Source organism: Brassica rapa, chromosome A03, assembly GCF_000309985.2.
Source record: "Brassica rapa cultivar Chiifu-401-42 chromosome A03, CAAS_Brap_v3.01, whole genome shotgun sequence".
Taxonomy (NCBI): domain Eukaryota; kingdom Viridiplantae; phylum Streptophyta; class Magnoliopsida; order Brassicales; family Brassicaceae; genus Brassica; species Brassica rapa.
This window is the reverse complement of record NC_024797.2, coordinates 35,757,905-35,902,083: the sequence shown is the minus strand read 5'-3', so window position 1 is coordinate 35,902,083 and position 144,179 is coordinate 35,757,905. Positions and strand designations below refer to the sequence as shown.

At 39.0% G+C, this 144,179-nt stretch overlaps 8 protein-coding genes, 5 long non-coding RNA genes, 2 other non-coding genes and 1 pseudogene across 23 annotated transcripts; 7 read left to right on the top strand and 9 right to left on the bottom strand.

Annotated features, from left to right (window-relative positions):
- Positions 1-15,166: 15,166 nt before the first annotated feature.
- On the bottom strand, positions 15,167-16,486 carry LOC117132753. The gene has a single exon (XM_033287690.1). The coding sequence runs from the start codon at positions 15,872-15,874 to the stop codon at positions 15,227-15,229; it is 648 nt and encodes a 215-aa protein (XP_033143581.1). The 5' UTR covers positions 15,875-16,486; the 3' UTR covers positions 15,167-15,226.
- A 6,023-nt stretch (positions 16,487-22,509) lies between these two features.
- LOC117133174 lies at positions 22,510-22,615 on the bottom strand. The gene has a single exon (XR_004457015.1). It is a non-coding gene; the product is annotated as a small nucleolar RNA R71 (small nucleolar RNA).
- Positions 22,616-24,651: 2,036 nt separating this feature from the next.
- Positions 24,652-24,757, bottom strand: LOC117133168. The gene has a single exon (XR_004457009.1). It is a non-coding gene; the product is annotated as a small nucleolar RNA R71 (small nucleolar RNA).
- A 5-nt stretch (positions 24,758-24,762) lies between these two features.
- Positions 24,763-28,880, top strand: LOC117132760. The gene is made up of 2 exons (XR_004456294.1): positions 24,763-26,011; positions 26,051-28,880. It is a non-coding gene; the product is annotated as an uncharacterized LOC117132760 (long non-coding RNA).
- Positions 28,881-35,124: 6,244 nt separating this feature from the next.
- Positions 35,125-36,045, bottom strand: LOC103848197. Its single transcript, XR_629005.3, has 3 exons — positions 35,934-36,045; positions 35,486-35,576; positions 35,125-35,392 (listed from the first exon to the last, which is right to left on the bottom strand). It is a non-coding gene; the product is annotated as an uncharacterized LOC103848197 (long non-coding RNA).
- A 6,481-nt stretch (positions 36,046-42,526) lies between these two features.
- On the top strand, positions 42,527-43,567 carry LOC117132759. Its single transcript, XR_004456293.1, has 2 exons — positions 42,527-43,301; positions 43,484-43,567. It is a non-coding gene; the product is annotated as an uncharacterized LOC117132759 (long non-coding RNA).
- A 9,695-nt stretch (positions 43,568-53,262) lies between these two features.
- Positions 53,263-56,096, bottom strand: LOC103848198 (14 kDa proline-rich protein DC2.15). Its single transcript, XM_033287692.1, has one exon. The coding sequence runs from the start codon at positions 56,018-56,020 to the stop codon at positions 55,607-55,609; it is 414 nt and encodes a 137-aa protein (XP_033143583.1). The 5' UTR covers positions 56,021-56,096; the 3' UTR covers positions 53,263-55,606.
- An 11,828-nt stretch (positions 56,097-67,924) lies between these two features.
- Positions 67,925-70,269, top strand: LOC103848241 (cytosolic sulfotransferase 4-like). The gene is given in 4 exon segments (XM_033287519.1): positions 67,925-67,932; positions 68,193-68,976; positions 68,978-69,003; positions 69,048-70,269. Coding segments are annotated over 4 exon segments (984 nt in total). The 3' UTR covers positions 69,214-70,269.
- A 415-nt stretch (positions 70,270-70,684) lies between these two features.
- LOC103848199 (cytosolic sulfotransferase 1-like) lies at positions 70,685-76,142 on the top strand. The gene has a single exon (XM_033287685.1). The coding sequence runs from the start codon at positions 71,371-71,373 to the stop codon at positions 72,352-72,354; it is 984 nt and encodes a 327-aa protein (XP_033143576.1). The 5' UTR covers positions 70,685-71,370; the 3' UTR covers positions 72,355-76,142.
- On the top strand, positions 74,969-76,911 carry LOC103848242 (annotated as a pseudogene).
- A 248-nt stretch (positions 76,912-77,159) lies between these two features.
- LOC103848200 (aspartate aminotransferase, cytoplasmic isozyme 2) lies at positions 77,160-82,765 on the bottom strand. The gene is made up of 12 exons (XM_009125156.2): positions 82,609-82,765; positions 82,404-82,475; positions 82,233-82,294; positions 79,697-79,780; positions 79,458-79,557; positions 79,128-79,248; positions 78,880-79,043; positions 78,513-78,650; positions 78,286-78,407; positions 78,073-78,167; positions 77,864-77,984; positions 77,160-77,357 (listed from the first exon to the last, which is right to left on the bottom strand). Exons 1-12 carry the CDS (start codon positions 82,660-82,662, stop codon positions 77,273-77,275), a joined length of 1,218 nt encoding a protein of 405 aa, XP_009123404.1. The 5' UTR covers positions 82,663-82,765; the 3' UTR covers positions 77,160-77,272.
- A 4,280-nt stretch (positions 82,766-87,045) lies between these two features.
- On the bottom strand, positions 87,046-95,777 carry LOC103848201 (primary amine oxidase). 5 transcript variants are annotated; one of them, XM_033287653.1, is made up of 11 exons: positions 95,439-95,771; positions 94,957-95,027; positions 94,677-94,771; positions 91,003-91,063; positions 90,383-90,917; positions 89,308-89,779; positions 88,635-88,960; positions 88,188-88,301; positions 87,644-88,096; positions 87,442-87,539; positions 87,046-87,340 (listed from the first exon to the last, which is right to left on the bottom strand). In XM_033287653.1, the coding sequence occupies exons 5-11, from the start codon at positions 90,872-90,874 to the stop codon at positions 87,130-87,132; spliced, it is 2,166 nt and encodes a 721-aa protein (XP_033143544.1). In that variant the 5' UTR covers positions 90,875-90,917; positions 91,003-91,063; positions 94,677-94,771; positions 94,957-95,027; positions 95,439-95,771; the 3' UTR covers positions 87,046-87,129. The 5 variants fall into 5 exon arrangements, with proteins under 5 accessions (XP_033143544.1, XP_033143545.1, XP_009123407.1 ...); XM_033287654.1 differs by having other exon boundaries at positions 90,383-90,891; XM_009125159.3 differs by having other exon boundaries at positions 88,662-88,960; positions 90,383-91,063.
- Positions 91,352-92,448, top strand: LOC117132757. Its single transcript, XR_004456289.1, has 2 exons — positions 91,352-91,972; positions 92,149-92,448. It is a non-coding gene; the product is annotated as an uncharacterized LOC117132757 (long non-coding RNA).
- An 8,205-nt stretch (positions 95,778-103,982) lies between the features above and the next one.
- LOC103848243 lies at positions 103,983-109,946 on the bottom strand. The gene has a single exon (XM_033287650.1). The coding sequence runs from the start codon at positions 109,914-109,916 to the stop codon at positions 104,082-104,084; it is 5,835 nt and encodes a 1,944-aa protein (XP_033143541.1). The 5' UTR covers positions 109,917-109,946; the 3' UTR covers positions 103,983-104,081.
- Positions 109,947-111,279: 1,333 nt separating this feature from the next.
- Positions 111,280-127,342, top strand: LOC103848204 (uncharacterized mitochondrial protein AtMg00810). 5 transcript variants are annotated; one of them, XM_033287673.1, is made up of 9 exons: positions 111,280-124,415; positions 124,968-125,092; positions 125,272-125,377; positions 125,505-125,683; positions 125,921-126,468; positions 126,538-126,627; positions 126,713-126,836; positions 126,953-127,029; positions 127,106-127,342. In XM_033287673.1, the coding sequence occupies exon 1, from the start codon at positions 111,334-111,336 to the stop codon at positions 112,642-112,644; it is 1,311 nt and encodes a 436-aa protein (XP_033143564.1). In that variant the 5' UTR covers positions 111,280-111,333; the 3' UTR covers positions 112,645-124,415; positions 124,968-125,092; positions 125,272-125,377; positions 125,505-125,683; positions 125,921-126,468; positions 126,538-126,627; positions 126,713-126,836; positions 126,953-127,029; positions 127,106-127,342. The 5 variants fall into 5 exon arrangements, with proteins under 5 accessions (XP_033143564.1, XP_033143563.1, XP_033143562.1 ...); XM_033287672.1 differs by having other exon boundaries at positions 125,898-126,468; XM_033287671.1 differs by having other exon boundaries at positions 111,280-124,301; positions 124,988-125,092; positions 125,505-126,468.
- Positions 127,343-128,478: 1,136 nt separating this feature from the next.
- LOC117132758 lies at positions 128,479-131,198 on the bottom strand. The gene is made up of 2 exons (XR_004456290.1): positions 129,602-131,198; positions 128,479-129,400 (listed from the first exon to the last, which is right to left on the bottom strand). It is a non-coding gene; the product is annotated as an uncharacterized LOC117132758 (long non-coding RNA).
- Positions 131,199-144,179: the final 12,981 nt, after the last annotated feature.

The window sequence follows — 144,179 nt, the reverse complement described above, 5'->3', positions numbered from 1 at the left end:
TCCCAATCGCCATCAGTTACAGCACCAATGAACCAACTGCTAGTTTGTTTCTCACTTGTCTAAACTACCATTAGAACTTGACTCACATTGCCACATATTGAGTTCTACTGGATGTTGTTCTCAATAATGGGTGAAGCTGAAACTGGTAGAATAGTAACTGGAGAAGCCAGAGTTTTATTGTCTTGTTCAAGGTCTTGCCCAGTCACTTTTCCGAAGAGAGAAAACTCAGGATTGAGGTCTTCATGTTCACCTACGCTTTTGCTGATGCATTGACTAACTGTAGTCCGTAGAACTGGGCCGCTGCCCTGTGATTTCTTCTTTCTAGCCTTATGGTAACAACATTTAATGGTGACCCTATTCAGATGCCTGGCTTGTCTTTTGTACTGCGACACCGAAACCTTCTCCTTCCTAGCACCAGATTTCTGATTTTTCATTTGAGTTCCGTAACCAAAAACAGGAAGCTCTGGATACATTCTTGTCTCATCTATTGAGCTATTTTCTTTGGTACGAGCTCCTTTAGCCTGAGGGAGAGTCGTCTGCTAAATATGATCATGTTGAGGCCTTACACAACTTTTTAAACCTCGAGAATCAGAGGAATAAAACTCATTCCATATACCTTAAGAGCTTGAATTATCTTACAACACCTTAACCTCTTCTCATTAGAATAAAATTTCTTCATCTTGTTTTTTTTGGTACTCATTCCTCTTGTGCTTCTTCTGTTATAAGTTCTCTCAACTTCCCATGAATCGTCATAAACCACTGAAAGAATTTTGGAACCCATTTCCACGGCTCCAAGAGGCTTGACTCGCTTCCGAACCCTGTGATAAAACCATTTGATAAGGATCCTTCTAACTACAATTTTTCTTCGCCATAAGAGTTTCCCTGGATCTGTATTCACAGGTGATTTCCTTCCTTGTGATCTGAATCAAGTCGTTCTTAAACTCATAGTGGTCTTGAGTTTGAACGAAGAACCCAGAATTGTAAACACTCCTTGGCTCTGTCGTGTTCTCTCTTTTTATGAACACATCCCCACTAATCTGATTTTTAAACTTCTGAGCTTGAAATTCAGATACAGCAACTCAATGTTCCCAATGAAAACCTCCCTCAGTAAACACTTCCTTTTGATCATCACACATAAGAGAGTTCCCAGGAGTAGTTGAGAGAAACCCATATCCAAAAAGATGAGACACTTTCCTAAATTTTGTATCAACATTCGATCTCCTTCCCTGTCGAATTCACATAAAATGTTTTCAATTTCTACAAACTAGAGGATCTGAAAACATACCCAAGTTCAAACAAGCTTGTGAGAGCTTTTGTTCTCTTGCTTTCTACTCGTTATGGACGTGTTTCTTCATAACCACAGATTTCAAGCTCAAACCAATACCAACTATACAAACCATAACTTCTGACGAAAACCACAAATTCAATCTTCTTCTAGCTAGCCTCTTGTGATGTGTTTTAAGACGTGGTTTATGGTAAGTGTTATTGATCATTACTCTTTTATATCTGAAGCCACAGTTAAGTTTAGGATCTTCATAATTTGCAAAGAGAGGAGCGGTCTTCTTCTCCCCAACTATGAACCCATATTGATCTTGAGTCTCCTGGTTCAGATCAATATCTGGATCTTCCACCATTGGAACCTCATGTTGATTTTGACTCACCAAATTCTCAACGATTTCAGGAAACGGATCAGAGTCATTCTCATCATCTTCAATCGCCGTGATCGCCGATTTAGCTGGCTGCAGACCGATCTGTGTCTTTTGCGACCCATACACCATCTTGAGTGTAGAATCTACTTTAAGACGGCGCTCCTGATCTTCCGCTATACATTTTATGAATATCTCCTTATCCTCAGCTCTCCATTTCATCAGTACCGCTATCATCTCATCCATCAATTCGGAGTTCGATGTTGAATACGGAAACACACTGTCAAGAGGATGACTGTGCTCTGATACCATTGATAGATACAAAATCTATCCTTAAGATAAGTAACAAAAAGGGGAGAATAGCAGAGGAAGAGCAGAGGTAGAAGAGAAGTTAGAGAGGAAGAAGAAGGATAAACATCCTGATATTTGATTGATCGTATTTCGATGAAGCTTACAAAATGCAGAGAATGATTAATATAGAGTACTACTAATGGGCTCCATGACAACAGCGAAACCCAATACGAATTTACGAAGCCCAAGCTTATCACTTTCCCTGGTCGATCTTTTGCCTCCCTTGATGTCGAGTGTGGTGGAATCCGGGAAAGTTTGTTTCCGCTCCTTATCTTCTTCCTTACAAGTTTGACTGAGACCTGGTCCTGTTGTTTTGCTTCTGTTTAGGCGTTTCCAAGTCATCATCAACCGACATCGCCGCATCCGGAGGATTGGTTCAAGACCGATTGGCTATTGAATCTTGCTGGGTTATGAAGCTATGTTCGTAGTTTGATTGGGTTATACACTATAGGAGGGAACTGCAATCGCTGGTTTGGCTATGGAGTGGCCTCCTCGACTCTTCTTCACCAAAGGTCCTCGCTTGAAGAATGCATGCAGATTTGGATTAATTTAGTCATGTTTTGGGGTTTTTATCTTCTGGGTTTTGTTATTTTGTTTGGGGTATGCAAATCGTAGTCTTATGTTCATGTTTCTTTTTGACTCCCATTTGTGGGCTACTGTTTCCGGGGTTTACTTGTTGTCTGCCGGCCTATGCTTCCGGGTTCTACGACCTCCGACTTTGTAAATCAATTTGCTTTAATATAATCTTTTCAGTGGTAAAAAAAATCTAAAGTTTTTTTTTACAACGAAAGGCTATTCTACTACTCAAACTTGAGGTGGTATGGGTAATCAGACCGGAATAGAACAACGGATAAAACATAATTCCCTATGAAAGACCTCGCATTCCTAGCAAAAGAATTGGAAATCTGGTTTTGTGCTCCTGGAATATGAATGATCTTGAAGTCTGGAAAGCATATCTGCAAAGTCTTTATTCTCTTCAGTTCTGTTGCATAGCTTGGCCAAGCTTTGGGCTCTTTAATCATGGCGATCAAATCCTTGCAATCCGTCCCAAAGCTTTGGCATGTTGAATGCTGAAGCATACTCTCCATCGCCCATCTTAGTGCTTCCATTTCTGAATGCAAGGCAGACTCTCGCCGTATATAATTTCGTGTTCCCATAACTTGAACCTTCCCTAAGCTATCCATCCAAACCCATCCACACCCACTACACTGTGCTGTGGATATCCATGACCCATCTTTCATGCAGATACTACACAAGCTTAAGACTTGAGGTACCCCGATACTATGACCTTGCGGAGTAGGTGACACCATTTTGTTTCCATTAAACCAGGTCTGACACTCACTCTCTCCATAACGAACTAGCTCCAATGGATCCTTGTCTATTCCCCTAAAGAGCTTGTCATTTCGGGCCTTCCATACCAAATTATCCAGGAATAAGGATCCTGTCTATTGATAGACCATGGATTTTACCTATTATTAGCCATGGTATATAAGTGTTTAAGGTATATTTACTACTATATAGAGTTTATTTAGAGTAATTATAGGTTCAGGTACTTACTAGAGGAAACTGATGTATTTGGAGCTATTTGGAGACCTTTTGAGCTTTGCTGAAAATAGAAGATGGTCGATTATTTATTCAGAATATCGACCAACGGTTACCAAGAATAATCGATCGATGAAAGACTTGCATCATCGATCAACGACAAGCCACCCACGAGTTAATGACAAATTTGAAGATTGCAAGTGATATACCTTGGACTTGACCCGTTTTCATCCATGGTATATATATAGGTGTTTTACTATATATATATCTATGTTTTCTACTTTTCTAGGTATGTTTTCAGGTTCAGGTGCATTTCGGAGTAAAGCTATGACTTTGGAGCATTTTGGAGCTTAAAGGACATTTCACCCGAGCTGACCACGTAGAGGTCGACGAGAGGAAGAACAATCGATCGATGCGCATCAGTGCTGACGATCGATACCAGGAGATACCTCGGCAAATGAAGATTAATATCGATCGATGTACACAAGTACCATCGATCGATGTCGAGACATCAGACACGCGACATTTTGGATTCAGCAGACTTAAAACCCAAGGTCAAGCCAAATTACGAAAATGCCCTGACGAGTTTTTAACCTAGTAGATTATATACTGCCTAAGTGTTTTGACGGCAGAAGAGCTTTTTGGTAGAGACCTTTTTGTTACAAGTTTTGGAGAGAAGATCACTTGTGATTGGAACTCCTTGTTATCATTTCTTTTCATCTATACTATGAGTTTCTATTTCTTCATTTTTATGAATTGCTTTGCTATGTCTGAGTAGTTCAATTATTAGATCCAGGGTTCAGATAGGTTTGTGGGATTAGCCCCAAACTATATATCTGCCTTGTTGTGATATTCATGATAGATTTATATTCATTGCTTGTTTTAGCCTTGCTAACTAGGACTTGATCATAGGATTGCATATTCAAGCACCCTTGTTATCCCTTCCTGACAGCTATCTATCATATTAGGACTGCTAGAGAGGGCTAACCGCCAATTTAGTATCTTAATAGGGCATTTCATACTCGCGCATAGGCCTGGCTAGAACCCGTCGATCGATGTCCTCAACTGACTATCGATCGACGTTGGCAAAGGTATATCGGTCGACATCCCAATAGGACCATAGATCGACACTCTCTCGTTGTCGACATACTAACCGTTGAGACACGAGATCTAGCCTGTTAACCAGTGAAACATGCGACAGCTGATCACTGAGTTAAGCGATTGAGCTCTAATATATCATGTATGCAACAATCAGGCATCTATAGGTATTATAATCTCCAACACCTGAATAGTGTCCCTGCATCTAATATCATTTCCAACCAAGTTACGTTTACTAGTTACTTTGCTTGTTACTATTGCTATCTCATTTAAACATTTACAACCCTTAGAATTAATAAACACTAGATTTAATTGTTCCCTAGCACCTTGTGGATTCGATCCCTAAGTACTACATCTGAACCTCTTTTGATGAGAGTAACACTCCTTAGGGTAATTTGAGTGGTATCAGCAAGTTTCACAAAAGTTTCAATAATTATATTCTAAGTTCCTTGCCAGTTGTTAGGCTATATTATTAGGGTTTTGTATTATCTTAGTGGCAGACTTGCCTAGAGACTTTTTAGACCTAGTTTTGGACAGAAGCAAGAAGCCACCATTAGAGAGAGGGAGCTTAGGATTGGAGAGATAGATCTAAACTACAAAACATAGAAGATCTTGAACTCCTTTGCTTACCTTTACTTTATTTCGTACTTTTATGTGGGAACCGAAATTCGCACTGTCGATTTCCGTTTAAATAAGGAAACTAGGAAAACCCTAATTTCCCAGAGGTCCCGGATCTCTGCGAGAGCCAACGACAAGTGATCGAATATATGCGGAAATCATGAAAAGATAACAAACGAGTTTAGAGAAAACAGTAGATCTTATTTCGAGTCCGCGTAAGAGCGTTGCGATCATTACCAGGGATCATAAAAGCTTTGGCCGCAAAGGCTGTCAGCGAGTTACTTAGTTCTAGCAGCCTAAAAGCTCAAACCTAGTTGAGTCGCAGCTCGATAACAAAAGACGAAAAAGATAAATAAAAGGTTTTTGTTTGATTTCGGACTGAACCTTGTTAAAGGCTGCCTACGTACCCCTTTCAAGGATCAAGCCGAACGTAGTTCAATTCATAGAGCTGGACAAGAGATCGAACTGCCTGGGCGAGTTCGTCTAGTAATTGAGTGCCAGTCATAGAAACCGAACTTGTCGAGAATAAAGCCTAAAGTTTCTAAGTGCAGAGAATTCTGAGTCTAAAAAGTTCTTTTTCCCCCTCTTGCTCCTCGCCTAGGACTCTTTATATACTAGCTCCAAGGTTGGTTTACGCTTTTACTCTTCTGCCCTTAAGCCGTCATAGCATAAAAATGGAGATATTCCATTTTTCCCGATCTTCACAATTATCTTCAAAACTTCCGTATTTATCCGCGAAAACTTGACATTTATCCTTCCTTGTGGGCCAAGCGTAAACCATGCTATGGTTTACGGGCTTTTGGTTAGGAAAATCATAGGATGGGCCTCGAGTCGTGTTTTAGGTCCCTTTGGGCCGTCTTCCGACTCGACACGTTTACTACGAGTTTTCCGCGGTTTCTAATCCGCTAAGTTTGATCGATGAATTAGAATGGCGGGAAACATGGACTGAGCTTGCTACGGTCTTCGGGAGATAGCGTTCGAAGGTTTGACGAGAATGCAAGAACTGGTGTCGTATCGATGTTCGGAAAGGTTCAATCGCTACACAGCGACCGAATTTTGGCTCGAGTCCGGTCGCTTCGTAGGGACCGAGCGGGACGAGCGCTCGGTCGCTACGTAGCCACCGAGCGGGACAATCGCTTGGTCGCTACGTAGCGACCGAGTTTTGGTTCGAGCTCGGTCGCTACGTAGCGACCGAGCGGGACGGATGCTCGCTCGCTACGTAGCGACCGGGCTGTGTGCATGCTTGGTCGCTGCGTATCGATCGAGCTTGGCTTGCTGCCGATGGCATTTTGTATGGGTGTAGAGGGAAGACTACGAGTTGTCGTCTCGTAATCTAACTCTGTGTGTATTGCCATATCCATAATCTGTTTCGAGAGTTTTCCGCAGTGTGTAAACTTGCGGGATTTTTCTGAAGACGTTCGAATATTGGCAAAGAGACAAATTTTGGGATCTCGTATCAGGGTGTTTGATACTATGCCTAGAGATGTTAGAGACCAGTGCGCTGGGTTTAGGGCAAGACCTAGGTTTACTTTCGGTTTAAGGATTGTGCGGTGACTGGCCGGCTATCGTTTTTCCTGTTGCGATTTCTTCCTGATTCGTATCGATTTAAAGTCTGCGATAGGTTCTCGGCTTATACGACTTGTTTGATACGAATCGAGCATCTCTCCGGAAACCGGAAGTGCTAGACCAAAATTTTGAATTTCTTTTATAGCGCTATTATCCTTGTGTCGGATGTAAGAGAGTCATCTTCTACGAGATGGCTAAGTCTGTTTAGGACGTTTAAGAGTTTGTTGTGATCAGCAACAAACTTAATGGTAAAAATTACTATTTTGAGTCTCCGCGAAGAATATGTTTTGAGAAGATGTTAGTGCGTATGACTGTCTGGTCTTCCATGAAGGTGTTTTTATCGAGGAAGGAAATTTCGTCGAAGAACTAATCTTCAGGCGTCCGCGACGTCTCACGATGCTGAAGATTTGTTATTCTTTCGTATGCCACGTTTCGTGCTTGAAATGTTCGCGAGCTTTGAAGATATTTCGCGATGTTGCGAGGGTTTAGTATTAGCCCTGTGTTTGAGAAACGTTCTGGTTTGACTATGAATGTTCGCAGCCAAAAATTGTTGTTCCTGCTCGGATGCTAATAGCTTTATTTGCGATCGAGGAATTATGACTGAGGTGTCGTGTAAATTTGTCCATGGGAACAAGCGTTTTCCTTCATGGTTCTTTGTGAAGAGTTGGCCTTCCGAGATGTATTTCGTGCATTTTTTAGGATGTTTCGTACAGCTCTAGAAGCTTTGTTACGAATTTTTCCTTACATGCCGCGTATTATGGTTAAAACGTTGCGGGCTTAAAGTGAATTGTGGAGCGTATTGAACTTGGTCAATTTTCGAAAAGTTTAGATTTTCCGTTAACCGTTTGGTTGTTAGGACTTAGTTTCGTTACGAAGAATTTATCATATGATTTCCGACTGTGGGCTACATGATAATTTATCATATCATATAACCGATTTTACGAAGGTTGTAAATCAGTGATATGTAAACATATGTCAAAGTAGCATTGTTTCTGCGGGTTCTACGAGAAACGTTCCCGCTGTGATTTTGATCTTAGATGAAAGTTGCTTGGAGTTACCCATGGAGTATTACCGAAGTTTATTTCAATACGATCTAGTCGCGGAACGCTTTTCATAGGTTTTTCGAGAGGATTCTCATGACACATTCGTTTCTTGAACGAATTGGTCAACCAGAAGTGGTTCTAGCTAACCATCGGGAGGAAAATGCTCCTTTTAATGTGCACGATGCTACATATATTCTCGAGTTTTCTTCGTCGCAAATGTTTTCGATGCTTTTCCGTGACTTACTTGGTACAACGGAAACTGAAAGAAATGCTTTGGTGATTGAAGATTTCTCGTAGAAAATTTTAAAACGAAACTGGCTTTCTGAAGCCGGAAAAGGCTTCAATACTTTGGCTAATCGTCGAGTTTCAGTTTGATATTGGTACAAGTTTTCTGTACGCATGATTGCGACAAGAAATGATGTATAGTTTTTGAGATTATGTTCATGATCGTCTGGATATGTTGCTAGCGTTTAGACGAATATTAAGATTGTCGTTTGCCTATTCTTGACGATTTGCAGAAGTTTTTTGAAGTTTGGGAGTATACGAGTATAGTATACGTACCTACTCCCCTTTTTTTTTACGAAAGAAAAACGGTTGAACCGATACTTTGAAGGGTTGTGTACGTTTCCTCTCCTGATGTTTGGAATGATCGATAATTCGGGACGATTTATAGACGACGCTTGGACTGTGATTTGGTTGTTTCCACGTTGACGACTTGGGATATGTCGGTTCCGAGAAAATTGCCAGAAACGAATCGGTTTTAAGACGACATTCATGTCTCTAACTTTTTCTCTCTTTAGGAAGTGAGCTTGATATGTGTGGCGATCGTTTCTCGACTTTCGGAGAGTTTAGATCGGTTTGCAAGATCTGGATGAACAATTATGGAACAATATATCGAGACAGGAAAAATCGCTTAAAACTTAGTTCGCTAGACTATCCGCCTAGGTTTTACGTTCCCTAAAGTTCTATGGCAGCCTCAAAGTAATTTCCTACGAAAATTCCAAGTCTGATTTCAAAAATTTCAAGTCGGAAATACCTTAGTTCTCTCGAAGATGCAGTTTTGTCCCTTCTCAGTTTTGTGTGCTCATTTCCGTTTCCTATTCTCGTGTATGTTCGCCATTTCCGATATTGGTGTTTATCCTTTGAAACTTGACATTTATCTTCCGAACTTGACTGTTATCTTCTCCTTAGATAAGATGTCGATTTTTGTAAAAAGGTTCAACGTAATCCTATAGTTAAGGCGGCTAAGGTGTTAAGTTAACCATTGCCGTTTTATACGATTAATCTGAATCCATCCGAGAAAATAGGTCTTTGAGTTTTTTTTTATATCGTAAAGTCTCAATGGTAACTTCAATCGAGGTGAAACAAGAGACGTTTCGATCGAGATTCGAAAGTGAACGCAAAGATGGAGGTAGGGTGAGCAGAAACAAGCAAAGGAGTTTAAGATGAGGTTTACTTGTTTTTGTCGTAATATCTCAACGGAAACTCCGATTGAGACGAAACGAGAAGCGTTTCGATGAGAATTCAAAGGAGAACGCAAAGGAGGACCCCTTTGAGGCCTGACAGGTCGCTATAGCGAGTGAGGATGTCATCTCGGTCGCTATAGCGAGTGGAAGGGAGCCGAGACGAGTCCCACTTGTTTTCGTCGTAAAATCTCAACGGAAACTCCGATTGAGACGAAACGAAAAGCGTTTCGAAGAGGATTCAAAGGAGAACGCAAAGGAGGAGCCCTTTGAGGACTTACAGGTCGCTACGTAGCGACTGACAGTCTGACAGGTCGCTACGTAGCGAGTGGAAGCAAGCCGAGAAGCGTCCTACTTGTTTTCGTCGTAAAATCTCAACGGAAACTCCGATTGAGACGAAACGAAAAGCGTTTCGATGAAGATTCAAAAGACAACCCAAAGGAGGACCTTTCAGAGGCCTAACAGGTCGCTACGTAGCGACTGACAGTCTGACAGGTCGCTACGTAGCGAGTGGAAGCAAGCCGAGAAGAGTCCTACTTGTTTTCGTCGTAAAATCTAAACGGAAACTACGATTGAGACGAAACGAAAAGCGTTTCGACGAGGATTCAAAATACAACCCAAAAGAGGACCTTTCTGAGGCCTTACAGGTCGCTACGTAGCGACTGACAGTCTGACAGGTCGCTACGTAGCGAGTGGAAGCAAGCCGAGACGAGTCCCACTTGTTTTCGTCGTAAAATCTCAACGGAAACTCCGATTGAGACGAAACGAAAAGCGTTTCGAAGAGGATTCAAAGGAGAACGCAAAGGAGGAACCCTTTGAGGACTTACAGGTTGCTACGTAGCGACTGACAGTCTGACAGGTCGCTACGTAGCGAATGGAAGCAAGCCGAGAAGCGTCCTACTTGTTTTCCTCGTAAAATCTCAACGGAAACTCCGATTGAGACGAAAAGCGTTTCGACGAGGATTCAAAAAAGAACCCAAAGGGGGACCTTTCTGAGGCCTTACAGGTCGCTACGTAGCGACTGACAGTCTGACAGGTCGCTATGTAGCTAGTGGAAACAAGCCGAGAAGAGTCCTACTTGTTTTCGTCGTAAAATCTCAACGGAAACTCCGATTGAGACGAAATGAAAAGTGTTTCGACGAGGATTCAAAAGAGAACCCAAAGGAGTACCTTTCTGAGGCCTTACAGGTCGCTATGTAGCGAGTGGAGAGTTGGCTTGAGCTCGGTCACTACGTAGCGACCGAGCAGTGTGTGTGCTCGGTCGCTACGTAGCGACCGAGCAGCGTGTGCGTGCTCGGTCGCTACGTAGCGACCGAGCAGTGTGCGTGCTCGGTCGCTATGTAGCAACCGAGCAGCGTGTGCGTGCTCGGTCGCTACGTAGCGACCGAGCAGTGTGTGTGCTCGGTCGCTACGTAGCGACCGAGTCGTGTGCGTGCTCGGTCGCTACGTAGCGACCGAGCAGTGTGCGTGCTCGGTCGCTACGTAGCGACCGAGCTTTGTAATCGTTTTGTTGTGTTTCCTTTTCCGCGATTAACGTAGGGGTTTTTCAGCGGTTTTTTTGGGAGAACAAGTTTTATCCTTCCGAAATGTTTTCGGAAAACGTGTTTTGGTAAAACCCTTACGCATCGAGATTTCTTTACGGGGTTTTGATAAGATTTATCGTTTCCCTTCTTGTTTACAGGGAGAAATCGCGAGCTTGTTTTAGTGCTCTTCCTGTGGCGGAAGGTCGCGACTAAGTTTTCGATTTTGTTGAAAACTACGGCGTTTGCGTAAGCGTTGGCCATAGGAGCAGTCAGTGCTGCGAGTTTGTCTTTCATATATCCAAACATCGTTTCGATCAAGCGTTTTGTGGCCATGAGTAAGAGTAATCCGTAACCCCCCCCCTCCTTCTAGCGCCAAACTGTGGGAACCGAAATTCGCACTGTCGATTTCCGTTTAAATAAGGAAACTAGGAAAACCCTAATTTCCCAGAGGTCCCGGATCTCTGCGAGAGCCAACGACAAGTGATCGAATATATGCGGAAATCATGAAAAGATAACAAACGAGTTTAGAGAAAACAGTAGATGTTATTTCGAGTCCGCGTAAGAGCGTTGCGATCATTACCAGGGATCATAAAAGCTTTGGCCGCAAAGGCTGTCAGCGAGTTACTTAGTTCTAGCAGCCTAAAAGCTCAAACCTAGTTGAGTCGCAGCTCGATAACAAAAGACGAAAAAGATAAATAAAAGGTTTTTGATTGATTTCGGACTGAACCTTGTTAAAGGCTGCCTACGTACCCCTTTCGAGGATCAAACCGAACGTAGTTCAATTGATAGAGCTGGACAAGAGATCGAACTGCCTGGGCGAGTTCGTCTAGTAATTGAGTGCCAGTCATAGAAACCGAACTTATCGAGAATAAAGCCTAAAGTTTCTAAGTGCAGAGAATTCCGAGTCTAAAAAGTTCTTTTTCCCCCTCTTGCTCCTCGCCTAGGACTCCTTATATACTAGCTCAAAGGTCGGTTTACGCTTTTACTCTTCTGCCCTTAAGCCGTCATAGCATAAAAATGGAGATATTCCATTTTTCCCGATCTTCACAATTATCTTCAAAACTTCCGTATTTATCCGCGGAAACTTGACATTTATCCTTCGTTGTGGGCCAAGCGTAAACCATGTTGTGGTTTACGGGCTTTCTGTTAGGAAAATCATAGGAAGGGCCTCGAGTCGTGTTTTAGGTCCCTTTGGGCCGTCTTCCGACTCGACACGTTTACTACGAGTTTTCCGCGGTTTCTAATCCGCTAAGTTTGATCGATGAATTAGAATGGCGGGAAACATGGACTGAGCTTGCTATGGTCTTCGGGAGATAGCGTTCGAAGGTTTGACGAGAATGCAAGAACTGGTGTCGTATCGATGTTCGGAAAGGTTCAATCGCTACACAGCGACCGAATTTTGGCTCGAGCCCGGTCGCTTCGTAGCGACCGAGCGGGACGAGCGCTCGGTCGCTACATAGCGACCGAGCTTTGGCTTGGGTTTGGTCGCTACGTAGCGACCGAGCGGGACGATCACGTAGCGACCGAGCGGGATGGACGCTCGCTCGCTACGTAGCGACCGGGCTGTGTGCATGCTTGGTCGCCGCGTATCGATCGAGCTTGGCTTGTCTGTGGTCCGATTGTCGTACTCGAGCTTGTTCGTGGCCAAATTGGATACATGTCTGTTTCCTTCGGACAATCGGTATTTAGTGGTTCGATTGAGATTTGAACAAGATTTTACCGCAAGGCTCTTTGTAAGGATATCTTTATGAAGATTACTTTTCGTAAAAATATTAATGCTGATTTTTACGGACTTTTAGACATTGATTCCGTCGTGACCGATTTTGACCCCAACATTTTATTACTCATTTTATTTAAGTATTATTCATACCATCATAACTAGAGATGTTAAAATGGGTAAGGTGCCCGCGGGCTTTGACGAGCGGGGTTTAAACGGGTAGAACCCGTACCCGTTTATTTATGAAAGAACTGTGGCCTAGTGGTCAAGGTTGAAAGGCTTCTACACACAGGTCTGAGGTTCGAGTCCCAGACAATGCAATTTATACAGGAAGAAGTCTGAGTTTCAATTCCCGAAAAAGGCGAATTATGCATAACATTAGAGAAAATGCTTACAAGAGATCTTCAGCATGGCGCAAGGAGTACCATCAAGAATGGATCTCATAGGGCTACTCAGGGAGATGCAGTCAGGCGTGAATCCTCGTAAGGCATGTAGAATTTTCTTCTGTAATATCGTCTATGTAATGTTTCACATAATTTATAATAGCATAATTAACCACACAAAAAAAAAACTAGGGATGTTAAAACGGGTGTGGTATTGGAAGAGGAATGGTGAGAGGTATTGTACCAGTACTCAGCCCATGGTAGCCACTGACTCCAAGAGTTAGGTTTGCGCCCCGTGTAACATCTTAGATAAGCCTCCAAGCATCTGTTAACTACCTCCGTCTGCCTATCGGTTTGCGGGTGATACGCAGTACTCTTGTGAAGAACTGTGCCCTGACTAGTGAACAAAGACGCCAAGAAATGACTCAGAAAGACTTTGTCACGATCAGATACCATAGTTTCAGCGAAACCGTGAAGCTTGATGATCTCTCTAACAAACACATCAGCTATTGTCTTCGCCGTGAAGGGGTGCTTGAGCGGAATGAAATGTGCGTATTTCGTTAGTCTGTATAGTACCACCAGTATCACATCGTAACCCTTTGAGATTCGCAATCCTTCTACAAAATCTAGGCTTATATCAGACCAAACCTGAGCAGGAATCGGCAAAGGCGACAATAACCCTGCTGGAGAAAGAGTTGAGTACTTATTCTTATGACAGATCTCGCATGATTTAATGAACTCGGTGATGTCACTCTTCATTCCAGGCCAGTACACTTCTCTAGACATCCTTTTGAACGTTTTAAGCACTCCTTCGTGTCCTCCTATGATACTAGCATGAAACTGCATCAACAATGCCTGAATGAACAGTGAATTTGGCGGTATCATAAGCCTCCTCTCCTTAAACAACACTCCCTTCACCACTGTATATCCTTCATACTCCTTCTCCTTATTCAGAACCCCCTTAATGATCCTCTGCAACGCCTCATCTTTTTCCACTTGTAACACCAGCTCATCCATATCAATGGACAAAGGAGCCGTTAGTTGGAACTCCAAACACTCCGCGACCTCTGATGCTACATCTACTCGTCTAGACAGAGCATCTGCGACCCTGTTCTCCTTCACAGGGCGGTACTCAATGGTGTAGTTCAGTCCAAGCAGCTTAGAAGTCCATTTTTGTTGCTCTACCGAAATCGCTCTCTGATCCAACAAGTGGCACAAGCTTTTCTGATCAGTCCTGATAGTGAACTTATGACCCGTGAGGTAATGCCTCCATTTTGTTACCGCAAAGACAATAGCAAGTAACTCCCGTTCATATACCGACTTCACTCTTCCCTGGCTCGAGAAACCCTTGCTGATATACGGAATAGGGCGGTCATCTTGAGATAAAACTGCCCCAATACACGCACCCGAAGCATCTGTCTCGACGACAAAGGATTTCGTGAAGTCAGGTAACCTCAAAACAGGCATACTACACATAGCTCCCTTCAGCTTCTCAAACACCTTTGAAGCCTCTACTGACCATTGGAACCCATCCTTCTTTAGCAACTCTGTCATAGGCCTTGCTATTCTCCCATAACTTACTACAAACCTCCTATAATATCCCGTCAGACCCAAAATTCCCCGCAACAACGTCACATTCTTAGGCCGAGGCCGTTTCTGCATTTCTTCTACTTTCTCTGGATCTTCTGAGACTCCTTCTTTAGTGATTACATGCCCCAAATAGGCAATCTTCTTCTGAGCAAATGCACACTTCTTCTCATTGGCATAGAAGCAGTGCTTCTCCAGCACTTGCAACACTATTTGAAGGTGCTCCTGATGTTCTTTTTCGCTTCTGCTGTAAGATAATATGTCGTCAAAGAAGACTAACACGAATTTATGCAGGTACGGCTTGAAGATGTCCTTCATCACCGACTGGAACCTCGCCGGGGGATTAGTAAGCCCGAAAGGCATTACTATGAACTCTTAATGCCCTTCATGCGTCTTGAACGCCGTCTTTCCCACATCACCATCTCATACCCTTATCTGATGATACCCGGACTTCAGGTCTAGTTTGGAAAACACCGCAGCCCCTGAAAGCTCATCGAGAAGCTCCTCAATGACTGGAATAGGATAACGGTCTGGTATTGTGCTCTTGTTCACTGTTCGGTAATCCACAAAGAAACGAAACCCTCCATCTTTCTTCTTAACTAACAAGACCGGGCTGGAGAATGGTTATTGCTTGGCTTAATGATCCCTGCGTGTAGCATTTCTTGCACTAACTTCTCGATCTCATTCTTCTACAATTGTGAATAACGGTAGGGATGTATGTTGATTAGAGACGTTCTTTCTTGTAGAGTGATCGCATGCTCTTTGGACCGTTTTGGTGGAGGGCCAGTGGGCAAGTTAAACACTCCTTTGAACTTCCCTAGCACCTTCCTTATCTCCATGCTAGGTCTTTCTTCTTGCTGCTGCTCTTGGAAAATCTCAAATAGTGCACGCAACTCCAACAGATACACTACCCCTTCACTATCATAGAGCTTCTCCATCGAATTCAAGGAAACTTTAGCACGCAACAATGCTGGATCTCCTGTAATAGTTACCCATTCCTGGTCTATCTGGAACCGCATGATGTGCAACCCCCAGTTGAATCTCGTTTCTCCCAGCGAAGCCAGCCATGTGTAACCTAGCACCATGTCCGTAGCTCCCAAGTCAAACAGCATAAAGTCTCCTTGAATCTCAATTCCTTGAATGACTAGCTTTAACCCTTCACACTTTCCACTGCTTGTCATAACCCTGCAATCTCCAATAGCCACTCCAAACTCCTGTGTGGGCACCACTGGCAATCCAAGTTTCTCCACTACCCACGTTGCAATGAAGCTGCAAGACGCTCCTGAATCAATGAGGACCACCACCTCTTCCCCGCTAATGTGTCCTTTGATTCGCATCGTCCTCTAGGTAATAAGCCCCGCCATTGACTGAAGCGAAAAAACTTGAAGTTCCTGTTTCGCATGAGCTTCTTCATCTTCGTACTCTTCCTCCACCTCCAAGCATTTATACCTTTGAAAGGCTTTGCAGCGGTGACCAGTGAAGTATAGCTCTCTGTTAGGAGATTTTTGTGTACAAGTGATCCGTACTCAGTTCTATGGAATGATAGGGAGAAGGAGACATCTCGTCGTAGTGTATTCTCCCGCCTTGATAGTTGATGAACCCAGAAGTCTTGATCTTAGGATACTGCCATGTGGATATGGGCCAGTAGATACCGTCGATGCCTTAGTAGCAGCGGGGGAGATTGGTCGTCAGGCAGGAACTGCCTATCTGATGAAGGCCGTGAGGTCTTCTGGGTCTGTAATTGATGGTCTCGATTTCAGGGTCGGTCCCTGGGTGCCTTCTGATCTGTAGTTGAGGGTTTCGGTTACCAAGGTTGGTCCTTCATATACCTTGGATTTGACCCATTTTCATCCATGGTATATAGGTGTTTTACTATATATATATCTATGTTTTCTACTCTTCTATGTATGTTTTCAGGTTCAGGTGCATTTCGGAGTAAAGCAATGACTTTGGAGCATTTTGGAGCTTAAAGGACATTTCACCCGAGCTGACCATGTAGAGGTCGACGAGAGGAAGAACAATCGATCGATGCGCATCCAGTGCTGTCGATCGACACCAAGAGATGCCTCGACAGATGAAGATTAATATCGATCGATGTACACAAGTACCATCGATCGATGTCAAGACATTGGACATGCGACATTTTGGATCCAGCAGACTTGAAGCCCAAGTCTAAGCCAAATTACGAAAATGCCCTGACGAGTTTTTAACCTAGTAGATTATATACTGCCTAAGTGTTTTGACGGCAGAGGAGAGCTTTTTGTTACAGTTTTACTTTGAGAGAGAGAGAGAGTTTTGGAGAGAAGATCACTTGTGATTGGAACTCCTTGTTTTCATTTTCTTTTTATCTATACTATGAATTTCCATTTCTTCATTGTCATGAATTGCTTTGCTATGTCTGAGTAGTTCATTTATTAGATCCAGGGTTCAGATAGGTTTGTTGGATTAGCCCCAAACTATAGATCTGCCTTGTTGTGATATTCATGATAGATTTGTATTCATTGCTTGTTTTAGCCTTGCTAACTAGAACTTGATCATAGGATTGCATACTCAAGCACCCTTGTTATCCCATCCTGACATCTATCTATCATATTAGGACTTCTAGAGCGGGCTAACCGCCAATTTAGTATCTTAATAGGGCATATCATACTCGCGCATAGGCTTGGCTAGAACCCGTTGATCGATGTCCTCAACTGACTATCGGTCGACGTAGGCAAAGTTGTATCAGTCGATGTCCCAATAGGACCATCGATCGACACTCTTTCGTTGTCAACATACTAACCGTTGAGACACGAGATCTAGCTTGTTAACCAGTGAAACATGCGACAGCTGATCACTGAGTAGTGGCCCTGCATCTAATATCATTTCCAATCAAGTTACATTTACTATTTACTTCGCTTGTTACTATTGTAATTTCATTTCAACATTTACAACTCTTAGATTTAATAAACACTAGATTTAATTGTTCTCTAGCTCCTTGTGGATTCGATCCCTAAGTACTACATCTGAACCTCTTTTGATGAGAGTAACACTCCTTAGGGTAATTTGAGTGGTATCAAATTTGGCGCAGTTGCCGGGGAGCTTTGATCGCCATTAGAATTAGTTTTATTGATTCTTATTCTTTTCTCTACCCCCTTTCTAACATAATCTTTTTCTTGTCTTTTCAGGTGCATGCCCAGCAGTACTTGAAGCAACAAGGAGAAAGATTTGTTGTTCTCAGACGATCCTGCTCACTTGGAACACACCATCCGTAGAGGTCAACCATCCACATCGCTCGACGCAACAACTTCGTCGTCGATCGATACTCACAATCAACCGTCGACCGACACCAGACCTTCATCGTCGATCAACCCTAATCGTTCGACAACGATCGATATTACACCGCGTACGTCGATCGATACCAAGTTGTCAAAAATGGTAAACATTATTATTCTAACACAGGACGAGAACGAAAACCTGTATGACCAGGACGGTCATCTGCGTAATGCAACTGGTCAGAAAATAGACGCTCAGGGGACTGTAATCCCTGATGCTGATGCTACAGGATCTGCTCAACCTGTAGACGAGGACGCTCGGTTCTTCCAGCGAGACTGTCCACACCACGGATTTAACGAAGTGCAGCTGCTAAGCACTTTCTTCCGAGGTCTCGCCTTACAGTATCAAATGGCTCTTGATACGGCGAGTGAAGGAAACTTCACTACTCGGAATCCATTAGAAGCTGTGAGACTTATCGAAAATCTTGCTAACAGCAGCAGCACCAAAAACACTGACTCTGAACGAATGAAGTCTGTAGCCCTGCATCTCCAACACCTGAATAGTGGCCCCGCATCTAATATCATTTCCAATGAAGTTAAATTTACTATTTACTTCGCTTGTTACTATTGCAATTTCGTTTAAACATTTACAACTCTTAGAATTAATAAACACTAGATTTAATTGTTCCCTAGCTCCTTGTGGATTTGATCCCTAAGTACTACATCTGAACCTCTTTTGATAAGAGTATCACTCCTTAGGGTAATTTGAGTGGTTTCAGTCCTTGAAGAACCGCGGAAGATGTTTGGGATTTATAGCTGCATCCTTCAGGAGGGATTGCCTACGTATTCAATGAGGGATCAAGCCGTTCGTAGGTCATGTATTGGTGGAGGCACGGAGCCTAAGTGGGCACGTAGCCTAATGGGCACTTGGCCTAAGGAGCACATAGCTCTGATGGAGGCGCGGAGCCTGGTTGGGCACGTGGCCTTGATGGGCACATGACCTTGGGAGCATGTAGCTCTGTAGGAGATATGAGCCATCTGTTCTAGGGGGCGCATGGCCGGAACATATGGTGGAGTAGTAGATATGCTGCAGGGAGCATAGATCTTCGATATGCTTTGATGAGCATGGAGTGTCACTGTCGGTGTGCTGGAGATCGTGGCCTGGACCAGTATGTGGAGTTGTAGGCGTGCTGTAGAGAGCATAGGACGTCATCTTCATGGTAGTAATCACCGGGATCAGCCTGTCATCGACCTCTCGTAGGATAAGGTCTTCTCGGGGTGATATATAGCCTTGGCGGCTGTTGAATTCGTATGCTCTGGAGTTGGATGTTTTCTCCCATAGATGGACGTGTTCCTCTTCTTCTTAAGGTTTAGCAACCTATCTTTATATTGGAGGTCGTGCCTGTAACACCCCCGAACCGTTCTAGGCATAGGTCAAACCACCGGCCAACAATCAAACAAGAACATGACCGACGGCCGGACTGTCTACCAAGGCTCAGGAGCGCTACAAGACGGGTTAACGGACAATCCAGCCAAAGTTACAAAAAGTGCAATTTGTAACTAGGCCAGGCCGCCCACTAACACGTCCCGTCAGACCAAAGCCTAAGGCTTCTCAACCCGTACTCTAATCTGACGTTGTGTTAGCTCGGACAAGCTAATATCAGAACAACAAGGCAGTTTCACAAAACATTCGCTTTATTTATCTTATATAATATCTGGTTTACAATACACAAAATATTATACAAGTGGTGGCATGCCAAGAAAGCGAAAGTACATACTTATAGTCTCAAAGCGTCTTAAGCAAAAAGATGCAAATCTACACCAGCCAGCCTAGCCTCCCGCGCTTTCTACGAGCTCACTACTGGTCACCTGAAAACAACAACGAGTGAGGAGTGAGTAATCTAGCATTACTCAGCGAGTTACAATCCCCCACTAACAAATACAACCCCTCGCTATCCCACCCCAAACAATCTAAAGCGAGAGGTTCACCTAACAACACAAATTAATTACAATAAGCAATATTCGACATACGCAGCGGTAAACCATAGCAAGATAACTAGCATTACGCTAATTACTAGCTTATCACCAAACTCAAACTCGATTTAAACCAGGGTTTAACAACCCAAAACACGATATAATATATATAACAAACTCGGGCCCTGGTGACGTTAGGTTCCTCCTTCACTATCGGCAATATCCTATCTCCCTACCACAAAGGCCGGAAGAAGGAACTTTCAACCGACCGCGGCCCACAGTCCTTCGGGTCACCGCGCGACAGCCCACAGTCCTTTGGGTCACTGCCCCATTACACCGTCGTGTAATACTCAGCCATAGTACATGACACCGTTCGTCTGAGTCTTCCCGATCCAGCGAATAAGGGGTTTCCTTGAACCCGCCGGGTACGAGGTCTGAAGGAACACTAACTCACCCCAATATGCCTAGCATTGTGGGTTACACAAATGCTATCGGCCAATATACGATTAATACTAAACCCGGTAAAAATAACACAAGGTTTCAAGTAATAATCACAACACAATCAACCACATTCCAGAATCTAGCATAAAGACTAATTCCAGAATACCTAACTATCCACAACTTAGCGATATCATCTAAGCATTCTGCATTCGCTAACTAACCAATCAACCTAACCATTAGCATGCTACTACGGTTCTCAAGCAATAACTAAGCATGCTATCAACTTAATCAACAAAACCTCAATTATTAACTACTCAAACCGTTACTCAGTTAAACCTGGCCTCTCGCCATGATCCAACTTCCAAGTAACGGGACCCTGCATAAAAACAACTCAGCAATCAATTGATTATAACTCACAGTTTTTGGTTGACCGTGGCCTTGACCCCAAACCCGACTTCTGTGATCCGAACCCTTTCCCGACCTTCACAAGTAGACCCACGTCTGGACTGATCTTCACTTGAACTGGTCTCCACTAGAACTGATCTCTCTTCACTTGAACAGAATCTTCTCCAAGTGCTGACTCAAAATCGGCAGAGTAACTGTTCTCGAAAACTGCCTAAATCGCTCGAAAACGATCGAAACTCGAACTTTCTTTCTCTAGCTTTCTCTCTCACGTTTTTCTCTGAGTTTCAGGTGTGCTGGATGGTTTAAAATGAGCTGGGGTCGTGGGGTTTATATAGGATGCATCAACCAATCAGAAACAAGCCGTGTGGCAGCCCGTGTTTCGCCTCGCATGGCTCCGGACGCATGCGTCGCGGCACCTCGTGCTCCACATGTCTGATGGCATGACCAGGACATCATGCAGAGTGACACCATGCCCTCCAGATGTCTGATCCACGGCCTGACCTCATCCAGATTGACACTCAGCGCACACATGTCGCTCAGCATGCTCCGATCGCAGGTTTCGCGGCACCTCGTGCTTCAATCCCGTCGTGCTTGCTTCCCGTCCTGCTTAATTCCCGTCCTGCTTCCGACTTATAATGTCTTCAGAATAATATTTTACTGATACGAAGATATTCTGAGAAAACTTCGCGATGAAGAAACGTCAATCTTCAAAAACGTCGAGCTTCTAAACCGTCGTGCTTCAAAAATGTGATTCTTCCAAAACTGCCGTCTGATCAATCTAACACTTTTCTAACCATGGTCCAGCAGCTTATGGTTCACCCAAGATCAATTCTTCGACCATCCATTGCCCGCGGTAAAACCACTAAATAATAATATTTTTTTTTTTTTTTTTAAAGGGTTTCTACAGTGCCTCTCTCTTAGGGTTTGGAAATATTCCATATATCCTTAGATAATAGAATCTTTCCATTCTTCTCAAGGGTAACACTCCTTAGGGTAATTTGAGTGGTATCAAATTTGGCGCAGTTCCCGGGGAGCTTTGATCGCCATTAGATTTAGTTTTATTGATTCTTATTCTTTTCTCTACCCCCTTTCTAACATAATCTTTTTCTTGTCTTTTCAGGTGCATGCCCAGCAGTACTTGAAGCAATAAGGAGAAAGATTTGTTGTTCTCAGACGATCCTGCTCACTTGGAACACACCATCCGTAGAGGTCAACCATCCACATCGCTCGACGCAACAACTTCGTCGTCGATCGATACTCACAATCAACCGTCGACCGACACCAGACCTTCATCGTCGATCGACCCTAATCGTTCGACAACGATCGATATTACACCGCGTACGTCGATCGATACCGTGTCGTCAAAAATGGTAAACATTATTAATCTAACACAGGACGAGAACGAAAACATGTATGACCAAGACGGTCATCTGCGTAATGCAACAGGTCGGAAAATAGACGCTCAGGGGACTGTAATCCCTGATGCTGATGCTACAGGAGCTGCTCAACCTGTAGACGAGGAAGCTCGATCGAAACCACTGGCCGACTACAATCGCCCAGATGAGTACTATCCAACAGATCAGCTATTCGACTTCCAGAGATCCAGAAGCAGAATTTCGAGCTGAAGCCTCGATACTACACTCTCGTGTCGCAGATACCCTACTCTGGGTTACCGCACGAGCATCCTATGGACCATCTAGAACGGTTCGAGAATTTAATAGCTGCTATTCGGATGGAAGGAGTCCCCGAAGATTACCTGCTGCGCAAGCTCTTCAGATACGCGCTGAATGGAAAAGCGATGCATTGGCTTAGGCAGCAACCCACAGGATCCTTAACATCCTGGGCCGACGTCAAGAATGCTTTCTTACGAAACTTCTTCGATGAGGCGCGCGCTGAAGAACTTCGGAACAAAATTTTCACATTCTCGCAGGAGGCTGGAGAGTCCTTCAAAGATGCGTGGATTAGATTTAGGTTCTTCCAGCGAGACTGTCCACACCACGGATTTAACGAAGTGCAGCTGCTAAGCACTTTCTTCCGAGGTCTCGCCTTACAGTATCAAATGGCTCTTGATACGGCGAGTGAAGGAAACTTCACTACTCGGAATCCATTAGAAGCTGTGAGACTTATCGAAAACCTTGCTAACAGCAGCAGCACCAAAAACACTGACTCTGAAAGAATGAAGTCTGTAGCCCTGCTTCTCCAACACCTGAATAGTGGCCCTGCATCTAATATCATTTCCAATCAAGTTAAATTTACTATTTACTTCGCTTGTTACTATTGCAATTTCATTTAAACATTTACAACTCTTAGAATTAATAAACACTAGATTTAATTGTTCCCTAGCTCCTTGTGGATTTGATCCCTAAGTACTACATCTGAACCTCTTTTGATGAGAGTAACACTCCTTAGGGTAATTTGAGTGGTATCAGTCCTTGAAGAACCGCAGAAGATGTTTGGGATTTATAGCTGCATCTTTCAGGGGGAATTGCCTACGTATTCAATGAGGGATCAAGCCGTTCGTAGGTCATGTATTGGTGGAGGCACGGAGCCTAAGTGGGCACGTAGCCTAATGGGCACTTGGCCTAAGGAGCACATAGTTCTGATGGAGGCGCGGAGCCTGGTTGGGCACGTGGCCTTGATGGGCACATGACCTTGGGAGCATGTAGCTCTGTAGGAGATATGAGCCATCTGTTCTAGGGGGCGCATGGCCGGAACATATGGTGGAGTAGTAGATATGCTGCAGGGAGCATAGATCTTCGATATGCTTTGATGAGCATGGAGTGTCACTGTCGGTGTGCTGTAGATCGTGGCCTGGACCAGTATGTGGAGTTGTAGGCGTGCTGTAGAGAGCATAGGACGTCATCTTCATGGTAGTAATCACCGGGATCAGCCTGTCATCGACCTCTCGTAGGATAAGGACTTCTCGGGGTGAAATATAGCCTTGGCGGCTGTTGAATTCGTATGCTCTGGAGTTGGATGTTTTCTCCCATAGATGGACGTGTTCCTCTTCTTCTTAAGGTTTAGCAACCTATCTTTATATTGGAGGTCGTGCCTCTCTCTTAGGGTTTGGAAATATTCCATATATCCTTAGATAATAGAATCTTTCCATTCTTCTCAAGGGTAACACTCCTTAGGGTAATTTGAGTGGTATCAAATTTGGCGCAGTTGCCGGGGAGCTTTGATCGCCATTAGATTTAGTTTTATTGATTCTTATTCTTTTCTCTACCCCCTTTCTAACATAATCTTTTTCTTGTCTTTTCAGGTGCATGCCCAGCACTACTTGAAGCAACAAGGAGAAAGATTTGTTGTTCTCAGACGATCCTGCTCACTTGGAACACACCATCCGTAGAGGTCAACGTTCCACATCGCTCGACGCAACAACTTCGTCGTCGATCGATACTCACAATCAACCGTCGACCGACACCAGACCTTCATCGTCGATCGACCCTAATCGTTCGGCAACGATCGATATTACACCGCGTACGTCGATCGATACCGTGTCGTCAAAAATGGTAAACATTATTATTCTAACACAGGACGAGAACGAAAACATGTATGACCAGGTCAGTCATCTGCGTAATGCAACAGGTCGGAAAATAGACGCTCAGGGGACTGTAATCCCTGATGCTGATGCTACAGGAGCTGCTCAACCTGTAGACGAGGAAGCTCGATCGAAACCACTGGCCGACTACAATCGCCCAGATGAGTACTATCCAACAGATCAGCTATTCGACTTCCAGAGATCCAGAAGCAGAATTTCGAGCTGAAGCCTCAATACTACACTCTCGTGTCGCAGATACCCTACTCTGGGTTACCGCACGAGCATCCTATGGACCATCTAGAACGGTTCGAGAATTTAATAGCTGCTATTCGGATGGAAGGAGTCCCCGAAGATTACCTGCTGCGCAAGCTCTTCAGATACACGCTGAATGGAAAAGCGATGCACTGGCTTAGGCAGCAACCCACAGGATCCTTAACATCCTGGGCCGACGTCAAGAATGCTTTCTTACGAAACTTCTTCGATGAGGTGCGAGCTGAAGAACTTCGGAACAAAATTTCCACATTCTCGCAGGAGGCTGGAGAGTCCTTCAAAGATGCGTGGATTAGATTTAGGTTCTTCCAGCGAGACTGTCCACACCACGGATTTAACGAAGTGCAGCTGTTAAGCACTTTCTTCCGAGGTCTCGCCTTACAGTATCAAATGGCTCTTGATACGGCGAGTGAAGGAAACTTCACTACTCGGAATCCATTAGAAGCTGTGAGACTTATCGAAAACCTTGCTAACAGCAGCAGCACCAAAAACACTGACTCTGAACGAATGAAGTCTGTAGCCCTGCATCTCCAACACCTGAATAGTGGCCCTGCATCTAATATCATTTCCAATCAAGTTAAATTTACTATTTACTTCGCTTGTTACTATTGCAATTTCATTTAAACATTTACAACTCTTAGAATTAATAAACACTAGATTTAATTGTTCCCTAGCTCCTTGTGGATTTGATCCCTAAGTACTACATCTGAACCTCTTTTGATGAGAGTAACACTCCTTAGGGTAATTTGAGTGGTATCAGTCCTTGAAGAACCGCGGAAGATGTTTGGGATTTATAGCTGCATCCTTCAGGGGGGATTGCCTACGTATTCAATGAGGGATCAAGCCGTTCGTAGGTCATGTATTGGTGGAGGCACGGAGCCTAAGTGGGCACGTAGCCTAATGGGCACTTGGCCTAAGGAGCACATAGCTCTGATGGAGGTGCGGAGCCTGGTTGGGCACGTGGCCTTGATGGGCACATGACCTTGGGAGCATGTAGCTCTGTAGGAGATATGAGCCATCTGTTCTAGGGGCGCATGGCCAGAACATATGGTGGAGTAGTCGATATGCTGCAGGTAGCATGGATCTTCGATATGCTTTGATGAGCATGGAGTGTCACTGTCGGTGTGCTGGAGATCGTGGCCTGGACCAGTATGTGGAGTTGTAGGCGTGCTGTAGAGAGCATAGGACGTCATCTTCATGGTAGTAATCACCGGGATCAGCCTGTCATCGACCTCTCGTAGGATAAGGTCTTCTCGGTGAAATATAGCCTTGGCGGCTGTTGAATTCGTATGCTCTGGAGTTGGATGTTTTCTCCCATAGATGGACGTGTTCCTCTTCTTCTTAAGGTTTAGCAACCTATCTTTATATTGGAGGTCGTGCCTCTCTCTTAGGGTTTGGAAATATTCCATATATCCTTAGATAATAGAATCTTTCCATTCTTCTCAAGGGCGGCTTATCATATTGGAATACTTCCTCTTTCTCTTGGATTTAGGAAGATTCCTTCTTTTCTAAGCTGGTTACCTAAAAAATGGAAGATTTCCATTTATCTTAAGGCAGGAGAAAACACTTGGCCTGGAAGATGGAGGAAGGTCTCAGACCTGGGGGCAGGGACCCATGACCGGAGGCAGGGCCCAGACCTTGGGGCAGGGACCCAGGACCCAGAGGCAGGAACCCGGACCCTGGGGGCAGGGACCTGGAAGACTAAAGCTGGAGTAATCTCTTCATGGAATATTTTTCCCCAATAGTTTGCTCCTTATTTTCTGGCTTCATGTTTGAAGGCAGGAAATAACATGACTTTCTTCATAGGACTTTATAAGTTGCATTGTAGTATCATGCTGCCTTTGTTGATCGTTCTCAGATGTACTTGTGCTCGGTGTGAAAGGATTTGTAGCATGGTTGGAGGTGCATGACCTTTGATTCGGATGACCTGGAAGTGGAGAATCAGGAAGGACCACAATGTAGGACCTAATAAACGCTCTAAGGGTGGACATTACCGTCGTGCGAGATCAGATCGAGCCTGTAGGACTTTCTTCTTCTCCTTTATAAGGATGAGACATTACCCCTACGTTGGAGATTTGCCGGAGTTGGCAGAAAGTTTGATGAAGAAGCCAGGAATGCCTACATAAAGGGTGATGCTTCTGCTCATACCCAGGTGCTTGTGCTTCTCTTGTGGCTGTACTCGGCCTTAGTTCAGGCCTAACTTCAGTTTGTGTTTCTTGAGGCTCTCTGGCTCCACGAATCGTGTGGAGGAGTGTATGGGTCAGGACCCAGGAATTCTAAGAGGGAGAATCTTGGCGAGACTAAGGACCAGGGGGATGAGTAGGTTTAGCAAGACCCAGATGCCGAAACTGAGGATTTTCATGCTTGATTCTATCGGCCTTGCGTGTTCTTCTCGAGCTCGTAAAGGCTGTAATGGACTTTCAAGGGGATCTCCGTGCAAGTTTCCTTGCTGCGTTTAGCATACTTGATGCTCCTTGAGGTGTTGATGTTGTAGCTGTAGCTTCTTGCATCGTCCCAGGATTGTACCTTGACTTTTGCAGAGGGGACGTTCAGCATGTTCGTCTTGGTGCCTGGAGATAACCTAGTTTATTCTTGGTGTTGAACTGAAGAGGAGTTAGAGCTTGTACATTAATAGGGCAAGCTCTAGAAGATGTCCAGAAGAGTTCCATCAAGCTTCAGAAGTGTTCTGAAGTATCTATCTTGTGAAGTCAAGTCTAGGAGAGACTTAGACTGATCATGTGAAGTGTTTGGAGGAGTTAGAGAGAAGATGGCCTCAGGTGCAAAGATAGGGCAAATCAAGAAGAGGAATTGATCAACCAAAGAGGAAGGATAAGTGTTGTCATAGTTAGGGCGAGTGTACGGACCAGACAGGCCGTACATCGACCGTACAACACCCGAGCCTCATCCATTCATCCGGTTAGCCAAAAGAAGAAGAATGCAAGGTGTGGGCACGACATGATTCAAATCATGTGACCGTTGGAGTGAGATGGAAGCAAAGGAATATACCTTAGGATAAATGTGGTCCAAGAGACAGGCTGGAAAGGGAAAGGTGCTTTACCTTTACAGCCTTATCCCTACACTGATCAATCTTGGCTGCTCATTCAAACTGAAGCATCTAAGCCATCCATCAAGTCCATACACGCCTCTCCTTTATAGCTAGCACCAGAACATCAAAGACCATTCTTCTCTAATCCAAGCCATCCAATCTATCTTGCATTTATGTCCATAGGATCTAGGTTTATTCTTTGATACATGTAAAGGCATATATAAGCCTTAGATGACATTTTGTAACACTAAAGGGAGTAAGGGGGATTTCCCCTCTCCACTTCATGAATGATAAACTTGTTCTTGAATCTGAAACCCTAATCTCTAATCTCTTGTTCTCCTAATCTCTCAGTCTCTTAATCTCTGTTCCTAAGTCTCTTATTTTCTCATAAAAACTCTCATCAATCTCTCCTTCTAAATCACCTAGAGCAAGCTCTCATCTTTATCCATTAGGAGTTTATACACACACACATACAACCAGAGAAGAGAACTCTACAAATCTCATATGGTATCAGAGCCAGGTTACTCAGAACCTGAGCTGTAGCTTCCGCAAAACACTTGCTCTCATCTCAGCTCAAACCAAAGCCTAGAAGACATGTTCATTCGAGCTCAAATTCTTCAAGAAGAAGAAGTGTGAAGCCGTGAAGTGTTCTCCTTGTCTCTCTGTATCTACTGTCCATCCTGATGGTGATTCTCCTTGGAAGCAAAGGTGTATAGAAAGGCTTAGCAAACCTTCTTCAAATCGCCTTGTTCAAGAAGTGTTCTCTCATCCGGTGTCAAAATGGTGTCCAAGAAGATGGCGCCTAGAAGACATGAAACAATGAGGGGCCTTGAGTATGAGAAACAAGATGGTGGCCATGAACTGAAGGAGAAGGAGGTGGGTGATGATCCAGACTCCCAGATCCAACAAAAGTCATGGCCGGTTTCACAAAATGCAAAAGGAATCAACATGGTTCCTTGTTGTAAGCGATTCTATAAACCATCTTGATAATGAGCTTGTGTTGTTGACTGGTTGTGATGTTGTGATGTGATTGAAAACCTGAGGATTGTTTAAAAGATTACTAAATGAAATAAAATGAATTTAGAATCTGTCCCAGGATACTTAAAGAGCTTGGCTTCCTAGTAATCCTAAAATCTTACTAGTTATACTAGGCTTACTAGCAGCAGTGTAAGCGCATTTAAAAATGTCTAGTAACTTATCAGTATTACTAGGATTACTAGATATGTTAATATGCTTAGCTCTGGTTCATAATGATGCTTGTTGTGATTGATTGAATCTGCTTGCATACATGGATTGAAACCGAATTGAAAGCTATTGCATATAGTCTTGTGGCTGTCTTACATTGAAGCATTAGATTCATGTCTAAATGCTGAGTAAAAAAGCTTTAAAAATGCCTAAGTCGCTTGCATAAATCTGAAAAGAAAATGCTTGTGCTTAGAGAGATTTCTTGCAAAGATAGAACTTGAAAATGACTTGTTTTAATATGTTGCAATGCTTGTGAGATTGGGAATCAAACTTGATGATTAATCAAGGATTGATCCCAATACTCTTGTATCTAATTTTTGCTGGAGTTTGAGTGGTGTTTCAGGTTCACAAGAAGTGTTCTTTGCTCACCACCTATCCAAGACAAGAGGAAGACTTGATCCATTGTGTGGAGCAATGGGAAGGTACTTGTGTGTAGAAGTTGGTTTAAGAAGCGCAGGCCACGAGGTTGTTGAGCTCCTAGTTCAAGACATACAAGCGGAAGACTTGACCATTGTGTGGAGCAATGGGAAGGTTCTTGTGTGTAGAAGCCGGTTTAAGAAGCACAGGCCACGAGGTTGTTGAGCTCCTTGTTCAAGACACACAAGAAGAAGAAGGTTACCACCTAAGCCATGAGGAAGGCCGGTGATCTGAGGGTACTTGAAGCTGAAGGCAAAAGGGTGGATCAGTGATTTAAGCGCAGCTGTTAGGGTGATGTGCTCCTGGTCTTGAAGTTCATTGAGGTTCATTTAAAGCTTGGATCTCCCCTATACTCGGTCTCAAGCTTGCGGTGGAGATTCAAATGAGCAACCTGAAGAGCCAAAGTTCAAGACCTGTTTCCTCCTTATCATTAAAAGAGAATGATAAGATAAAGCCTATTGCCAACATTCTGTGGAGACGTCCACAGCCTGCTCCAAAGAGGGTGTTGGGGTCAAAAACGGTCGTAACGGAATTAACACCCGAAAACCCTCGGAAATCGTATTTCCGAGAAGATAGTAAAATAAAAAAATAATTTTCGTAAAAAATAACCAATACGAATTTTTTACGAAAAAGTATCCTTGAAAGCTCAAAATGGACAACTCAAGCTCGATCATTGCGAAACTACCGCACATGCGCTGTAATAACCCTCACGAGCCAATAAATTTTTGGTAGAGAAAAATCCCGCTCAACCAGTTTTTAGTTGGTTCGACCATGATTAATAAAAATAAAAATCGACCCGGTAGATTAATTTCTCGACGGGACTGTCTTGTGGTCGAAAGACCTTCACTTGATAGTTTGGCCGAGTCTTAAATATTTTGGTCGGATTTTTATTAAGCTGGACGAGACTTTCCGGGAACAAGACGAGAGACAAAGACAAGAAATATTTGGTTGAAAAATTATTTAAATGATCGACCAGCTGCCTAATTAATTTTGGACCAGACTCATGTCTTCCACCAGCTTGTTTGCTCAGTATTTAATCACATGACTTGCACCTGTCTGCTTACCTAGCTTCTTCAGTATCTGGCACATGACAATCACAAGCTGCCTGTGTGCTTGTTTCCTTACTCTTTGATTAATTTTGATTGGCTGGAGACTGCTTCATGGGAAGGAAAGGACAGTGTGCTGCAGATGATGAAGCAGGTTGCCAACTGTCTTCTCTTAGCCATGCTTTGTTATGAGCTAAACCCTCAGGTGAAGCAACCACAGCTTGTATTTAACCCTCCTCCAGCTGCTTCCCACGTTCTGAAACCTACAGAAAAACCTAGAGAATTTCAGAGAGAAAGAGAGAAGAAGAACAGAAAAATCAGTGAGAAAATTAGGAAAATAAATCAAGAAACAATTCTTGGTGATCTAATCTTCAACCCTAGACCAGTCTGTTGCTTTGAGAAAGATCAGAAGGTGAGATTTTAAAATAAAAACCTAGACCTAGTTCAGTTCAGATCATGATCAGGCCTTGATCTTTCTCTTTGATCTGTTCAGCTGCAAGCTTACCATGGAGAAGAGGATCAGCTGAGGCCATCTAGTCCTTTAGTTCGTCTTGGTAAGCTTTGGTCTCCTAGCCTCAGTCAGTATCTGATCAGAACAGTTCATGGCTACCTTAGATCATGGTCGGATCAGTTGTATAAGTTATGATACAGTTCAGTTCTTGTTTAGTTTCGGTTTGAATCCATCTCCTAAAACAGTTTGCTAAGCTGTTATGGATTGATTGGAGAAACGAAACTAAACTCAGTCTGATCTTGTCTTGAACTGTTGTTAACTGAATAGAACTGAACTGATCTGATCTGGTATGAAAGGAACCGAGCTTGAACTGATTTGATTTAAGTTGTTTAGCTTGAACCGAACTGTCGGATTGTTGATGTTCTGAACCCAACCTTACCCTGTTTTGATCAGCTAAGGTGTGGAGCTTTGCTAGTCCCATCCTATCCATTCAGTCTCTTGGTAAGCCACAATCAAGTGAGTCAGATGAGTTTTTGAGTTAACCATAGTAACCGATCAGAACCTTGTCCATTCCCAGGTCCATTCAGCTTTGTTCAAGAGGAACTCAAGTATTGTCCAAGCCAGTTTCAAGACTGTTCTTTAGGTGAGTCTAGACAGATGTTGAGATAGATCATGAATGAGTCCTTGATTAAGTTAGTAAAGTGTCTGAATATTTAAGAATTGTGTTGTGTTTACTCATGGTAAACACTTACACTTACTGAATAATTTTAAAGTGAGGTTAATCCTAATCTTAGTACTTGTTCTCAAGTACTAATCTTAACTATGAAATAATCATGGTTTTGATTAAGGACTAATCTTAGTTTAACTAAGGATTAATCTTGGTTTAATTAAGGACTAATCTTGGTTTTGATTATGGATTAATCTTTGTTTAATTAAGAATTAATCTTGGTTTAATTGAGAATTAATCTGAGATTAATTAAGGAGTAATCATGATTAATTAAGTACTAATCTTGGATTAATTAAAGATTAATATGAGATTAATTAAGGATTAATTATGGATTAATTTTGGAATAATTATGGAAGTAAAATCATGTGAAGTCTTGTTATATTCACTATCCCTAAAGCCCCCGCATTACCGTGACTTGGTCCTGCGAACGGAACAAGGTCATGAAGACACGATGATGGGGTAGCTCCCTGGAGACCGTGTACTGCATGACGATGCAGTGTCGGATTGTTCATACCGGACATTCGACAATGATGGTGATGCTAACTCACTAGTCTCGGTTAGCCTTAGTGGTTTCTCGGGTCTAGTATATATATTGTATTATATGAGTATGGTAACGGGCGGGTGTTGTGGAAGTGATGTTTAAAATAAGAATTCACAATGATGATCGATATTAAAGTATAGTACTAGTACTTGCATGATCATGTATATGCATTTGATAACTGTTTGGTTTATTATTGATTGTGTTGTGATTCTAGATTTACTGAGTAAATTAGTTGCTCATGACTCATTCGTGTGTGCAGGTAACCCTTAGGCGGGAGACACTTTACTTTTTGGACGGAAGGAACGGCCAACCAGCGGTAGTATTTTGTTGTCCTTGCAACGTACCTTTTGATGTATATTTACATAAAACGTTGTTGGGCAATAGGCCATAGGATAAAACTATAACACTCTGTAAGATGTTTAAAGTAAATAAATAATGTATAAAAGATGTTTATAAATCACGAGTTCTCATATGATATTAGTCCTTGTCTGGGACGAACTAACTATCGAATATTGCTTTATCGGGTTGAAAAGCCTAGAGTAATGTCCGATAGGAGCGTCTGTGTTCTTTGGTTGTTGGTCTAAGGCGATCGGATTTATTTCGAGAACCTCGGGTCGACCATCAGGGATCATCGACCGTGTCATTTCCGGTTATCTATGATCGGGGGTGTCACATGCGCGCTATCCGGTCGCTACGTAACGACCGAGCGTCCGTCTCGCTAGGTCACTATGTAGCGACCGATGCGTCCGTCTCGCTCGGTCACTGCATAGCGACCGAGCTCTTCCGAAACATCGAGACGACACCAGTCCATGCATTCTCGTCAAAACCTTCAATGCTATCTACCGAAGACCGTAGCGAGCTCAGTCTATGTTTTCCGCTATTCTAAATCATCGATCAAACTTTGCGGATTAATACCGCGGAAAGTTCGTTCCTTATCGAAAGAAATCGTAGTAAACGCTTCGAGTCGGAAGACGGCCCAAAGGGACCTAAAACACGACTCGAGGCCCATCCTACGATTTCTTAACCAAAAGCCCGTAAACCACAGCGCGGTTTACGCTTGGTCCACAAGGAAAGATAAATGTCAAGTTTCTGCGGATAAATACAGAAGTTTTGAGGATAATTACGAAGATCGGAAAAAATGGAATATCTTCATTTTATGCTATGACGGCTTAAGGGCAGAAGAGTAAAAGCGTAAACCGACCTTGGAGCTAGTATATAAGGAGTCCTAGGCGAGGAGCGTGAGAGAGAGACGATTTTCAGAGCAAACTTAGCACTTAGAGAAATTTAGGCAATTTTCCGTTTTTATTATTTCGAGCTGCGACTCAATTAGGTTTAGCCGTCTTAGGGTTGCTAGAACTAGGAATCTCGCCGACAGCTCTCGAGCCCAGGCTTATACCTTGTTGTAAACGCTCATACGCAGATTCGGAATAAGATCTACTTTGCTCTCTTTTCGATTTCTTATTTTTATCGTTGTTATTCTCGTGTTTTGATTGCTTGACGTGTGGTAATTAGCAGATATCCGGGTCTTTTGGAAAATTAGGGTTTTCCTAGTTTCCTTATTTAAATAGAAATCAACAGTGCAAATTTCGGTTCTCACAGAGGGTAGAGAGGATGTTGTGACAATGGAGAAATGAGGCCTATTGCCAACATTCTGTGGAGAAGTCCCCAGCCTGCTCCAAAGAGGCTAAAGAGGATGTTGTGACAATGGAGAGATAACTTGCGGCTCTGTCCATGGTGGTTTAGTCACCATAGCCTACACATCAGATGAGTGTAGAGAGGACAGTAGACATGCAAGGAAGAGCATCACCAGGAGGGTGATGCAATTAAGACCAAGGCCATTGCAAGCTGATCATGGAGTAATCCAGCCGAAGTAGAGGGAAGAAGAAAGCTACTCAAGAGCACTGCAAGCTGATCATGGAGTGATCTAGCCGAAGTAGAGGGAAGAAGAAAGCTACTCAATAACCTTCTGGTGTGAGAAGCTTGGAGAGTGAGCTGAGGTATCTCCTCAGTGCAATGCTTGGAGAGTGAGCTGAGGTATCTCCTCAGTGCAATGGTGGTTAAGTGGGGCAGTAAGCATCAAGTCTGAAGAAGATGGAGGTGTTCCCACAAGGGTTATCATGGAGCTTAGTATGCGCTCATCTTCAAGCTTGGATCTTCCCTATACGGTCTCAAGCTTGACGGGGAGTGTTTGTGAGCTTGCATGATACAAGAAGGAGCTGATAAGCTCAGCAAGTGAGGGATTCAAGTGGTGTGTGAATATCAGCCACTTCTCTCCAAAGAAAAAGGAGCTAGGCATGTCTTACCTGATGGAGATGGCAAGAAGCCACTAGAGAAGGGAAGACTCAGGCCGGTACAAAAGGAGAGTTCCAAGAAGAGTTGGTGTTGCCATAAGGATGGTTCAATAGCCCAGTATGAGGAATTCAAGTGACGAGCCAATCCAGTCACTCCTCACCAAAGAAAAAGAGAAGTTTCCCTAAACTCAATTCAATTCATCTCTTTCAACATATCTAGTAATCTATCAGGAATACTAGTTTTACTAAAGAAGAGTTGTTAAGCATCATTTGAATTCGTTAGGAATACTAGATTTACTAGACGGCAACATATCTAGTAATGTATAAGGAATACTGGTCTTACTAAGACGGTCAAATAAGCATGAATTGATTGAGTTATGTTCTTTGATAATTACTGATACACTTGTGGAATAATGTATCAGGTACCTTACTTGGAGACTCAACAGAGAGGATCAGGTCTCTCCTAGCCTTTCAAGATGGCATGAAGTTTGGTGAAAGGGGGAGACACTCAGCCGGTTCTATAGAAGAGTCCAAGAAGGTGTGGTGAAGTGTTGCTGCACCTGTTTAGGCCGTGATCCAGAGCTTCTTGTGTCCAACCACACTGGTTCTAAGGCACAAGAGCTCACTGGCTAATCCCTAATTCTCATAAATACTAAACTCTAAACAATAATTACTAAACGAATTTAAATGTTAGAGTATTTTGATTGAATATATCTTTAAAAAGTATTAACTAACTTATGGTATTTCGAACAATTTTTTAAATAAAAACGAAACTACATTGTTATTAAAAGGTTAAAGTTATAAGATAAATATCAATTGACTAGGAGTACTTAGAATTCGAATACCAAAACTTATTCCTTTTTAAATAATCCGAAAGTGTAATGATGTGAAGAACACACCACGAGCCATTCACACATCACCTTTATCATTCCCCTAGAAGAAAAAAACTGTAGCTTATTATAAGAGCTTCCTTATTAAGAAAATCCCATCATTTTGGTCTAAATCATAAACTCTCTCACAATTGTTACAAAGATTTCGATTTAAACAATAAGAAAAGTGGTCATTCATAAGCTGCTGAACATGATGCCATCCAGCACCTCGATCTGTTCTTTGAAGTAATCTCTCTGGCTTAAGCAGATCGTCCTCATACTCGTCCTCATATTCGTCCTCATCATCATCATCATCATCCAAGTACCACCTAACCATCTGAAAATCATTCATTGGCTTAACAATTACTGCAATCTAAGTCGCAAAAAAAACAGAAACATCTAAGAAACAAAAGCTGTATTAGAATCTTACATCATTAGCCATTTTTTCTATCTAGTTGTGATTTATGTCCAAATATGAAAAGATAGTATCAAGAGCTCGGAGAACCAAGTAGAACACACACCTACAACAACAACGGAAAAAAAGAAAGGCACATGTATATATTGATGACAATGTGAAAGAAGCAATAAATGGTAATAACCAATGTATAAACGAAATTTTAAAAACAACAGGTTCTAGCTGACACAAGCAGAGGTCTAGTGCCCATGTATTACTTTACAAAACATAGATTTGATAATCAAAATCTTAAATCTAAAAGCAACCCATATCAAGAATCAAAAAACCCAACATCCAACTTAATTAATCAAAAGGTTCCATTATCCTAACACAAAACGCTAAGAGAGAGAGATAGATAGATAGAGAGAGAGAGAGAGAGAGAGAGAGAGAGAGAGAGAGAGAGAGAGAGAGAGAGAGAACTGACCTTTGAGAGAGCTGAGGCGTGAGAGATGGTGAAGAGATGTGTGAAAGATGGAGAAGAGAGATCGTGAGAGATGGTGACGAGAGGTGTGAGAGATGGAGATGAGAGATCGTGAGAGATGGTGAAGAGAGGTGTGAGAGAGATCGTGAGAGATGGTGAAGGGAGAGAGAGAGAGAGAGCTGAGGCGTGAGAGAAGAGAGGCTTGAGAGATGGCGAAGAGAGAGAGAGAGAGAGAGAGAGAGCTGAGGCGTGAGAAAGTTTTAGGTTAAGGGTATTGTTTTGTAATTTTGAAGATAGATTGAGGGTGTTTTTGTATTTTGAATTTTTTTTTTGATCCCAGGTTTTTGGTCGCAAACGCTGAATTTTTCGGTGATCAAAATTTTTAATCGCGGGTCGCTAGCGTCTGGTCGCTGCGATCAGTCGCTGAGCCCGCAACCGGTTAACGAACAATGTTTAGTCGCTGAAGTTGGTCGCTGACGCTAGCGACCTCCAAACGAATAGGGCCATACTTGTCTGAAAATCCTTTGCATCATGTGATCAATACTCCCAAGGTAAAGCATGCACTTTTATATTTATGCTAAGAAATGAGGTTGGTATAGGGGAATGTCAAACATGATTTGCTGAGTTGTAGACTAGTTGAAATTGGTTGCTTGTAGACTAGTTGAAATTGGTTGCTAAGCTAGGATATTGCATAATGTGCTTTTGTGATTAGGACTTTTTAGATGTGGTTTGCGAAATTGTAGAGGTGATGATTTCTATCTTTTAAATCTGTAAGTCCCTGCTGTTTTCAAACCTCTTTCAGAGAGACTGCCTGTTTGTTTTGCTTGAGGACAAGCAAAAGGGTAAGTCTGAGGGAGTTGATATACCATAGATTTGACCGGTCGCGGGCTCAGCGACTGATCGCAGCGACCAGACGCTAGCGACCCGCGATTAAAACTTTTAATCGCCGAAAAATTCAGCGTTTGCGACCAAAAACTTGCGATAAAAAAAAATTCAAAATACGAAAACATCCTCAATCTATCTTCAAAATTACAAAACAATACCCTTAACCTAAAACTTTCTCACACCTCAGCTCTCTCTCTCTCTCTCTCTGACTCTCTCTCTCTCTCTCTCTCTCTTCGCCATCTCTCAAGCCTCTCTTCTCTCACACTTCAGCATCTCTCACGCCTCAGCTCTCTCTCTCTCTCGCCCTTCACCATCTCTCACAATCTCTCTCACGAACAACGTTTAGTCGCTGAAGTTGGTCGCTGACGCTAGCGACCTCCAAACGAACAGGGCCATACTTGTCTGAAAATCCTTTGCATCCTGTGATCAATACTCCCAAGGTAAAGCATGCACTTTTATATTTATGCTAAGAATTGAGGTTGGTAGAGGGGAATGTCAAACATGATTTGCTGAGTTGTAGACTAGATGAAATTGGTTGCTAAGCTAGGATATTGCATAATGTGCTTTTGTGATTAGGACTTTTTAGATGTGGTTTGCGAAATTGTAGAGGTGATGATTTCTATGTTTTAAATATGTAAGTCCCTGCTGTTTTCAAACCTCTTTCAGAGAGACTGCCTGTTTGTTTTGCTTGAGGACAAGCAAAAGGGTAAGTCTGAGGGAGTTGATATACCATAGATTTGACCCATTTCCATCCATGGTATATAAGTATTAAACCATCTATATACTATATATTGTATCCTATTAGGTATGTTTTCAGGTTCAGAAGTATCTTGGAGTAAAGTGATGATTATGGAGCATTTAGGAGCTTAAAAGAGATTTCATACGCGGAACGCGCGACTTGGTTCCAGCCGACTTTAAACCCAAGGCTTCACCAAATTACAAGATTACCCCTGACGAATTTTTAACCTAATAGTTATATACTTGCCTAAGTGTTAGGAGGCAAAGAGAGTTTTTTTAGAGAGTTTTCAGCCACCATTGTATTCTTACTTTTCAGAGGAGAGAAGATTATAGAGAGATTTGTGATTGGAACTCCATTGATTCATCTATTCTATTCTACGCAGTTTTTATCTATATCTTGTGTTATGAATTGCTTAGCTATGTCTGAGTAGTTTACTTGTTAGATTCAAGGTTCAAATAGGTTAGAGGGATTAGCTCCAACTATAGATTTGCTAAGTTGTGATATTCATTAATTGATTGTTATTGCTTGTTTTAGCCTTGCTATCTAGAACATGAACCTAGGAATTAGCATGTGTCAAGCATCCTTGATCATCATGTCCTGAATCTAATCTGTCAAGCTAGGACTGTTAGAGAGAGCTAACAGCAGATTCAGGAGACTAGTGAGCATTATCAACCCACGCCTAGGGCTTATCTAGAAGCATCGATCGATATTGTCTTTTAACAATCGATCGATATTTGCGAAAGGTGTATCGATCGATATCCCTATGGGATCATCGATCGACACTTTCTTGTGATCAAAAGACGACAGTTGAGATCCAAGATATAGTTAGTTAACCAGTGAAACATTGCCATCCTGATCTGTTGTGGGAACTGAAATTCGCACTGTTGATTTCCGTTTAAATTGGAAAACTAGGAAAACTCTAATTTCCCAGAGGTCCCGGATCTCTGCGAGAGCCAACGACAAGTGACCAAATATATGCGGAAATCATGAAGAGATAACAAACGAGTTTAGAGAAAACAGTGGATCTTATTTCGAGTCCGCGTAAGAGCGTTGCGATCATTACAAGAGATCATAAAAGCTTTGGCCGCAAAGGCTGTCAGCGAGTTACTTAGTTCTAGCGGCCTAATAGCTCAAACCTAGTTGAGTCGCAGCTCGATAACAAAAGACGAAATAGATACAGAAAAAGTTTTTGATTGATTTTGGACTGAACCTTGTTAAAGGTTGCCTACGTACCCCTTTCGAGGATCAAGCGGAACATAGTTCAATTGATAGAGCTGGACAAGAGATCGAACTGCCTGGGCGAGTTCGTCTAGTAATTGAGTGCCAGTCATAGAAACTGAACTTGTCGAGAATAAAGCCTAAAGTTTCTAAGTTCAGAGAATTCCGAGTCTAAAAAGTCTTTCCCATGCCTCTCGCCTAGGACTCCTTATATACTTGCTCCTAGGTCGGTTTATGCTTTTCCTCTTCTGCCCTTAATCCGTCATAGCCTAAAAATGGAGATATTCCATTTTTCCCGATCTTCGTAATTATCTTCAAAATTTCGTATTTATCCGCGGAAACTTGACATTTATCCTTCCTTGCGCGCCAAGCGTAAACCGTCCTACGGTTTACGGGCTTTTGGCTAAGAAATCGTAGAATGGGCCTCGAGTTGCGTTTTAGATCCCTTTGGGCCGTCTTCCGACTCGAAGCGTTTACTACGACTTCTTTCGATAAAGAACAAACTTTCCGCGGTTTTTACCGCAAAGTTTGATCGATGATTTAGAATGGCGGAAAACATGAACTGAGTTCGCTACGGTCTTCGGGAGATAGCATCGAAGGATAGACGAGAATGCATGGACTGGTGTGTCATATTGACGTTTCGGAAGAGCTCGGTCGCTACGTAGCGACCGAGCAGTGTGCATGCTTGGTCGCTGCGTAGCGATCGTGCTTGGCTTGTCCGTGGTCTGATTGTCATACTCGAGCTCGTCCGTGTCCGTTGCTTTGGGACAGCCGGTATTTGATTCAATCGAGATTTGAACACGATTTTACCGCGAGATTCTTCGTAAAGAATTCTTTACGAAGATTACATTTCGTAAAAACGTTCAGTCTGATTTTTATGGACTTTCAGACATTGATTCCGTCGTGACCGATTTTGACCCCAACAGTTAGCCCCCTAGCTCGTTAGAACCATGAGCTTCTAGCGTGAGGTTCTAGCGAGTGGCTTTGCAAGTTAGGCAAGTAAGGTGAGTTAGGCGGAATTAATGGTTGAAAAGGTCAGTTAAAAGTGGTCTTCTCGCTCTTCTTAAAGTAGAACGCGATATGATTGGGGCTGCGCCTTATGAAGGCTGCCTACGTACCCTTGTTGAAGGGATCAAGCCTTTCGTAGTTCGTCTTGGAGTTATGGTTCTTATGAGTAGTTTTCCAGTGAGACCTTTATGGTCTAGTTTTTATGTAGCGGTTATAAGGCGTGTTGCCGCCGATGGCATCTTGTATGGGTGTAGAAGGAAGACTACGAGTTGTCATCTCGTAATCTAACTCTGTGTGAACTGCTATATCCGTAATCTGTTTCGAGAGTTTTCCGCAGTGTGTAAACTTGCAGGATTTCTGAAGATTCTCGAATATTGGCAAAGAGACAAATTTTGATATCTCGTATCAGGGTGTTTGATACTATGCCTAGAGATGTTAAAGACCAGTGCGCTGGGTTTAGGGCAAGACCTAGGTTTACTCCTGGTTTTATATGGTGCGATGACTAATTCGACTTACGTATCCCGTTTCAGTTTCATCCTGATTCCATACCGATTTAAAGTCCGCGATAGGTTCTCGGCTTATACGACTTGTATGGTTGGAACCGAGCATCTCTCCAAGGACAATTTTTAAGCCTCCTGGAAGTGCTGACCAAAAATTTTGGGTTTCTTTTATAGCGCTATTATCCTTGTGTCGGATGTACGAGAGTCATCTCTACGAGATGTCTAAGTCTGTTTAGGACGTTAAGAGTTTGTTGTGATCAGCAACAAACTTAATGGTAAAAATTACCATTTTTAGTCTTCGCGAAGAATATTTTTTGAGAAGATGTTAGTGCGTATGACTGTCCGGTCTTCCATGAAGGTGTTTTTATCGAGGAAGGAAATTTCGTCGAAGAACTAATCTTCAAGCGTCTGCGACGTCTCGCGATGCTGAAGATTTGTTATTCTTTCGTATGCTACGTTTCGTGCTTGAAATGTTCGCGGGCTTGAAGATAATTTGCGATGTTGCAAGGGTTTAGTCTTAGCCCTGCGTTTGAGAAACATTCTGGTTTGACTACGAATGTTCGCAGCCAAAATTGTTGTTCTTGTTTGGATGCTAATAGTTTTATTTGCGATCGAGGAATTATGACTGAGGTGTCGTGTAAATTTGTCCATGGGAACAAGCGTTTTCCTTCATAGTGTTTTGTGAAGTATTGGCCTTCCGAGATCTATTTCGTGCATTTTTTAGGATGTTTCGTATAGCTCTAGAAGCTTTGTTACGAATTTTTCCTTACATGCCGCGTATTATGGTTAAAACATTGCGGGCTTAAAGTGAATTGTGGAGCCTATTGAACTAGGTCAATTTTCGAAAAGTTTAGATTTTCCGTTAATCGTTTGGTTGTTAGGACTTAGTTTCGTTACGGAGAATTTATCATATGATTTCCGACTGTGGGCTATACGATAATTTATCATATCATATAACCGGTTTTACGAAGGTTGTAAATCAGTGATATGTATACATATGTCAAAGTAGCGTTGTTTCTGCGGGTTTTACGAGAACGTTTCTGCTGTGATTTTGATCTTAGGCAAAAGTTGCTTGGAGTTACTCATGGAGTGTTATCGAAGTTTATTTCAATACGATCTAGTCGCAGAACGTTTTTCGTAGGTTTTTTTAGAGGATTCTCATGACACATTTGTTTCTTGAACGAATTGGTCAAGCAGAGGTGGATCTAGCTAACCATCGGGAGGAAAGGGCTCCTTTTAATGTGCACGATGCTACATCTATTCTCGAGTTTTCTTCCTCGCAAATGTTTTCGATGCTTTTCTGTGACTTGTTTGGTTCAACGGAAACTGAAAGAAATGCTTTGGTGATTTTCTCGTAGAAATTTTTAAACGAAACTGGCTTTCTAAAGCCGGAAAGGGCTTTAATACTTTGGCTAATCGTCGAGTTTCAGTTTGATAATGGTACAGGTTTTCTGTACGCATGATTGCGACAAGAAATGATGTACAGTCTTTGAGATTTATGTTCATGATCGTCTGGATATGTTGCTAGCGTTTAGACGAATATTAGTTTGTTGTTTGCCTATTCTTGACGATTTGCAGAAGTTTTTGAAGTTTGGGAGTATACGAGTATAGTATATGTACCTACTCCCCTTTTTTTTTTACAAAAGAAAACGGTTGAACCGATACTTTGAAGGGTTGTGTACGTTTCTTCTTCTGAGGTTTGGAATGATCGATAATTCGGGACGATTTATAGACGACGCTTGGAATGTGATTTGGTTGTTTCCACGTTGACGACTTGGAATATGTCGGTTTCGAGAAAATTGCCAGAAACGAATTGGTTTTAAGACGACGTTCATGTCTCTAGTTTTTTCTCTCTTAAGGAAGCGAGCTTGATATGCGTGGCGATCGTTTCTCGATTTTTGGAGAGTTTAGATCGGTTTGCAAGATCTGGATGAACACTTATGGAACAATATATCGAGACAGGAAAAATCGCTTAAGACTTAGTTCGCTAGACTATCCGCCTAGGTTTTACGTTCCCTAAAGTTCTATGGCAGCCTCAAAGTAATTCCTACAAAAATTCCAAGTCTGATTTCAAAAATTTCAAGTCGGAAATACCTTAGTTCTCTCGAAGATGCAGATTTGTCTCTTCTCAGTTTTGCTTGCTCATTTCCCTTTCCTCTTCTCGTGTATGTTCCCCATTTCCGATATTGGTGTTTATCCTTTGAAACTTGACATTTATCTTCCGAAGTTGACTGTTATCTTCTCCTTAGATATGATGTCAAATTTTGTAAAAAGGTTCAACGCTATCGTATAGTTGAGGCGGCTAAGGTGTTAAGTTAACCGTTGCCGTTTTATACGATTAATCTGAATCCTATGCGAGAAAACAAGACTTTGCGGGTTTTTTTTTTTTTTGGTCGTAAAGTTTCAATGGTAACTCCAATCAAAACAAGAGACGTTTCGGTCGAGATTTGAAGGAGAACACAGAGCTGGAAGTAAGAGCGAATAGGAGCAAGGGAAGGAGTTTAGATGAGTCTTACTTGTTTTTGTCGTAAAATCTCGACGAAAACTCCGATTGAGACGAAACAAAAAGCGTTTTGATCGGGATTCAAAAGAGAACACAAAGGTGGAGCTTTTTGAGGCCTGATAGGTTGCAATGTAGCGAGCTAGGGGTCTGACAGGTCGCTACGTAGCGAGTGGAAGCAAGCCAAGAAGAGGCCTACTTGTTTTTGTCGTAAAATCTCAACGGAAACTCAGATTAAGACGAAACGAAAAACGTTTTGATGAGGATTCAAAATAGAACCAAACGGAGGACCATTCCGAGGCCAGACAGGTCGCTATGTCGCGAGTGAAGGTCTGACAGGTCGCTACGTAGCGAGTGGAAGCGAGCCAAGAAGAGTCCTACTTGTTTTCGTCGTAAAATCTCAACGGAAACTCCGATTGAGACGAAACGAAAAGCGTTTCGATGAGGATTCAAAAGAGAACCCAAAGGAGGACCTTTCTGAGGCCTTACCGGTCGCTACATAGCGAGTGAAGTTCAGACAGGTCGCTACGTAGCGAGTGGAAGCGAGCCAAGAAAAGTCCTACTTGTTTTCATAGTAAAATCTCAACGGAAACTCCGATTGAGACGAAACGAAAAGTGTTTCGATGAGGATTCAAAACAGAACCCAAAGGAAGACCTTTCTGAGGCCTTACGGGTCGTTACATAGCGAGTGAAGGTCAGAAAGGTCGCTACGTAGGGAGTGGAAGCGAGCCAAGAAGAGTCCTACTTATTTTCGTCGTAAAATCTCAACGGAAACTCCGATTGAGACGAAACAAAAAGCGTCTCGATGAGGATTCAAAACAGAACCCAAAGGAGGACCTTTCTGAGGCCTTACCGGTCGCTACATAGCGAGTGGAGAATTGGCTTGAGCTCGGTCGCTACATAGTGACCGAGTCGTGTGCGTGCTCGGTCGCTACGTAGCGACGGAGGGGTGTGCGTGCTTGGTCGCTACGTAGTGACTGAGCGGTGTGCATGCTCGGTTGCTACGTAGCGACCGAGCAGCGTGTGCGTGCTCGGTCGCTACATAGCGACCGAGCGGTGTGCGTGCTTGGTCGCTATGTAGCGACCGAGCGGTGTGTGTGCTCGGTCGCTACGTAGCGACCGAGCGGTGTGCGTTTTTGGGAGAACGAGTTTTACCCTTCCGAAATGTTTTCGGAAAACGTGTTTTGGTAAAACCCTTACGTATTGAGATTTCTTTTGTTCGGTAATGAGCCAAACTTACGGGGTTTGATAAGATTTATCGTTTCCCTTCATTTTCAGAAAGAGAAATCGCGAGCTCATTTCATTGCACTTCCTGTTGGCGAAAAGTCGCGGCTAGGTTTTTTCAATTTTCTTTTAGGCACTATGGCGTTTGCGTAAGCGTTGGCCATAGGCGCAGTGGCGGCTGGGGTTGTCCTACCAGCGTTGTTGCGAACTGAGATTTTCTCTTTCGTATCTCCAGACATTGTTTTGATCAAGCGTTTTGAGGCCATGAGTAAGAGTAATCCGTAACCCCCCCCCCCCTCCTTCTAGCGCCAAACTGTGGGAACCGAAATTCGCACTGTCGATTTTCTTTTAAATTGGAAAACTAGGAAAACCCTAATTTCCCAGAGGTCCCGGATCTCTGCGAGAGCCAACGACAAGTGATCAAATATATGCGAAAATCATGAAAAGATAACAAACGAGTTTAGAGAAAACAGTGGATCTTATTTCGAGTCCGCGTAAGAGCGTTGCGATCATTACAAGAGATCATAAAAGCTTTGGCCGCAAAGGCTGTCTGCGAGTTACTTAGTTCTAGCGGCCTAATAGCTCAAACCTAGTTGAGTCGCAGCTCGATAACAAAAGACGAAATAGATACAGAAAAGGTTTTTGATTGATTTCGGACTGAACCTTGTTAAAGGCTGCCTACGTACCCCTTTCGAGGATCAAGCCGAACGTAGTTCAATTGATAGAGCTGGACAAGAGATCGAACTGCCTGGGTGAGTTCGTCTAGTAATTGAGTGCCAGTCATAGAAACCGAACTTGTCGAGAATAAAGCCTAAAGTTTCTAAGTGCAGAGAATTCCGAGTCTAAAAAGTCTGTTTTTGAACATGGGTTGTTGGTTATACCTTTGGCTGTTTTTTCTATTGAGTGTGGACTCTGAAGGATAATTATTGCCTAGAGTAGAAGAAGTACCATGTTCGTGGCCTGTACGGAAGAGAAATACGTGGTTCAACCATTGTATCAAAATCTGAAGAAACTGAATCTGAAGAACAAGATGGGTAATAATCCACTCAATCAACGAATCTCAATAAAGAAAAAGAAGAATCAACAAAACAACAACACTTCAATTCTGTGGAGAAGGGAAAAAAAGACAGACACACGGATGAGTTTATGGTGCTTACAATTGAAACAAAGATAGAGTTTCAAGACTCAGATTGGGTGTGAACACGAGAGAAGAGGACGATAAGAAGAAGTTGATAAGTTGGCGGTGCCGTTAGCGTTTGCTCAGAAGGGGGTGATATCGAAGCGGGCAAAGATAAGTGGCTGAGAAAGTAGAGAGATGTTGGAAGTGAAAGACTCCTTTTGAGAGGGAGAGTTTATTATGAAGTTGAATAAAGTGTTGTCGTTTAAGTATTAATAGAACTATGTCGTTTTGGAGATTGTATGCTACTTAACGGGAATCACATTCCTGTGTTTAGTTATCAAAGAATAATCATCAAATCTTATCTTCTTATCTCTATTCTTCTATTTCTCTCTCCCCCTTTCTTACAACTCGATAAACCCTAATCAGGGCTTATCATTGGTATCAGAGCCGACCATGCCGCTGAAGCAAGATTTCAACACAAATCGGATCTCTGCTTTAGAAGGTAGCGTCGCTAGTATCCTGGAGGAGCTGCGAGAAGCATCGAAGGCAAACGACAAGAGGTTCGTGGAAATGGAGAAACAAGCTGAAGAGTGTCACCTCCAGTCCATGCCGTCAAAGGAAAAGCCATCGGTCGAAGTTTAATTTTTTTCATCATAAACTTAAAATATTTATGAAAATAATTGAAAAAAAATGAATTTTAAAAATAATATCAAATAAATATTTGGTCGCCAGCGATACCGAAACGAACAACTCAGCGACAACCGCTGCGATCAACCTCACGACCTTCAAACGAAAGACTATCAGCGACACTATGTCGCAGTCGCTGGTCGCTGACTCTGGTCGCTGACGCTGGCGAACATGAAACGAACAGGGCCTATCTGGAACTGCAGGTAAAAGTTAGTTCCTAATTTCTCTCTCTCTAATTTTTCTCTTGAGTCAAAGTCTGCTTCCATCACAGGATCAGTGACCAAGATTGGATAGGCATCCATGAATCAAGACTTAACGGTGGTTGCCACCAAGCCCTGTTCCCTTCTTTTTGACCTATATCCAAAAATTCTTTGTGAAGCGATCCTTGAATATTTCCACCTCCAAGTGCCGTTAGAATTCTTTTTATTGGAATCTTCATGAATCAAGCATTAATGGTTTTAGCCACCAAGTCATGTTCAGATTCCTCCTAACCAGATCCTAAGTCCTAATAAAGTAATAAATTTCGGATTTTTAAAAAAAAAATCACTAGCTACTCTAGGGTCGAAATAGAGAGAGAAAATGTGATAAATGAATCTACACAAGACGTTACCTTCCAGACTTGTCTGAAGAATCCGATCCCATGTATACCAAGCCCCAAGACAAGCGATTATGTCAGGTTTAGTGTTGGAGGTCAGCTTTGGTTCCTTCAAACAATCAAGGCAAGTGTGTATAGTTGACAGGTTGATCCACTTTAGCATCTTAGTACCATCTGCAATCAGTAAATCTAGAATGGTGCTACAAAGTGGTTAGACATTCAAGTATAAATCAATGATAAGATCATAGTCCATTTAACATAGCTAAGCATAATTTTATTAAAATACTTTTATAAGAATCAGAATAAATTATGTCAATAAACCTCTCCCTAGACTTAAATTACACTGTCCCAGTGTAACAAAGTCGGAGTTATGGTGGAAAATAAATCATAAGTACTCAATGTAACAAGTTAGGAAGATAAACCTGACCGGAGTGGGAATCGATCGATGCGCATCGGTTTGCATTGATCGTCGTATGTGAATGTAGGTCGATCGATGTCGACGTCTCGTCCACAGTCGAGATGTTGGAAATCATCCTACTTGGGTCTTGCAATAAATCTGAAAGAATGAAAACGAAAGTCAATACTAATAACTAAGAAAACCAATTAAAATTACCTAATAGTGGGTTGCCTCCCACTTAGCGCTTTATTATAGTCATTTAGCTTGACTGTAGAATTATGTGGCTAGTTGGTGGAAAGACAGCTATTTCGTACACTGCTCCACAATGGCATGCTGCAATGTAGCCAAGTTCATTTCCAAGCTCCACGAGGTTGACATGTTGTCTCACAACTCGAACTGGGTCATAGTGGACGTCTGGATCTATTAGTGTTAGACACAATCTGTTGGTGTTCATATCACATACAGCTCCTACTGTAGCTAGGAAAGCTCTTCCAAGCAGAAGTGACGAGTTTCAGTTAAGCTTGATGTCCAGGACATGAAAATCTACTGGGACAAGGGCATTACCAATCTGCACCTCAAGGTCTCTTATGATGCCTCCTGAGCTTCTTTCTGAAAGGTCCACGAAGGTGAAAGATTCTGATGAGTGTTGGATATGGACTTTGTCCCCAACAAGGCCTATAAGATAATGGGCTTAGCCCATTTGAAAGGGGGTCACTAGGAAACCCTATACCTCTCGTTTCTATAAATAAGGAGCTAACCTCCTTTGAGAGGACTCTCTTGGAGTCTCTTGGACTCTCTTTTGGTCTCTCATCCATCTCTCTCTACTTCTAGAGAGAAAAACACCTCTCCACATGCTTTCACCTAAGCACTTGTGATCCTTTGCTGTAGAACTATGATTGGCTTGATCCTCTTTCGGGGTACGTAGGCAACCCTTCACCGGGTCTAACTATAATCATTAAACACCTTTTTTTATTCTCTTCGAGTCGTCTCCATCCGGCTCAAACTAAGCATGAAGACTTCTCCTAACCCCATCGACGAGTTGTTGGGGTCAAAAACGGTTATGACGGAATTACCACCCGAAAATCCTCGGAGATCGTATTTCCGAAAGAGATAGTAAAAAGAAAGATGTAACTTTCGTAAAATATAACCAAACACGAAGTTTTTACGAAGAAGTATCCTTGAAGATTCAAACCAAACAAACCGAGCTCGGTCGTTGCGTAATTACCACGCGTACACGCCGTCCGGTCTCTACGTAGCAACCAAGTCCGGGCCGATATTGGCCGCTACATAGAGACCGAACGTCCGACCCACTCCGTCGCTACGTAGCGACCGAGCCCGAGCCAAGCTCGGTCGCTATGTAGCGACCGAGCGTCCGTCTCGCTCGGTCGCTACGTAGCGACCGAGCGCTCGTCCCGCTCGGTTGCTACATAGCGACCGAGCTCGAGCCAAAGCTCGGTCGCTACGTAGCGACCGAGCTCAAGCCAAAGCTCGGTCGCTACGTAGCGACCGAGCGCTCGTCCCGCTCGGTCGCTACGTAGCGACCAGGCTCGAGCCAAAGTTCGGTCGCTACGTAGCGACCGAGCTCTTCCGAGAACATCGATACGACACCAATCCATGCATTCTCGTCAAACCTTCAAATGTTATCTCCCGAAGACCGTAGCAAGCTCAGTCCATGCTTTCCGCTATTCTAACTCATCGACCAAACTTCGCGGAATAGAAACCGCGGAAAAGTTCATTCTTTATCAAAAGAAATCGTAGCAAACGTGTCGAGTCGAAAGACGGCCCAAAGGGACCTAAAACACGACTCGAGGCCCATCCTACGATTTCTTAACCAAAAGCCCGTAAACCGCAGAACGGTTTACGCTTGGTCCACAAGGAAGGATAATGTCAAGTTTCCGCGGATAAATACGGAAGTTTTGAAGATAATTGTGAAGATCGGGAAAAATAGAATATCTCCATTTTTATGCTATGACGCTTAAGGGCAGAAGAGTAAAAGCGTAAACCGACCTTGGAGCTAGTATATAAAGAGTCCTAGGCGAGGAGCATGAGGATAGAACTTTTTCAGAGCAAACTTAGCACTTAGAGCAATTTAGGCAATTTTTTCGTTTTTGTTATTTCGAGCTGCGACTCAATTAGGTTTAGCCGTCTTAGGGTTACTAGAACTAGGATTCTCGCCGACAGCTCTCGAGCCCAGGCTTATACCTTGTTGTAAACGCTCATACGCAAATTCGGAATAAGATCTTCTTTGCTCTCTTTTTCGATTTCTTATTCTTTATCGTTGTTATTCTCGTGTTCTGATTGCTTGACGTGTGGTAATTAGCAGATATCCGGGTCCTTATTTAAACGGAAATCGAGTGCGAATTTTGGTTCCCACAGTTTGGCGCTAGAAGGAGGGGGGGGGGTACGGATCAATCTAATCCGCAAAAGCCACATCACTCTCAATCAAACATGTCAGCTAACGACGTGGATAACGTGCAAACTCCTCTTAACGGAGGCAGCGGCACCGATCTCCACACTACAGTAACGGACGTATCCGCGGCCAACGCACAAGCCAACGCCGCGACGCTTGAGGAGTTTAAAAAGATGTTTGCCATCTATGAGAAAAGGTCGAAAGAACAGGATAAGCTCGTGAATACCTTGACCAAACGGGTTGAAACCTTAACGGCAAGGACCCAAGCAATCCATCCCCGCGGAACCACCAAAATACGCGGGAAAAGGCTCGACTTTGCTACCCCACTCGACAGATCAGGAGTCGCGCGGGAACGACCGTCCGGTCAAAACCCTAGAGAGAAATCTCCCATCGAAAAGGGGAACCCTGAAAGTCTTCCGCCCCCTGCAAAGGACTCGGAGGATAACGAAGCCGAACGCATTGACCTGGATCCTAGCGATGTCTCCAACGACACCGACGAGGACGTCGACAGACATCCAAGAAGGACCAGGAGCCGATCTGCTCGGGAAGGCTCCCCGTTCGAAAAACCAATGACGGAAGAAGAAGAAATCGCCTATTGGAACGAACAGGAGAACCTGGCTGAAAGGCAAACCGAGCTCACTCGCAGTAAACGCCGACAGGCTCGGAAATCTACTGACGAGACATCGGAAATCCGCGATCTTCGCGACTACATCACCAAGACTGCGGCAGAAGTGAGGGCCGTAAAGTCTCAAATCCATCATGCTACTAGTGCTGCCCCCGAGATCGATCGACTGCTGGAAGGAGCTCGAAGGACCCCCTTTACCAGTCGCATTTCGGACATGAGGGTGTCCGATCCGGGAAAAATCAAAGTACCGAAGTACGATGGTACAGCCGATCCAAAAGAGCACCTTCAGGCTTTCCACATCGCGATGGGAAGAGCAAGACTGAAGGACGGCGAAAAAGATGCCGGCTATTGCCGCCTGTTCGTCGAAAATCTTGAAGGAGCAGCGCTCGAATGGTTCGCACGCCTTCGACGCAACACCATCGGGAGTTTCCGACAGCTCGCATCGGAATTTCTCAAACAGTATTCTGTATTCATAGACATAGAAACTTCCGATGTTGATCTCTGGAGTCTCTCCTAGAGGGAAGACGAACCCCTCCGTGAGTTTATCAGTCGGTTCAAGCTGATAATGTCCAGGGTCAGCGGGATAAGCGACAAGGTGGCCATCGACGCGCTGAGAAAGACGCTCTGGTACAAGTCGAAATTCAGAAAGTGGATAACTCTCGACAAACTGCGAACGATCCAGGATGCCCTCCACAAAGCGACGTACTACATCATAGTCGAGGAAGAAACTAAAGTCTTATCGCAAAAACATAAGGCGGTAAGACCATCCTCGAAAGACGTGGATCCGAAAAGGAAAAAGAAGAACTCTCGTAATGACAAGTACGTCCATCACGAGGGGGAAGATCTCCAGGGGGCGCATAAATATGCGATCAATTCGGATCAGGGTCGGACCACTGGCAACACATGGACTCGCAATCAAGGCTATGACGAAAACACCTTCTGCGAGTTCCACCAATCCCGAGGACATTCCACAATCAACTGCAAAGTCTTGGGAGCAAGACTGGCCGCGAAGCTACTCGCTGGAGAGCTCTCGGAAGTAACTAGCGTCAAGGATCTCATCCTCGATTATGCTCGCCCTCCAAAGACGGACAGAAATCCGTCCGCTGAAAAATCCCCTCAACGAAACCACCCTGGGGATAAACGCGGTAGGAGGCCGGACGACAAGGGGAACGATAACAATCGTCGCAGAGTCAATATGATCATCGGAGGATCACAATACTGCGGCGATACTGTGTCGGCCATCAAGACTTACCAACGGAAGTCAGAGTCGAGTGCAAAATTGCCTACATGGTTTCCTCCCCGAGATGGCCAAAATTGCTCGATCACCTTCACAAAGGAAGAAGCCGGCGGCATCGATCAACCTCACTGCGACCCGCTCGTCATAGATCTCGTCATACGAGACTTAGAAGTCGGAAGGGTACTCGTCGAAACGGGAAGCACGGTCAACGTAATCTTCCGCGACACTCTCAAGCGGATGAGCATCGAACTCAGAGAAGTAATTCTGACACCAAAACCACTCACAGGTTTTTCAGGCGAAGTATCGATGACTCTTGGATCGATCCAGTTGCCAGTCATGGCCAAGGAGATCACGAAAATCGTCGAGTTCGCGGTAGTCGATCATCCCGCTATCTACAACGTGATCATGGGAACCCCATGGCTCAACGCCATGCAGGCAGTTCCGTCGACCTACCACCTGGGTCTGAAATTCCCAACCCCAAGCGGAGTCGCGGCTATCTGGAGATGCCAAAAACAGTCGCGGCTATGCTTCCTCGCAGAGCACAAGTTAAGGTAAATCACGACTTCTGCAACTGCAAACGGCAAACACACGAAGATAGATCGATCTTCGGCCAAAAACGCCCCAGAAAAAGATGAATTAAAATTGTCTACCAACACAAACGTATCGGACGTCGAAGCTCGACACGAGTCTGAAGCCCACGCTACAACTCAACCGGAACATACGGAAAATAGCTTTGACCCAGCCACGATAGACATGGTCAAGGCGGACACCGCGACATCTACCGCCGAGTAAGAACACTCGCGGCATGAAACAGAACTACGAGATGGCTTGATCCTCGAAAGGGGTACGTAGGCAGCTCGTCAAAAGACGAGTTCAGCTATCCCCCTCTCTAAAAGGGGGGGGGGGGAGTGGGTGCGTATACTCGGATACTCCCACTTAGAAAAATCGCCATTATTGTAATCGAGTTTTTAGAAACTTCAAAATTTTTTACTACAATATACGTTGTCCTTTTTATCGAAAACGTTTACGCTTCAGTAAAACACAAAAGAAACTTTCAGGACACACCTGGAAACATTAAGACTCTTGTCTGCGGCCTCATCCGGCCCAAAAATCGTAAAAATTATCATTGTTCAAACATTCAAAGATACATGTACAATCCTCGAAATAACTGCGAGACGTCGCAAAAGTTAAAATTTGAGGATAATACTAACAAATTGTCCAAACGCGACCACCAAAACCTTACACCCCGTTCGTCGATTGGCCCCGACAAACACGCTAGCCGTCTTAAACAAACGCAATTCGATCACTCTTTTGATCTTCAAAAAGTCCAGCACAAGGACAAAAGCGCGCTACAATAAAAAACCCGAAATTTTGGTTTAGCACTTCCAGTTGACTCTGAGAAGATGCTCGAGTCGTACCATACAAGTCATATAAGCCGAGAACATATCGCGGACTTTAAATCGGCACGAGTCAGGAAGAAATCGCAACAGGAAAAACGATAGCCGGCTAGTCACCGCACAAACCTTAACCGAAAGTAAACCTAGGTCTTGCCCTAAACCCAACGCTCTGGTCTCAAACATCTCAAGGCATGATATCTAAAAGATACGAGATCCTAAACCATGTCTCTCCGTTCGTATCTCAATGTTCTCGAAAATCGTAAAGATAGGTAATTCTTACGAAAATCACGAACGAACCAACAGATTGAACGTCTCATCGGAATTAAATATGAGACGACAACTCATATTTACTTCGAACTACTCAGGAAAATTCGAAAAACGAAACATTCATCATATAAATAACTACGTAAAGCGGTAAGGGGATTCAAAGCCACCAACGGCCAGTCCCGATAAGCAATAAAAACGGCCAAAACAGGTCCGTACAAATCTCTCGGCCACACTCGGCCAAAAACATAAAACAGAAAGACTAGCATCTTTCTTTCATCTTTCCTCGATAGAAAAGTAAAGATAGCTTTTTAAGAAGGATTTAACAATAATTGGCCGACATGCATCACGCGTCTAATACCTTGCAAACCCATAATAAAAAAATAGTACAGTGTTGAAGAGTTTTGAATTTGTATATGTAAATAAAGTGTAGCAGAATGGCAAAGATGATGCAAAAAAAATCATCAAATGAGCAGAACTGTAATAGCATGCCAATGGACTGGTTCTCATTTAACTCATTTGATGATTAAAACAAATGCACTGTTGATTCTGTTTCACTTTATTTGTAAATTCATTATCAAGCTTTTAATCCAAACATTCAGTTTAAGTGGGATCCATTTGTTTATTTCTTGATTAACAGAAAATCTTCCCTGAAGTTATACTTGATGAGCGTCGCCATAACCAACGAAGTTGAAAACACGAACTCTTACCAGACATTAGCGTGACGACCATTCGCATTAGCAAGAAGGTTTTCACCGCAAATAAACACCAGTCATTGCCAGAGAAATATTGAAGACTGAGATGAGAAGATGAAGGCTTGAACTCAGGCAAACCATGGACATGTACAGCTCAGCGTCCAGAGAAGCACTTAATACAAAAGGGCTATTAGAAATATAGATGTCAGCAGATATAGTTGATGATGAGTAAGCTCAGCTTGCTCCGTCTAAAACTTTATGACTCCCATGTTTCTCTTGAAAAATTAGCATAACCTGTGTAAGAACCTCGAAGATTTGAGGAAGTTAGGAGTGCTGAAGCGACAGTCCTAGCTTTTCCAAAGATGGAGAAGGCCAAGTGTAGAGCTACAATGGAATCAAGTGTGAAAGCGCAGATGATGGCAGAACTAGAAGGAAGCAAGCAGAAATGAAAGAAAGAAGGGAATCACAGGAGAAATATGGTGGTTGAATTCTTTGGTACATAACGATGTCTGGTACAAAATATACACTTGATCACACCCCTAATGCTGCTCAGGACATCCTCACAGGTTTCTTCATGTCCTGCATATGGGGTATTTGGTGTATGAGTTCATGGAAAATGGAAAATGGGAGCCTAGAGGAAAGACTTTCAGAATAAATTACCTTACGTGAAATACATGATACAATTACAAATCATTAAATCAATATTAGATAAAACTCACACGACGTAACACATTTCCTATAACATATCTTCTCGACAAATGACATCTGCTAACCTAATAAAAGTAATCAGAGCGTTGACACATTTGAAAAGAAATTCGTCCAACCACACCTCTTATTTAGTTATAAACAATTAGATCTAATAAAAAATATTAAAAATAATGTTACACTATTAATAAAGCTGAATCCTTCATTTTCCTGATGAAAATTTCATCAATAGAATTTGTCTAAAAAATTAACACTACAATTTGTAAAAGTTTATTAAATATTCCACATTTTCATCATATTATAGGTTTAAACCAAATTTATTAATAGAATATTTAATAATCCAGAATTTGTTTTTGATCAATTTTTTAATCTAGCAGAACATTTGACATCAATTTAAAATAATATTTTCGCACATAATTAATAATTTTATTATATAATTGTTGTCCAAGTGAAGGAGATATAGCTGAGAGAAACAGCAAAGAGGCTTGAGAGGAAGAGAGGGCAAGTGGTTCCGAAATGGTGAGGATGAGATTAAGCAAGAGAAAATCTAGAGAAAAACAAAAAGAGACCAAAGGAACTACAGAAAAAAACTAGGAAAATGCCTCAATCAGCAATTGAGAATCAGTCTATAAGGGTTTTCATTTATTCATATCAGTCTATGGTTTTATCAACAAGAAGACAGAGTGTGTTTTAAGTATAGCTAATTAGAGATGCACATGAATATATTCTCTTTTGATGCTGCACACTAGCTAATTTTAGTTTCCTTGGTTTTTAATTACATGCACCAATCTCAAAAGAATCATATGAACACAATCCCATAAATTTAGAACTGAATTTTAAAAATAAATTTGGCAAAATATTCAGTCATATGTTTATTTAAATATTGATAATTAATATTATGTTTTGATTCTTTTTTTAAACAAATAATTTCCTATTGTAGTGAATTATATTTTCAATTAAATTAGTAATTTTAAAATAAAATATGTAAAATAAATAAAAATACTTGTACATTCAATATATACAAAATATAAAATAATAAATGTTTTGAGTGTTAAACCTAATCACAACAATAAAACTCAAATTTACTTACTATATATATAAAAAAAAAGTCAATCAAACATTTAAAAAAATGTATACCATTCCAGTCTTGAAAATCGTGTCATGCTAATACAAACTTAAAATCTCTATAAAGACTAATAAAAAATAAAATATAAAGAATTTTAGTTAAGATATATACGAAGATGATATAAAATACAATAGTGGGGAAGGTACGGAGTCCTCGGGTTCCTTGTTCCCTGCTTGTTCTGCCCCCATTGCTCCATCGGGTTTTCAGCTTGGCCCTTCTTCGGAAGGGCGAGTCATTGGAAGTACAGGAGCTCACAAGTCGCAGAGGAGACGTCCTCAGGCATGGAAACGAAGAGGCACCTTTTTGCTAAGAATCTTGATGGTTGTATATGATAAGAATCTTGATTAGCATTGGAAGCCAGGGGGAACCTTTTTGCTACAAACATTGAGCAGCAGACTGAGAGAGATCGGGATGTTCAAGTTGTTCCCAAGGATATTAGCCTTGAGCGCGGTGCAAAGACAAGCAGCAGCCTCAAGATCAGCCAGTCCTTTTATAAGTGTGCAACATGGCTCGACCGGTGGTTGGCCAAGGGTAACGTTGAGTAGACCGTTGAGAACGTTGGCGCAGACTCCAAGCTTAAGGGCGTCTCTAGGGCATTTGGCTGTGGCAGGGCTAGGGCTTGGGGTTGGTTTAGGTTCAGGGTTAGGTTTTGGCTTGGGAAAAGGGCAACCGCAGTTACCGCAGGCTGAGATTGTTGTGAAGAAGAGGATGTTGAGAATCAAGAAAATGGCTAAAGAGCTTGTGGTTCTTGAACTCATTGTTAAATTCCTCTTTTTGCTTCCAAAGGGACTTTGGTGTGTGTAAATTGGAATGAGGAGAAAATGGAGGGTTCGAGATGGCTTTTATAATAGTTCGAAGGATGGGCCAAGATATTGTATGACGACCTAATATGGTGATTTTTATTAGAATATTCGTGAAGTTCTAAATCTTCAGTTTATACTTCTTGTAGATTACAGATAAAAAGAGGTTGTGTTTTATTATAACGTCTTTAATTTATTTATTTTGCAAATAACTGTTCGTAAATACAAAATGATTGCACATAATTATTTTTTGTAGCAAAAGTTTCATACAATTTTACTGGATAAGTAGTGATCATTAATCAGTAGACTTAGCTAAAGTTTCTAAGTGCAGAGAATTCCGAGTCTAAAAATTTGCATTTTTTTACTTCTCGCCTAAGACTCCTTATATACTCGCTTCAAGGTTGGTTTACGCTTTTACTCTTCTGCCCTTAAGCCGTCATAGCATAAAATGGAGATATTCCATTTTTTCCGATCTTCGTAATTATCTTCAAAATTCCGTATTTATCCGCAGAAACTTGACATTTATCTTCCTTTGCGAACCAAGCGTAAACCATCCTACGGTTTACGGGCTTTTGGTTAAGAAATCGTAAGATGGGCCTCGAGTCGTGTCTTAGGTCCCTTTGGGCCGTATTCCGACTCGAAACGTTTATTGCGACTTCTTTATAAAGAACGGAATTTCCGCGGTTTTTACCGCAAAGTTTGATCGATGATTTAGAATGGCGGAAAACATGAACTGAGTTCGCTACGGTCTTCGGGAGATATCATCGAAGGATAGAAGAGAATGCATGGACTGGTGTCGTATCGACGTTTCGGAAGAGCTCGGTCGCTACGTAGCGACCGGGCGGGAGTAGCGACCGAGCGTCCGTCTCGAGCTCGGTCGCTACGTAGCGACCGAGCTTGGCTCGAGCTCGGTCGCTAGAGCGGAACGGACGTTCGGTCGCTACGTAGCGACTTGACAGCGTGTATGTGCGGAAGTTGCACGATGACCGAGTTTGGTTTGTCCGCGGTCCGATTTCCATACTCGAGCTTGTCCGCGGCCAATTTGGATACATGTTTGTTGCCTTCGGACAATCGGTATTTAGTTGTTCGATTGAGATTTGAACAAGATTTTCCCGCAAGGCTCTTCGTAAAGATATCTTTACGAAGATTACTTTTCGTAAAAACGTTCATGCTGATTTTTATGGACTTTCAGACATTGATTCCGTCGTGATCGATTTTGACCCCAACAGATTATTTTATTTGTATTTTATATATAAACTTAAATTCTTTTGAATTTAAATAAAATTTCATATTATATTAAATACTGTATAGAAAAAATATAGAAAATTGATATCAAATAAATTTTATAATTAAAAATTTATCAAAATATATCATACAATTAAATAAATAAATTAAAGAAATTTTATCAAAAATTCATAACACAAAAATTGAACTACCTACAAGTTAATTAAATAATGTCTTATACAATTACATATTTAATAAACAAAAATAGAATAATTTTATATACATATATATATATATATATATATTTATTTATAAATATTCAAATATACTAAAATAGCTTATATCTTATTAAAACAGAAACATTCCTATTGGATCCAACTTTTTTGTATGATTTTAGCCCAAAATATAGAATTGCTAAGGTGATAAATATCCTTCAAAGAATTGTTATTAATTCTTGTGTTCTAAAGTAGCTAACTAGAACTTTGAACTTAGGATAGTGGACAACTACGACGGTATGTTCTGCACCAAAATAGATTCTCTCGAGCTAGGATTGTTTAGAAATAAGCGACATCTAATTTAGACACTACTAGTAAACCTATCAATCAACTTGCTAAAGGCTTTCGTAGAGAACATCGATCGACGCTCTTACCATAGCATCGATCATCCATATCAACAAGCGACATCTAAGATATTGGACTTAGTCAATAGGATTGATTCAACAGCGAAAACTAGAGTACTTTCTCATAAGAAGTCGAGTTCTAGAATTGACAACCTAAGTATTCTATACATGTATAATCATGATTACGTGAAACCTTAGATTTAGCGCTTTTCTTTAATTGTTTACAAACCTCAGACCAATCAACTGAACAGCTACCTTGTTCGCCCTGCTTATTTACTATTCTAATAATTTATCAAGCTTAATCACTGTTGATTAGGATCTATTTGGTGTTCTAGCTCCTTGTGGATTTGATCCGTAATACTACAGCTGAACCTCTTATTTGAAAGAGTAAAAGTTACTATTTAGAGTGATATCACTTGGAAAGGAGTTAGTAAAACACTTTATCTATGTAAAGATAAACCTTCGTTATTATCCTCATATAATATTTTAAGAAATAAATAAAACATTGTACTTGTATATATTATTCTCTGTATAAGACTCATCTTGTACTTTCAAGAGAGCGCAGATTATTCTACACCGGAGCTTTTTAGCCAAGGATATTTCTTAAAAAATATGAAACCTTGAGCCAATTCTGTATTCTGACCCAAACCGTCAATTTTGTTAATCTGTATTTCAACCCCCATATGTTAATGCTTTTTCAAAGAACTTAGGGTATGACTGGTTTTCTCGCTACCACCTGCAGACACAACTTTTGTGGTTGGTAGTGGTTGTTGGTGTTTTGCAACAATCACCCAAGCCGCTCTAAACCGTTTCAAACCGCTCTAAGCCGTTTCAAACCGCTCTAAACCTCATAAATTCAAAAGCTTGTTCCAGTTAGCGTTTGCGGTTGCGGGCGGTTACAGGAGGATAATGTTTTGTTTTTTTTTAAACAATATAAATACAAAAATAAAAATATTCAATAAAAATCTTAAATTGGAATTATAAAATACTAAAATATATCTATTATATTTTAATTAATATTACAAAATTTTAAAATAAAAATATTTTCTATAATTTTTAAAAATTTAAAACTATAAATTTCTAATATATTTTTTATATTTATTATAATATTATGATTTTTGATATTTTTATAGTTATATAAAATTTAAATATTGTTAATTATTTAACCGATAATGCATTTGGTAGGTAACCAGTCATAAGTATCCCGCAAACTCACCAATTTCTAACCGCAGAATCAGTCGAATAAATCTCATAAAATCACTAGAAACTGCAACCAGCCGCATATGCAAACTCCCGCAACCGCAATTGCTGCGTTTGAACCAGTCAGGCTTTTAATAAACAGTCCCAATCGCGATATTCAACCTCCATACATAAATGTTTTTGTTATTATCAATTCCATAGTGATTCTCAATCTCCATCATTTAACACATTATTCAGGTTACGTGATAGAGATATTGCTAATCCTCTTTTGCCCATCACAAAACAATTCAAAATAAGATGAGATAATGAGAAACATATTTTGAGGTTTCCTTACGTAGATCATTGTACACGTGTCAAGTAGATGATAAATGATTTATCCAATTGACAGATTGTGTTCTTGTGTCTCAAAAGCATTTACCAATTCTGTACACAAATCTTTTATGTGGAAGTTATTTTAATATCAGCTCACTATTATAATAGTTATTATATGTGAGTAGTGGCGATCTATAATATTAAAACATAAATAATATTTAGAATTAATTTTGACTTATATACACAATAGAAAATTATAATATTTATGATTAAATAAAATAACTGACGATATTTTTATACAGTTTTTTCGAATTTGAATCTAATATGATCTTATTTTATAAATATAAATATACGATCTTTTAAATGTTACAAATTTATAAATTTCTAAAATAATTTAATAATTATTATGCATTAAGATTAATCTAATTTTGACTTATAGACACACTATAAATTTAATAATATATTTCTTCGCGGTTGCCTTTGGCAAAAGCAATCTATAACAGGACATAACATGATTTGGTAGTGCCATAACTACTGATATGATGATTACCTCCTTTCCTTCTTTTGAAAAGAATTTGAAAGTCCACCCATTTATCCTATTTGCCAGCCGTTCATGTACAAAACTGAAAACTTATATCTTTGATCCGCCAATATTCTCTGGCAGTTCCAGATAAGATCCATTCCTACTAGATTTTGTATACCCAATATGTCTCTCATGTCTTGTCTCTTAGATTCCTCAATCTTGTGTCCAAATTGGATCGAAGATTTTTGAAAATTAATAAGTTGGCCAAAAACCTCCTCATACTCTTTTAAAATCCGTAGTATTGTTTGACACTCCTCTCTTTGTGCCTTGCAGAAGAAAAGACTATTATCTGCAAAAAGTAAATGAAAGATCGGGGGCATGCTCTGGTCACTTTCATACCTGTTATTTGTTTCTCTCTTTCTGCCTTTTTGATATTTGTTATTAAAGCTTTAGTACACATAATAATAAGATATGGGGATAATGGATCCCCTTGCCTTAAACCTCTATTTGGAATTATGAGCCCCCTCGGTTGACCATTAAGTAACACCCGATATTGCACCAACGATATGCACTCCCTCATTAGTTTAATCCAATGAGGATCGAAACCCATTTTCTGCAGTAAAGCATAGATAAAACTCTATTCCACTCTATCATACGCCTTACTCATGTCCGTTTTGATTGCCATATATTTTCCTTTGCATACCTTATTGGTGTGCAACCCATGAAACATCTCCTGTGCTATTAGAATATTATCAGAAATTAACCTTCCTGCCACAAATGCCGATTGAGTTTCCGAAATAAGAGAGGGAAGACAAGATTTCAGGTGTTGGCACAAAACCTTGGAGATAATCTTATATCCTACATTGCATTGCATAAGAAATTAACCGCTGCAGTAGCTCAATTTTGGTGGAGTTCAGAGGGGAATACAAAAGGCATGCATTGAAAATCATGGGACAAAATTTGTGTCAGCAAGGAGGAGGGGGGATTGGGTTTTAAGGACATAACAGATTTTAATACGGAAATGCTCGGCAAGCAGTTATGGCGCCTGATAGACAAGCCAAACACCTTATTTGCACGTGTTTTTAAAGGTCAGTATTACAGGAATGCATCACCCCTGGAGCCGATTCGCTCATATTCCCCATCTTATGGTTGGCGGAGTATTATTTCAGCTAGATCTCTGGTAAGCAAAGGAGTCATCAAAAAGGTGGGACCAGGATCATCCATCTCTGTATGGAATGATCCTTGGCTCCCAACCATCCGCCCGAGACCAGCAACTAAAAATTTGCACGATAACTATCTGGACCTTACAGTGGACTCTTTAATAGATCCTACTTCGCGAACTTGGAACTCGCAGGCTCTTCGGCTTTTAGTGGATCCCCAGGATGTGAAAATAATTGAAAGTATACCTTTGAGTCAGATTCAGGGTACAGATAAAGATGGATGGCATTTCACAAACAAAGGGAGATACACGGTTAAATCAGGTTACCAGGTGGAACGGGCTTACCCAGATAGGGAAAGACCATTGACAGTGTTTGGCCCCACAATGGACGTTTTGAAATCACTTTGTTGGACTATACGATGTCCACCAAAGTTAAAATATTTTTTGTGGCAGTTGGTTTCAGGGTGTATAACGGTTAAAAAGAATTTGAATGCGAGAAGAATAAAAGGGGATATGTGTTGTGCGAGATGTGGAAATCCCGAGGAATCAATAAACCATGTGTTTTTTTAGTGTCCTCCAGCAATTCAAGTGTGGGCTCTCTCCAAAATACCATTAAATTCGGCTATCTTTCAAACAAGCTCGCTTTTCACAAATATAGATCACCTATTTTCGAGAGTTATCCCAAAAATGGATGATCACCAATTTGCATTGATTCTATGGTATATCTGGAAAGGCAGAAATAATAAAGTATTTAGTAATATTGATATAGACCCTAGGGATACTCTTAATTTGGCAGAGGTCGAATCGACTCTATGAGCGGAGGCACAAATTCTGCATACAAAGGTGGTACCAAACATAGAAGTGAAGACTTTACAATCAATACCAGGTCGATGGTGTTTTTTGGATGCCTCCTGGAAAGAATGTGATCCAATGGCCGGACAAGGTTGGTATAGCACTTTAGAAGGTTTTGACGGTTTGATGGGTGCAAGGAATGTTAGGGCTCCTCTGTCTCCCCTTCACGCATGGAAGCACTACTTTGGGCTATGGAATGTATGAGAAACTTACGTCAATTTCAGGTTACATTTGCAACGGATTGTTCCCAATTGGTAAAGATGGTTTCGGAACCAAGAGGAATAGCCAGCTTTTGAAGCTTACTTGGCATATTTCACGATTTTGAAGGCTAGTTTTCACAGCTCACAAATCATTCATATCTCGCGGACGCAAAATAAAAAGGCGGACAGCCTAGCACGGAGTGCCAAGAGACAGCCGTCTTTCGTTGTCCATATGGATGCGGAGTTACCTTTTTGGTTTTCAGAGACTATATGAGTCTATTTGTTGTTGTCAAGAAATTTTTTTTTTAATAATATATAAATTCATAGCACTATTATATATTAAATTACATCAGAACTATTATTAAATAATTCAATATATTAATTAATTTATAAATTATGAAAGTAAACTAAAGTACATATAAACATAAAATAATGAAAATTGCTAAATTTTAGAGTATTATTTAATTATAAAATATATTACAAAACTAAGTATTAAATAAATGACAACTAATTATAATTTATAAAATATTTTATAATTTATGTACTAAAATTAGATTAATATATATTTATATGATAAAAATAAAATATTAAAATAAAATAATAATTATTTTTATATTATTTATAATATAATGAAAACGAGTTATGGCTGGTATTTTTACACTTATAATTTTTACAGATTATTCCAACAATCATGAAATATCTGAATCAATATGAAATAATTTTAACAAACAAATTAATTCATTAAAATTTATGAAACAATTGACCAGTGCAAGGACTTTTTAAAATATCTTACTCCAATTTAATTTTAATTTGTTAAAATAAAGTAAAACAAATGTGAAACACACCAAATAAATGAATTGTTATATTTTGATTATTATATAATTATATTTATACAAAACTATAAGGGGAATTTGCCAAATATGACTCAAAACTTCATTTTGATTGCAAAAGTATACTCAAACTTGTATCAAATGCAAAAGTAACCTAAAGCCTTGTAAAATTACAGCCAGCCCCTTGTGACCAAACAAAAAAACAGAACTCATTTTTACGAATATATCCCGCTAAGTCTTCTGAGTCTTCTGAAATTCTGTACGTCGACACGGCATCCTTGGAAGTCATCTCGTATAGTTGATCTTAAAAATAATTTATAAATTTTGTATAAAATATTTTGACAAGCGAAAAATTAAAATCATGTAATTATAAACAATTTTAAGTGATATAAATTAAGATATAATAAAATTGAATTGTTTTCAACATAGATGAGTGAAAGTAGTGAATCATGATATTCTTTGATCCAGGGTTTGGAAACATATGTTGTAGTATTGTATGTATTCTTAGAGTTAGGTTTTGGAAAGCTTAAATGCTTTTTTGAAAAATTAAGTTTTTTACCTACATGTGATTATTTATGTGTATGGTAAACACTTTTTAAGTTTAATTTGATTTTATGAAGTGTTTAGATAGTTAATTTAGTTTTTTTTTTGACAACAATAACTATAACTAGGTAAATAAACCACCCGATTCAGAGAACCAAATCGGTGGGGTAGAATCGACATAAAGCATAGCTGAAGGAAAACTCCTCGCACCACGTGCAAGCTCGTCCGCCAAGGTGTTTTGTGCTCTTGGTATATGTCTGATCCGGAATTCGGGGAAGAAAGTCTTACTGCGGTTGAATTCTTCCAAATGTGCAGAGAAAGCTGGCCATTCTACAGGTGTCGATACCATCTTCACCAATTGAGAACAGTCTGTCGCATACACTACATCAGAAAATTGAAGGGTCTTCATGCATTCCATTGCCCATATTAATGCTTCACACTCAGCATGCAGGGGTGAGAGGCTTCTGCGCAGATTCATCGCCCCCATCATAACCTCTGTTGAGCCATTCTGTCGGCAGAACCAGCCCTGTCCCGTGAAAACATCCTCTTTTTTCCAAGCTCCATCGATGTAACAAGTTCTGAGGTTCTCTATAGAAAGATGGACAGTCTCATCTTGTACTCGCCCATTGACTTGATTTCCATGAACCCCCTGCACCAATTGGGCCTCCTTCCATACCGTACTTTCCACTTCGGCTAAGCGGAGTATCTCCTGCGGGTTACCATTCTTATTTGAATATATTTTATCATTTCTTGCCTTCCAAATATACCATAAGATCCATGGAAAGTATTCAAATTCATTCTCTTTTGATAGTCTCCAAAATAAATAATCCATATTGGTGAAAACTGAGGGATATGGAAAACAGGCTGGAGATGAAGGTATCCTGGATAGTGCCCATGCTTGTAGTGCTGGTGGACACTCAAACAATACATGATTAGTAGATTCCTCGTCTGCCCAACACATACTACATCGTAAATCACAGTCAATCCCCCGAGTTTTTAGATTCTTCAAAACTGGTAGTGTACCAGATAAAATTTGCCACACAAAATGTCGCAGTTTCTGAGGACACTTCAGTTTCCAAGAAAAAGCCAGAAGTGGTTTAATCGTTGGTCCGTATATGGTCATCTTTTGACCCCTATCTGGAAATAAAGATTCAACCTTAAAACCTGATTTTACCGTGTATTTACCTGTCTCCGTAAAACTCCATCCAACCATGTCTGCCCTACGACTTCGGCTGACGGCCAAACCACTGATAATCTTCACATCATCAGGGTGAATATAAGCGTTGAGCAAATCCATATTCCATGAACAATCAACCGGATTAATGAGATGCTCCACCCTTAAATTAGGATCTAAGAATTGAACATTATTTTTTGGTAGTGCTGACCTCGGACGAGGAGCGGGGATCCACGGATCTGTCCATACAGAGATAGACTGACCGGTTCTCACTCTTTTGATTAGGCCTTTTTTTAACCAGAGATCTAGCTGAACAGATGCTTCTCCATCCATAGGAAGATGAGTAAGATCTGTGATTTTCCAGAGGGTATGTATTCCGAAAATATCTTCCTTTAAACACTTTTGAGAACAAACACTCTGGTTTGTCTAACAATCGCCAAAACTGTTTAGCCAATAAGGCGGTATTGAAATCTTGGAGGTCTCTAAAACTCAAGCCCCCTTTTTTCCTTTGAAATGCATACTCATCGGTGAGTCATCCGGTGAATAATTTAGGAGTTGTGTTTAGGGTCTAGACTACTTCCATGTAAGTCATCCGGTGAATAATTAGTCTAGACAACTTACAGTGAAGTCGTCTGTTGAATAATTAATATTCCTGCTAAGATTTTTAATTTTCCCGCTACAAAATTTAGAAAATTATATATTTCCATTTAATATTCCCCCGATAAGTCATCTGAGTCTTCTGAGATACTGTCAGCCGTCTACACGACTTCCAGGTAAGTCGTCCGGTGTTGTTGATCTTAAAAATAATTTTTAAATTTAAAAAAAAATATTTTGACAAGTGAAAAATTAAAATCATGTAATTATAAACAGTTTTAAGTGATATGTAAATTAAGATTGAATTTTTTTCAACATAGATGAGTGAAAGTAGTTAATCATATTCTTTGGTTTAGGGTTTGGCAACATATGTTGTAGTATTCTATGTATTATTAGGGTTAGATTTTGGAAAACTTAAATGTTTTTTTGAAAAATTAAATTTTTACCTATATGTGTTAATTTATGTGTATAGTAAACACTTTTTAAGTTTAATTTGATTTTGTGAAGTGTTTAGTTAGTTAATTTAGTTTAGAGATTATGTTTAGGGTCTAGACGACTAACAAGTAAGTCGTCTAGGAAGTCTTCTATTTTAGTTTCCCGCTAAAAATATTGAAGTCTTCTGGATGACTTACAAGGTCTTCTGAATCGAAAATATTTAACCTAATTAGATTTTATGTTTCTCTATATAAAGAAAAATTTACAAATTCTCTCTTCTCCTCTTATATGGCTGCAAAAAAAAATGTAATGTTCCTCATTGTAAAACTCTTCAACCTCTCTCTAATCTCTTTGAACTTATAAACCAACTTACATAAAATTGATAGGGAGACAACACAAGACCAACCCTTTAAATCGTTTACAATGAAAACAATTGTTTACGGTTACATAGACAAATAGTTTTTTTTTTGTAAAGGATTTGAGACAAAGTGGATGTATAAACAATCAAAAGAAGAGACTATGGCTTCGAATGGTGACCATCATCCCGCCCCGCCCCGCAGTTAAGAGTAACAAAAATCTCTACATATACTATATATCTATACATTTTTATAACTGTTAGAATCGCACCGCAGTTGAACCGCTTGTCCTGCACCGCTTAAACCGCAGTGACGTCACTGGAGCCTATCTCTACATGTTTCCTCACTGTAGATTCAACTGTTGAAGTGTTCATCTTAAAGTTTGTCAGTGCATAATTCTGTTGCATTCGGATTTCTTTGAAAAATTTAGTTTCCTCTTAGTTTAGCACACTTCTTGGCGAATCCGGAAAAAATTAGTTTCCTCTTAGTTTCCTCATAATTCTGTTGCATTCGGAAAACACTTATAAAGTATATGAATCCTTCACTTATACATAAATTCAATTTATAAAGTATTTAATACACAGAACTTAACACCTATATGTCAAATTCACATTTCAAAAGATATTAAAAATCCTAAATCTAATGTTAATAATACAAAAAATTAAAGCAAAATACAAACATTATTTGACTATATATTACCAAACCCTAACCAATAGACACACATAATTTACCATATAAATTCTCATCTACTTAATAACTATTTAATATGTAAATTTTAGATTACATGATTTAAAGTTGGTTATATTTACATGATTTATTTTCCCTCAGAAATGTCTTTTAATAATTTATAAATAAATTATAAAATTAAACTTATAAGTAATTTTTTGAGAAGTCTGCTCAGAATACTTCATTGATTCATTGAAAATGCAAAAAAAAAACAAATCATAAAAAAAATTTCAGTTTTTTGTTTGCTTATAAAAAAAATTTCAGTTTAGCTATCCTTTTAAATTAATTGTACATTGTGAGATAACAAACGAAGTTCCACATTAGAGAATTAGACAAAGAGTGTCTAATATATAAATAGATATCCAACTCTAATAGTACAAGGCCTTTTGGGATGAAAACCAAAAAGTAAATCCATGCGGGCTTGCAAATTAGGCCCAAAGTGGACAATATCGTACCAATCGGATAATATAGAGTTGGACACGGGATTTCACAATCCCAACAATTGGTATCAGAACCAGGTTGACAAGAAATCTGCAAGAAAATCAAAATACCCTTCGAGTAGGAACGGGATCTATCGAGTTAGGATTGGGAGGTGTGTATGGCAGAGATCAAGTCAAAAGATTCTGAAAGTCAGTTGTGGGACACGAGATGAATGTGATCCTTAATTTGAGGGAGAGAATGTGAAATAACAAATTAAGTTCCACATTGAAAAATTAGACAAAGAGCGTCTAATATATAAAGAGATGTTTAACTCTAATAGTACGAGGCCTTTTGGAATGGAAACCAAAAAGTAAATCTATGCGGGCTTGCCAATTAGACCCAAAATGAATAATATCATATTAATCGGATAATATAGAATTAGACAAGGGATTTCACAATCCCAACATACATTTGATTGAAGATGAAATATATATTAGCATTCAAAGTCTAACTTTCAATTGTTTTTAGTAACTCCCTCATTATAAATTGTGTGATTATAAAACTGATATTGTACACCTACCTAACTAAAGACAAAGTACTGAGATTTTAGTATTTTAGTATTTTAAAATCATAGATTATTTAAAACTCATGTATCATGTGGGATTTATTGGGAACTCAAATTGTTATTAGCTGTAATGGATACGTAAAAGGAATCAATGGATTCGAATAATTTTAACCAGTATTATATATACACCCACTAACCCATCCATATTTCAATATATATTTTTCAAAGGATATGATATTCTATTTGTTAAATATCTTTCTAACAGGAAGTAATAAAATGTGTTTGTCGTTATTACGAGCAAGTTAGATTATGTTTCGTCTTTTATTACTGGCTAGCAATATTTGTTTTCCGTGGCATCTTCGCTTATATGTACATATATATTATGATTTCGTTTGAAGCTTAAACACATCTTTTCGTAACACTAAGTCAAGAACCAACATAAGAAATGATCCGAAAGAGCTGCCGAGCAACATAAGAGACGACAAGAAAAGCGAAGAAACCAAGAAGTTAATCTCTTCGCTTCCTTCACACACAGATTCCCAAGGGCACAAGATCTGTCAATATCAAGGATGTTGGTATTATTACAACACCCTCCAAGGTGTTCTCAATTTCCAGAGAGGTTTTCAACCGCAAGACACGGATATTATCCTTGCTTCTTACCCAAAATCAGGTACTACTTGGCTCAAGGCCCTCACTGTCGCCCTCCTTGAGAGATCAAAGAGCCATTCTTCTTATGATGATCATCCTCTACTATATGATAATCCTCATGGCATTGTACCATTCTTGGAGACCTACCAGTGCTCAAGTTCTAACTTAGCCAAGTTCTCGGCATCTCCGAGGCTGCTCTCGACACACATGCCACTGCATGCGATGCACGAAACTCTCAAGCACTGTTCTTGCAAGATTGTGTACGTGTGCAGGGACGTGAAGGACACATTGATCTCGTGGTTGTTTTTTGGCTGTGCTGTTCATAAAATAGAACCAACCAAAAGCCTTCTCGTGTCTATGTTAGAAAGATTCTGCAACGGAACTATCTTTTATGGACCTTTTTGGGAACATCTCTTGGGCTATTAGAGAAGAAGCTTGGAAGACCCCAAACATGTCCTTTTCATGAGGTACGAGGAAATGAAAGCAGAGCCTCATGAACAGATCAAGAGACTTGCCGACTTCTTGGGTTTTCCTTTTACTAAGTAAGAAGAAGATAGTGGAGTTGTGGACAAGATCTTGGACCTTTGCTCCCTACGTAATCTGAGCAGTTTGGAGATTAACAAAACGGGAAAAAGAAACAACTTGAATCACAAGGATTATTTCCGTAAAGGGGAAGTCGGTGACTCGAAGAATTATCTTACGCCTGAAATGGAGAAAAAGATAGACATGATCATCCAAGAAAAATTGCAAGGTTCTGGTTTGAAATTCTAGAGTTGTATCGTTTGTGTTTCCTTTGATGCAGAATAATAAGAGAGTAGCTCCCGTTTAATGTTCCTTAATAATTTTTGTTAACTTCAATGCCAATTCCCTTCTAAGAAAAATTACTTTTTATCGAGTGAAACACAATTTTCTGTTGCTTTTAGTCAGTCTCTCATTCATGCTTATTGTTATGTCTTCTATAATTGGTTATTTTTTAAATCTCCCTTTAATATTTTTAAAATTTGAATACTACTTCATATTTCTTTTTTTTTTTGGAAACTGTTATTGTATACCTAACCTAAATATAAAGTAAAGATTATATAACTCATAAATCATGTGGGAACTCTAGCTGTAATGGATACTTAAAGGAAATCAATTGATTCGAATCATTTTTACTATTATACACCAACTAACCCACATATTTAAATATTTTTCTTCAAAAATATATAATATTCAGTTTATTAAATATTTATCTTTTTTTCAAATTAAATATTTATCTTAAAAGGAATTAATGACTGAAAGTCATCTTAGGGCATCTCCATCCCTACTCCATTTTTTTCTCTAAAATGGAGTAAAAGTGATTATGGAGTAAAGAATGCTCCAACCCAACCCTATATCTCACTCCATAATGAAGTTTACTCCATAAATGGAGTAATCTATTTTTTGTTTGTTCATCACTCCATTATAGAGTGGGAATTGGAGTAGGATTGGAGCAATTTTACTCCATTTTCACTTTTACTCCATTTTAGAGGAAAAAATGGTGTTTTACATTGGAGATGCTCTTAGTCCAGTGGTTTGACTAAGAGTTCATTAATGCTTCCACGCCAAGAAGTCTACGGTTCAAACCCCAGAAAACGCAAATTATGCAGATCATGGAGAAAAAGGGTTAAAAAAGAGGTGTTCAGCATGGTGCAAGGGCGTATCATCGAACATGGATCTCATAGGACGATTCGGAGCGATGCAGTCAGACATGCATTCTCATATGATGGTAGAATTGTCGGCTGTAAAATCGTCTATGCAATATTTCTCATCGTTGTAATAGCATAATTAATCAGACGTTAAATTTTTTTTTATGACAAATCTAAGTTTGGGATCAAAACTTCTTAAGTTTTATTGATGATCATGCTTGGTATTTATACCAAGAAAAGTATTGCAAGAAAAGGAAGACCTAAAGTAAAAAAAAAAGAGAAAAAAAAAGAAAAATAAAATCTATCTAAAATAATTCAAACTTATCCATATGAATCCTAAATAATATAAGAATCATACTTCAATACTCCCCTCAAATTGGAGTATAAATATCACTAATGCCTAACTTAAGAAGAAATGTATTTGAATTCCTAGCATTCCGAAGCTTTTGTGAAAATAACCGCAAATTGATCATGAGTAGACACATAAGATGTTTGAATTATTCCTTTGCCGATCTCATCCCAAACGAACTAACAAATGGTTTCCATGTGCTTAGTTCTTTCACGTAGAATCGGATTCTCACTTATATATAACGGCGACTTGTTACCACAGCAAATCATCATTGGTACATTGTGCTCAATGCCGAGCTTGAGAAGAAGTTATTTTACCCAAATAAATTCTTTGGTGATAGCTTTCTTTGCACAGAAATCAACTTCAGTAGATGAAAGGGATACATCATCTTGTTTCTTGTTTAGCAAAAAAAAAAAAAATCTTGTTTCTTAGTCTTCCAAGTGATAGGAGAACATCCAAACTGGATTTATCTATCTGGCCGAGGAGCAACGAGAGATAAGGCATGCACCCCAATACGCATCACACCAGCCGGCTACGATAATAAATTATATGATTATAATTAAACTGTTATTGTACCTAGAGACAAGCTACCGAGATTTTAGAATCAAAGATTATTTAAAACTCATGTATCATGTGGGATTTATTGGGAACTCAAATTATTATTAGCTGTAATGAATACTTGCAGGGAATCAATTGATTCGAATCATTTCAGATATTATACACCAACTAACCCAAAAGCTAATTATGTTATACATGTTAAATATTTTTACTAACAGAATACCAGCAAATGAAATTAGGTTTCGTCTTTATTACCAGCAATATATATTTGTTTTTTTGTCTTGGATCAATTATAACTTCGTTTGAATCTTAAACACATCTTTTGTAACAAGAAGGTAAGAACCAACAAAACAAATGGATCCGAAGGAGCTTCCACCCAACGTAAGAGACGACAAGATAAGCGAAGAAACGAAGAAGTTGATCTCTTCGCTTCCTACACACACAGATTCCCAAGGGCAGAAGCTTTGTAAATATCAAGGATGTTGGTATTATTACAACACCCTCCAAGGCGTTCTCAATTTCCAGAGTGGTTTTCAACCGCAGGACACCGATATAATCATTGCTTCTTACCCAAAATCAGGCACTACTTGGCTCAAGGCCCTCATTGTCGCCCTTTTGGAGAGATCAAAGAACCATTCTTCTTCTAATGATCATCCTCTACTACATGATAATCCTCATGGCATTGTACCATTCTTGGAGATCGATGTTTTTCACGAAAGCTCAAGTCCTAACCTAGACAAGTTCTCAGCAACTCCGAGGCTGTTCTCGACTCACATGCCACTGCACGCAATGCACGAAACCCTCAAGCAGACTCCTTGCAAGATTGTCTACGTGTGTAGGAACTTGAAGGACACGTTGATCTCGACTTGGCTTTTTGCCTGTGCTATTCTTAAAATAGAACCAACCAGAAGCATACTCGAGTCTATGTTCAAATCATTATGCAACGGAACAATCTTTTATGGACCATTTTGGGACCATCTCTTGAGCTACTGGAGAGGAAGCTTCGAAGACCCCAAGCACGTCCTTTTCATGAGGTATGAGGAAATGAAATCAGAGCCTCATGAACAGATCAAGAGACTTGCCGACTTCTTGGGTTCTCCTTTTACTAAGCAAGAAGAAGAGAGTGGATCTGTTGAGGAGATCTTGGACCTTTGCTCTCTGCGTAATCTGAGCAGTTTGGAGGTGAACAAAACCGGGAAAGTAAACAATGTGGATCACAAGAATTTTTTCCGTAAAGGGGAAGTCGGTGACTCGAAGAATTATCTTACGCCTGAAATGGAGAACAAGATAGACATGATTATCCAAGAAAAGTTGCAAGGTTCTGGTTTGAATTTTTAGTGTGTTATGGTTCTTGTTTTCTTTGATGCAGCATAATAAGAGTACCTCCCGTTGTTATCTTCCTTAATAACTTGTTAACGTCAATGCCAATTCTTTTTTAAGACAAATTATAAAGCTTAACCGTGAGTTTCTTTATTTAAAGAGACAAAGAACAATCTCAAGTCGGGAAGTCCCTAGTTTCAGCGCAATCACAAAGAAATCAATTCTCTGATCGAAAGAAACAAACCAATTCCAAGCCAAGTTCCAATGAAGAAGACTACTCCCGTTTTGTATGAATCTTGTTTTTGACTCTTTCACTCTTAACAGCCAATCATTACCTTCAAGAAGTGCCATGTCAGCTTACTATTTATTCATATTAGCCAGCTCACCCTCATCAACCTCATACCCCCCTTGCTAAAGAAGCTTGCCCTCAAGGTTCTGTAAAATGAATTAATTGTAACTTCTCCGACAGAGGAAAGTTTGCAAGCAACTCTGCTGGATTTGTGTACTTTGGGCCGCATCATCACTGCATTGCACACTTCCACAACAAACTCAAGATGTGTCTGGCCAGATCCTCTCTGTTTGTATTTAAACATTCAAGTTTTGTAATACTTTCTCTGTTTCAGCCTTTGGTGTCCTTGAATGTGTTGCAGATTTTCTTTATTAAAAGGCAGTAAAATGTCTCCGTCTGTGATAATTCCTTGTTCATGCACTTGACTTTGTAGTGCATCTCCGGGAAGAATCACCACAACAAGTGTGTGCCTGAGCTTGTTCTATCTGGAGCTCGCAATACACTTTCCATTTTTAGCTGCTCTAAACCTTGTGCTCTGTTTGAACTTAAACCACCATCCTTGCACAACTTCCGCTTCCCAGGATCTTGTATCCAAATGATTATACTCAGAATCAGGCGCTCACGTTGCTGCAGGTGTACGTACTGATTCAGTGCCCCTTGTGGCAAGAAACTAACGACTATCTTCTCCCTTGTCTTTCCTGTTCTGGTTCTGTACTTCCCCAGGCCTACCAAATTATCAACTTTCACCCAGGCTGCCCTATTCGTCTTCTCTAACATGCTGTACTTAGCAGTGCTTTGATCTGAAAGTATTTTCTGCATCAGTTTCATTTTGAATAACCATTGTAAGGTCATCAAATCAATATGCAAGTCTTGACAATCTTGCTGCAATGTTTTGTCCTTCCAGCAATCCCATAAAGAAAAACAGACCCTCATTACCAACGTTGAGTTGGCCTAGTGGTAAAGGGGTTACGGTTGTAACTACCCCCCCCCCCCCCGAGTTCAATTTACGGTGGAAATGACTATTTACAATGTTTGGATTCCTGGCAAAGAGGTGAAACCACCTTTTTCTTGGCAAAAAAAAAAAAAACATGCCCCTCATTTCCAATAGCGCAATACGCCAAGAGAAAATTAAATGTCACGTTGTTCATTTCCTCTTGTACACATGGTTGCTGCTTAAACTTGAACAACCAAGGTGTAGAAAGAGTCCATTCCACCGGATTTATGTGTGTAATCTGACTCCGAGAGAGCAACATTCAATAAAATTCCTCGCCAATGAAGAGAGTAAAATCACAAAGATTCGTGCATGATCCTAGTCTTTTATGTCTCCACGTGGAAATTTTCTTTAGTGAAAAACTGCATCATACGTATTACCGCTTCCCCAAGCTGAGCAAAAACTGCCACCAGTAACTTGAGATCAGGCATTGAGTGAGTGAAATTAAATCCCTGTTTACACAAGAACTTTGACGTTAATGTGATTTTCTTCTCCCTATCTCTAACTCGAAATAAATATCCGACCGCATGTTTTGCAGAACCAGAAACGGCTACTCTAATTGATTCAAAGCTTCTCTTTACAATCAACTCAGGTAATGAAGAACACATAGTGAATCAGAGAATTGTAGGAAATCTCCCAGTGAACCTCATTTCTTTGATTTGGTGTAGCAAAGAACTTAGATGTAGCGGTTGGAAGTACATCCGTCTGCTCATATCCCAACTGGTACACAAATTGATGTAGCGGTTTGTTTTCTATTCTTGAAGTTCCACAATCCAATCGTCTTTCTTTAGTTACTCTGTTTTTGTAGGCCCTGTTCGTTTGCTCACCCAGGTGATCCATTTGGGTGAAGATGCAAATTGATGTTCTTTTGTGCATTATAATGCTACATCCAGATGGATCATCCAGCTGAATTTTTAAAAACTCATCTCAAATTCTCACTCAAATGAAGGTGAGTCTTGATGGTGCATCTGGATGCAGATGCATCTAGTTCAGTCCAAAATGATAAATGACAAAAATAACCTTTTAAAATCAAAAAATTATTTTCAAACCGTAAACTCTATTTTTTTGCAAATACATTTTTCCGCTATAACCAAAACATGTATTTTCTCGCAAAAACTGAAAAACACACTTTCCCGCCAAACCGCAAGATACGTTTTTCCGCAAAAAACACATAAACACACACATTTTCCTAAAGACACATTTTTCGGCTAAACCAGTAAAACCGCACTTTTTGACCAAAACCGAAAAAAACGCATTTTCCTGTGAAAACAAAAAAAACGCATTTTTCCGCCTAAACCCAAAAACGCATTTTACCGCCAAAACTCCAAAAAGCATTTTTCTGGCCAAAACCGCAAAAAGTAGTTTCTCGACAAAACTGGAAAAAAGAAAATTTCCCAACAAAACCGAAAAAATGAATTTTCTCGCCAAAACCGAAAAACACAAATTTCCCGCCAAAACCGAAAAACACAATTTTCCCGCCAAAACCAAAAAACACATTTTCCCGCCAAAACTGGAAAACACAATTTTACCGCCAAAATCGGAAAAACGCATTTTCCCGCCAAAACTGGAAAAACCGCAAGATGCGATTGCCTTGTTCAGTGAGATGGTAATGTCTCGTCCTTTCCCTTCCATCATCGAGTTCAGTAAACTGTTGAATGCAATCGCGAAGATGCGATGTCGTCATCTCTTTGGGAGAGAAGATGGAGATGCTAAGGATTAAGCATAATATCTACACATAAATTATTTTGATTAACTGTTTCGGCCGCCCCTCCCAGCTCCCTCTGGCTTTAGCTATGCTTGGCAAGATGATGAAACTTGGCTATGACCTCTGAGGCTGTAGCTTTGCTTGATCAAATGGTGGAAATATGATATCAACCCAACACAGTCACATTTACAACTCTAAATCTCAACAACAAAGCTTCTGAAGCTGTGGCTTTAGTCGATCGACTGGTTGCCAAAGGATGTCAACCGAACCTGGTTACGTACGGTGCTGTAGTAAATGGATTATGTAAGAGAGGTGAGATTGATTTGGCTTTACTTCTGCTCAAGAAGATGGACAAGGCGAAAATAGAGGTGAATCTTGTGATCTATAACACTGTAATTGATGGTCTTTGCAGATACAAACATGTGGATGATGCACTCGACCTATTCAGTGAAATGGAGAAGAAAGGAGTTAGGCCGAATGTTTTTACTTTCAGTGGAGGAGGCCAAGCAGATGTTTGATTTGATGGCTAGCAAGGATTGTTACCCAAATGTAGTGACTTATACTACTCTCATAAATGGATTTTGTAAGTCTAAGAGAGTAGAAAGTGGAATGGCACTCTTTTCGCGAGATATCTCAAAGAGGATTGGTTGGCAACACCATCACTTACAACACCCTTATCCAAGGTTTCTGTCAAGTTGGAGATTGTGATATCACTCAAGAAATTTTCAAACAAATGGTTTCTAGTGGTTTAGCTCCCAATATTTGGACATACAACATTTTGTTGGATGGGCTTTGTAACAACAGGAAGCTAGAGAAAGCATTGGTGATCTCCGAGAATATGCAAAAGAGTGGAACGGATCTTGATATTTATACCTATAATATCATCATTCACGGCATGTGCAAGGCTGGTGTGATTGAAGACACACATGATTTGTTTTGTAGCCTCAGCCTCAAAGGAGTGAAGCCTGACGTTGTAACCTACAATACAATGATCTCAGGCTTGTGTAATAATAGGTTAAAGCATGAAGCATATGCCTTTTTCAGAAAAATGAAACAAGACGGGCCTCTCCCAGATGATCTTACGTATAATGTGCTAATCAGGGCACATCTTGAAGGTGGTGACAAAGCTGCATCAGCTGAATTCATCAAGGAACTGATTAGCAACCTCTGGTTTTGTCACTACTATGTTGCATGATGGGAGATTGGAGAAAAGCTTTTTCGACATGCTTTTGAACATTTTATCTTTGGTAGAATTATCAAGCAATGAAAGAAGGCATCTTAAAACTAATTCATCGAGGAAAGAAGAGGAGTGGTAGAGAAATTCTCTTCCCTTTAAAGTATCTGTGAGGTAAATCAAATTATTTAAATTCTGATGTTACATTTCGTGTATTGGTGGAACGTTGTCTTTGTATTTAAAGTATTTGTGATGAACTCTCCAAGAAGATCTCAGACTTGGTTTGGTATGATTATTGTTTTACTTTAAATTTGGTTCTTAGTCAGACTTCTTTTGGGAAGTTTTATTTTGAGTGATTGTTTTGGTCAGATTTATAGTTCTATGGGTCGATTGGATATATTTATTAGAACTTGGTTGCATGCTCTGCCATGTTTGTGCTATGTTTGAATAATGATACAGTGGTAACGTATCTTAGATTCAAGACATTACGTTTTTGAGGTTCAGTCTAATATCTTATCCTGAAGAAGCTGGAGTTTATTCCTAACCCATTGGAACTTGGTTGCTTGCTTGGTCCGGTCTCTGGTATGTTTGGGTAACGAGTCAGTGGTATACGTTCTTTGTCTAAAGGTCACAATCCGATTTTTTTGGTTTAGCAGTCCACCCGGGAAAATAAAATAAAATATAGTATGCGTCTTTGTTTTCGCTTATGAAATATTAACCAGGAACTCTGTTTTTAACCAATTTATTTATGAAACAACAAAGAACAGAATCACTAGACTAGGCAAGGCGGGTAACTGCAGCATGTATAGCATCAGCGAGTTGAGGCACTGTCTTTGAACTTAGACTTGCAATGCTTATCCTCCTGCAATACACAATCCTCATTATAAATGATAAGCTTTAAATAGACAGATAAATTTAACATAATACTCATTTTTCGGGCACTTAATAATGTCAGTGAATGGAAAATAAGATTACATTCATTGGAAGTTACAAACAAATGAACAAAACTCTTGTCTACTAAGTTGCAGAGGAGTAAGTTGAATGTTAATAATATTAACTTATTCTATTTTTCTAAACAACTATCTTAATTCATGTAGTTAAGAAAAATAAATGACACTTGTGTATGTAATAAGTATAATATGGTCTCAATTGTTTGTTTTCTTTTGCTGTTAAGTGTGTTATGTTTATAACAAGTTTATAGTTCTTCAAAAATAAATTGTAGCTTGCGTCTGTACTTGGAAAACTATGATGATATCTAATAAAAAAATGTGAAATACTTTATAAATGTGAATTTACTTAATTTTTTTTCTCTTGAACTAATAATTATCTGTGATATAAACATTTGAAGAGAAGAATTATATCACTTACCCATCATACGTCATATAAATGTGATATTCTTTGGCCATCCAGCGAACTTGCTTCTCATTCAGTCCTGTAAAAGAAAACATCCCAATCTGTTTGATAATATGACTCCAATCACCGGGTGTACCTGCAGAAATAAAATGGTACAAATTAGAACTTATGAATGATTTAAATTAACGAAAATTATGAGGAAAACAAAAATCATTAAACCAAACCTCTAGCTTGTATAGCTTCATATAACTGTTGGCGCATGCTTATGATGCGGTCAGCCATGCCTTTCAGCTCGATAGTCCAGTCCTTGTACATATCACTGCCAATGTGTATGCACACACGAAATTTTGAACATAATTAAAAATCATTATTTAATAAGCATTTCACAGGACAAGAAGAATTCTCATTAGTCCTGCATATATATAGGTATAAACTACCTGTTTTTAAGAATTGTGGTAACAATGGATGCTCCATGCATTGGTGGGCTAAGATACATAGGTCTAACAACAAGTAACACTTGACTGTGAACTTTCCTCGCCACATCTTGTGAGGTGCATACCTTCACATTAGACCCACAAAGATTATATTTACAGTTTCTGAAATAATTTAATTATATAGACAAGATCTAAGTTTGCATGTGGAAGTGAGAAGTTTTTTTGCTTACAATGGTAAGAGCACCAATACGTTCACCATAAAGACCCATGTTTTTGGCAAAACTTTGGGCTATAAAACATTCACCTCCATCAGCAACAAACATACGCACCGACTGTGCATCTGAATCAAGGTTCCCACTAGCAAAACCCTGAAAAATTAAGATTAAAAAAGAGGCATGTTGCTTTTCATTGTTGAAACTAATCTCTAATATTACCGGATAAACCCAAATATTTTGTATGAATATGTCATATCTGTGAACATGTGTTCGTTTTTATGAACTGGCAATCGTGATAATACTTAACAAAAGTTATACATTACAACAGTGTTTCATTTGTTTGTATAACACGCAACAAAGCAAAGGTAGTTGTACATCTTACCTGATATGCATTATCAAAGAAGGGTAATAAGCCTTTAGACCTCACAATTTGTCGAATCTTTTCCCATTGTTCCAGTGTTGGATCAATTCCTGTGGGGTTATGCGCACAAGATTGCAATACCACTATAGCTCCAGACGGTGCAGCACCAATATCCTCGAGCATGCCTATTTTTAAAACAAATTATTTACTTAAAATTATGATTGATAAGAACACTAAACCTAATCAGTATGGACGTCAACAAAACCAACCTTCGAAGTCGAGTCCTCGGGTTTGCGGATCATAGTAACGGAAATATTCTACACATAAACCCGCCAATGTGAAAATAAAGGGATGGTTCCCCCAAGTTGGATTTGGAACGAAAACGACTCGCTGAAAACAATGATAAACGCAATTATGTTGACGAAAATATTACAAGAATTTCTGATAAAATATGTTACAATTTACATAGAAATTCTTTCAAGAATAAAAATTGTTGTAAATTTTGTTAATTGTTCGTTTTATATTTCCTTCTGAAATGTTTATTTACCAAGTTCTTATGGCCATTAACAAAACTAAATAAACTAGTAAGGAACATTTACTTGTTGGTGGTGTTTTGCTAGAAACTCAGCTCCGACTCTCAAAGAACCAGTACCAGACAAACACTGGATAGTAACAACTCTATTCTCTTCCACTGCATGACTGCCCAAAAAACACGAAAACAATCTTTATAGTAAAATGAAAATAACCTAAAGGATTTAGAGAAGTTGAAAAAAGCCAATCAAACCTCAGATTAAACATTTAATCACTTGGGGGGAAATAATAGTATCTAATATATTACCTATCATCACCTAAGATCAGCTTGGCGCTCAATTTGTTAAAATCAGCAAGTCCATCAATTGGGAGATAACCCTTGTCACAAGACCTTGAGGCAAAAACAAACCAAAACAAAAACAAAATCATAAATTTTTCTTTTTTTTTGAAAATGAGCTAATCAGTTACTATCTGAAAGTTATAACTTTCAGATAGTAACTTCTTTAACAAAAGTTACTATCTGAAAGTTATAGGGGAAATTCTAACTTTATAGGCTTTGATTGTTGGTTTACAAATGTGTTCACAAATGAACCCACAGTCATAAAATTTTAACTGAAAAGTTAATTGTACAGAAAAAAACACAAAAATCTATATATATATAAATATGTTTGCCTCTCTCCTGTGATGCCACGTCATCAATTCGTGCATCCTGAGAGCGACACATGTCCTTCAACAAAAAAAGATGCGTTTCAGTAATGTAATAAGTTGCTCGACGAAATTTAAAACGGAAATATTTGTGTAAGTGGGCTATTCTGGGCCTTAAGCACCAACGGTAGTCTTTTTAGAGTTGGGCAATGACACTTATAACAGATGAAACAAACGTCCAAATTAGTTTAATGAATAGACGACGACTGTTGCTCAAAAAAAAAGCAGCAAGATTGAAGAGCATAGGAGTAGAAGAGGCGACATGATGATTTACACTTTTAATTTGAGGAGCACCGACGACTGGTCTGTGAAGCAAAGATGAAGAACAGAGGAGACCTAGCCGACACTGCCTTGCCGCTCTGTCTGAACCACCGAGGAGAGACCACCCCGTGTATCACCGACGAGGAGCCCACCAAAAGATTCATACAGAAAGAGAAAGAGAGGTTCTGTGGGCTTCACCAAAAACAGAGAGCGAGAAATTTACACCAATCGGCATGATGCGGAACGTCATCATGAAACCACATATCTCCGTTAAAACTACTCCTAGACAAGAAGTCAGTGGGAGGGTAAAACGTTAAATTAAAGACATAAAATCATCAGATGGTTCCTAGACAGATCTGAGAGACAACGATAGGAATTAAATTAACTAAACCCAAGCGTGAAACTCAGATCAATTCAGGACCCAAAAACGAATCAAACAGAGAGAGACCTTTAAGCACAAGAAGACTTGCTTGGTGTCTTTGGCATCGCAAGATACTAGAGAGGGGGAACTACCTCTGATAAAATGAGATAAGAAAGAATAGATAAAACGCCGTCAGAGGAGAAGAAAAATGAAATTAGGGTTTTCAGTTTATTAGTATTTAACTAGGAAATCTAATTTAATTAATGAGACCGTAACGTGAGTTAGTAGACTTCACGTGCTAAACCAAAATTTTAATTTGTAATTTGCTGAGTTCAGCATTTTTGATTTTGAATTCTCCTTTTTTATGCCTAACGTAGACTTACAATATACCCAATTAATGCTAATCAACAATTTTATTCCCAGAAATTTGTTTCCTATCGAATTGTGTTTGTAATTAACTACTTATTTAGATTACATTTGAATTTGATTAAATAAAAAAGTATAGAATTGGGTTTAAATAAAATAAAATCACACAGATGTGTCATATGCTACTAACAAACAAATTATAATAGGTATTTTGCCTACACATGCGAGCATAATTTTTTAATATAATTTTTTTACGAATGCTTATTAATTTATAATTTATTAATTCAAAAGCCTGTATGATAATATATGGAAAAATTCAATTAATTTAGATTTTTTTTTTAGTCGTCAATTTAGATTTTTATTATTGTATAAAATTTTAAACACTCATATGTTAAAAATATTTTATAAAATATCCTGATTCAAATGTTTTTACTCAATTAATTTTAATCAAAGTTTTTTACATTTTAATTTTTAAAATATTATTTCTCGATAACAACACAATATATATAATAAATTATCTTATTTTTAAAATATGTTTTATTTTTAAGATTTATATATATATATATATATTGTGTTGTTATCGAAAAATATTATTTTAAATTATATACATACGAAGTGTGGAACTTCTAAAAGTTTGTAAAAATAGAGCATGTCGTAAGCCTAATTAATCATCTGATGAATCAGAAACACAAGAAACATGGAGATAGTTAACAAAAAAGATTGGGGTAGAAGAAATTAAAGAACAAACAAATTGTTCGAGTCATGTCAATAAAACTTAAAAAAAAACATAATAAAAAAATAAAAAAGATCAATAAGGCAGTGCCAAACTAACAAATTTACATGAATTTCAATTAAAATTTTTTCACTATCTTTTTTAACATCGTTCCACAAATACTACGATTTAATTTTAAAATATTTAGCAAGGGACATTAAGGCACACTACATCTGAGGGTTAGAAAACTATTTTCATAATAGCAACATTGATAAAGGTTTACAATATCTACGTAGAAGTATAGTATATCCCGCCCGTAGGGCGGGGCGACCCTAGTACTTTATGAAAAAATGTAAAATTAAATATTTTAAGAACGTCAATTTGTTTTTCCTGAAACAATCGAAGTCTTTCTATATTACTAATGAGTATCTAACTTACAGGTCGTTCGCTAACTGTTGCTCTGCTTTTCTCACCACCTCAAGAACAAGAGGCTTTCCCTCCTTTTGACAGTAAAATAAATATAATTACCCAGTGAGGACTTATAAAATAACTCTATCCTAGAGACTGTGAAGATCCATAAAACTTAGACAGAAAAGGAACCAAAGTTACCTCGGTTCGATAGGCACCGGCACTCAAATTCAACTTAACTGGACAAGGATCATCTCTACAGGCAAAAATAACCTGTTTTGTGACCATACAAATAAAGATTAAAAGCGTTCAATAATAAATGATCTACTCTTTCATAAAATGGCAGAATGGATCCAATAACAAAAAAGTAAGATGGATGTAGATCCTTAAACTGAAATATATGTACACTGAGAACATGATCTTCCGGAGCAGGAAGGACGTTTGACAAGATGGAACTCATCACAAATTGATTAATCAATCGACAGTGAATTGGGAAGAAAAATAGAAATCAATTATTTAAGCATGATCAGGCTCACCAACCAAGAGAATCCAATTTTCTATAAAACTGTACTTTTTATAATGGCTAAAATCCAATTTAAATTAAAATTTTAAATCATTTACTATATAAAATGTTCCTTTATAAGTGCTGATTATTTTGTCCTGATATCCATATATAAATATACATTTTCTTGTAGCCCCTATATATAAATATACATATATGATTAGTTTAGAGCGGATATATTAACATATGTTTTAGTTATAAAGTGGGGCCATTTGCATTAATATCTCTATTCACAATTTTAACGGGCAACTAAAAAATAATATTATTCTTTCCGTTTCAGAAAGATGTACGTTTTAAATTTTTCAAATTTATTAAGAAAACATATTAGATTTTAGTTACCAATACATTATTTTCCATTGTCAACTATTCTCCACAATTTTTAACCAATAAAATTTTTATAAACACCACTATGTTTTTTGAAGTTTACAATTTACAATTAATTTATGCATTAAAAATGTTATATATATATATATATATATATATTTTTTTTTTTTGTCGTCGACTTTTACAGACTCATATAGACTCTGTAAACCAAATTGGGTGATCGGCATCCATGTGAACAACATAAGACGGCTGCATCCTAGCTTTGCGAGCTAGACTATCCGCCATGGTATTAAGCGTCCTTGGAACATGAATAATATCTGATCGACTGAAACTCTCTTTCAGGTTCTTGATATCTTCCAAATAATCTGCAAACGCTGGCCATTCTTCTGGTTCCGAAACCATCTTCACCAATTGAGAACAATCCGTTGCAAACGTGACCTGAAACTGACGTAGGTTCCTCATACATTCCATTGCCCATAGTAGCGCTTCCATCTCTGCATGAAGAGGAGAAAGGCTCACCCGAACATTCCTTGCCCCTAATAGACCTTCAAATCCTGGAATCGTACTAAGCCATCCTTGTCCAGAAAATATATCGTCCTCTTTCCAAGAGCCATCGGTAAAGCACCATCTGCCCGGAATTGTCGGGAGGGACGTAACCACAGCCCGTGGTTCTGTCCTCTGCTCATTCAAAACCTGAGCTTCCGCCCAAAGTGTAGACTCTGTTTCTGCTAACTGGAGCGTATCCATGGGATCAATGTCCCAATTACTAAACACTTTCTTGTTTTGGCCTTTTCATATATACCATAAAATCCAAGCAAACTGATGATCCTCCATTTGCGGAAGAACTCTCCAAAAGAGATGATCCATATTTGTGAAAAGAGCTTTTGTTGGGAAAGTATCTGGATTCGACGGTATCTTCGAAAGAGCCCATACCTGAATTGCCGGGGGACATTAAAAAAAACATGGTTTATCGATTCCTCCTGGGCTCCACACCTGGCACAACAAATATCTCCTTGAATCCCTCTTCCTTGTAAATTCTTCTTAACCGCTATACATCCTGTTACGAGCTGCCATAGAAAATGTTTTAACTTCGGTGGGCATCGTATTTTCTGGCAAAAATCTTTCAGTACATCAACGGTTGGACCAATCAACATTGGTGGCCGTGCTTTATCCGGGTAAATTCTCTCTGCCTGATATCCTGATTGAACTGTATATTTCCCATTTTTCGTAAAATACCATCCATCACTATTTGTCCTCTGAGTTCTACTCAGTGGCAGACTTTCGATAAGTTTTGCATCCCGTGGGTCCACCAGATCCCTAATTGCCTGTGAATTCCATGTACGTGAAGTGGAGTCAATGAGAGCATCCACTATAAGATCCGGATATAAATTATGTTGATTTTTATTGGCTGGTCTCAGGCGAGTGGTTGGGAGCCATGGATCATTCCATACAGATATAGAAGAACCAGTTCCCACCCTTTTGATTAGTCCTTTGCTTACCAAAGATCTAGCAGAGACAATACTCCGACATCCATATGACGGAGAATATGAGCGGATCGGTTCAAGGGGTGAAGCATTCCAGTAATACCGACCTTTTAAAACTCGGGCAAGTAGAGTGTCCGGTTTCTCTATGAGACGCCAAAGTTGTTTGCCAAGCATCGCTGTATTAAAATCAGTGATGTCGTTGAACCCCAAACCCCCGTCATTTTTATCAACACATACTTTGTCCCATGATTTCCAACGTAAGCCCCTAGTACTTCCCCCTGGACTCCACCAGAATTGTGCAACCGCGCTAGTTAATTTTTTCGCAGTTGCCTAAGGTAAACGATAACAAGACATTACATGGTTTGGTAGTGCTGTGACCACTGATTTAATAATCACCTCCATTCCTCCTTTTGTAAAAAACCGAAAAGCCCATCCAGTGACTTGATATCTTGCATATTTCCATTGTTTTATCCACTCATCCATGTGCATTTTGATCATATAGACTAGGATTTAGCCATGTTTAGGTTGCATTTTGCATACATGAGTCTTTCTCAGGTATTGGAGTACCACATGGAGTTCTTGGAGACATTTGGGTGCATTTGAAGCTAAAAAAAATGTTTAAGGAGATCATCGGACGAGCAGTGCATGGGAGCGACTCACCGGAGTGACACCATGAAGTCGCTGTGACACCCCTCTCAGAGCGACTTGGCTAGAGCGACACTCCAAGGTCGCTCGTTTTTCTATCGTCTGACGAAACAAAATGGAGCCGGAGCGACCTAAGAGGTCGCTGCGCGTCTCCTATTTGCTCGAACTTATGATTTATCAAGGGCCTTTTGGTCATTTTATTATGCACGTTTTGCACTTCCAAAAACCTATGTTTTAATCTTTTGCAAGCCATCAGAGGCAGATTATCTTTTGTTCTTAAGAAAACCACCAAAAACTTTTGGAAAGTTCATCTCTTGATTCAATTGATCATCTCAGTTATTGTAATTTTGTGTTTTCTAATCGTTATTAGTGTTTCTCTACATGATTAATCTGAAATCCAATATGGGTTTAAGAGGAATCATGAAGAGTAGTGAGTAATCACCTTTTGAATTCATGGGTTAGGGATATTAAGGATGATTAGGTCAGAGCTAGGATGTTTTAGTGTAGATCATTCTTAATCCTTTCTAGGAGAAGTATTCATAATGCATCTTCTGAGTTGGCCTCTCAAAAGTTAATCTATAGGCATTTCCCACCCAAAAGGTGTTCAATGAAATGTCTGAAACAACTCTTCTAGCTTTTAGGATACTTTGTCAAAGACATTTGTTGTTAGAGGTGCTAAGGCAGCCATTAGACTTGTTAGTAATGATTGCTTTCATATTATTCAACCAAAGACATTTGATGTTTGAATTGTGTTAGTAAATGAACATTCATCTAGACATAGAGCTTGTTTAGGATTGTGTTTAAGCTTAAGGTTGATAGTTTGATTGATCGTTTGCCATCCTTAGTTCGAAACTTGATCACCCAAGGTCTAATTCCTATGCCCATGAGTTCTCTTTTCCTTTAGTCAAGAAAGTATCATTCTGTTGTTGCTTTTTAGTTTTAGTCATAGATTAAAACCCATCAAAATTACATGATTGCACTTAGATTAAGCTAGTACTTGCATTCTCGGTGCTTTGATATCCCTCAGAACTGGTTCGACAATCTTTTATACTACATCATTTGTCTTAGGAGCCTTGAAAACTCCTAACATCATGACTCTAGAATTTAACCGTTCCTGGACAAAGCTAAAAACTTGTATCTTGGATCCTCCCAAATCTTCGGGTAGACCAAGATAAGAGCCCATTCCTTCTAAATTTTGAATATCCATAATATCCTTTAATACATGTCTGGTCGGCTCCTCAATTTTATGCCCAAATTGAATCGATATCTTATCAAAATTTATAAGCTGGTCTGATACTTGAAATAATTGTTTTTACTAAAATATAAAAACGAAAGAAGTATTAAACAGGGAATCAGTTTGCATGTTGAAGAAAAACTGCCATATAAAAACTCTGATCAGCGATACAAATTATAAATGGTTAGAAACGTTTAATCTGCCACTTTTGTACTGTAGTTCTAAACTGTTTATTGATATTTATTTTTAATTAAAAAATTACTTATAATTGTTGAGTAACGCTTAATTCATTACCGCTTCTGTACTTTACATGTGAAATCTACAGATTCTAGAAACTCTCAACTTTAACGTATGCTTTTTAATTGTTTTCTCTGTCGGTCGCTTCCAGTTCTCTGTTTGTAGTGAGTTTTTTTTCTTCTTACTTGTCTAGATTGAGGTTTCATGGATGTTCTCATGTTCATATTAATTTTACTTCAAATCTTTACAACACTATACACTTAGAAAGTGAGTGCTTGTCTAATTTCAACACAGCGAAACCAACGGCTCTGATATAGATTTTCTCTAAGCATTATTTTATTGGACGTGTTGGTTTTATTACAAAACTGTTTACAAACTTCAACAGCGTGTGGCTAAACCGGGCATTTGATCTAGTCAAGATTCTATACGAGACAAAACCAATCAAGATGAAGCAAACGGTCTACAGACCGGTAGATCTTTCTCAAAGATGGGCGCGACACCGATAACCGGATTGGATTCAAAGAAATTAGCCGGTTTAAGCTCAAAGCTAGCAGCTACCGTTGGCATAACCGGATAATCTTCTTGGCAAGGTATGTGATGGAATCCCAGTGTGTACCACAACACTATGTCATTGTTTTCGATCGAGCGATCCCTGTTACACCACAAAACAAGTAATATTGGAGAGATATTTAAACCAAAAATCTTTAAGAATAGATAGTATGACTCAATTGGTATGGTCCGTTGGTTTCATACCTATCTGACCAAACTTGTAGTGTGTCATCGCCATGGCTCTGGTACACTAGAACTCCTCCAGCAAATTGCTCTGACCGGTTATACCGAGTTACCCATATCTAAACCAATAAAACCAATTACATTGAACAAACTGAGTCCTAAAACAAAATGTCAACTAATTAAATATCTCATATAGAAAAAAACAAAGCTTAAAATCAAGTACCTGATTATTGCTGAATGCACCGCGAATCTGAGGAGGATCATCGTGATCGAGCAAACTCACCGCATTCCCACCTGGTATGATTCTGTAACCAGCCGGGTTTCCTAACCTAGACTTACGGTTTGGGTTCACAATATGGAATTCATATGGGTCATAGAGGCTCAATTTGATCTGGGCATCTTTCTCAGTCTTGGCTACATATTTCTTAACCTTCAAGTAACTCTTTCTTGGTGATTTTCCAGATTGAACCCTTTGCTTCTCTAGATGAACCTTAACGAACGAATTATTCATCGGTCCATCAATGTCCATGTCTAGATGAAACGTTATGAAATGATCATGGACGACTCCAATCACATTCTCAGAGATCAACGGTCCTGAATCATCCTCTTTATCACCTAAGTCATCTACATTCTCGTAAGGTGTCCCTTTCACCATCAACATACCTGAAGCCGCGACCTGGTAAGAATAACATTTAAGTGTGAGGAAACTTGAGAAAAAAATAACCATATACAAAACAAAACAAAACAAAAACCATTTACTGACATACCGTAACGCGGATCAAACCATCAGTCTGAAACTCCCAATCGAAAGTATAGTCGTAGTTTCCGACTGAAGTAGCCATCCGAGCAACCAATGTAACTTTTGGCCTTGACTCTCTTATCTGTTAAGACGTCGACAAATCAGGAATCGATTCTTATTCAAAGTAAAATAAAAAATCAGGACAGTAAGCACTACAAGAAAACATGCTACATTCCGATGGACAATCCGACGGACGATAGTTTCGTCGGTTTCCATCGACGAGATAAAACATATAATATCTTGTTCGTCGGTTTTTCGTCAGAAATTTCTGATTGTCGAAAATATCCGACGGATATTTTGACTGTTATGAGCTCCGACGAATTCCCGACGGATATATTCCAACGGACATTTTTGACCGTTTGGATTCTGACAGAACTCCGACGAAGTTCCGACAAAATTGGCCGTCGGATTTCACCTGTTTTCTTGTAGTGAAGGGACATACATCAGCATTGGGGATAAGAATCTCAGAATGTCGCCAGCTGACATCGCCTGCGTAGCGTTCAAACAAGCATATCATGTTAGGTTGGACAATGGCTTTTCCATCCGGCGAGGCAAAAACGCCATCTATATAGTAAGCATTTCGGGGGCAGTCGTTGAGGGGCACAAGCGGCATTGCCGCAGGACCTAAACCGATCTCGCCTGCATCCAGATAACTTTTGTAGTACCATAGTTCTCCAGGGTCCATGTATGGTACGAACAATTCCGATGGAAATCCTTTGTACATCACACTTCTTGGTTCACCTGCTCTCTCCACATTAATTAGTAAACATCAAGAATTCAAGATTCAAGAATTTGGCTTCTCTTTTAACCATCACAATTGTTATGTATATAACACTTTCTGTGTTTGGAAAATATATTTTGTGCTTTAAAAAATATTAAGAAAACATATTAAAATTTGATTATATACATCATTTTTGTGAATACCTATTTCTCATCTTCTTAAACTAGTACTAATTCAATAAATACATTTTATTTTTCTTAAACAGTTTGTTATTTAAACTAAAAAGTATAGAAAAAATCAAAAATATATTTTAAAATCATTTTTAAACAAGTGAATATTCAAGACTTCAAGTTAAGGTGTTATATACCTGTCTCGGAGTCACGAACTGTGGCCTGAGAGATGATCATACCGGCTCGGTGGTCAGCTTTAACATGAAAAACCCAATTAGCCCACTTAACCAAATGTCCATCTTCGACCAGGAAACTAGGACCCTCCGGCTGCTCAATCGAAATGGGGTTTATTCGATCCATATGTACCGGCTTATTCTGAACATTATACCGGTATTCTGTGCCGGCAGCTTTGGGAATAGGAACCATGCCTTTATCGACGATCTTGATAACCTCTAGTTTGTCCATATCGACCGTTGCATAAAGACCTTCAATGGGTCTCATGAAATAATTAGGAGTGTCTTGTGACGTGAAACATTGGACTTTTAGGATTCGACGTCCTTCTTCCTCCGGTCCAAACCATCCGGTGAACGTCGGCAGAGCTACCAAATCGGAAAGCTTAACCCCACGAGCTTCCACTGAGCGGTTGAACTCGATGCTCTTCAAAGCAACCTGCATTTTGTGTTGACAAAGAAAAAAAGGTAAATTATTGAACGCTCATTTTTGTTTTTGTGTATGGGCATAATATCATGATCTCATAAAACACAATATTACATGTAATACAAAAATTCCCAAAATATAGTTTAATTAAGTCTTGTATACCTTATTTTATTAAAAAAATATTTAACTAATTTAAAACAGTTTTATACATTTATAACAACAGTAACTTTGAATATAAAATAAATAATTCAAGAAAACTGAATTTAAAGGCAGTATACTTTGTGAATATCCTAAGAACTAAAAAGATATATAAAAACGAATATTCAAAAATGATAAAAATGAATCTAAATAGTATGTCAGATTAAAATATCCTAAAAGTCAAAGCTTTGTAAAGAGAGATATAGAAAAAATATTAAACCGGTTAAGAGTGGAATCTCTAGGTTATGGTCTTCAGTTTTTGTGTTTAATATAGGGGGTAACGAGAGTGTGGAAAAAATAATAATAATAACTTCAGAATTAAACCCAGAAAAAAGACAAAACAAAAGCTATATATTCATTTGAAACTAGATATGTAACTGGCTACCTGAGCCAATACCAATAAAACATCTGCGATACCTGAGAAGCCACGATGAGGTCGTCCATGGTGAGAATCGGATACCCAGAAGTCGGGTTGACCACATCAGAAACGACCCGACCCGAATCAAGATCCACAACAATCACGTGGGATTGACCAACAGACAACGCGAGGACCTCGGCTCTTCGCGACGGTAGCCGATTTCCTTTCTTCCACTTGACGACAAGTGTCTTATCCGGCTCGTCAAGAGCCATGGAGTGAATCGTGGCCGACCCGGAACCAAAACCCGGTTCATGATCCAAGAGAATGGTTCGCACTCTCTCAATTTCTTGCACGGTTAGTGGGTCAAGTGGGTGATGAGGCTTTGCCGAAGAGTGGTCAACGCGGAGTTTAGGATCCGGTCCGAGTGTTTTCTGGACCCCCGTACCGGATAAGAAGCCTGAGTGGAGTCTAGGGACCCAAGAGTAAGTGGCCAAGAGGAGGAGAAAGCCGAAGAACAAGGCAGAGAGACGAGCCAAAGATGGTTCCGCCATACTTGACTTTTTGAGTTCTGAGTGTAAGGGTTACTTATAAAAGCTGAGGGGATATAAGAGCATTATTCAAAGAAAAAAAAAAAGATGGAAAACATGTGAAAACTACTCAAACCACTGCTCAAACCTACCATGTAAGAGATATTTTCAAGTTGGAATAGATCTTGAAAAATTGGTATGTCCCACTTCTTCCTGTCATGACAAGAAGGATATGATCGCTATATTGGAGATGGTAAATGGAAAATATACATTATTAGTACTTTCTAATGTGTTTACATAGAAACATAAAGCCGGATAATTACAAATCAAAAACGACCTGAATCAATGTATGATGTAGCACGTTTGGCCCTAAGACCATCTTTATCGCTAGGTCCTAAGTGAGTTTTTTAATAATAAGTCCATTTATTAAACCAAAACAAAATAAAAATGGCAAGTTGGAATAGATCTTGAAAAATTGGTATGTCCCACTTCTTCCTGTCATGACAAGAAGGATATGATCGCTATATTGGAGATGGTAAATGGAAAATATACATTATTAGTACTTTCTAATGTGTTTACATAGAAACATAAAGCCGGATAATTACAAATCAAAAACGACCTGAATCAATGTATGATGTAGCACGTTTGGCCCTAAGACCATCTTTATCGCTAGGTCCTAAGTGAGTTTTTAAATAAAATAGTCCATTTATTTAAACCAAAACAAAATAAAAATGGGCTTACCGATCCTTAACTAAGGTTTTCTGGGACCGGTTTTGAAGTGGGTTTTTCCACCACGTGTCAGCAAAAAAAGACACAAGACTTTTTTTTTCTTTTTTCTTTTCTTTTCTCTTTTGTTTCCTCGTCTTCTCCGTCGAAACTTCTCAACTCTTCCCATACCGAAGACGAGGAAGTTGGCTGGAGCTAGCTCTTTCAAGACGTTGAAGGAGATCGAGATCTCGTGGATGTTTTGTTGTGGGGTTATGGTGAAGGTCGCGTAGTGGACGATGGCTTGGAGCTGGATCGGTGTCGCTGAGTAATCAGCCGCTGCGGCCACCGATCGGCTTTTGGCGCTTGCGGTGGAGCAGATGAAGAATGCGTCGTCGGCTTCACCAATTCTTAAAGGTAACATTTTAAACCGAAATATCTAAGAACTGATTCAGGTATTTGATTGGTTAGGCGCATATGATATGTTTGAAAAGGTCCCTGCTAAAGTAAAATGTAGACATATATAACTTTACGTACTCATGGCTGAGAACCTTGAAGTTGCTAGAACATTCCTTATATGATTTTATATGCAGAGAAATTGAAGCTTAAAGCAGCAAGTGAATACAATTATTTGAACCAGAGCAACTGCTTAACAATTGATCGCATTGATGATTCTCAGAAATTTCACAAATTGATGGTAACTCCTTATGTTTCCTGGACTAATGATGCTTATTATTTTCCTCTTGCTTATTGCAGCTGTCACTAACGTAGCTATGTTAATGGGATGCGACTGAAAAGAGCTTATGGTGGTTTTGTCTACATGCAAGCTCCAAGCTGGTAGAGATTGCATTGTTAAAAGACTGACACTGCCACAGGCGACTGATATGAGGGATTCCACAAGCTTGGTATTTTGTTATGTTTCGTTGTGATTTTAGCAAGGTGAAGTTAATATCACAATCGAATCGATATATAATATATAATCAGTTGACCAAAACACTTCTCTTCATTCTTGAATCATTCCCCTTTAATGTGTTTTTCTTTCTCCAATTCTATTTTTAATTTTTTTAAGAACCCCCCTTATAAGAAACTCCCATTGGAGCAAGAAAATTAGGTGACTCTTAGCTAAATTCCTTAATAAAAAATTTAATATTTAAATAATCATTAAGAAACTTAATGGGTTTCTAGGGATAATCATGCTCTAAGGGATATTAAAAGAGCTTCTCTGTACTATATAGTATACTAGGGTCGGCCGGATTACGCCCGGAGTTTCTGTTTAATTTTAAATTTTAGTTATACATTTTGTATGCATATTTTAGCATATAAATATTAGAAGTTATTATTAAAATATATATTGCTAGACAGTTTTAAAATTATTCATTTATTTTGTTCTTACAAAAATGAACTTTAATATTTTTGTTATTAAAATTTATATATAAGATGATGAGCAATGTTTAACAAAATATAACTCTTAATATACAAAATGAAACTTTTAACAGAAAATTAATTAAATTTTATTTAGATTGGTTGGATTGTAGAAATGTTTCAATTCACTTATAATTTCCTATAACTTTTGTTTAGAATTAGCTTTTAAGTAATTAATGAACTCCTTTTCCCATTAAATCAACCGTCATATTTTTGTATTCATGTTTTATTATTTTCTTTCAACCAACGGTTTAAAAGTTATAATAATTTTCTACGGCTTAAAAACTTAGAACTATATCGATAAAAGCTAAAACAAAATTCTTACAGCAATATTGATGCTTTATGACCCAACTAATCTGACCCATGATCTAAATATTCTTTTAACTTAATTTTCTTTTACATTATTTGGATAAAAACGATAAATTATAAATCTCTTCATAAAACATCTATGAACCGTTGAGAACATTGTAGTAAAAATGGCTGCATTACATGAATCCATATATACAATATATATACAAACATATTTTGTATATTTAATTAAGAAATCATTAACTAATTGTTAATTTTATTGTATTCAGTTGATTTGTTTATTGTTGCTTTTCACATGTTGGTCAACAGAAATGAACCCTTCTTTGTATTAACTAATAAAAATGTATCAATACAAAATATAACAATTTATAGTACTAATTGTGGATGTCATACGAATGTACACATTTTTACATCAAACATACTCAGCCAAACGGACCCTTATGCCAGAGTCATCTTCTTCTCATGTGACTGTAGCTCAGATATATGGACTAGTGCTGGGCATTCGGGTTTTCGGTTCGGGTCGGTTCGGTTTATTCGGTTTTCGGGTTATTCGGATTGGCATGTTTAGGAACCGTTTAGGAACCGGACATTTTTCGGATCGGTTCGGTTCGGATAATGTCGGGTTCGGGTCGGGTTTCTATTTTTTTATAAAACCCGAAATAGAACCGTATTACAAATAATTCGGGTTGGTTCGGGTTTAAAACCCAAAAACCGAAAAAAAACCCGAAAACCTAAGCTAAACCCGGAAAAACCGAAAATATATTCGGGTTATTCGGGTAGTTCGGATTTTTTAGATATTTTTTTATTTATAAATTATATTTTATATATATTAAATTTTAAAATAATAAAAAATCAATATATTCAAAATATTCGGGTACCCGTTCGGTTTTCGGTTCGGTCCCGGTTCGGTTTCGGTTTTTTGGATTTAGAAATATTGAAACCGTTCGGGTTTTTGTAATTTTCGGTCCGGTTTCGGTCCCGGTTTTTTCGGTTCGGTTCCGGTTCGGTTTTCGGGTTTCGGATAATATGCCCAGGACTAATATGGACTATGGTTTTCTCACGTAAAAGCGGACCATTGCAAATGTTTTATTCATTGGTAAGAACTGCTAGCATGGATCAGAAGTAACCAAGCCAACAGTTCTAACTCAGATCGTTGTGATTCATTTTGGAAACAACGCAACAATGTTCTTCACAACAACATCTCACTTGCCACTACAACTATTTTTTACCCTATTGATCGTGAGATAGAGAACACCATCTCTGCAAGGAAGAACCGAAAGCTCTTCAGATGACACTAAAATTAGATTATCTTGATGTAATTTTTGTTTCATTTTGATGTATTTCTTTAGATGACACTAAAATTAGGTTATCTTTAGATGATACTAAATACCTGAGTAAATAGATTACTTAGCTGTTTGTGCAAATTTTGCTTCAAACACTAATCACTTTGATGATTTTAAATTCTTCTTGGCTGTCTTTCAAGGCCTGCAAAAGTGGAATCACTATTTAATATTTGAGTCGTCTTGGTAATAGATTGATCTTTTAATCACTAGAATTTTAAAGTAAAATCCATTCTTAACAAAAAGCGGCCGCTTTCATTGAAGAAAATGAAATCAAACAAACTTTTCAGTGTAAGACTGAAAGAAAGAGCATTAGATCTTGACATTTACCTCAACTCAAAACTGGACAGCCTAACCCAGACTTGTATGGACGTGACACATCTTCCCAGGAGAAATTCAAACTATATGAAATCATGAAAATGCTTGTTTAGACAAATGAGAAAGACATGTGATTATACATTCGGGCAGGATTTTTACAATCTGTAATCGCACCCTTAAACAAACAGGAAGAATCTCATGTCCTACATCCTAAACAAAGTAAGATCAAACAAAACCATAACGTTGAATGATAGGTCCACCTTTGTCCCAAAATCGTTTTTCCTAGAACCTTAGATAATCCATAAATTCACAGCCACAGTATAATTAAAAGCACATACACATATCTCATCTCCACCTTTTTGCAAAGGGATCGATAACTGAACGCACCAGCCACCTGAACCCACTAACTAACCAAGACTATCAGATAACACAACTTTCGTTTATGCCTGCAATTTTGTACATCAAAAGATGATGTTCAGAAGATGAAGTCTGACCTTTTTATAAGTGGAGATCAACCTCCTGGAAGGAAAATAAGAATCATTGAATGAGTGATCGTAGTTGTAATGGGTCGAAAGAGTTAAGAAGTATTAATGAGAAGTATTAATGACACTGAATCAATGCAACTCGTAACGGGTCAGATCAGAGGAGAAGAACCGCAAACGAAACGTGACGAACTGAGATGAACGCATAGATTCCTCACGAAGACACACCTCACACAACCTTCAGAGCGTCCATTGTTGGTTGACCCATTCAGAATTTGCAGTTAATGATGAACCCTAGAAATCTATGGTGACTATTCATGAAGAAGGTAAAGTCGGACCCTTTTTTTTGTGGTTAACTAATAGGCAAAGTTTTGACTTTTTACAGACAAAAATATGTAATTCCAAAGCCCGTAAATAATTCAATCCAGAAAGCCCGTTACTCAACCAAACGAAACCAAGTTTTCCGTGGTGTAATGAAACGCACCGTATAACCAAAGAGACACGTGTCACCTCCACAGAGTTCGACTTTCTGACCTGGCGTTGAGGTGGCGCAATAGGAGGGAGGCAAACAATTTTTTATATATATAGTTACAAAGCTAAACTGTTTTTTTTGTGTGGACAGTATCTTAGTATAAAGGAGAAGAGAGTACTATTAGCCATACTCAGCCTGTTACCTTAACTCATGACAAGCCCACTGAAGTTAAGGATGACACCCATAAGCAAGACACGACAAAACTCAGGCTGTCTTGCTCCTCTGGTGAAGCCGTAGCCGCTCAACGTACAAGACGACAGCATGCGCAAGGCATGACCGCAACGGTCTCATTTCCAGCTCATCAAATCATCACCTCCAACAGATTCGATTGTCTTGACTCGTGTATTAGGGCTTACTAAGTTTTGTATAAATAGGTGATGGTGTAGTAGCGCTGTGTTTAAGTTGAAAGCAATAAAACATATTCAGTAAAGCTTTTTCCTTCGGTGTTCTTGTGTTTCTCATGGTATCAGAGCTCAGCAAGTAAATCCTGAGCCATGGCCGAAGCACCAGATCCGTTTTCTACTCCATCTTTGCGTATCTCTCAATGTGTGACATTGAAGCTTTCCTCTACAAATTACCTTCTGTGGAAAACACAGTTTGAGTCTTTTCTTTCCAGTCAGTCCCTTCTCGGGTTCATTAATGGATCCACTCCTCGTCCTCCTCCGACCGTCACGAAGAGAGATGGTGATGTCGTGACTGAAGAAGCAAATCCTGACTTCGTCAAATGGGTTCGTCGAGATCAACTTGTCATGGCTTGGCTGTTTGGTTCTCTGTCTGAAGAAGCTCTGCGTTCTGTCTATGGACTCAACTCGGCTCAAGATGTCTGGTTCTGTTTGGGAAAGAAGTATAACCGCATCTCTGCTACTCGCAAACTAGATCTCTAAAGAAAGCTGCAAGGTATGTCAAAGAAAGACAAACCTATGACTGAATATCTTAATGATGTTAAGGGAGTTTGCGACCAGCTTGATTCGATTGGTTTTCCTGTCTCTGCTCAAGAAATGATTTATGCTGCCTTGAATGGCTTGGGTCGTGAGTACGAGTCAATCTGTACTGTCATAGAGGATTCTATGGACTCAGTGTTGGATGCAAGCTTTGAGGATGCAGTTTTTAAACTTGTTAGCTTTGATGACAAGCTTAAAGCTCAAAGCGATGCTGCTCCTACTCCTCATCTTGCCTTCCAAACTGGCCGTGGCTACTCTAACAGAGGACGTGGTTATTACAGTAACAGAGGAAACATAGGTCGTGGTTCTGGCTCTTACTCTACCCGTGGTCGTGGTTTTTACCAGCAGTTCTCCAGCGCCACTTCAGGCTCAAGACCAACTTGTCAGATCTGTAATCGTGTGGGTCACACCGCTTCCCGCTGCTACAATCGCTTTGATCAAGCTTTCCAAACTCCCGATAACCTTCACAATGCATTGTCTGCCATGACACTGTCTGATCGATCACAGTACACAGGGCAAGAATGGTATCCAGACTCAGGGGCGTCAGCTTATATCACAAACGACGGCTCTCAGTTGCAGTCTGCTCAACCATATCTTGGCAATGATCAGGTCATTGTAGGCAATGGTGACTATCTGCCGATCACTCACATTGGGTCTATTCCTGTGCATACACCGAAAGGTATACTCCCTTTAGCTGATGTCTTAGTTTGTCCAGCCATTACCAGTCCTTTCTGTCTGTCTCTAAACTCACATCAGACTACCCATGTGAATTTACGTTTGATGATGAATGTGTATTGGTTAAGGACAAGGTGACAAAGCAGGTGATAACCGAAGGTGGACTACATAAAGATCTCTATGTTATGAAGGATATCCGGTTTCAAGCTTTCTATTCATCAAGACAGCAAGCTGCTTGTGAGAAGATTTGGCACCAGCGGATGGGTCATGCTCATGCGGATATTCTTCGCCTTTTATCCAGAACTAAGTCTATCGTTTTCAATAAGTCAAGTGTTCAGTCTGTTTGTGATGCTTGTCATTTTGGGAAAAGCTGTAAACTTCCCTTTCTTACATCTGAGTTTGTATCTTCTCGTTCTTTGGAACGCATACACTGTGATCTGTGGGGTCCTAGCCCAGTGATTTCTAATCAAGGTTTCAAGTTCTATGTTATATTCATTGATCATCACACACGGTTCACTTGGTTCTACCCTTTAAAGACGAAATCTGATTTTTACTCTGTGTTTGTGCGGCTTAAACAACTTGTGGAGAATCAATTTGAGTATCGCATACAACAGTTTCAGTGTGATGGTGGAGGGGAGTTTATCAGTAAGGAGTTTCTCACACTGCTGTCTCAAGCCGTCATTCAACAGAGAATCTCTTATCCTCATTACCCCTCAGCAAAACAGTTTGTCTGAGTGAAAACATCGACACTTGACTGAGCTAGGCCTCACTATGATGTTTCATGCGCGTGTTCCACAACAGTTTTGGGTCGAAGCCTTCTTTACCGCAGTGTTCCTCATCAATCTGTTGCCATCAACTGCTCTTCCTGACAACAAGAGTCTGTTTCAGCTGTTACATAACTCTGCTCCAGTGTATACAGCTTTAAGAGTTTTTGGCTGCAAGTGCTTTCCCTCTTTTCGTCCTTACATGCAGAATAAGCTCGATCCCAAGCCTCTGGCTCCGATTGGTAACCATTGCTTAATCGCGGAATCGCAGAAATAATAGTTAAGCTGCAGAAAAAATTAACTAAGTGGCGGAAAATTTTAAAATTTGCGGAATGGTAGAATATATATTAAATTGATTAAACTATTTTATATGATATTTAATTTTTATAACAAAAAAAATTGCAATAATTAAACTAATGATTACAGATCTGAAAAAAACTAAAATGTATTAAAACTATTTTAGTTTTTATTATAAATATCTAGCTTATCTTTCAATATGTTTTAACAATAGATTAACATTTTATAATATAAAAGTTATAAAAAATTTTTATTTACAACATAACTATTCATCATTAAACATTATTAGTGTGTATTTTAAATTTTAAGATAGTATTAACATATAATTGAATAATATAAAAGTGTTAGTTTTGTAAATTTTTCCACCATAATCTACTAAAACTCACTTTTCCACTTAATAAACTTTCTCTTTATAATTTTGTCAGCAAAAACGCAGGTTTGCGTTTTTGCATTTTTTTTTCATTCCGCAATATTTTCTTGATTGGTAAAATACTTGCGGAATTGCGTTTCACGTGCCATTCCGCCATTCCGCATGGTTACTGTTTAAGGTGAGTTTGGTCTCGGTGAAGTAAACAATACTAAAAATGGGTCGAACAGAGGCGTTTATTAGATTTCGAGATGATGTTACAAAGGTGGAGAAAGTAAAAGCAGGCCGGAGCTCGTGAGAGCTTAAACCGGAAAAGTACAAATAGCAGAGAGATGATTGTACGGATGATAAACCCTAATCTCGCCGCTAAGTTTGTGTAGCTAAGTGTCGATGCCTTTCTCCTTTGCTTTCCTCTCCTTTTATACTCTGTTCGATTACCTTAACCTAATCTCTTTTTACTGATTGGGCTTTGTCGGCCCTTCGGGCCTGATTATGAGATGCTCGCTCCGAGCCGTTTAGTCGATCAGCCTCGCTTCGCTTGCTCTCTGCTTCGACTAACAGCGTTTCCTGGCTAAGCCGATACCCCGAGAATCGGCTTCCGAGCCGAGGTTGACTCGATCTGCTGGATTGGGCCCTTTGTTCGATGGGCTTTGTGGATGGGTTAAATCCATCCCCAACAGTAAGTCCCCCCCCCAGTTCATTGATGGTCGAGCAATCGATCTTCGATGAATTTGATATCTTTGGTTCGGAGAACAAAAGGTTCAATCCGAGCAAGTGGCTGATCGTTGAGGAGTCAATCCGGTTAATCGACGCTTCTCGACCGAGGGAATGGATCGACGCATCTGTTTATCACGCGTTGCGATCGTGAGTTAAACGCTTACGGATCGAGAAGACAGATCGACGCATCTGTCGACCACGCGCCTAATTGGGTTTAGGCCCACTTAGGCCTTATTAGGCGTAATGATGACGCCTTGATCTCTGCGCTTATCTCTCCCTATAAATAGCGCACCCCTCTCCACTTCTTTTCATTTTTCTCCGCAGCGCTAAAGGTACTTTCTCTCTCTACGCTCCTTCTCTCTCTTTATCTCTGTTTTTAGATCTGCGGTTATCCGAGATGTCGTCGCATCGTTTGACGCGAGAGCAAAAAGGAAAGGGGGCGGTATCTTCTCGGGATTCTGCTGAGGATCCCGACAGTATCCATCACGGAGCAATGATGGATACGGAGAATATGGATTTAGCGCAGCGTCTTTTGGTCTCGGAAGCAAGAGAACAGTTCCGGGGTGACGACGACGGTCAAGAAGCGGTCGACGCCTCGATTGTTCCGATCAGCTACTACCCTGGGAACATCTTCGCCGAGGAGAGCCCACTGGAGGTTTGGAGAATTCGACCTTCGGTCGTCGATGGACAAGATTGGTCCAACGTTGAGAGGACGAAGTCCACCGTGGAGTCGGTGGAGGCTATTCTCCGAGATCTCAATGCACACGGGGTCTCGTTCATCATCCCAAAGCGGGATCAGAGGCCTTGGTCGCCCCCGAAGGGGTATCAGTGCATCTACGAGTCATATTTCCGGAATGACACGAAGCTGTGGTTCCCGATTCCTCGAATCGTCACGACTTATGCGTTCCGCAGAGGGGTCGCTTTAAGCCAGCTGATGAACGGGTCTCTTCGGCTGATGGTCGTTCTATCGGTAATTGCGGCCGAGGCGGGGACGTCGATGAGTGTGAGGTCGTTCGAAGAATTGACCTCAGTTTCAATTTCCGATGATGGGCTTGTCTCGACGAGGATGCGCCCAAACTACAACGTGGTTACGGGGTATCCGACCAAAACCTCGGATTGGCAACGTTCGTACTTCTATGTGAAGTCGAACAGGTCAGCGTTCGAGGAACCTCCGAAGTCTGGTTATCGCGTTCTTTGGAATGCGGAGATGGGTACTGCACACTGCCTTTCGTGATGATTGTAGCGTATGCTCGTCTAACGTGTGTTTTTTCTTCCCTTTTTTTTTTAGTTGGTCACCCGAATCTCGCCACGTACCCCGAGGATTGGAGGGAGAGTGCTCGAATTGTTGCGTTGCAGAAGCAAGATCACTGGGAGGATTTTACTCGAGAGAGGATTCAGAAATCTGTAGACCGGATTGCCAACCGTAAGTCTCCACTACCTTTCCAGGTTCTCGAGTAAATGAATGATGTCTATTAAGGATTTCTCTTTTTGCAGAGAGCTGGATCTCGGAGCCGCATCCTCATATTAACCAATCGACATCGAAGAGATTATCCCTTTTTACGAGAGCCGAGCAGAAGGAGATCAACCGAGCTAAAACGATGAAGCAACTACCAGACCTTAGCCTTATTGTAGCCGGGAAGGTCGGAGCCAAGCGAGGCGCTTCTGAGAACAGGGTTGGTCCCTCAGGATTGGAGGTCGTAGTGGCGACTCCAATTGCCACTGAGCAGGCGCGTACTGGCGGCTCCTCGCAGGGTAAAAGCTCGAAGAAGAGCAAGAAAAATGCCGAGGGTCCGAAGGATTCCTCCGAGCCGGAACATCCTGGTGCGGATGGTTCTTCTAAGAAAGGGGGGAAGAAAAGGAAAGCCGGGGACCCGCCTTCTGAAGATATTCCTAAGAAGAAGAAAATGAAGAAGAAAGAGACGGCTCCGCCCCGCTCATCCTCGGTATGCGAAGAGGAACTTCGGGCTCTGGTTCCTGAAGCTATCCCCGAGGTTGGGACCTCGGAGGATGATGAGAACGAGACCATCGCCCTCCGCCGACGGAGACGGGAGAGTCAAGTCACCGAGGAGGTATCCCGTGGAGCCTTAGCCGGTGATCTGCGTTCTACTGAGGTTCCGAGGGGAACATCGACTTCGGGAGGACAGCGGGACCGTTTGAGGAATGAGTCCCCTGCTCATGTCACGGAAGGATCTGAGACCCGAGTATCTGGTCGCCCTAAGGAAACCCCGGCAGATGGGTTCAGGTTCGAGTTTAACCGTGAACTTCCGCTGGCTTGCTACCCGGAAGATTGTGCTCGCCTGTTACGGTTGGTCAAAGGCGGTCCCGATCAACTCCCTTCGGTGGGAGATCTCATCTTCAAAGATGAGTATGAGCACGCCTCTTGCTCGTCTGTAAAGGTAAGCGGTTGTTCGTTCCCTTCTTTTCCGAACCTTAAATTATTTTGGCTAAGTCTTTTGTGTTTTGATCAGAGCCACGGCGACTGGAATGTTCTGGTCGGGAAGTACGACACAGCCCTCAGGCGGGCCAGAGAGCAGACCCGTGAGAGCGAAGAAGCCAAGAAGAAAGCGGAGGAGGCTCTTCGGGTGTCTTCGCGGGAAAAGGCTGAAGCCATTGCTCGGGAGAAATCTCTCAGGAAAGCGTTTGACGAGACGCGAACATCTGACGCGGCTGAGCTGCAGATGTGTAAGGAGGCGATGAACAATCTCGAGTTCATGGTGGATAAGCAGCGGAAGGAAAAGGCTGATCTAGAGGCAAAAATCGCTGCGGAATTGCTAAGGCACTCCGAGGAGATGGATAGGCTTCGGAAATCTCGTAAGTACGAGGTCACGCACGAGAGGGTTCGCGTGCTGATTGCCATGATCGCTAAAGCCGAGAAACGCTTTCACAGGATTTCCCTTCGTGAGGACAAGAGGGACAAATACGACGATGCTCGGTGTCTCTATAGTCAAGCCTTCGGGACGAGGAAATGTCTCGAGCAGATCAAGGCCTCTGGTGTTGAGATCCCGCAGGAAACCATTGACTTCTTCATCGGGCAAGAGAAGCACTACGAGGAAGAGGCAGAGCGTTTGGAGGTAAAGGAGATTCCGGCGGAAGATCTTCGCCTTTCTCCGCTAGTGTTGGAGTCTCGATTTTTGATCGAGGAAATTTGGCGTCAGCTTGATCCGTTTGGATCAAATATTGATTTGATCGATTCGGAGGCCGCTATTGCTCTGCGTACTCCTCTTCGTCCTGAAGATCCGGTGGAGAAGCCCGCTCAAACTGCTGTATCCTCCAACCAGCCTACCGACCAAGACATTGACCCTGCAAAGCAGGCATCAGCAGGAGCGCTTGTTCCGAAGGACGGAGCCGTGCCGACTATCGTGCTAACGGATTCCCCTGCTAAGGCATCGAAGAATGCCAGCTCATCTGCTTCGTCGTCAGAGGACCCGGAGAAAGGTGATGATGCTCTTGCGGGGATGCCTACTGCAGACGCGACTGCGCCAGCCCCAACCAAATTTGGTCGTGTCTCGGGTCCCGGAGAAGGATATGGCCGTGGCAACGAGGATCCTCCCGTGGTTGATTGATGTCTGTTGTCATCTGTTGTAAAATTTTTCTATTTCGGCTCCTTGAAGCCTTTGAACTTATCTGTTGTTGTTTAAGTACTCGGAAGATTTCCTTTGCCCTTTTTTCTTTAGAACTCTGAATGATTACAAAGCGTTTTTTCCTTTAAGTGTGTTACGGATAACCGCTAACGTCTCAGTCGATTATGAAATTATTCGTTGCTCGTTAACTCAATCCCATTGTTCTTTCTTGTGATAAGTCGGGAAAGAGTTAAGACGAGAATTTTCTTTTTGATAAGTTTCCGAGGGAAAGGTATCTGAATGCTACGCCGTAATCGAGAAAATTTGGTCGGCCAACTCATTATTTTTCGATTTGCGATAAGATCCGAAATTCCACTTCGTGAATTTGGTCAATGATTTACATCATCGGTGACTCTGTTTTTCCCTTCGTTCGATATCTGATCAGGATACGTTCGATTAATTTGGGCGAGTGCTCGTGCGCCGCTTTTCGAGTTAAGGGGCTGGCATCGTTTGCTCGTGAGAGGGACGAGATGAATAAAACTTTTTTTTGTTTTGGGTTGTTGGGGCTGGACCCCGTAGAGGGGATGCCTACGTACCTCCGAGGAGGATCAAGCCTTTCGTAGTTCGTTTTAGTCCGAGTAAAAGTGACTTGGTAGTCATTTACTCGGGCGAGTAGAAGTGACCGTAGGGTGCATCTGCTCGGTTTTTTTTTTTTTTTTTTTTTTTTTTTTTTTTTTTTTTTTTTGGCGCGAGCAAAAAGGTGATGTAGATCATTTTGCTCGCTCCGAAAAGTTAACTCATTTTATGAATAAAAACGGCGAAGATGCATGGAGTTCCAAGCTCGTGGGACTGCCTCTCCGCGGGAAGTCTCGAGTCGATATACTCCTGGTTTGACGACTCGGGTAATTTTATATGGTCCTTCCCAATTCGCGCCTAGTTTTCCAGCGTTGGGCTCTTTGGTGTTCTCGAAGACTTTTCTCATGACCAGATCACCGAGCTCGAGAGGACGCGAGCGGACCTTCTTGTTGTAATAGCTCTCGATTTGGTTTTGGTAATTCTGGATCCGAAGTAAGGCTTGGTCGCGCTTCTTTTCTAGCCCATCGAGGGCATCTAGCAGCATCTCTTGGTTAAGCTCAACGTGCTGAGGCATCTTAGACCGGCGGAGACTCGTTACATTGACCTCGGCCGGAGCCATCGCCTCCATCCCGTAAGCGAGTGAAAAAGGAGTAGATTTTGTCGCTCCTCGGGGGGTTGTCCGGTGCGACCAGAGCACACCGTCGAGTTCATCGGCCCAATGTCCCTTTTTGAGATCGAGGCGCTTCTTGATTCCGTCGATGATGATCTTATTCGAGGATTCTGCTTGTCCGTTTCCTTGAGGATATCTCGGCGTTGAAGGGCTTAGTCGGATGTTCCACTTGTTGCAGAAATCTTTAAAGTTTCCGGCCATAAACTGTGATCCGTTGTCCGTCACGATCTCGTATGGTAGGCCGTGGCGACAGATAATGTTCTTCCAAACAAAGCCGCGAACCTCCTTCTCTGTAACCTGAGCGAAGGCTTCTGCTTCAATCCATTTGGTGAAATAGTCGGTTAATACCAGCACGAAGCGACGTTGGCGAGAATTCGGCATTGGTCCGATGATATCCATCCCCCATCGCATGAATGGGTAAGGTGCTGCGGAAGTTCGCAGTAGCTCGGTTGGACTATGGATACTCGGAGCGTGTCGTTGGCATTTGTCGCATCGCCGGGCATATGCTTCGCAGTCGGTATTCATAGTTGGCCAGAAAAATCCCAAGTTCCGAATCTTCAGGGCAAGTGACCGACCTCCAGAATGGTTTCCACCTGCTCCTTCGTGAGTCTCCGCCATTACTAGCTGCGTTTGCTCGGCAAAAATGCATTTCAGGAGGACCTTGTTAGCCGTTACTCGGTAGAGTTCTTCTTCCATGACAACATAGTGCGCGCTGCGCCTCTTTAATCGTCTTGCGGCCCATTTATCCGTTGGAAGTGTGCCCGTGGTGAGGTATTGGATGAATTCAGTCCTCCAGTCGGGTAGTAGCTGATCTTGATCTATCATCTCGGAGTCGTCGTTGGTCTCTGATAAGGGCGTTGTTTCGGGTTCTGTGGTGACGAAGTTAGCTGACTCCGTCGAGATGTCGATGCTTGGTTTCTCGATTCGGTGGATTGGAATAGTTCTCTTGACTTGATCGCGTAGCTTGCTTCCGAGTGCTGCTAGCGCATCCGCACAGACGTTTTCTCCACGAGGAACCTTGGTGAGCTCGAAGAATTCGAACTCTTTAGCCAATGCTTGTACGACTCGGAGATAAGCATCCATTCTGTCGTTGCGCGCATCGTAATCGCCGCTGAACTGACTGGCGACGAGCTGTGAGTCGCAGTATGCACTGAGTCGCTTAGCCTTGACTGCTTTGGCGAGGCGAAGGCCTGCGATGAGTGACTCGTACTCTGCTTCGTTGTTTGATGCTGGGAAACCGAAGCTGAACGACTGTCGTATGAGCTCTCCCGATGGGGATTGAAGCTGAACTCCTGCTCCAGAGCCTTTGTTTGTCGAGGAACCGTCGACATGCAGGATCCATGTTGAATCCGAGGTTTCCAGATCTTGAGCGAGTTCCGGAGATAACTCTACGAGAAAATCGGCGAGGACCTGAGCCTTAGCAGCGGTTCTGCACTTATAGGTGATGTCGAGCTCTCCGAGTTCGATTGCCCATTTGGTAAGACGGCCGGCTCTGTTCGTGTTTTGCAGGACGGTTCTGAGCGGCTGGTCGGTGAGAACTTCTACTGAATGTGATTGGAAATATGGGCGGAGTTTCCTCGCTGATTCGACGACGGCCAGGGCCATCTTTTCAAGTGTCGGGTACCGGGTTTCTGGTCCAGTCATCCTCCTGCTCATGTAGAAAACAGGTCGTTGTTCTCCTCGGTCCTCCTTGATTAGCACGCTGCTGACCGCGGCGGACGAGACCGCAATGTAGAGGGACAAAACGTCGCCTATATCTGGTTTCGCCAGGATAGGGGGGGTCGTCAGGTAACGTTTGAGCTGACCAAAAGCCTCCTCACATTTATCGTCCCAGACGAATTTTTTGTTTCCTCGGAGGAGATCATAAAAAGGGAGACATTTATCGGTTGACCGGGAAATGAAACGATTTAGTGCTGCAATTCGGCCTGTCAGTCGCTGGACTTCTCGGCAGTTTCTTGGACTGGGTAGATCGAGCACAGCTGATATTTGCTTGGGGTTCGCTTCGATCCCTCGCTGCGTCACTATGTAGCCTAGGAATTCTCCGGACGATACGCCGAAGGTGCATTTGGCCGGGTTTAGCTTCATCTTGTACGCGTTTAGGATGTCGAAACACTCCCGTAAATGCACCAGGTGGTCGTCTGCTCGGATTGATTTGACAAGCATGTCATCAATGTAGACTTCCATCGTTGTACCGAGCTGTTTGGCGAACATGCGATTGACAAGCCGTTGGTATGTCGCACCGGCGTTCTTCAACCCGAAGGGCATTACTTTGTAGCAGTACGTTCCTCGATCGGTTATGAACGACGTCTTCTCTCGGTCATCAGGATGCATCATGATCTGGTTGTATCCCGAGAAAGCGTCCATAAACGTGAGCATTTCATTGCCGGCAGTTGATTCGACAAGCCTGTCGATGTTCGGAAGCGGATAGCTGTCTTTCGGGCAAGCTTTGTTGAGGTCAGTAAAATCGACGCACATGCGCCACTTGCCGTTCTTCTTCTTGACCACGACTGGGTTAGCAAGCCACTCCGGGTAACGAACTTCTGCTATCGAGCCCGCGCTTAATAATCGCTCGACTTCCTCAACAACTGCTTTGGATCTTTCGGGACCCAGCTTTCGTCTCTTCTGTCGAATGGGCTTGATGTTTGGGTCTACGTTTAGCTCGTGAGTTGTGATGGACGGGTCGATTCCCTTCATGTCGGTCATCGACCAAGCAAAGGTAGATAAGTTTTGCTTCAAGAAATCCGTGATAGTGCGCTGCATCTCGTCCGACAAATAAGCGCCAACTCGTAGCACTTTACTCGGATCCGATTCGTCGACTGGGACTTCGAGCACCTCTTCTTTTTGTGGGCAGATCTTGCTTACAGGAGGGGAGATCGAGTTGACTAGTGATTGAGATCGCTGCAATTTGACCGTGGCGATTAGGAGATCTCGTGCAGCCCGTTGATCTCCTCTTACTGTCTTAACCGTACCGTCCATTCCCGGGAATTTAACGCACTGATGATACGTTGATGCGATTGCTCGCATGGAGTATAGCCATGGGGTACCTAGTATCACGTGGTAGGGAGCCTTGGTGCTGACTACCGAAAACTTGACCATCCGAGCTACTCCCTCAGCTTGTACCGAGAGACGAATAGTTCCCATGATCACTTCAGAGGAGCCGTTGAAGCCGGTGAGAGTTCTGGAAGATGGCTTCACGTCTTTTAAGTCGATTCCCATTTTTTCGAGAGTTTCGCGAAAGATGATATCGACCGAGCTTCCGGTATCGATCAGCACTTTGGTGACGTCATATTTGTCAATAGCTAAAACGACGAGAAGAGGGTCGTTGTGAGGAAAGTTTACTCCGAGAAGGTCTTCGGTCGAGAAAGAGATTGGAGGATCAGCTGGGGACTTCTGTGGCCAGCGCTGCGAGGTATCCACCATTCGTCGGTGATCTTTGACCGCTCGTACAGAATCCCCGCACGGTGGAGATCCTCCCATAATCACGTTGATCCGCGGCCTGGTATTCGATTGCTTCCTGGTGAGAAGAGCTCGGAGGTCTTCGCTTTCTTTCGGCGGATCCCCGGCTTTTTTGTGATCTAGCTTTGTACGCAGATCACCGACTCGCGCGTTAAGTTGATCTCGTAGGTCGACGATATGGTTACCGTCGGTAGTTGCCAGCGAAGATCCTGGGCTCAGCGAACGCTTACTTCTTTTGGCGTTGAGCTCGGCTCGGAGATCGGAAGATCCGGGAGTCCTGTCGTTCGTCGCCGTGGTCTTTCGTTTGAGAAGTACGCGCAAGTCTAATGGGTCGAGGGTTTCCTCGAGATCGCTCTCTTCGTCTGATGAAGACTCCGGTTGGGCGCGAATAACTTCAATCCTTTGTCTAGCTGCCGGCGGATCTTCGTCGGCCGAGGCGTCATCATCGTCGTTTGGGTGTGGGATTTGCTCGGCATTCCTTGGCTTTTGGTCGTCTTGGCGCGGTCTCGCCGGATTTTTTCGCTGATTTTTCCTATCCTTGTTTCTGCTCCAACTGTTCTCGCTTCTTGGCTTCGGAGGAGGAATCTTGATTTCACCGCTTTCAAGTGAGGAGAGGAATTGCGCGAAAAGTGTTTTGCATTCTGATGTGTCGTGGCCTTTTACACCGTGGAGTTTGCACGATTTAGTAAGCCCTGGTGGGGTTCGGGAAGATCCTGCTGCCGAATCGACCTGGGCGACCGTGGCTGGGGCGGTTGCTCGGGGGGATTCGCTTGGAGGATCCGTTTCCCGATGAAAGGTGTTCCACTTCTTCCCGTTTTCGTCAACAACGTAAAGGAGACCGTTCTTTCGGTTATTTTTATCGCTTGGGGCATGCTGACGGGGTTCGACGTGAGCCGTGACGGCGCTCTTAGGAGCTGATTGCTTCGCCGGGTTGTGCTTGCTCAAGATGGCTTTAGTGTCTTCTTCCATGCGAATGAAGTTGTGGGAACGAGCAACGGCATCTTGCAGCGTCGTGGCGGTGCATCGATAAAGATCTTCTCGGAACTTACATTCCACAAGGAGATTATTCCTCAAGGCATCAACGGCAATGTGGTCTGGGATGTTGATCCTTGACACGACGGATTTAAAGCGCTCCATGTAATCACGAAGATTCTGGTCCTTCGTTTGCTTGAGGTTCCAGAGGGTCGAAGCCGTTGCTTCGCGCTTGGTGAACATGATGTAAGTCTTGAGGAAGGCCGAGGAGAGCTCTTTGAAGCTTCTAATTGAATTCTCTTCGAGTCCTGAGAACCAGGTTAAGGCTTGCTCGTTGAGTGTTTCGATGAAGAGTTGGCAGTATCCCGCATCTCTTTCGTCGGGGGCAAGTCTGGCCCTTGCTACCGCAATATTGAAGGCTGTCAAATGCTCGACGGGATCTCCTCCTGGTTTGTACTCTGGAAGACGCAACTTGTCCATCTTTCGGAGTTTAACCTCCGTCAGTTCCTCGGTGAAAGGAGTACGCGATGTTGATGCGATGACACTGTCAATCTCGGGTACTGCGCTCGTTGCTTGGTGGATCCTTGAACTCATTTGTTGGAAATTTAGTTTAAGCTCGGCGAGTTCTCGGACGGTAGATGGATCTGACGTTGTAGGAAAAACATCGGCGGCTAGGGTTTCCGCGAGTTGGAGAGTAGGATCGACTGGGTTCGTCGATCGTCCTTCCGCCGGAGTAGGGGGGTTTGTATTGAAAAGGTGACGACGAAGCGGTTGAGAGTTACCGGTGGAGGCGCTAAGAGCAGCTACGATAGCGGCGAGTTGATCGTTCGTCGTCTTCTGAACTTCTTCTTGATGAGCAAGTCGGGCTATGACTGAACTCATGAACTCCGACGAGAGGATGGGAGGAGGCGTGAGTGCCGGCTCCTCTCCGGAGGTATCAGGGTTCGTACCTCCGGTGGTCATATCGGTCTAGAAACGCTAGGTCTGTTCGGCCCCACGGTGGGCGCCAATTGTTTAAGGTGAGTTTGGTCTCGGTGAAGTAAACAATACTAAAAATGGGTCGAACAGAGGCGTTTATTAGATTTCGAGATGATGTTACAAAGGTGGAGAAAGTAAAAGCAGGCCGGAGCTCGTGAGAGCTTAAACCGGAAAAGTACAAATAGCAGAGAGATGATTGTACGGATGATAAACCCTAATCTCGCCGCTAAGTTTGTGTAGCTAAGTGTCGATGCCTTTCTCCTTTGCTTTCCTCTCCTTTTATACTCTGTTCGATTACCTTAACCTAATCTCTTTTTACTGATTGGGCTTTGTCGGCCCTTCGGGCCTGATTATGAGATGCTCGCTCCGAGCCGTTTAGTCGATCAGCCTCGCTTCGCTTGCTCTCTGCTTCGACTAACAGCGTTTCCTGGCTAAGCCGATACCCCGAGAATCGGCTTCCGAGCCGAGGTTGACTCGATCTGCTGGATTGGGCCCTTTGTTCGATGGGCTTTGTGGATGGGTTAAATCCATCCCCAACAGTTACCAATCAAAGCCTCTGGCATGCGCTTTTCTGGGTTACAATGAGAAGTACAAAGGCTATCGTTGCTTCTACCCCCCTACAGGAAGGGTTTTCATCAGTCGCCATGTTTTATTCGATGAAACCTCCTTTCCTTTTGAAAACTTGTACATCAAGTATCACACAGATACAAACTCCAAACTTCTCAATGCCCGAAGAGATGCTCATCTTGCTCCTTAGGTTGTCTCCTCTGATCAGGGTTCTCCTAATGACGAAGAGTTTCCTTTAGCTCCAGTGCTGATCATCACCACACCAGCTGCTCAAGAGGTGGTTTCTCCTCCTGCATCCCCTGTTCTTTCTGATCATCAACACTCTGATGATGAGGATCCACTCCCAGAAGCTCCAATTGCTGAACCACCTCCTCTTCATCATATGACTACATGAGCTCGCGCATGCATCATCAAACCAAACCCACACTTTGCCTTAATCACAGTAAAAGATGAGTTCACCGAACCGCAGTCTCTCAAAGCCGCGTTACAACACCCTGGTTGGAACAAAGCAATGGGAGTGAAAATGGACAGCATGTAAGAAACAGGAACCTTTGAGCTTGTTCCACCATCTGATGATCAGAATCCGTGGAGTTGTGGCTGCGTGCATAAAGTTAAGAGAAATGCTGATGGTTCTGTTCTGAAACTGAAGTCGAAACTTGTTGCCAGAGGCAATGAACAGGAAGAGGGGCTTGATTATATAGAGACATTCAGCCCAGTGGTTCGATCAGCAACTATTCACACTGTTCTTCATGTAGCTGTCACAAAGAAGTGGTCATTAAAGCAGCTTGATGTCCAAAACACATTTTTTCACGGTGACTTGAAGGAGCAGGTGTTTATGAAACAACCTCCTGGATTTGAGGACCCTGAGAAACCTGACTATGTTTGGCGTCTGAAGAAGGCCATCTACGGTCTGAAACAGGCTCCACGTGCTTGGTTTGATAAGTTCAGCTCCTTTCTTCTGGACTTTGGTTTTCAATGTAGTTTCCCTGATCCTTCTCTGTTCATTTTTCACCATGGTTCTGATGTCATCTATTTGTTGCTCTATGTTGATGACATGATCATTACCGGAAACAATGATGTTCTTCTTAACAAGCTCATCAATCAGTTGAATACAGTGTTTCTTATGAAGGATTTGGGTTCAGTTCATTATATTCTTGGTGTTCAAGTGCATCATCATGCAGATGGCTTGTTTCTTAATCAAGAAAAGTATGCCACTGATCTTCTTATTACCGCCGGAATGCAAGATTATGCCCCTATGATCAGTCCGTTGCCCCTCAAGCTTGATAAGGTCCCTGGTCAAGATCAACTATTCTCTGATTCCTCATACTTCCGGAGTCTAGCTGGTAAGCTTCAATACCTTACTCTCACCAGACCAGACCTGCAGTTTTCTGTTAACTTCATCTGTCAGAAGATGCACATGCCTAGTCAATCCGATTTCGCTCCGCTCAAACGCATTCTCCGCTACGTTAAAGGCACTCTTGCAATGGGAATTGGGATAAAAGCAAACACTGACTCCACTCTAATCTGTTACAGTGACAGTGATTGGGCAGGGTGCAAGGAAACAAGACGGTCTACTGGTGGTTTGTGTACTCTTCTCGCCTCTAATGTCATCTCGTGGTCTGCCAAAAGGGATGATACAGTCTCCAAGTCTTCGACTGAGGCTGAATACCGCACTATGTCTGCTGCGGCTTCTGAGATTGTATGGCTTCAGAATCTTCTTTGTGTCATGGGGCTCCAAAAACAGAGAACTCCTCCTCTGTTGTGTGACAACCTCTCCGCTGTGTGCCTTACAGCAAATCCGATGTTCCACAAACACACCAAACACTTTGATGTTGACTTTCACTATGTCAGGGAGCGGGTTGCATTGAAGGCTCTTGAGGTCAAACACATCCCAGCTTCTCTACAACTGGCTGATGTTTTTACTAAACCTCTCGGACATGACACCTTCCTCAAGCTATGCACCAAACTTGGTGTCTCTTATCATCCGCCCCCAAGTTTGAGGGAGTGTATTAGCCATACTCAGCCCATTACCTTAACTCATGACAAGCCCACTGAAGTTAAGGATGAAGCCCATAAGCCAGACACGACAAAACTCAGGCTGTCTTGCTCCTCTGGTGAAGCCGTAGACGCTCAACGTACAAGATGACAGCATGCGCAAGGAATGACCGCAACGGTCTCATTTCCAGCTCATCAAATCATCACCTCCAACAGATTCGATTGTCTTGACTCGTGTATTAGGGCTTACTAAGTTTTGTATAAATAGGTAATGATGTAGTAGCGTTGTCTTTAAGTTGAAAGCAATAAAACATATTCAGTAAAGCTTTTTCCTTCACTGTTCTTGTGTTTCTCAAGTACTATCAGTTAGATTTGAGACGTATTGTGTGGATCTGCTATCAAATAATCGAAATCCATCGAATAAGCATTCTTTCATGTAGAGACTAACTTTGATTTATAGCCTTAGAGATTAATTTGACGATTTTAACTTTGTTCTAATTTATTGTAGTTTAAACGTAGGGAGTTTTCTAAAATGACCTGAAATTTAAAGTTATTGTAAACTATATTTTGCTATTTATTTTCAATATAATCATTAATTTAAAACATTTTTTTAAATGTCATTAATGTTTATTTTTTTTTTGTTTTACAGCAAACATTCACAGACTCATGTAGACTCTGTAAACCAATGTGGCAACTCTGCATCCGTGTGTACGACGAAAGACGGTTGTTTTCTAGCATTGCGTGCCAAGCGATCTGCCTTGATGTTTTCCGTTCTAGGTACATGAACGATATCTGAGTTGGTGAAGCTTCTTCGTAGAAGCTTAATATCTTTGAGGTAGCTTTCGAATGCTGGCCATTCCTCTGGTTCTGAAACTATCTTCACCAGCTGAGAACAATCCGTTGCAAACGTGACCCGAAACTGTCTTAAATTCTTCATGCATTCCATTCCCCAAATTAAAGCCTCTATCTCCGCATGGAGGGGGTGAGAGACTTGCCCTTACATTCCTGGCTCCTAACAAACTCTCAAACCCCGGTAGTGTGTTGAACCAGCCTTGCCCTGAGAATGAATCCTTATCTTTCCAAGAACCATCTATGAAACACCATCTTCCTGCAGATCCTATATTAGGTCTGATCTGTTCTTTATGTACCCCCGTTGGATTAGTGGTGACATGTGCCTCAGCCCATAGTGTTGATTCCAATTCTGCTAAATTAAGCGTTTCCCTTGGATCAATATCAAGATTGCTGAAAACTTAATTATTCCGCCCCTTCCAAATGTACCATAATATCCATGCAAACTGATGGTCTTCCATTTTTGGGTTAACTCTCCAAAATAGATGATCCATATTAGCAAAAAAGAGCAATTAGGAAAAATGTTTGGATTCGATGGGATCTTAGATAGTGCCCACACTTGACGTGCTGGGGGACATTCAAAGAACACATGATTCACTGTTTCCTCCGGGTCACCACACCATTCACAACATGTATCTCCTTGTATTCCTCTCGCTTTTAGTTTTTTTGTTACCGCTATACAACCCGTCAATAACTGTCATAAGAAATGCCTTAACTTTGGAGGACACTTTACTTTCCAGCAGAAAGCCTTGAGTACATCCACATTGGGTCCATCAAATTCTGGTGGTTTTTCCTTATCAGGGTAAATCCTTTATACTTAATACCCTGATTGTACCGTATACTTCCCATTATTGGTGAAATGCGATCCATTCCTGTCTTCCATCTGATTCCTACTCAAAGGAATACTTTCAATCATATTTGCATTGTGTGGCTCCACCAAAGTCCTAATGCCTGTGAATTTCATTTTCGGGATTCCTGATTAATGAGAGAATCCACTGTGAGGTCCGAGTAACTGTTATGAAAGTTTTTGTTAGCTGGTCTCGGGCGAGTGGATGGGATCCAACGATCATTCCATACTGAAATAGATGACCTTGTTCCAACCCTTTTGAATAGTCCTTTACAAACCAGATATCTAATAGAAGTAATACTCCTCCAGCCATATGACGGGGAATATGAGCGAATCGCTTCCAGCGGTGAAGCATTCCTGCAATACCGTCCTTTGAAAAGGGTATTTGGCTTCTCGATCAGCCACCACAACTGCTTTCCAAGCATTGCTGTGTTAAAATCAGTCAAATCCTTGAATGCTAGCCCACCATTATCCTTATGTTCACATAATTTATCCCATGATTTCTAGTGCATACCTCGTGTACTTCCTCCTGGACTCCAACAAAACTGAGCTACTGCACTCGTTAATTTTTTAACCGTATCTTTCGGTAACCGGTACACACACATCACATGGTTTGGCAGAGCCATGATGACCGATTTAATAATCACCTCTTTTCCTCCCTTGGTAAAAAATCTAAAAGTCCATCCACTCACCCTTTTATTCAGCCGCTCTTGTACAAAGCCAAACACTTGTACCTTAGATCTTCCTAGACTTTCTGGCAATCTTAGATAAGATCCCATTCCGCCTAGGTTCTGTATTCCCAAAATATCTCTTAACTCTTGCCGGCTGGTTTCCTCAATCTTATGCCCAAATTGAATTGAGGATTTCTGAAAGTTAATTTGTTGCCCTGAGACCGCTTCTTAGTCCTTTAGTATCCTGAGAATAGTTTGACACTCTTCCTTGTTTGCCTTACAAAAGAAAAGACTATCATCTGCAAAATGAGAAATTGCTGGACACGCTCTTGCTACCTTCATACCAGGTAATTGTTTCTCCCGTTCCGCCTTTTGTATATTTGTAATTAAGGCTTCAGTACACAGAATGAATAAATAAGGAGATAAGGGGTCCCCTTGACGTAATCTCCGTTGAGGGGTTATAAGGCCTCTTGGCTGTCTATTGATAAGTACCCTGTATTGAACTGATGATATACATCCTCGCATTAATTTAACCCAGTGTGGATCAAATACCATTTTTTGAAGGAGAGCCTCATTAAAATTCCACTCTATCCGATCATATGCCTTACTGATATCCGTTTTACTTGCCATAAACTTATTTTGACAAGACTTATTAGTTCACAATCCATGAAACATTTCTTGCGCAATAAGAATTTTATCCGATATTAACCTTCCTGCCACAAAAGCCGATTGTGTTTCCGAGATTAGACGGAGAAGACAACTTTTCAGCCTTTGACACAAAACTTTTGATATAATCTTATAACCAACGTTACATAAACTTATCGGCCTGAGTTTTGTCATCCTTGTGGGTCGTTCTATTTTTGGAATCATACAAATATTAGTTATGTTTAACCGTGGGTCCATTTCACCTGTGACCAAGAAATTATTCACCAATTCAAGCACATCCTTTTCAATGACACTCCAGGAATGCTGGAAGAAGAGAGCAGTCATTCTATCCGGCCCTAGTGATTTCTCTGGATGCATCATGAATAAAACTTGTCGAACCTCTTCCTTTGTTGCTAATCGTAGTAACATTTGATTCATCTGGGGAGAAATTGATAGTCCTATCTCCTCCAGAAAGCCATCAAACTCCGTTGGGTTAGTCGAACTGAACAATCCATCAAAATAATCTACCGCCACCTTCTCAATTCCATTCTTCTCTGTGACCCAGTTACCTGCTTCATCGTGGAGATCCACTATTTTATTTCGGATCCGACGTTGCTTTGTCAAAGCATGATAAAACTTAGTATTAAGGTCCCCATATGAATACCACATATTTCGACTCTTCTGATGCCAATATTCCTCCTCATCCTTGTAAGCCTCTGGTAATTTCCTGGAAATCTCAATAATATCCTCTTGTGATATATTGTTATCTGTTTGTACTTCTTCCAGCACCTGTTGGAGATTCAGAATTTTGTCCTTCCCATATGGTTGATTGTCTTTCCGCCATGATGATATTTTATGACGACAATTGGTAATTTTTGTAATAAAATCCTCTGATTGTCCTTCCTGATTCTCTGTCCACCCCAATACAATTGATTCCATTAGTCCCTCTTGGCCTATCCATCTCTTGTTAAACCTAAACTGTCCCTTTTTTTTCTTTGATAATTGATCCTCCAAAACAGCAATCACAGGTCGATGGTCCGATCCCACCAGTCTCAAATATTATGTATAAGAGCATGGAAAAAGTGTATGCCATTTCTCATTAGCCAAAGCTCTCTATCCAGTCGACATCTGACTGTTACTGATCATTTCCCTTTAACTCTGCGTCCTTGCCATGACATTTTATTACCACGAGCCGGGAATTCTAGTAAACTACTATTCCTTATCATATTGTTAAAAGGAATAAATGAAGTCACATCTTAGTGTTCCCCCATCCTTTTCATGATTTCCAGTAATCTCATTTAAATCTCTTATAACAAACCAAGGCTCCGAGCGTGATAATCCATACCTAGTTAATCTTTTCCACACCTCTTCTCTTAATTTTTGAACCGGGTCACCATAAACAAAGTAAGAAAAACTTGTTTCCTTTTGACCATCGCCTCAACATCTATCATTCTATTGCTAGAATATAGAACCTGAACTTGGTACTCATTATTATAAAAAAGAGCTAGACCGCCATTTTCTCCTATTTGGATCCACCGTAACCAGACTATCGTAGCCAAAGTGTGATTGAAACCTTTGAACAAATCCATATTCCTGCTTCGTTTCAGATAAAAACAAAAAATCTGGTTTATGTTTATGCCATGTCTCCCGAAGATAACTTATGATCCAATGGCTTCCTAGACCTCTGCAGTTCCAGCTTAATATTTTCATATATGATAATGCTTATATTGCTCTGTCGAGCCAATAGATTGCGGTTTAAAGATACCCAGCAGTCTGTTCACCGAATCCCATAAATACCATACCACCCCTGCAATCAAAATTACAACACATCCTTTATAGTCACAATCGCGCCGTTTGGACCCATTTATCCTATTTGTAATCTTCAAATTACATACATACAACAATCCGACCAAGACCTTAGATATATACATCCTGAGGCCCAAAAAGTATACATTCATTTTTATTCCTACTAGACCATGATACACATAAAATCTCGTCAATATCTGACATTGATTAATAAGAGTCTCATGTGAGTAGCATAAAATACCCAACACCTTTACAGGCCCATTAACCCTTTGAACTATAATGTTATAGCCTACTACTCCATTTCCTATAAAAGGCCGAGTGCTCCTCCTTTTCCATATGAGATAAACACATAGATAGTTAAAAAATTTGTTGCACTCAAAGTCAAATAGTTTCTGGTTAATTATTAAATGTACTCCACATTTCATCTCAGATACCAAATGCTTCTCATGTAACGAGACAATAAACACCATATTATCCCATAACACAGAATCCCATTTGCACTGTCTACACTCCAACATACGCCTCTCATCTTCAATCTCCTTGTTTCGTCTAGCGACCATAAGTATACCAAATTTTGGACATCCCGCCAACTGAGCAGAACCGACTCATATTCAAACCAACCCAAGCCCAGCTAAATCATCCAACTGCATTTGTTCACATCAAGCACTCCCCATGAGACCCCAATAACCTCCCATTTTCAAAACTCGTAGATGCAATAAAGCAAAGATCAATACTAGACCTCCAAACTCTTCCATATTTCCACTCCAAAATAAACAAAATCTCTCTACCATGTCGAACAAACATGTATAAGTCAGGAGGACACCATGAACTCAAGAAACCATTCTTATTCCAAATCATAATAAAAAACAACAGAGCCAACACCATGATTGTTACCCCCATACCCTGAAACCCAAATAAAACCCCAAAAGAAAGACAATTTATTAAAACGAATGAAAAGTGACACCCATAAACCAAATCCTTTGTGTGTAATCTCGCTGTAGAGGAGGTTTGATCCATAACCTTAGAACTTTAATTGAACCTGCTTCAGGTTTGAAGGACCCTTATTCTCCGGTGGTTTGTTGCCGTCTCCATTGCAAGTTCCAACCTTAGCTCCAACTTTTTTGCGTGGGGAAACAAGTGCACTCGCCATCCTCATCTTGTTGCTCCCTGCGGTACTGATGGTAGGTTTAAACAGTCTCTTGTGATGACCTTGCCTCCCCACCATATTCCCCACCGTCGATTCCTTATTGACGTTAACATCACCAATCACCTGCTCTTCTTCCTCCTGAATGTGGGCGTGCTCTGTCAGGGCCTCAGCCGCCTGCTCAGCCTCCTCCTCCGATAGAGTCAAAACTCCTCGTCGGCCTCCAAGTCCACACCCTCCTCTAGCATGGTAGCATTTAGAGCTTTCATTTCCATGTCGATGTCTTCTGCTAGATCATCCTGTGCATCCATCATTCCTTGCACCGTAAGTAAGCCCCTCTCCTCATCAGTAGCCTCCATAATCACCTTTGGTCCTTCCGCCTGCGTCTTAGCTAGTTCAATTTGGAACTCTATAGAGGCTCCCGTAGCCTCTCCATTACTCTTAATCTCTCCTTCTTCTCGGCCTTTCTGAGGTGTAACTCGCTGACCTTGATCACCTCTTGATTGCTCTGAGCTGAGCCTGTTACGTGACTCTTGAGCCCCAGTTCCCACATCTGTAGCGCCATTTCTCACATCTTCTTGACTTGAATTTTTGAATCGTGAGCCCTCACCCGTCCCTCTGTTGTTCCCATAGTTGTTAGGAGGTCTCCTGGATCCTCGCTCTCCAGCCTTAACCCACTTAGAGTCCTGAGCATCAAAAGCCTTGCCCTTCCCATAGTACTCCCTATTGTCTCTTTCTTTGTTATGTTGACCCGTTTGACCGTTGATGACAACGCCTTTGTAACTCCGAGCTAGATCCTCATGCTTTGCACCATCATTCCATCCCCCATTACCATCTCTGATCTCCCTCCTTCGCTCTGGACTTTGTTTCAAGTTCTTCTTTGTGACATAGACTGCCGCAGAGCTTGCAAAAACCAAAAAGCTTTTCATAGCGCAGAGACACTGCCACTTCCTCTCTATCATAGAATTCTCCCCCTTTGAAATCCACCGTTGTTTCGAAACACAACTCCTTAAATGCATCAACCACTGCTTGGACACGGTTATGCACCACATCCACATCAACATCAACCACTCTCCTCAACGCGCCACCAATTCTCTCGAATATCAGAATGGTCCGAAACTCCAACGTAACTCCAATGACTTTGATCCAGAACATGATTTCCGAAGGAAAAGACGTGACTTGCTTTGGTTGCCACCTCGCCAGAGCCAGCATCCAATAGTCAAAATGGAAAGGCTACTGCTTCAGTACCACATCAAGATCCTCCTCCGTCTTGAAATCGAACTGGAACTTGCCAAATCCCAAATCACTGCCCGTGACCATGTCCTCCAATTTCCAACTCTTTGGAAGATTTGTGAACAAAGCCTTCATTTCCTGCTCCACCGGATTCATACACCTTCCGATCATAGTTTTGGAGTAGGTCTTGATTAGTGCATAGTTGTCAAAGTGCGCCACCAATATCTTCAATCTCTTACGCGTACCTTCGCCATTCCTTCTGATCCTCACCAAGATTCAGCAAATTGCTCTGTGTCATGATAGCAGCCAAGATAAGGAATAATAGACCTTTGATATAACACAATGAAAGTATAATACACCTAGGAGACGCTCGTATCATCATATTATATCGTTCCCAAATTTCCATATCTTCATTCAAAAGATATTCCTCTCCCCCCCCCCCCCCCTCGTATTGCTGTAAATTGATACTGTCCAATTTCATTTCCCAAAACAACCACAAACCCCATCCCCTATTGGATCCCAAGAGGTGATTATTGAAAACAATCACTATTCGATAAAAAAATGAAATCAAAGAATCATAATCCAATCTACAACCTGAATAGGTTAGTGATTCCGTCTTGATGAAGATAATAACTCGTTGCCATTCAAACCAGATCTTCTCTTTCCATAAGCTTCCGCAGATCCCCTTTTTGATACCCAAGTCGAACCTCAATCGAGCCACATAAACGCCTTGATACACAGTATCAAGGTTATGATCTTACCAGATCGAATCGACCCAACCTCCTGCTCCAATGCCCGGATCCCATCTTCTTGAAACCATCCAAACCCTAGATCGCTCTTTTCATCGCTGTCAAAGAGAGAGAAAAAAATATCTAATCTTTTCTTTTTCTTTTTAAAGTGCATTTACGAATGTTTTGAAAACCGGACAGACTGGTTCAACCATGAACCGTTTATCAAATCAAGTATGGATTGAACTAAAACTCAAATTTGAATTAAACTGCCAAAACCGGCGAAAAGGCAAAACCGGCTACTTAGGTTAGTCAGCAAACCCGGTTCAGCCAAATTCAAAGCATAATTAGATTGATTCTGATTCTTACTGTTTACATAAATGACTTTTCTTGATTAATTCCAAACTTTTAGTTTTTTTTTTGGCATCAAAATAAACTTTAGTAAATGGCTAAAGCTTAAAACAAGCAAGCTTCATGAGCTAGCCATGAGGGAGCCTTAGCCCCGAGGAAACAGAAGTTTGAGGCTTGTGATCATCCTGCCTTGGAGAGACAGTCCGCACGGACGTTACCAGAACGGCTTAGCACGGACGTGATCAAGCAGGCTTGTTTCCATTATACATATTTTCTATATATTATTATTATAAAATTTACAGAAATAACTTGAAAAAGCAATTTTGGTCATTCATATTATTTATTTTCATATATATTATTCCACATTCACTATTCATGAATACTAATTTGGTATTAATATGCCATGTTTTATATTGTGTGCCTTAATACTTAATTGGTTTATATATTACATTGGTCAATCAGCAAAAACAATAATAGTCCCAAATATTTTTGATTTGGTAATTATTTGTAATTATATTTTACTTAAAGTTATGGAATATTAAATATTTTCTAATTTTAATTTTATTTCACTTTCATCATTTCGTCACATACAGATACACACACATAGAAGTGAGTTTGATATATTTGTGTATTACAATCATGGTGTGGATTCAATATTTTGGTTGATTAAAGTCTGTTGTGATAATTTTGATAGCTAACAAAAAATAATAATATCATACAATTGAAACACGACTAAAATGAATATTATGTTTAAGGATTATGCATCAAAATATTAATTTACAAACAAATACTTTATGATGATAGTTTATTACAAAGAAATTTTATACCATCACAATAAGATAAATTTATGAAAATACATAAGACAAAGAATTCAAAATTATATTTTGTAGACTTCTGATGAAGTCAGCTTAAAATTATGGTTTAGTATGAATTATACTAGCCTTAATTTTGAAGTAGAAGTCTATTATATCGAATTATTTTCAAATCTGGAAAATCTGTGCTTTTTAAAAACGTGAAAATAGCTTCAATCTGAAAAAAAAATTTTAAAATAGAATTTATGAGATGAACTAATAGCAAATCAAAACATAGAGTTTTAATCTATCACTTTATTTGAATAGAAACATAAAATTACATATTTAATAACTAATAGATCTAAATTTAATACTTTTGGGAGGGTAGTTAAAATCATGGATGAAAATGCCTACAAAATAAGATAACATTATGAAAGACATAAAAAATTATAATTTAACATCATATTTTAGTAGTATAATAAACATTGAACTCTATTAAACAATTAATTTTAAGCATACTTCATCAGAATTCTAATGTATTGGCTAATTTTCATATTTAAAAATATGTACATTTAGAAAACATGAAAATAGTTTAAAATCAGAAAATAAAAACTTTTAGTAAAAATAGTATCTATCTATCTATCTATCTATATATATATATATATATATATATATATATATATATATATATATATATATATATATTATATGTAGTTGGTTGTGTTAATTTTTTGTTTTTTTGAAACAGTCCAGTAATATACATATTTTTAAAAAATCTTAAAATGGAAATATTTCACTGACAATAATGCGGCATAATAAGTAAAATCCACGAAAACGGATGAAACGATCATAAAATTCATTCACAAGGTGAATTGACTTTGATAGTAGTGAAAGAAATCAAGGTTTAAATTAGCCTAAAGTTATTTTTCTCAAGATATTGTTTAACAAGTTTGAGCATGTTTCATTGGGTTATTAAATTGACTGTGGTTGAATCACGAGTAAACAAACTGATAAATTCTAATATACAATTCCATTTATTTGACATATATAAGATCAAAAGAGTAATTTAAAAAAAATTATTTATAACAAAATTATGATAAAAAACACAACATAAGTTAATATATATACAAATATTTAAAATAAATGAAAATTATAAATTTAACATCCAATCCAAAATAAATAAAAAGAAAAATATCAGGATTATAATAAATGTCCAACAAAAATAAACTAATTACACCAATTTTTTTAGTTATAATTTATTAATTTTCTTTAAGTGCCTTAGTGATTTCTTATTATCAATATCAAAAATTGACAAACCAAAAAAAAAAATTTCTTTCTTCTTCTAGTTTTTTTTTTAACATTAGATATTTAAAAATTATTATAGATAATGGTCACCACCGGTTCAACCATTAAAGGTCACATGTAATTTGTAAAATTTTAAGATTTTTTAGTTTCCAAATTTAAAATTAACGTTTTTTTTGGCTTAAATCTGAATCAAATTATATGACGAATCACTCGATTTACCAATTCAACAGTGTGTCCATGCCGGATATGAAGACATTGTCATGCACGTAATGTGAGTCGTGTTTGTAATTGAAAGGCATAGCCATTTATATTTAGCAGTGTCCCACACGTGGTGTATTTAACTAAGAATGATTATAGATAATGGTCACCCACTGGTTCAACCATTAAAGGTCACATGTAATTTGTGACATTTTGAGATTTTTTTTGTTTCCTAATTTTAAATTTTAAATTAATGTTTTTTTTTATTAAATCTGAATTTGCTCGATTTACCAATTCAATAGTCTGTCCATGCTGGATATGAAGACATTGACATGCACGTAATGTGAGTCGTGTTTGTAATTGAAAGACATAGACATTTACATTTAGCAGTGTTCACAGGAGGTGTATTTAACTAAGAATTATTATAGATAATGGTCACCCACCGGTTCAACCATTAAAGGTCACATGTATTGTGACATTTTGAGATTTTTTTTATAGTTTCCAAATTCTAAATTTAAAATTAACGTTTTTTTTGCTTAAATCTGAATCGAATTATATGACGGATCACTCGATTTACCAATTCAACAGTGTGTCCATGCCGGATACGAAGACATTGACTTGCACGTAATGTGAGTCGTATTTGTAATTGAAAGGTATAACCATTTACATTTAGCTGTGTTCAGAGGAGGTGTATTTAACTAAGAATTGAGTTGATTTGTATTAAAATCTAATGTTATTGAATTTGTTATTTCATAAAACACTTTCATATCCAATGTTACTGAAAATAGTTTAAGTTGAGAGCTTAAGAAAATTTCTATTGATTATAGAGTGTTTTGGTAAAATCTTAGTAAGAGAAAAAAAAAAACCAAATCTCACAATTTTAGGTGAAATCTATATAGTAATAGTACAGTTTCTACTCTCCTCTAAGTCTATCCACCTCAGCATTAAGTGGGTCCCACAAAGAGAAAATGTGTTTGTGATTTGCATTTATGATTTTGATTGCGTAATTCAGTTCATCTATTATTGATTGACATAACAATTCTCTTCGACTCCCTTTTTCTCTATCAAAAACCAGATGCAACTAGAGATTTAAAATTCACTGAAAGAACACTACAAAAACTTTGCTTCAAGCGATCTCCGGGATCCAAACCGGAAAACAAAGTACCATAGCTATTTCGAGCAAAGATTGTGTTTCTTCTACTCTTGTCCATGGTCTAATTGCTCTTCCAAAAACCGAAGCGTTAGTTTGTCTCTGCTCCCTAATTTACATCTCGAGTCCTTGATTTTCAAATAATTACATATATTCTGCTCTGATTTTATTTCTTGCAGGAAGGATATTTTTCTCAACCATAAGGTAAATGGAAAATCCATATTCGCTTTTCTCTAAAGTCTCGAACGTCATGTTTTAATTTTGTAATAGCTTTCCTACCAATTAGTTGTTTTGTTTGCAAGTTTATGCAAACTAAATCACATATATTATTTGCATAAAATTTCTGTCCTTTATTGATTCAACTGAGAATTTATGCTAATTGAATATGTTAATTAGCTTTTGAACCTCATGTTTCTGCTTTATGGTAGAACCTTTAATTTGCTTAAACTCTTTGTTTCACTGATCAACCCGAGTTTTAGGTGTGAGTTGTGTGCATATATTGGTTTACAGATGTTTTCTTCTAATGATGAAATTTGATTTTTGGAGGCGTGGAACATGTGAGTCAGTCTCCACGTCAATCTAACCATAGAAATGAGCCTCAATGAATTGCTCTTTTTATATAATCAGTTTCTATATATGCTGAAGAAAGATAAAAATAAATTAGTTACCTTTCTCCTGTATAAATAAGTTTCTATATAGATTGTACTCTTATGGATTTGGAAGGCTGACAATCACGCACTCAATGAATTGCTGCAGGTATTCTTATGGGTGTGCAGTGCAGTTCATTCGACATGTAAAGATTACGGGGAAGAAAGTCACGGCTGGTCTTATCTTTGCAAGCCCTCTGGACGCAACACTCCAGCGGCGGCGTTCAGACCGAGGTTAGCTATTGAGCTTGGGATTCATTGCTTGAACGCAATTTCTATAGTCTTAAGTTGGGTGCTTTGTGTTTATACCCAGCTCCCATTATGGGCTTATTGTGAAAATGCATTGCTTTACTGTTGTTTTCTGCTATCTACCCACATGCCTTACTTACATCTTACATAATCTTTGCTTCAAGGACAATGATGCACATGGTGAAGATCTTGAGGCTGATGGTGGCAGTCTCTACCTTTAGGATGGCTCTTTTGTTGGCTGCAGTTACTCTTCAAACTCATACATGGTTGGTGAGTAAACGAGCCTGCTGATTTGACTTTTTTTTTTTGTTGCTATTTATTGTTCTCAACCAGCTAAGATTGTTTAGATATAACCATCTTTTGGTTTGCACCAGATAGTGATATGTTTTTTTTGTAGTGTCTATTAATGGTAGGACTCAGGATAATACAGTTTCCTAAATGTTCTCAAGAAGCAGTTCTCTTGCACTATGTACTTCACTATTCTCTTTCTTTCTTATGTTCATAATGTTGATTTTTTTTTTTACTAATCTGTTTTAGCTGTACTGCAGGTTATTGCAGAGTATTCAATCTTTCCATGTAAATACACTTTCTTGAGTTAAAAATATGCTGTTCATGATTGGTCGTGTTTCGTATTCTAATTCTTAAATGATTTTTGCAAGAGCTTCAACTCTGCTTTCTCATATTACATGAGCAACATTATCAAAGTATTATATATGTTATTGTTTTGCACTTGCATTCTCAGTTTGTTCGCTCTGGTTTTATTTTCTGATTTTTTATATGATTTTCAGAGAATCAAATTTGGTTTGGGACCAGACGAGAAGCTAAAATTTCCTTGTCATCAACACGAGACACATGCTTTCTGCTCTTAGTCAGTACACTATATCCACAAGAAACCTCTTTGGGGACTTGGTGGTCCGACAGCGCCCCTGCCTACGACCAACAGCCTCATTCCACTTCTTTCTTCTCATACAAGGATCATGGGAATCTCAGTACGCCGATTTTTTCTTGTGTTGGTATTCGTCTATTCTCACCTCCTATGCAAACCAAATCCTCTATGTTGCTTCCTCCACATATAGCGGAAGTGGGGTGTCCCTATGTGGGAAGTTGCCTCTCTTACACCAATGGTGCATGCTAATATCTTACCCTTCTGAGTAAACAGCTGGGTTTAGGTCGATCGGCTCGAAGTTTCACGCTGCAGTCACATGTACAATATAACTGAGCATCAATACATCATTCGTTCATCCCATCAGCAACTGTTGAGGAAGTCCTTACCGGCTATCATGTGATTAATCTTCAGAATTTCATGCTTCACCAGTATGACCACCTTTATACTCTTTTTAACACTAACTTAGAGCTCCAAGGTATGTTTTTATATTGTAACTTTGTTTACTTTATGTTTTCGAATTTTTAAGCTAGATTTCACCTTGCAGATGTATCGGCCAGATATGTTCCGTCTAGGGCTCTGACCTAACCAACAATGCAGCAACAACTCGAGTTGTGGTCCGTCTCCTTATTGGCCCGTAAGTAAACAACATACCACAAGATATTTCCCATATTACTCTTTACTACGTGCATAAAATTAAGTTTTTATATTTCTTACATCAGAGCTGTGACTGTTTACTTATATTTGTGGGATGAGTCTACCTCAAATTTTAGAGATGTTTTGCATTCTGGGGATAAATCTCAGTTGTAATGGTGGTCATTACAGTGAATCCAAAGATTTTTGGAGGTTTGTGCATGTAAATTTGTCAAAACCTGTCTGATGGTTATGATTATCTGACCACATATGTTACCTTCTCTTGCAGTATGTACTTCACTATTATCTTTCTTTTCTTCCTTGGTTAGGTTATGATCTTTACCAAGATTGATTACTTTCAAAATCTGGCACAGCCGAAGATTTTGCAAGAAGGTTTAAATTGAAGGTATTTTCCGATGCTGAATCTTGCAAATAGATTTAGTTCTTAGCTCTTTTCTTAACATGTATATTTTTTCTTCCAGCGTATGCTATATATGTTGCTATAAAGAAAAGAAGAACCTTGGGGGTGCCATTATTGACTTTATTTGTAATAAAGCATGCGAACAAATATTTGTAAGTTTTTGATCATAGCTCCGTCTGTGAGATTGATGCTTTGTGTCAACATGATTTCCTTGAAAATAATGTTTACAATACCAAAACTTGAGAATGTTGGAACAAAACCCGCAAACGCAGTCGTGAGTGAAGTTGAATTTCTATCATGTGTTTTTGTTGTTTGAAACATGGTTGTGTTTTTATTTATCCTGCAAACTATAGCTCACGGAGAAAGAGTTTCTATTTTGATTTTCTATTATTAATAAAGCTATGACATGATTCTCGCAATCAAAATGTTGTTATCTCGACATGTTCACATTGAAAGATTAGAAAAATAGCATCATTGTGGTGTCCTAAACATCCACTGTTTTCTAAGCTTATTTGGACCCTTCTTCATATTTTTGTTAACAAAAATATACAAATCTTACCAAATCAAAAACCACAATATAACACAGCATCATCACTCTTGGACCCAATTTCGTTCAGTACATTAATGGGCTGCGATCAAAGATATGGGCCATAAGGAACTGAAGCCCAGAGCAAGCAATCGAGCTCGAAAACGAAGACTTCGAGGTCCTGGAGATTGCGGAGCAGTTACGAAGATCACGAGGTCGACTTACTATAAAGGAAGAAGAACCGACATGAAGAAGGACACGTTGAAAACCCTAGAGAGAGCTACACACATACATCGATCTTGTTTTCATCCCAATCTTAGATCTTTTCTTTATCGATCTCATTTGTATCATTCGATCTAGTTCAACTCATTGTATTCGATCTTATTCATCAATAAAGTCCATTTTTACCTATTGGAAACTGTTTACATCCTACATCATTTGTCTTCCCTAGATCGAACTCTCGATCACTAACAAATACTTAGTGTAGATTTTATGTTCTACAATCAAATACAGATTTTTTGTAATTCGCAACAATAACGTCAACGACCATGCGCTTGCGCGGAGGCTATACCCCTAGTTTATAGAATAATTTAATAAAATCATGTTAATTTATAGAATAATTTACTAAAAACATAAATTAAGCCTTACGCGCAGCAACGACTGTGGATAACATCTTGTACGCGACAGACTTAAACAACATCGCTTACACCAAGGGAAATCAGTCAATTCATTCATTAACATAGGGCTGCGGTCCCGATCAATACATACACTGATGACATGGGCTAAAACATACATCGACATAGATTTATTTTAAACTAGGGTAGGCCCGCCCTAGAGGCGGGAAGTAAAAAAAAAATTTAGTTTATCTTAATTTTTGATAATTGTTTTTAAATATATGTATTATTCGGTTTTGTTATTTTTTTTTCAATTTTTATATTTTTTTATGATTTTAAGGATTGATTTTTTTTTTTGTTAAACTTCATACACTATTGATTTTTAAACTTTACTTTATTTTTGTGAACCTAAATGTAATAAAAAGTCAAAGAGTAAATTAGAAAATATATAAACTTTTCTTACACTTCTTATGAGGTCTCAACCTTGGTGAACATATGGTTCAAGAAGTCTTTTATTTGTTGGCAGTTTCTGTTTATTGTTGTGTGTACTACTGACTGGATATAGATTAATTTCATCAAAAGTGTGAGTCAATTTCTTCACTTGCATAACCCAATTTGTTTCGAAATAGTATCTCTTTTGTGAGTCTTGGATCATTTGCGGTGGCTCCATCCTTATGATCTCCCTCTAACCTGAACGCTCTTAAACATTATCTTTTTAAGGTTTTAATTCAGCTTTATATTGTCATTGATCTTCTCTTTTTACATGACATTGTCATTGCTCTTTTGAGATCATATTTTTCCTTTTCTTTAAAATTAGTGATCTTTAAAGGAAATATTTATACTTTTGTCCAACAAATTGGAAACATCTATACACCTTATCCTCAACTTGTTGAAAAAATCGCAGAGTATGGCCAATAACAAATATGAGGTGAAGCATGAATAGAAACAAATTTAAAAGGCCTAATGAACATATTTTATGAATTTATAAAATAGAATTACAATTTTAAAGTCAATAGTGAAGGAAGTAATAAACCTTTTGAAAATAAGGTGAAAGAATCTAAAAATGGGAAAGTGATGCATATCCTAAGCCAAGAATATTAGTTTTTACAGACCTTGATGCATGTGGGGAGCTCTTACAATTGTAAACTTATCTTTACTAATTCTTTGTTTCTCTGTCGCCTAAACCTTCCCATTTAGTCCAATTTGATCACCAAACCTGCCCAATATTAGAAAATAAACATTGCAATCTAGACATCTGTCACAGAACATCAAATTTTGATTGTAATAAAGCACTACTGATTACGTAGCAATCCAACTAACACTAAAAGAATTGAGATATGATAGTTCAATGAGTGAAAAAAATTATGCTTAGACCATGTCTGGCACATGACTGTATCTTTTATAATAAGATAGTTACCTTGCAAACTTCCTTAGCTTTCTTAGCATCTCATCTTCATCCAAAGAGTTATAAATCATTCGAAAATAATCAGACAGCTTGAGAGCAGCACTTGTATTGTATATAGCACAATCATGATGATCTAAAGATATGAATACAAAATTTAAAGATATGAATACAAAATTTTGATAATCATGATCCAAAAAAGTCTAAAACTATGATGATCTAAATATATGAATACAAAATTTTGATAATCATGAGTACAAATGTCATATAAGTTAAGTCAATATGATATATTTATCTGTTTTCAAGGAAAGGCATGTTGGGACGTTAATAGTTCAGAAACAAAACCCGGCAAATCAAAGTCAGCATTAGCCAGAGCCTGTAGTTGTTCATACTTTCAAAACCGGAAATTCTCAGTTGGGATGGTACACGGTTGCTAGCATGAGTGTCGCCTGAAAACGCTAAAAAAGGAAAAAAAAAACAATCAACAACTGTCGAGACATCTCCAAAAGAGGGAAATTATAATTCTGATTTTTTATATATAAGTGAGCCTAACGCCACTGTGTGTTCAAACACTCCGATGAACATGAGTTTTAAGAACATAATAAAAAAAACATAATCAACAACCGATTCGAAACCAAAAATAGAATTTTGAAAACAACTGGATTCAAAACCGTCTCCCAAGGAAGAAAAATAGATTTTTCATAACATATTTCTCATAACTATGATCCTATACGCCGCCGTGTGTTCAACCTTTACGATGAACATTAATTTCTTGAACAGAATCACCTTAGAGTCACCCATGAGCTCGTTTCTGGCTTCTCAAAACCTGAGGAGGCACACCTCCACGATGGGAAATCAGCAAAAAATGATAAATAAGTTAGACATTAAATGGATTCGGTGAGGATGATGATCATGGGAAGAAGACTGACCGTTATATAGGAAACGTTTCACCGACTGGAAGGGAGTTAAGAAAAATTGAATGAGTAATCGTTGATGGCGTGGATCTAAGGAGTAAAGATGACTATTAATGACGATAAACACTGAATCTCGTAGCGTATGATATACGTTGAATCAGAGACGGAACAACATGAATGAAACCGACATAGAGATTCAATACGAATATTTGACACAGAGAACCTCCCAGCACCTCCATTACAGTTTGACCTAATCGGATCTTGAGAAAAGGATGAACCCTAGAATCCATCGCAGAAGATGATATTTCACTTTTTCAGGTCACGACAAAAAAACGCATCATGTAGGCCGCAATTGAACGACATCAATGTAACTCGTAGAGGCCCATTAATAAAACTCCCCATATATCAGCAATAAAACTCGTAGAGGCCCATTAACAACACTCCCCAAACGACATCAATAAAATTCACCTGGACACGTGTCAAACTTAATTATCTATGTGGCTGCTGACGTGGCGCAATGAGAAGAGAATAAACTGTACTTTATATATATAGATAGATAGATAGATAGATAGATAGATAGACTAGGGATTAACCCGGGCTACGCCCCAGATTTTTATTTTTTTTTCTAATTTAAGTTGTTAAATTATTTATATTTAGGTTATGATATATATTTATATAAATGTTAAGATGCGTGTCATAATTAAAATTTATTTTTAAATTTTAATACGTTAAATTAACATATTTTTTACTATTTAATTTTTTTTTTGTAATTTTGTTGGCTATCTAGTTATCATATTCAGCAAAACTATCTGTTGAGCGTTGGAATAAATGTTTTAGATATTTAATTAAACTGCAGAGTATTTTCGGATTGACCACATGCTCAACAATCGACCGATCCATAAAAAGATGGTCGATCTCCTTGGCCAATTTTAGCAAAAATATCTTTGATTATCAAACATTAAGTATATAACTATTCTTTTGAATATTGTTTTTTTGAATTGTATTTTTTGATTAAATTATTGTATAATAATGTTTATGTAAATATTTTTTGTGATGTTTGAATTTGTGTTGTTCGTATACTTAACCTAGATGATATTAATGTTTAACAATTTATTGTTTTTTGGAAATAGAAAATAATGATATATCAAAACGTATCTAATACTTGTTAAATGATAGTATAACGTAAATTACATCCATTATTTGAAAATAACCATTTGTTGTTTTTATTTTTTTTAATCAGAAATTATTTTTATTTAAAAACATTATTCATATATAATATAATAGTTTAAGTTTGGAAGATTAATCTATCTATATATAAATTATGTGTATTTTTTAAAAATAATTTAAGATATTATATATTGAGTAACTGAATAAAAGCTGAATTCTTATCTTGAAAATCAAATATTTATATTTTTGTCTTCATGTTATACTCACCAATCCATCATTGATATTTATAACTCAGTATGTTTTTGAAAAAACTTAGTTTTAAGTAATAAACGAATTTAATAAATTAAATTCATCACCTATAATGTTCTGTAAATTATATTTGAAAACTCTCTAAAATTATATTTTAAGCATAATATTACTATTATTTTATTTAAATTATTTTATGCATAATATATGCTAAACCAACTTAAATTATATCTACAATAGGACCATCCTAAACCGGTTAATAAACCAAAAACAATACTAAACCAACATGAACCAATACTTGATTCGGCGAGGAAGGAAGTGTTTCGGGATAAACGCTTGAATGGTTATTAACTGTAATGCTTTGATCATGAAAGAGTTAATATGAATATTAACAATAAAATTATGAATTAGATTAATTTAAATTTGTAAGAATACCTTTGAGTCTATGAAAAGCAATTCAATTCTCAAGAATATGTTTGGCTTTTGGAAGTTGCGGTTTTCCCAATCATGAATCCACCTAACAAAAAGTTTGTTGTTATAAAAAATCTCCTTCAATGTCATTAAAGGTTTTTGGGACGGCGAGAGTTGATGGTTGAACCATTTTTTTGCTCGAGTGCTTTGAAGTTTTCCTTGATAGTGTGAGGTTGATGTTGATGGAATAATGAGTTTTATAGGGACTTTCTTGATGTAAAACTATATATTTTTATTTTTTTTTGTTTAATGTGGTATTTCCATTTTTATATAATTTACTACTATTTTAAGATAGATGTACATTTTAAGATAGAAGTTTAAATCTTAATGTACTTTTTCCATTTTTTAAAATGTTTATTTCCATTTCTTATATTTTTATTTACGTAATATCTATATTTTATATTTTAAAATAGATATTTAAATATTTCCATTTTTTTAAATTGTCTATTTACTTATATTATATATTTTACATTTTAAGATAGATGTTTAATGCTTAATGAACTTTTTCCATTTTTTAAAAAATTGTGTATTTATTTATTAATATATATATATATATAATTAATATATTATATATTTACATTATTTACTTATTATTTATTTTCTGTATATCTATTTCCATTTCTTGTACTTTTATTTACTTAATATCTCTATTTTACATTTTAAGATAGATGTTTAAATCTTAATGTATGTTTTCCATTTTTTTTAAATTGTATATTTCCATTTGGTATACTTTCTATTTATATAATATCTATATTTTAAATTTTAAGATATATTTTTAAATCTTAATGTAATTTTCCATTTTTTTAAATTGGGTATTTACTTATATTATATATTTACTTATTATTTATTTTTATTTATATTGTGTATTTCTATTTCTTATACTTTATATTTACTAATAATTTTATATTTTAAGACAGATTTACATTTTAAGATAGATTTTTAAATACTAATGTACTTTTTCCATTTTTTTAAATTGTGTATTTTCTTTTCTTATATTTTCTATTTGCGTAATATCTATATTTTACATTTTAAGACAGATGTTTAAATCTTAATATACTTTTTCCATTGTTTTTAAGTTGTGTATTTCTTTTTCTTATACTTTCTATTTACTTAATATCGATATTTTACATTTTAAGATAGATGTTTAATATTTAATGTACTCTTTCCATTTTTTTAAAAATTGTGCATTTACTTATTATTGTATATATAATTCGTATATTTATATATTTATAATATTTACTTATTATTTATTTTTCTATGTATTGAGTATATCTCTTTCTTATACTTTATGTTTAGTTAATATCTATATTTTATATTTTAAGAGAGATGTTTAAATCTTAATATATTTTTCCATTTTTAATGTAAAACAGCAATGTTTAATAGAAAAACTTGGACAAATAGTCAAATAGTTATTTTATGTTTTTTTTCTTTTTTTATAAAATGGTAAGGTTATATTATGGAGATAAGCCATTTTTTTAGTGAAAAATGATAATCTTACATATGTTTAATGTACTTTTTTCATTTTTGTTATGTTGTATGTTTACATATTATTGTTATTTTTAAATGTAAAATGGTAATCTTACATATGTTTAATGTGGTATTTCTATTTTTTTATGTTGTATGTTTACATATTATTTATTATTTTCGAAATTATATATAATGTTTTTTTTTACAAAATAGTAATGTTGCATTTTGGAGATAAGCCGTTTTTTTAGTGAAAAATAGTAATCTTACATATTTTTAATGTAGTTTTTCCATTTTTTATGTTGTATGTTTACATATTATTTTTTAAAAATAAAAATGTAAAATGGTAATCTTACATATGTTTAATGTAGTATTTCCATTTTTTATGTTGTATATTTTCATATATTTATTATTTTCAAAATTATATAAAATGTTTTTTTGTTTTTTTTATAAAACGGTAATGTTACATTATGGAGATAAGCCGTCTTTTTTTAAGTGAAAAATGGTAATCTTACATATGTTTAATGTAGTTTTTCCATTTTTTATGCTGTATGTTTACATATTATTTATAATTTTCGAAAATTAGTAATATTAAAATGTAAAACTATATTTTATGCCATGTACTTACTTATTTTTTCATATATTATACATTTACATATTTAAATGTGTATTTACTTATATTTAATTTTTACATTTTAATATAGATGTTTTAATGTAGTATTTCCATTTTTTTTTGAATTGTGTATTTACTTATTATTATTTTTTTGTATATTATATATTTACAAATTTAAATTTACATTTACTTATATTTCGTATGTTATATATTTATATATTTGAAACGATATTTACTTATATTTTGTATGTTATATATTTATATATTTAAATGGTAATAAAGTGATTTAATGTAAAAAAGTAATAATAGTAATGATGCCACGTGACTTCCCTTCGAATAATGATTCTATGCTGATGTGGACGCTCTATGGAGCCTCAAAAGGTTCATTTTATTAGTATAGACTAGGAGTTAATCCGCGCTACGCCGGAGCCATTTTTATTTTCACATGTTAACCATATAGTTATTTTTTTTGAACGTTGTATTATGAACAACAACAAATTCTGAATAGTATGTTTGTGTGAATACATATATCCTTAGAAAAAAATTAGAAAGCAATACATTTTTCTGATAGATGTTTGATATAGTTTTCCCTTTTTCATATTGTATATTTACTTATTATTTATTTGTTCTTATATTGTAGGGCAATTCTCTCAAATAGACATTTTAAGTTTTTGTCATAAAATAGCATTCAATAAGGAAAATGACCAAAATAGCTCCTTTTGTTTTGAAAAATTTAATTTTTTATTTTTATTTTTAAATAATTGAAACCCTATCCTCAAAACCCAACCCCTTAACTCTAAACTATAAGTTTATGTTAGTTAACCATAGGGTATAAATGTATTTTTACTCTTTAATAAGACTTATTTTGGTCATTTTTCTCATTTATAGAAACAAAAAATTAAAAATGGCTATCATAGCGACTTTTTGAATAATGTATATTTGTTTATTCTAATTTTCTTGTTTTTATATCAAATGATAATATTACGATAGATTTTTAATGTAATATATATAAGACTTGCTTTAATATCAATGATAATATTACAATATATATTTAATGTAATGTTTTTATTTCTTAGATATTATATTTACTTATTATTTATTCTTTCTTATATTTTATATTTAATTATTATAATATTTAACATTTATATTTACTTATTGTATTTTTTAATAATAAAAATGTAAAATAATACGTTTTTCAGATAGATGTTTAATGTAGTTTTTGCATTTCTTAATTGAGTTACCTATTTTTATTTTTCTTATATTGTATATTTACTTATTCTATTTTTTTTTACTTTTATATCAAATGGTAATATTGTTTATAAATGTTTAATATAATATTTTTATTTATTATATTGTATATTTAATTATTATTTATTTTACAGTACATTTTTTGAGAGAGATGTTTAATTTAGTTTTTTTATTTATTAATTGTATTTTACCATTGTTTATTTTTCTTATATTGTATATTTACTTATTCTAATTTTCAAACTTTTATATCAAATGATAATATTATAATAGATGTTTCATGTAAAATTTATATTTCTTATATTGTATGCTTATTTTTCTTATATTGTATATTTACTTATAAAAATATTTGGAAGTAAGAAAAATGTAAAACTCTACATTTTTCAAATAGATATTTAATGTAGTTGTTCCATTTCTTATATTGTAAATTTATTTTTTTAATTGTATATTTACCTATCTAACTATTTTTCTTTTAAATCAAATTGTAATATTATGATTAATGTTTAATGTAATATTTTTATTTCTTATATTTTATAATTACTTATTTTTTATTTTATTATAGATTTTTTAGATAGATGTCTAATGTATTTTTTGTATTTCTTATATTGTATAATTACTTATTATTCATTTTTCTTATATTTTATATTTACTTATTCTAATATTATAATATATGTGTAATCTAATATTTTTATGTTGGATATTTAATTATTATTTATTTAACTATACATTTTTCAAATATATGTTTAATTTAGTTTTTCCATTTTTATATTGTATATTTATTTACTGTTTATCGTTCTTATTTTGTATATTTATTTAATCTAAATTTTGTTGCTTTTATATCAATGATTATATTATGATATATATTTAATGTAATATTTTTATTCCTTATATACTATATTTACTTAATATTTATTTTTTCTTATATTACGATAATTGTATAATATAATATTTCTATTTTTTATATTATGTATTTAGTTATTATTTATTTAACTATACATTTTTCAGATAGATGTTTAATTTAGTTTTTTTTCATTTCTTAATTGTATCAAATGATAAATTATGATTAATTTTTAATGTAATTATGATAGATGTTTAATGTAATATTTCTATTTTTTATATTGTATATTTACTTTTTATTTATTTGTTTTTTATATTGTATATTTACTTATTATTGTTTAATATAATATTTTTATTTTTTATATTGTATATTTACTTATTATTTATTTTTCTTTATAGTTATTTTTATTTTTTATATTTTATTAATGACACGTGTCATCTTTTAGAAGAAGTTTTTTTCGCTGATTTGGACGCTATATGAAGCCTCAAAAGCTCTCTTTAATTAGTATAGATACATTTTTCAGATAGATGTTTAATTTAGTTTTTTTATTTTTTAATTATATATTTATGTATTCTAATTTTCTTGCTTTTATATCAGAAGATAAATTATGATAGATGTTTAATGTAATATTTCTATTTTTTATATTCTATATTTACTTTTTATTTATTTTCCTTATATTGTATATTTACTTTTTATTTAGTTTCCTTATATTGTATATTTACTTATTATTGTTTAATGTAATATTTTTATTTCTCATATTATAGATTTACTTATTATTTATTTTTCTTTATATGTATATTTATTTTTTATTTTTTGTTAATGCCACGTGTCATCTTTTAAAAGAAGTTTTTTTTCGCTGATGTGGACGCTCTATGAAGCCTCAAAAGCTCCCTTTAATTAGTATAGATACATTTTTCAGATAGATGTTTAATTTAGTTTTTTTTACTTTTTAGTTATATATTTACGTATTCTAATTTTCTTGTTTTTATATCAGATGATAAATTATGATAGATGTTTAATGTAATATTTCTATTTTTTATATTGTATATTTACTTTTTATTTATTTTCCTTATATTGTATATTTACTTATTATTGTTTAATGTAATATTTCTATTTCTTATATTATAGATTTACTTATTATTTATTTTTTTTATATGTATATTTATTTTTTAATTTTTGTTAGTGCCACATGTCATCTTTTAAAAGAAGTTTTTTCCGCTGATGTGGACGCCCTATGGGACTTCAAAAGCTCCATTTTATTATTATAGATTTCATACACAAACTAATAAAAATAGGTTAATCATACGTTGACCTCTTTTCCATTAGTCAAACGTTTATAGATGATGACATGTCATTAACGGAAGTTTAAGTGTCGCTGAACTGTCTATTACGAATTGAAATATTAGTTATTAAAAAAAAGTTTGTCAATTACGTTGAAGTGGGGTTCGAATTAAAAATTGAAGGGTTTTTGTCAAAACTAACCCACAACTTGATTTTAATCCCAAACCTATACCCAAACTTGAATCAAATGCAAAATTAACCTAAAAGCCTAATGAAATTACAGCTCAGCCCCTTGTGACCAAACAAAAAAACAGAAGCCATTTTTACGAATATAGCCTCAGTAAATCGTCTGAGTCGTCTGAGATGTTGGAAGTCGTCTGGACGACTGAAGTGTAAGTCGTCTGGTACCAGTTTATTTTAAAAATAATTTATAAATCTTGTAAAAAAATATTTTGATGCGTAAAAAATAAAAATCAAGTAATTATAAACAGTTTTAACTGATATAAATTAAGATATGATAAAATTGATTTGTTTTGAAGATAGATGAGTGGAAGTAGTGAATCATGAAATACTTTGGTTTAGGAGTTTGGCAAACATATGTTGTAGTATTGTATGTATTGTTAGGGTTAGATTTTGGAAAACTAAAATGTTTTTCTCAAAAATTAGTTTTCACTTATATGTGTTTATTTCTGTGTATAGTAAACACTTTTCAAGTTTGATTTGGTTTTATGAAGTGTTTTATTAGATAATTAAGTTTAGGGGTTATGTTTAGGGTGTGAACGACTTATATTTCAGTCGTCTGTTGAATAATTTACCCGGACGACGTATATTTCAGTCGTCCAGACGACTTACTTGTAAGTCGTCAAGTCGTCAGGAAAGTCTTCTATTTTAGTTTCCCTCTAAAAATATTTAATTTCCCGCTAAAAATATTACTCTTCTAGACGACTTACATGTAAGTCGTCTGTTTTAATTTCTTCACCAGACGACTGAAATGTAAGTCATCCAGGAAGTCGTCTGAGTCAAAAATATTTAACCTAATTGGATTTTTTGTCTCCCTATATAAAGAAAAATTTACACATTCTCTCTCCTCCTCTCAAATGGCTGCAACAAAAATGTAATGTTCATCATTCTAAAACTCTCCAACCTCTCTCTAATCTCTTTGACTTGAAAACACCAAACTTTATATGAATTTTTCAGTTTTGTCTCATTTATTTCTTACTAATCTATTTCTTTTGTAGGTTTTTAATCAAATGGTACTCATCTTCCACTAATTTAGAGGTAGATCTATTAATTTTAGATATGTATTTTTGTGTGTTCTATAAATGTAGACTATCTAATCTTCCACTCATTTTCTCTATTTTTAAGTCATTTGAACGTTTTTGGATATGCAGGTTTTTCAGATCTGGAATTGATGTGCAGGTTTTTCAGATCTGGAAGACTTCTGGGACGACTTACCTGTTAGTCGTCTGGAAGTCGTCTGGACTTCTTGGAAGTCTTCTGACAAAGTCGTCTGGACTTCCAGGAAGTCGTCTGGACTTCCAGGAAGTCGTCTGGACTTCCAGGAAGTCGTCTGGACTTCTAGGAAGTCGTCTGGATTTTTCTGAGCGTTTTGGTAAGTTCTTATGTCTGATTTTTCTTCATTTGGTAACTTCTTGTTGTATAAAGTTCTTACTTTTTCCCAAACTAAAACTCTCCAAACCCACTCTAATCTCTTTCACTTGAAAACACCAAACTTTAGATATATATTTTTGTGTGTTCTGTAAAGGTAGATTTATCTAATCTTCCACTCATTTTTTCTGTTTGTAAGCCATTTGAACGTTTTTGAATATGCAGGTTTTTCAGATCTGGATTTAATATGCAGGTTTTTCAGATCTGGAAGACTTCTGGGACGACTTACTTGTTAGTCGTCTGGAAGTCGTCTGGAAGTCGTCTGGAAGTCGTCTGGACTTCCTAAAAGTCGTCTGGACTTCCTGTAAAGTCGTCTGGAAGTCGTCTGAACTTCCTAAAAGTCTTCTGGCAAAGTCGTCTGAACTTCCTGGAAGTCGTCTGGACTTCTTAGAAGTCGTCTGGACTTCTTAGAAGTCGTCTGGACTTCTTAGAAGTCGTCTGGACTTCTTAAAAGTTGTCTGGTCTTGTCTACTCAAGTGGAATCCAAGCTTGTCTTTGTAGATGAATGATCTATAATAGTTTTGTTTGTGGTCTGTTTTGTGAATTGCATGTATACTCTTTTAGTTGTGAATTTTTTGTAAAATCAGTAATAATGTTTTCTAAGATGTATTAAATGTGCTAACAATGTGTTTACACATTTACAAATCAATGAAATAATAGACTTCAGTAGCCTTTTTCTTATCTTTGGATCTCTCATATGCAATAATAAACTCCAATGGCCTTTTTCTCATCATAATAAACAAGAATGTTGGTAAGAGATGGAAACAAACAATAGTAACTAGTCAAAGCATATCATATTTTTTATAAGTTTGCATTGAAAAACTTAGTCAAATTTAGTAAAACTAAGGGAGAGAACATATTTTGTAAATATGAGTTTTACATATCTTGAAGTTACTTATCACTCTTAAAAATACAAGTTATTCAAAAACTAACGTAGAAGACTTAAAAACTAGTGGAGAAGACGCGGACGACTTCAATCTAAGTTGTCTAGACGACTAAACTATATGTCGTCTGGTCAACGCAGAGGTTATTTTTGCAATTGACTTTGAAATCTGTTATTTCGGACGACTGAAAGTTAAGTCGTCTACTATTGTTTGGTTAAAAAAAAACTCCAAAAAAGCTAGACGACTTACATTTCAGTCGTCAGAGGTTAGTTTTGCATTTGAATGGATTATTTCAGAAGTTTGACTTTTTGGACGACTTACATTTCAGTCGTCTAGTGAAAATTAAAATAATAATATTTTTTTAAAAGTAGTTGTCGTCATAGGTTAGTTTTGCAATTGAAAAAAAAAACTTCAAGATTTAATTATACACAGACGACTTATAATTCAGTCGTCCACCAGACGACTGAAATGTAAGTCGTCCAGGATTTACGAGGTTTGACCAGAATCTCGGAAAAAAGTCCTGGACGACTTACAATTAAGTCGTCTGGTGGACGACTGAATTATAAGTCGTCTGTGTATAATTAAATCTTGAAGTTTTTTTTTCAATTGCAAAACTAACCTATGACGACTTAACTTTAAGTCGTCTACTTTTAAAAAAATATTATTATTTTAATTTTCGCCAGACGACTGAAATGTAAGTCGTCTGGGGAAGTCAAACTTCTGAAATTATCCAGTCAAATGCAAAATTAACCTATGACGACTGAAATGTAAGTCGTCTAGGTTCTTTGGAATTTTTTTTGAAACCAAACAATAGTAGACGACTTAACTTTCAGTCGTCTCAGGTTACAGATTTCAAAGTCAATTGCAAAAATAACCTCTGCGTTGACCAGACGACTTCCAGGTAAGTCGTCTACAGCCAGACGACTGAAAGGTAAGTCGTCTACAGCCAGACGACTTCTCAAGTAAGTCGTCTGACGAACAGATCTGGAAAAAAACTCGATGTCATACCTTAAATTGGTGAGATAAGTTCCTTAGCATACATAAGGCTTCTCCAAGCACACAGAATCACAAACGAAAGTCACCCACCCATAATCGTTAGCTTCTATGACTCTATGAACCAAAAAAATTTTAGAATCAAAATCTTGGTTTTTTTTAGCTCATTGTGGAGAGAAAGTGAGAGACATGTTTTGTTTAGTTCACAAGAATGAAAAAGAAGAAGGGTAAATCGATTTTGGGAGCATTAAGAGCTTCAAATTGGTTGTTCATGGTGGTTGTGGTATTGATGACAATGGCAATCTTGTAATTACTTGAAGATGATGAGGGTGAGAGAGTAAAAATGTCATTTTCGAAAAAAAAAAAAAAAAAATTGATGGCATTTTCATAAATTATATGAACTTGTGGGGTGAATAGGGCAAAATCAATTTTCAAAAAAAAGGGAGGTTAGTTTTGTGTTTGACTTTAAGTTGTAGGTCAATTTTGCAAAAATTCCAAAATTGAATCGCTAAACCACTGCGACAAAGTAAGTAATTGTTTATATTCTTTATGGTGTGAAATATATCACTACTAAATATTTAATTCTTTCTTCTTCTTCCCATCTGCTACTCTTCATCCTTGGTGAGTTGCCATTTTTTCAGTCTCGTTTCTTCTTCACACAAACCCCTCAAATAATTTCCTTTCTACTTTTGCTTCTCTGTCGGAAAGTTATCATTTTTAATCTTTGGGGAGTTAAAGTTTCTTTACTTTTGAGGCCTTTGTTACATTGATGGAGATGTTCTTGAGATTTTTGCTTAAAGATATCTTTAGTCCAGTGAGTGTTTGGGTACTTGAATGCTTTCCATATTTGGATTATTACTTCCTTCATAGGACTCAATAACATCTTCTCTGGTCTGTAACTTGTGTTTTCTTTTTCAGGTCTTAGTTATGCTTCGTAAAGAGTCAATGAAAGAGATCTTGACTGACACTGCACTCAGGCAGTTAACACAAATGTTCCTGGAGATAATCTTCTTCTACGCATCAGAATACATTCTCGCCAGAGCCATTCACGGACCATCGATGTGAGGTTTGGCCAAGCCCATCGGACTTGTTCATCGGCTAGGCCGACTTGCACAAGTCACGCGCGGACAACATATGGGCCTAATCATTGAAGCCCATTAGGTCAAGTGCTGATACAAAGAAGGAGAAATCGCGACAGGGATCTCTAAGCAAGGTGAAAGCCAAGTCTCTTGGAGGCATGAGCCTCAAGCATCCAGGGAGTGCTTCCATGGCGTCTCTTAGAGAGATAGAGTAAGCTATACATAGATATGTTGTTCTAGGCTTAGCTTTTTTAGCCATGTACTTCTCTTGAATCTCTTTATAGTCTCTAGGGTTTGTATACCCAGGACATAGAGAGTAATGAACTTCTAAACCACATCGGAGGTGTTTTCCAATACTTCATAGTGGATGTTGTGGATCCTGGATCCACCCCAGATGTAGTGGTGCGGCCGTGGACTGGGTGAAAAATTCTTGAGTCATGAACAAGGATTGAATCAATGGGAAAGATCAAGGGACCTGGGAATTGTAGTGAGTGATATCATAAGCTATGAATCCCACAAAAAAGTCTTGTTAGAGTTACGATTTACTCTACAAGTGGTATCAGAACCATAAATTTCGTAACAATCGAGAGTAACTCTAAGCTCACTCTTAATCACCAAACACTATGCTTTCGCAATGCTAGTCTCACTCCTCAAGTACCTAATCGAGATCACTCTGTTACCAAACCTGAAACAGCATTAGTGGATCAGCAACTTCGGTTTTACAATTATTCTTCTCGGCGAAATCCTTCGCAAAACTGCAATCATCACAGCTGGTGGATCGTCCACGCACCTTATAAAGGTCCGCCACGAGTAGCATCACATGCTTGTGATGCGAGGAGTGTACTCCTTTGTCGTAGAAGAAGAATATCATAGTTAAATATTTCCTAAAGATATATTTAAAACCATAGAGAATATAAAAAATCAGTTACTTTGTCCTAGTGGTTGAGCGACTCAATTTTCACTGATTCATCCCGGGTTAGAAACCCCCTTCAACGTGTTTGAATTGTTTTTTTAATAATTTATATTTTAAATCTTAATAGACAGCTCAGCAACACTTAAGCTTCCGTTAATGACATGTCACCAATCTATAAACGTTTGACTAACGGAAAAAATGTCAATGTATGATTTAGCCTATTTTTATTAGTTCGTGTATGAAATTTAAAATAAATCTGTGTTGATGTATGTTTTAGCACATGTCATCAGTGTATGTACTGATCGGGACCACAGCCCTCTGTTGATGTATGAATTGGCCGATATGTCCATATCGATTTTTTTTGTTTAAACAATTAAAACTAGTCAATATAGAATTATTAAGAGGTAAAAAAAATAGTACATATGATAATTACTATACGATCATTATTTATTTTCGACATCATATACTCATAATAATACATAGTATATAGAATACAATTTGATATTCATATATTATTATTTTATTACTATTATTTTATGAGATTTTAAAATTTAGAGCTTGACCCTTAAGGATCTATACGAAAAGTATGATCACCATAATGTGTTATCTAATTTCATTATGTATTTTGCATCTAAAAATTACATGATCTGAAGTCTGTGGATAAAGCCAACTATGTTGGAAGTTAAGTTTAATAGTATAGATTTTTCGAAGAGAACTTTAATGATGTATGTATATTGGAAAATACATTTTTCACACAACTAATTTTGTCTAGCAGACACATGATTGAGAAAAGAGATTAAAGAAGTTTATACTTGTA

Bases quoted from the DNA above. Each gene is read 5' to 3' on its own strand.
- LOC103848204 (XM_033287671.1), top strand. From the start codon at position 111,334: ATGAAACAACCTCCTGGATTTGAGGACCCTGAGAAACCTGACTATGTT.
- LOC117132753 (XM_033287690.1), bottom strand. From the start codon at position 15,874: ATGCGAATCAAAGGACACATTAGCGGGGAAGAGGTGGTGGTCCTCATT.
- LOC103848243 (XM_033287650.1), bottom strand. From the start codon at position 109,916: ATGACCACCGGAGGTACGAACCCTGATACCTCCGGAGAGGAGCCGGCA.
- LOC103848201 (XM_033287653.1), bottom strand. From the start codon at position 90,874: ATGGCGGAACCATCTTTGGCTCGTCTCTCTGCCTTGTTCTTCGGCTTT. The intron at 88,302-88,634 runs GTGAAATCCGAC...ACGTCTTAACAG, and splicing joins CCTTCACTACAAGAAAACAG to ATAAGAGAGTCAAGGCCAAA. The intron at 87,341-87,441 runs GTATGAAACCAA...GTGGTGTAACAG, and splicing joins CTACAAGTTTGGTCAGATAG to GGATCGCTCGATCGAAAACA.
- LOC103848200 (XM_009125156.2), bottom strand. From the start codon at position 82,662: ATGAGTTCCATCTTGTCAAACGTCCTTCCTGCTCCGGAAGATCATGTT. The intron at 79,558-79,696 runs GTAATATATTAG...TTTTTTGGGCAG, and splicing joins CTGATCTTAGGTGATGATAG to TCATGCAGTGGAAGAGAATA. The intron at 77,358-77,863 runs GTAAGTGATATA...TGTGTATTGCAG, and splicing joins ATTTATATGACGTATGATGG to GAGGATAAGCATTGCAAGTC.
- LOC103848199 (XM_033287685.1), top strand. From the start codon at position 71,371: ATGGATCCGAAGGAGCTTCCACCCAACGTAAGAGACGACAAGATAAGC.
- LOC103848198 (XM_033287692.1), bottom strand. From the start codon at position 56,020: ATGAGTTCAAGAACCACAAGCTCTTTAGCCATTTTCTTGATTCTCAAC.